This window comes from Melospiza melodia, chromosome 6 (genome assembly GCF_035770615.1).
Source record: "Melospiza melodia melodia isolate bMelMel2 chromosome 6, bMelMel2.pri, whole genome shotgun sequence".
Lineage (NCBI taxonomy): Eukaryota > Metazoa > Chordata > Aves > Passeriformes > Passerellidae > Melospiza > Melospiza melodia.
Genome location: NC_086199.1, coordinates 7,406,421 through 7,528,316, shown reverse-complemented (window position 1 = coordinate 7,528,316; position 121,896 = coordinate 7,406,421). Strand labels below are relative to the sequence as shown.

The 121,896-nt window shown below is 44.9% G+C and overlaps 4 protein-coding genes across 18 annotated transcripts; 1 reads left to right on the top strand and 3 right to left on the bottom strand.

The window, feature by feature from the left end:
* Positions 1–890: 890 nt before the first annotated feature.
* Positions 891–28,039, bottom strand: ZBTB1 (zinc finger and BTB domain containing 1). Of its 7 annotated transcripts, XM_063159796.1 has the most exons (4): positions 27,849–28,038; positions 15,854–17,765; positions 6,270–9,020; positions 891–5,322 (listed from the first exon to the last, which is right to left on the bottom strand). In XM_063159796.1, exons 2-3 carry the CDS (start codon positions 17,743–17,745, stop codon positions 9,017–9,019), a joined length of 1,896 nt encoding a protein of 631 aa, XP_063015866.1. In that variant the 5' UTR covers positions 17,746–17,765; positions 27,849–28,038; the 3' UTR covers positions 891–5,322; positions 6,270–9,016. The 7 variants fall into 7 exon arrangements, with proteins under 7 accessions (XP_063015866.1, XP_063015865.1, XP_063015860.1 ...); XM_063159795.1 differs by lacking the exon at positions 6,270–9,020 and having other exon boundaries at positions 27,849–28,037; XM_063159790.1 differs by lacking the exons at positions 891–5,322; positions 6,270–9,020 and having other exon boundaries at positions 15,254–17,765; positions 27,849–28,039.
* A 2,806-nt stretch (positions 28,040–30,845) lies between these two features.
* Positions 30,846–34,499, top strand: ZBTB25 (zinc finger and BTB domain containing 25). 3 transcript variants are annotated; one of them, XM_063159787.1, is made up of 3 exons: positions 30,846–30,895; positions 31,542–31,720; positions 32,860–34,499. In XM_063159787.1, exons 2-3 carry the CDS (start codon positions 31,548–31,550, stop codon positions 33,992–33,994), a joined length of 1,308 nt encoding a protein of 435 aa, XP_063015857.1. In that variant the 5' UTR covers positions 30,846–30,895; positions 31,542–31,547; the 3' UTR covers positions 33,995–34,499. The 3 variants fall into 3 exon arrangements, with proteins under 3 accessions (XP_063015857.1, XP_063015856.1, XP_063015858.1); XM_063159786.1 differs by lacking the exon at positions 30,846–30,895 and adding an exon at positions 31,158–31,464; XM_063159788.1 differs by lacking the exons at positions 30,846–30,895; positions 31,542–31,720 and adding an exon at positions 31,727–32,434.
* A 5,794-nt stretch (positions 34,500–40,293) lies between these two features.
* Positions 40,294–49,912, bottom strand: AKAP5 (A-kinase anchoring protein 5). Of its 7 annotated transcripts, none has more exons than XM_063159781.1 (3): positions 49,328–49,912; positions 48,649–48,812; positions 40,294–47,996 (listed from the first exon to the last, which is right to left on the bottom strand). In XM_063159781.1, the coding sequence occupies exon 3, from the start codon at positions 47,367–47,369 to the stop codon at positions 44,757–44,759; it is 2,613 nt and encodes an 870-aa protein (XP_063015851.1). In that variant the 5' UTR covers positions 47,370–47,996; positions 48,649–48,812; positions 49,328–49,912; the 3' UTR covers positions 40,294–44,756. The 7 variants fall into 7 exon arrangements, with proteins under 7 accessions (XP_063015851.1, XP_063015849.1, XP_063015850.1 ...); XM_063159779.1 differs by having other exon boundaries at positions 48,681–48,812; XM_063159780.1 differs by having other exon boundaries at positions 48,692–48,812.
* A 1,953-nt stretch (positions 49,913–51,865) lies between these two features.
* Positions 51,866–92,236, bottom strand: MTHFD1 (methylenetetrahydrofolate dehydrogenase, cyclohydrolase and formyltetrahydrofolate synthetase 1). The gene is made up of 28 exons (XM_063159778.1): positions 92,132–92,236; positions 83,968–84,052; positions 81,603–81,662; positions 80,855–80,908; positions 80,359–80,495; positions 80,137–80,237; positions 79,682–79,818; positions 78,196–78,307; positions 74,270–74,397; positions 73,526–73,623; positions 72,805–72,978; positions 72,153–72,289; positions 71,813–71,859; positions 69,430–69,537; positions 69,254–69,328; positions 67,317–67,419; positions 66,089–66,165; positions 64,990–65,130; positions 62,375–62,443; positions 61,746–61,857; positions 61,427–61,566; positions 60,986–61,027; positions 59,873–59,973; positions 58,981–59,158; positions 58,507–58,614; positions 57,153–57,305; positions 53,179–53,282; positions 51,866–52,997 (listed from the first exon to the last, which is right to left on the bottom strand). The coding sequence occupies exons 1-27, from the start codon at positions 92,170–92,172 to the stop codon at positions 53,193–53,195; spliced, it is 2,808 nt and encodes a 935-aa protein (XP_063015848.1). The 5' UTR covers positions 92,173–92,236; the 3' UTR covers positions 51,866–52,997; positions 53,179–53,192.
* Between the last annotated feature and the right edge of the window lie 29,660 nt (positions 92,237–121,896).

The window sequence follows — 121,896 nt, the reverse complement described above, 5'->3', positions numbered from 1 at the left end:
TGCTGAAGAGGTGTTTGCATTGACTGGATTACTACTCACCCTGAGAGTACTCTCTCAGTCCTGTTTATTTCATCATGGGAGTTGTTTTGCTGTAGTAAATCTGGAGTAAAGATCCTGGAGGAACACAGGAGCACTCCATTTTAATGCTACTGGTGTAAAGAGACATCCTAAGGAAAAATCCAAAGGACTCAGGCTGTTCAGCCTGCTGTTGCAGGAGTATTTCTTTTCCAGCTGGGCACACAGGTGCTGCGTTCTTCTGTGCAATGACATGTCTAGGTCTGCTTTTTAACTTTCATTCCTGTTCAGTCAGAAGTTCACAGGACGTTCTTGCCATCACCTCTTACTGATGTCCTCAGAGAAAGTCCAGTCTAACGAGAGGGAGCAACCCCAAAACCTCATTAGACATATTCTCTCTTCTCAGCAGAGCCATTACCAACCTGCTTTTTGTCAGCACTTTGGGAACCAACTCATGCATGTAGTCATCCTCTCATATGGGAAGAGCCACATGATTCCCTTTCATGTTGCTTCATATGCAATCATGGTACAGGTGAGCCAAACCAACTGGTTCAGAAATTAAAGAGTGAGCTTTATGGGGAGGACTTCTGCACAAGTCTGATTTTCCCCTTAACAAAACATTGGCTGTTATTCCCTCCTCCTGAATCTGTAAGCCATATTTTCACTTCCAGAGCAGCAGTTGGGCACCTCTGGCAGTGGCAGGCCTCTTTCTGATCCATTTATTTGTGTTTAGGATTGATTATGCACCCATGTTTCCTGTTTAGCAGTGTTATGTAATATGCTGTAGGCTATTCTCCATTACACCACCCAGCCAGAAATGAAGATGACATTTAGATTTCTTCAGTGAAGCAAGAGCTCAGTATCTGGAGCAGAACTGAGAACTCAACCCTTATCTTTATCATGATAAAAGGAAGATTTTTTTTCCCCCCACATGTTTCATAAGGCAATGGAGTATAAAAATAGGACTGAACCCAAGTTACAGTTCAATCAGACATCAGCCACTTGGATCATTAAGATAAAGTTGAAATGCAATGAATGACTTTTTCAGGTTTGGCAGTCAGAAGATCTTAGATCTTAAATTCTGGTATCCATTTCCCTAATATTCATTTCCCTTGTAAAACTATCCCCAAAATTGCATAGATCAGATTGTATCAGTGAGAATGGATTATTTCATAATACAGCAATCAGATGTTCAGAAAAGTCTAAGCAACTGCTATTCAAAGATTTAGTAATACTTTGTCACAATACCTTTTCACCACTAAAATTCTTCATCTTGTGTTTTTTTGTGCATGTAAGTCTGGTACTTGGAATTCAGACAAGAACTACCAGCATATAAAATGACAAGATTCTTCTAACAAGGTGTTGTTTTAAAAATCATAGTGTATGTGGGGGATCTATGTAACTTACTTTGTATTTATATACCTCCAGGTTTTGTGCACAGCTGCTCCTTGTTCATTTAAAGGGCAGCCACAAGACATCCTCTTACTTATATAAGTGCTCCTTTGTTTTTGTGACTAACAAATAAAGTTCTGCAAATTTGTATAACGTGTTTTTTGGGAAATTACACAAATGCATGATCAGTACTATGGAATAGTCAGAACAGCAGAATACAGGGCACTGTAATTTCATACTGCCAAACCAGGAGTGCAAAACTCGTGAGTCAGATTCCTAAAATTATAAACCAAGTGGCTTTATTTACCTTCTGGCTTTTTCATTTTTACCATATGTTCAGATCACACTTTTAGGATTTTCCATGTAATTTGCAGGTCTAATTTTTTTAAATAAACAAAATAGCTCATTACACCATCTTATAACTGAAATCAGGCAGCCTCAGATTGATTAGACTCAATAAAATCATGGAAGTTGTCAACACTGATTAAACTAATGCTTGATGCTTCAAGGAATAATTATTTTGTAATTAAGTGGGTTTTAAGCACATTTATTTACATAGACTTCTGCCAGTTTGCTAAGGTATGATTAAAAGCTGAAGTTAGTACCACTAGTGCTAAATAGATAAACTGGTGTGCTGTGCATTTTAGGCACTGAGTTCTTTATTCCTTTAACTGCAGCCTCCTTTTCTTGCAGCCACTACCAGCTCTACTGAGTCCTTAGCAAGTGACTTTAAAGCAAAACATTTTCCAGCAATCATAGAATCAGATCAGAAATTACCTCAACAGGTCATTTAGTCTCATTTTGTGTTTAACCAAGATTTCCTTTCTTGTAATTTAAGGCAATTATTTTTATTCATGTTGACTTTGGATATGAGAAACAGTTGTGCCATTTTTCTTTGCAACCAGATTTTTATATGAAAATCATTGTGTTTTCCCTCCACCATCTCTTCTGTAAAATGACTTAAAATTACTCAGCCTGTACTCAGAAGCAAAGTCTTCTTGGTTTCCAGCCATTCACTGCTTTCTCCTGGATTCTGTGCATGCACCTTGTATTTTAGCTTTCAAGCGCTATGCTCAAAACTGGAGATGTTACTAGCTCTTGCCTTGGTGGTTCTGAAGAAGAAGATGACACTCCAGTTTCTACATTTCAGTTTTTACCTTTATTTGCAACATCATGATGTTGCAGATTAATTTTCAGTGTATGATCTAAAATAATGCACTGATTTTTTTTTATTGAAATTGAAAGAGTAAATTTAGTTTAGATATAAAGAAGAAATCCTTTACTGTGAGGATGACTGAGGCACTGGCACAGGTTGTCCAGAGCAGCTGTGGCTGCCCCATCCCTGGGAGTGCTCAAGAACAGGTTGGATGGGGCTCTGAACAACCTGGTCTGATGAAAGGTGTCCCTGCCCATGGCAGGACACTGGAACAAGATGTCCTTAAGGTCCCTTCCAACCCAAACCATTCTAGGATTCTTTGAAATTAAGCAGCTATTCCTTTACTTGTATGGTTCCAGCTTGCACTTGTTCCTATTAAATAACATCTTTTCAGATCCCATCTGCACCTTGCCAGGATTATTCTGAATTCCAATCTTATCTGTTAATGTCCCTGAACTCTGCTTGGTCTTGTTTGAAGATATTAAAAGGATACTCTATATGGTCCAGGGGTTAAATAAATGAAAACAGAGAATTTTATCTAGAACTGCTGTGATGGGGTTAAACAATATACTGCAGTTATTGAAAGTAACTGTAAAGCTGGAAAATTATGCTAAGTCTTAAACAAGATAAGTGGTGTAGTTAAACACAGGCAAAGACCAATACTTCTTACTCAGAGATCAGTATGTGATTAATCTCTCAGATTTACTGATATGCTTAGTGTGAACAATTTTTCTAATAATTGAATGGTAGCATGATATGAATTCCTCTTGTTTTCTCATTTCTGTGATTATTTGGTAATTATTCATCTCTGTTTTCCCTCTTGTCATTAGCAGGTGAATGGGAAAAACGCAGGAGCCGATGAAGCAGGTGGTACCTTCACCCTGTTGCCAGGACTGTTATCAACTCAGGTATAAGATGGAATTAAATCAGAATAATAAGCAGATTTGTAAGAGTATTTTATTAAAGATACTGTTGCAAAGCACAGAATAAGCTTTAAAGATGATGATAACTAACCTGGAATGTCTTTACTGATTCTCTACATAGACTGGAAGTAATTGCTAAGTTACAGAACAGTCACAGCCTGTTCTAGATGTCCTACACTTTGTATACTGTTGAAGGCGATGCTATAAATGTATTCCCTTCTCTCCTCTGCTTTGTGGTGGTCCTGCTCTTAAGGTCCTTCATGTTTTCTATAGAAAGCACATCCCATTTGCTCTTAGGTATCTTGTGCCTTCTCCCTGCAGAGTCCTCAGTGGTATCCAGCTTTGCCCAGATATTCACCATCCTCCCCTTTACTCCATACAGCCACTGGGACTGAAGTGTCAGCATCCCAGTGCTGCACTGGAGGCTTTTCAAATACCTGCATTAATGTTTGAGGTGTTATGTGTTAATAGAGCTGATACCTTCAACATCTATATGCTGAAACATTGGGGGCTACGTAATTAGATGAAGGAACCACATTCAAAGATATCTGAACATCTTTTCTTGCATTTGTATAGTAACTTTATAAACTCAAAAAGAGTAAAGCAAGCACAGACACATGCCCTATACAAGCTGCAATACAGACAATATTGTACACACTTGGTAACAACAGTAATGAAAATGATGCCAATTATAAATAAAATTATAGACAGACTCTTCTTGAGATAACAGTTATAGTGAACAATGAAACATCCTTTTATAATCATGAGTAGAATTAGTAAAATATGTAACTACAGCAGAATATAATCAGCATGTTTAGTCTGCTTACATGTCTTAATTTGATCCACTGTTGTCTGAGGGAAGCAAAAGAAACTGGTATTTTTATAATTCATGCTTGCCCTAATTTGGAACACTTACTGCCTTATTGCTTTTTTAGTTAAGGTTTTTCCCTCCCCCCATTAATTTAGCTGGAAACATTACTATTCCTAAAATGTTCAAATCTGAACATGAGCATCTGATTCTCTTCTTCGAGCCAGCTTTTGCAAGGCTTAGCTCCAGAACAAGGTGCACCCTGTGCCCTGTGAAGATTATTTTACATTTACTCATCTCCTTGTTGGTAAAAAGTTTTCACCATTCTTTTTAAAAGACCAGAGCACCATTTCTTTACTCTCCACATACAAGCACTGTGCTCCAGGGAAGGTCCTCTTCAGCTTGCAAATGATGATGATGGCAGCAGGGGAAATCAAGTCAGCTGGATCTCTCTCACCATCCTGTCCTTTCTCTGGGACCCTCTGTCCTCAGTTTTTAAGATTTTTTTTTTCACCTCTTACTATTTTTTTTTCTTTTTAAACACTTGATAGTTTAGCATTGTGCATGAGTATACACTTGTAATGTTTGAACTAAAAAATCTACACAGTTTTTGACAGCAACTCTAAGAAGCCACATTTCATAAAAGGAGCACTCCAGCATGTGGATAGAAATTTTGCAAATTCATTTCAGTGCAGCCCTTAACACCTGGCATCTGCCTCTTTTGGCTGTCTGCTCCATGAAAGACTTTGAATTTGTTTCTTACAGCTGTAAGTAATAGTCACAAAGAAGTAAGATTTATGATACATAGAAGAGTCCAAAACAGCTTTTACTGCATGTTCTAATTTGACTGTTTGGTGCCTTTTGCGACTGCTGCAGTTATGTCAAAAAAGCAAAGGTGGTGCCAATTCAGATCTGGCACACGAGGTTCTGAGTTTTTATGAAATCTTTTGCCGACCAGTTCTTCCTCATGTCTTCTCCAAATCTGGTTCTCTCAGTTGTTCAGAAGCTTAGAAGTCCCTATTTCACTACTGCCATGCAGAAAAGAAATGCAAGAAAAATATTAAAAGTCAGAAGCCCGCACTGCAGTACTGTATTTGCTAGCATGATGTGGTCCCTCCCACCTCACCATGTGTGGTTTTGCTCTAAATACCCATCCTTCAGTTCTATTCAGAGCACCCACCACAGTCAGGAACTCTTTTAAAAAGCCATACATTTCCTTCAACCCCTACCCCACCAGAACACGACCTTAAACAATGTTGTCATCTTGTTTCAGAAACTTTTGCTTCTTTTTCCTTTGCCTTCTGTTTTCAAAACAGCTACAGATTTGCTGAAGAAAAACTTCACTTCCCAAACCTCCCAGAAGTAGTTTTCATACTGTATGTGTTACTTTCCAGCAGTGGTTTATGGCTTGGCTTAGTGGATGCTCAAAAAATTGCACAAGTATTATTTCCCCTCAGCCACTCACAGCATGGAACACCCCCACTCTGGAATATTTCTTACTGCTTCATATTTGACTGTATTTTTGGTTGTGGTTTTTTTTTATCTTGCCTAACTCAGAGGTAACTGTTATGTATTTACTCGACACACACACCCCCACATACCCCCCAAATTCTTATTTTAGGTTAAATGCAGATAAATTTTATAAATATTTACAATTCCTGGAAGTCTCCTTCAACCACACTAGTTCATGACAAATCTGAGCAGCTTTGTGTCGGAGAGGAACAATCAAGAAACTATAAATTCATGTTTATAACTTTTGAGGACAATCCTCAGGGTTGTTGGGTTGTTTTTTTGCACACTGACTTCTTTCTGTGGATATGTGAATCACATTGTACACAGTATATGATTGTGCCAATTCTGGATAACTTACACTTGGTGTTCCTATGAGACTGTGGCAGCCCTGGCCCAAGTGGTTGTGTCTACAATGCAGAGGCTGCACATGAAGCCTGGTTCAGCAGCTCTTTGCATCACTTACCTGCCAAGGCATCCTCGAGGCCAGCTCAGGGCTGAATTTCCTGGCACACCTGGGAGAGGAAAGCCTCGAGCGATGCTCCACACCTCGGTGTGCACCATGGCCAGGCCCTCACTCACTGCATGTGCCAGGCCCAGGCTTGTCTGGGATTTCATCTGCCCTCTGTGCCATGTCACATGCTTAAGGTGGGCAATAAGGCAGCTGGGACAAAAGGCTTTTGTTTTGTGCCATGAGGGCAATGTGAACAGGGGAAATACGTCTTGGGCAAACTGCTACCTTCAAAGTACTGCTGGCTCTGGCAGCAAGGCCATATGTCTGCCTACCACATTCTTAAAATCTTGGAGGGGAATTCACTGGACCAGTGCTGTTATTGCAAAGTAACTCTTACATGACTAGCTCAGAAGTCAGGAAGTACTTCTTTTTTTTTTTTTTTTGGTAAACTAACAAAGGAGGGAAAAAGTATATTCTAACTAAAGTATGCATGTGAGCACTGTTTTTCCCCTGGACATCAGTGTTTGCCATTGCTGTTGATTACCATGTCACCCTGCACTTTGCAGTCCAAAATCTCTGTCATTTCCAAATCAGGGACAACTCACACACACAGCTGAGCTTCATTCCACCACCTCTCTGAAATACACGGGCTGTGCTGTGTGGGGCCACCTCTGAGTGCAGGAAGGTGGGCTGCCTGTGCATATTAAATCACATTTTTCCGATGAGACAGCAGAAACACTGCTAATCAGTGCCAGCTGTGGTGGGGTGGGGTGTAGCCCACACAGAGCCGCCGGCACTGCCGGGAGCCTGCAGCCCACAGGAAGGGAGATGAGAGATAAAACCTTGTGCCCTCCTCGCAGACTGAAACCGCGCAGCTGCCCTAAGCACAGAACTGACTGGGGATCACAGCCGAGGGAGGATCTGCTCCCCCTCTCCCAGCAGAGCGGAGCATTCCAGCCCTGGGAACACGGACAGGCGGCTCCCAGCGAGCCACGAGATGGCGCTGGAGCCCCCGTCCCGCATCCTGAGCCGCTGCAGAATCCCAGCCCTTCCCAGCGCTCACAGGGGATGCGGCTCCTTCCACTTCATCAGAGTCAGAGGAAGTCTGTGATTAGCTGGATGTTTACAAATAAAAGGAGGACCTGGAGACAGATCAAAGATGGCTCTCCAGATTTGGCTCGATACCAGGTTCCTGCGCTAACAGCATCTGCATGGGTTTCACTCTTATGTTCAGTGGCTGAACTTGGTGTATCTCATCATGCATTAATAATGCTTTTTCAAGGCTTAGTGCATTTATTAGAAGTCTGAAGATTCAGCCAGCTAAGGACCTGAAGAAACAAAACAACAACATGCCTCAGCCAACAAGATCTTCCAGGCTCCATCTAAGAGAAGCACCCACTGGGTTCTTCCTCACCCTGCTTCCTGCAATGTAAAGGGAACCAAGAAGCAAAGATAAGCACTGTTCCAAAATCCAAAGGATGTAGTACTTCAGTCTTAGTAAACAGGAGCAGTAGCTCCCCTAACGCTCTCTAACAATCTAAGTAGCTTGGATGGTCCCATCACACCATATATGCTTTTCACTGAGGAGACTGCAGCTCATTCAGAATCTCAGTGGCCTTGTCACAGCCCAAAGGACCAGGGAGAGAAGCAGATGGGAGATAAAAGATGTGGTGTGTGAAATACACTGAGTTAATGTATATGTGTTCTAAGGGACATCTTTGTTTTGACTCTGTGTAACAAACCAACATAGCTTGTGAGGTCTGGGAGGCCACAGACTATTCATTCCTTCTCTCATAGCAGAGCTCTGTTTGAAGTTGGTATTTCTATTTGGGGTCTAAGCCACACTGAACTTGATCAAATAAACATTCTCCAAAGGAAACTGCCTTTGAACTATTTAACTCTTTGCACAACAAACTAAAGCTGAAAGAACTGTGACAATTACTGTGAAATCTCTTGCGTCTTGACTGAGTTATTTTCCAGTTTTTAAGTTACTGTACATCAGGACCTCTGTCTTGTCTTTTCTGGCAGAACTGTGTCAGCAATGGTCAGTAAAATCTAAGTGAAACACAATCCATCTGAAAGCAGACTAGGTGGGGCTAACCCTCAGACTTCCAAGCACGCAGAATATTAAGTGTCATATTTTACAGCATATGTAAGTGTACACAACTTCTATTTAATTCACCTGATAACAATGTAGCTCAGACATCTGAGCTCTCTCCTGGGCTGTGGGGCATACCAAGACAATTTCTTCATCAGTTCCAAGAGATCCTACCCTGTATTTCTTCCTCCTAAAATATTACTGTATCTATCCCTTTCCCAAAGGAGGAATACTTTGGATTTTGTCTCTTAAAAGTGTTTCTGATTTATTCTAAGTAACTCAATAACCAATGGCTAGAAACCAGAACCCTCAGTAATTTGGAAGCTGGGACTCTACCAGTAGGTACCAGTAGGAAACCCACAGGCAGAGAAGAAAGCAGGGCACCATCTTTAGCATCCTAAATAAAAGCCCTAACAACGACTTGTGTAAGAGGAGCGTAACCAACACCAGAAGTCTGGTGTATCTGCTGCCAAAACCAAAAGCAATTTATGGTATTCAGCAAACTCTATTTTTAGCCAGCTTATCTGCATTTCCACAAACTTTCATGGTCTTTGGGGCTTTTGCCATGGAGAGAAGGATAATATGTTATTTTTCCCTTTCATTTTCTGGGGAGTCAGAAGCAGAAGTCCCTCTGGTGACCACCCGCAATGTAGTGGGATGGTTACCTAAAAAGGAGAGAACAGGTATTACTGAGTTGTGTAGGTTCAACCAAACATGTGAAAGCTATTAAAGAAAGCAACTTCTTAGCCCTAATCATTGATTTAAAATAGGAAGAAAGCAAATCTTCCTTTTCAAAAACCAGCACACAAATAAAGAGCCAAAAGGATGCATTTCTAAAATAGCAACCTTGTCATCAGGGGAGATGGGGGAAAAGTGAGGGGGAAAGACTGATTTTTGCATCTTTGTGTTGGCAACACAGCTGCTGCAGACCTTGGCAATTGCTGACACTGGTGGCACTTTGCCTGACAGACAAATTGAGAAACTAAGGATTTACAACAGTCCTGATTTCCAGTGGATTTGCTACAAACTACACAGCTTCCAGGATTTAGAGGCCTGTAAGGGATGCACTCATTCCCTGTCAGGAGTCTGGGCATGTCTACAGAACTACAAGACAGATTTATCTGAAGTCATGTCTTATTTGCAAACAAAAATAAGTACACCCCAAAATCTCATTGATGCAAATCACACATGAGTTTGAGTGAAAACAATAAATGCAGAACTTTGTGAGAGAGGGAAGTTCTTGAACCATTTCTTTTTTTTTCCTCCCACCGGAAATTCTACATGCAGCATTGTTTTTGTGGTTGTAGCTGCAGGAAGATTTACTATGGTTTTTAGTATGCCAGAAGGCACAGGAAAGGATTAAACCTTTTCATTTTCTTGCAAGAGAATCAAAGATCCTGACCATGTCTGAACCTCAAGGTTGCTGGGGTGAGGTGTGCCACGCTGGCTACACAAAAGAGACAGTCAAACCTGGCCCTGGACCATCTGAGGATTTCTCATCTCACAGTTGTTATGTTCCCTTTAACATATTAATAAGAAACTTTAGAAATGTACTTCCAACCACTCTTACAGAGGGAATCTGCGTGAATTACTGACAACCATTTCTCTAAAAGCACAATGCACGATGTTGTTTTCTTTTGTCTTAAATTAATTTTAAAATCCGCACCCTTCAAGATATCTGAGAGTAAAAATAACCCAAATAAAGCTCTGAAAGCATTTCTCCTATGAAGCTGGCACTGGCCATTCAAGTACATGAAAAGGAACATGGGCTGTTTGTTTCAGGGCTGAATATTTATAGTCATGATGAAGTGATTCCTGAGTCATGAGCTCTACTGCCCTGTTACAAATTAAGATTTGTCCTTCTGCATTAAAAAAATAAAATGAGAATTAATTCCAGAACTGTGGAAGTGACTGTAAAAGTAGCAAAAGAGACTTAATTTATAAAATGTGTCCTGATTTTTGGTATCTTTCCCCTACAAAATCTCAGCCTACTCACACGTCTCAAGAATACACCGCACAGCAATATTTTAGGAGTTTTTGGAAGTTGGAAGAAAATACAATAAACTGGTTTATAGCTGAGAACTACAGAAATGTCAGCTTTTGAAAACATGTTCCTAATTTCTAGCTTTCAGCAGACTTTATAAAGTCAAATTAGTCATGTTTCATCTTGTAGGTCTTTAAGTCTGCGACAAGCATCAAACCAGCTGAGAATTAGGGAAGTCAGAAGATTTGATTTTTAACCCTCTGAGATTGAGAAGCACTTAAAAGTCAGAAGCACAGTAAGAAGGGATAGTAACAGATACTGCCAGCATCAGTTTAACTTACACAGAGAATTACCCTGAGCTTTCAGCATTAGACCGAAATGAGACAACTGTCTCCCCTTACTGAGAAAAGCAGAGAGGGGCACAGGGCAACAGAGGAGCTCCACAGCTGCATCTGGGCCCACAGCTGGAGGGCAGGAAGGCCAGAGGAAGGTGGGAGCCATTCCTGGGGTTTGGCCAGACAAGGGGCCCAGCTCATTCCTGGCCCTGGGCCAGGCCAACCACACAAACCCAGTGGTGCAGAGCACTACCCAGTCTGCTTCAAGAAACACCAAGAAAGCTCCAGAGCATATTTGTGGGATGAGCTGAATGCAGGAAGGTTTCCAGTTCTCACGAAGAGGGCAGATAGCAGAGATGTGTCTCATTTGTAAGAGGTTGGGCTGCCTTTTTCCTTATCAGGAAATAGGAGATGAATGTAAGAGTTCAGCTTCCCCGAGGATGCTGGGGGGAGACAGAGACCGAGTTAAATTCGGGACATGCTCTGAGTTCTGGTACAGCTCATTCCAGCAAAGGAGCCCCCTCCCAGCCAGTCATTCCTCCCCTTGTGCCACCCCTTCTATTGTGCTTGCACAAGATCTGACACAGAGAGGGAGAGGGAATCACGGCAGGGAACTGATCCAGCCAAAAACCAGCCCCACAGGGAACAGAAAAAAGCCTGTTGTTTGATTCAGAGCATTGTGCAGCTCCATAGGTACTGCTCTTTGACAATGGAGAGGGTGGCACACAGGGGACAGGAGAGCTGAAACTAATGGGGAGAAGTAAAGGGCTGCCAGGGCTCAAGGTGGCACAGCCTCCAGGAGCAAATTTATGTCCTCACCAATAGCTCTGAGATTTGATGTTTTAGCACTAGAGTATTCAAATACAATCGTGTAGTCAAACTATTCACTTTTATAACAATGTATTTTTAATACATTCTCCAGGGCAATATATTTTCTGTCTACAGCTTTGAATAAAAAATACGCTGAATTATGTTTTACACCAACTGAAAGTATTACATAGAGAAATCCCCTAATTAAAGCATAAATTCTTAGAATTCCATGATACTCTATTTATTGAAATCAAGATTTCTCCACAGACCTCTTGGCTACAAATATCATTATACACAAATGTAAATACTCTTTGAACTAACAAGTCAGCAGGAAACATTTACAAGTATATATATATTAACATTTTAAACATCTCCTCTGAAACTGAAAAAGAAGCTCAAGAGCTTTTGTGATATTTTAAAGCTCATACCAGGTCTTCATGAATTCCCTCTTTTTAACTTTCAGTAAATCTTGAAAGCTAAGAGCTAGGCTGGCCACTTAAAAATTCTTAGGATTGCAGCCCATAGCACTCCCAAAATGGGAAAAACAACAGAACACAGAGAGGTCCTCCAAAAATAAGAATAGCAAATCACTTTAAAATATAACTTATGGCATCCAGCAAATCTTTTTCTTTCTGTCTACGCCTCGTGCAATGCTTACACCTTCAGTTTTAAAGATCATTAAGTGTTTTTACACGCTAATATTCACTAAGGAGACAGAAAGGAACAATGTTATGGCAACAGAAAAGCACAAATTAGAGGAGAATAACTCCTAAATAAAATATTTTTTCTTCCCCTTCATGATCTTTCAAGTAACTGCAAAACTTCTAGGATAACTGCTGTTGATTTTTTTTCACGTCTGTTTTTGTTCTGTCTCCACATTAAATCATTTATGTATGGTAGAAGCACTGAAACACCATCATTTCCCTCTCCTGCAGATGCTGTCCCATTCTGGGGAGAACATTCAGGAGTGGCCAGCCCCAGGCTGCCTCAGCACCCAGACCTTCTCCCCTCCCACAGCAGCCAAATTCCTCCTGTCACTCCAGGCCTTTTCTCTAACAGTGCCATGCTGTTCCCCTCCACACTTTTACATTTCATCTCAAATACTCATCTATTTAAATACCCATCTCATTGCAAGCCAGGCTGACTTGTTTATGTTCTCCTATACTCCCCTTGATCACTTCTCAGGCTACTTCAGTCATTCTGATTTTTTCTGCCTACATGTAAGTAGATCTACTTTGAAGCTTCCCTGCAGTGCAATTCATGCTCTTTGTGAGCCTTAGCATGGACTTTCATACGTGTGAACTCCAAGGCACTGGGTTTTGTTTCCCTAGAACAGGAAAAAACATCAATTCAAGTTCAGTTGGAAAGGTTTAACAAACTTTACTTTGAAAGGCTACTACAACGACACAGCTTATAATTGAAAAACAGAGGTATTCAGGGTGTTTATAAAGTTAGATAGTACACGTAAATACCATCATTCCCAGTTTCTCCATTTAACTTCTGCAGTTGACAGGTCTACTTGCACTAGGAAGTCACATTTTTTAAGAAACATTTTTGGGTCAAGTTCAGACCAATCAACTCTAAACAAGGGCTCCTGATCCTGAGCAGGAGGCTCTATAAATCACCCTTAGCCCTTCACCGAGTTCAGGAGTGATCCCTTACATGGCAGAGGTCACCTCCTGCCTTTCAGCAAGGTCTTTAATCTGGGCCGTGCCGTGTCCCCGCAGCGCTGGGGCAGCGGGGCCGGCCGTGCTTGGTACGCGACCGGCGTTGGTTTGTGAGCTCATGGCTCAGGCCCACGGCTCCCCAGCCAAGCTGAGTCATCCTCACTCTGCTCTCACAGCCGGGACATTTTATCCACTCCTCCAGCCACCCCCTCCATGCCACCTTTGGGATTTGCTTCCCACTGCACAGCTCTAATCCTGCCTGCCTGCCTTTGCCACTCCCTCCCATTCAGGATCTCTTCTCCCACTCAGTATTTCCACTCCTCCAGTGCCACCAGACCCTCCTGCCAGCTCCCCCAGTGCTCTCCAGTTCTCCTTCACTTCCCTTGACTGCTTTTCCCAATGCAGCTGATACTGTGAGGGATAACTGCATGTCAGAGAATCACTGTGTGCAGTGTATGAAGCCCCAGCTCTGGAGCACTGGAATATTCACGTATTTGTGCATTTGCTCTACTGGCTCCAGTGCTGTTGAGGACTCGGTTGACTTCAGCATTATACAAGAAAACAAAGGACTGAGCAGTTAAAGCAAAACACTAAAAGCCCACTAAACTGTGCCCAAAGCAGCTGGTGCCTCAGAGCAGCTGCTGGCTCAGCACCAAGGGCTGGTGGGGGAGCCTTCTCCATCACTGCAGAAATGCACACGCCTGCCAACCAAGAGAAACCCTAATGCACATTTGAAACTGAATAAATGCAAGGCAACTCACACTACTTTTAACAGTAGAAGTGGAGATTCTGAATTGTAGATTCACTCCTCTGAATAGTCTAAAATTAAAACTTGATACCCTTCATAATCCCCAAGAAATGAGGAATGAAACTCAACTCTGACAGAAACAAGCACATGAAAGCCCTGGACTAGACCATCAGCTCTTGGCTCCTATTCTCAACCCCACCACTGGCACATGAGGTGACAGAACATTTCAGCTGGAAGGGACCTGCAATGATCATCTAATCCAACTGCCTTAATTGCTGATCTAAATTACTTTCCTCCCTCCATAGCTCAGCAGGAAATAGCATTACCACCCTCTTTGATAAAGTGAGATCTGCTGGGAGAAACTACAACTAGGTTTTATTTTTAAATTGTTTTCTCCACAATTACATATTAGGATCCTTTCCTCCACCCCATCACAAATCACACACTTAACAAACGTTTAGACAGCTGGTGCCTAAAAGTCAAAGCCAGTTGCTCTCTCAAAGGCCAAAGTGCCTCACTGAATTGGTGTCAGCTGGTATTTAGTAGGATTTTTAAATTCAATTAAATTAAGAGGCAAGCTGCACAGATTAGGGCTCTGCTAGAATGAGAAAGAAATCTTAAAAGGCATAAAATATCTTTACATTTATTAAGCAAACTCTGCAGTCTTTTCTTGTTATATTTTTGTTGAAAAACAGAACATTCATAAAGTATCATGAAAACAAGAAGCAAAAAAACCTTAAGGTCCCAAGCAATGGGACTATCTCCACACTCACCCTGCTTTTAACTTTCCAACACAAGCAGCAAGACACAGTTCACATCTAGGCTGAAAATGCAGTGTTCAGTGCACATGGCCATCCTGCATTCCTAGCAACCCACCACGGCCACTCCTCCCTTGTATGTTAGGACAAGCAGGTTAAATATACCCACAGAGGTACAGACAGTGAAAGAAAGGCCAACATCAGTTGAACAGCTCTGCTAGGACTTCCCATCCGGAAAACAACCACTGTGCTGGAACCCAACTGGTTATCCCAAGAGTCATTAATGCCCTTCCCCCTTGTGCACAGCAGCCCCAGCCTGCAAGGGTTAACTGAGCCTATGTGCTCTCACCCCTGGGAAGCAGCTTCCAACAAAGCCAAGAAGCAGGGGACCAGGACAGCCAGCTCTGCCCCTGCAGCAGAGGCAGAGCCCAAAGGATTATTTCTTGGCATGGCTGGTTTGGGTTTGGTTTGGCTTTTTTTTTTCATTTCGAAAATTAATTTGGGGATTACGAACAATTATGCTCTTGCACGTTAATCGCTGGCATCTAAAATTCTCACATGAAGAAACAACACATGGAAATATTAAAGCACTCATCTTATGGACATGGATCCGAGAACTGTTTAATAGCAGTCAGTGAAGGGGTAACATTGTGCTTTTAATCTACAGTTTAAAAATAATGATTTGTATATCTACGTAGTAAAACAATAAAATTAAGAACAGAAACTGGTATTAGGAAACAGTGAAAATGTAATAATTAAACACATGATGCTTTTCAAAGCTTTATACTTAATGAGCCTAAATAGACACCTATGGTTAGGAGGGTCTTAAAAAAATAATAAAAAAGAGACTTATTTTCAATTTTTTTTCCTTTTCAAATTTTTTTACTATACTTATGCTTTGCTTTGGTGTTCTCTCTGCTGCCAACTTAATGCTTTAACAGTATGTTTATGCTTATGTTCTTTTCAAATGCTTGGCATTATAGTGAGATCTCATATCTTTCCTCAAATTAAATTTTGCTCCACATACTCCACATGTATACAGATGAACATCCCTGTGCTGCTCCAGTTGCTCATTATTTGGGAATATCTGAAAGCAGACCTGGCATATAGTCTCTCCAGCTGATAAGTGAGATATCATATGCCGTACATGGTCATGTTTTCGGAAGTTTCCTTGATCACAAATGGAACAGACATACCTGGCCATGCCTTTGTGCATATCATTGTGGAGCCGCAACTGGCGCTCTCTTAAGAACTGCTTCCCACATGTCTGACAAACAAACTGTTTTTCCTTGGTATGAACGGTATAGTGTTCCCGCAAGTGGCAACGCTGATAAAATCCTTTCCCGCAAAGGTTGCAGAAATGCTTACGCCTGTGATCCCTCTCATTCTCTTCCAACATGGAGTTCTTGAACAGGTCTTGCTCCAGGCAGTTTGACATATGTTCAACCACTAGGTTTTCTGTATCAAAACGCTGGCCGCAATTAGGGCATCGGAAAGGACAGGCAGAATGCTTGTATAACTGGTTTTTTTGAAGGCTGTTCATTTGGAAGTGACCGTCCCTGAAGTCCTCTAGCATCTCTGCAAACATCATGTCCCTTATTTCTGACTGCTCCTCGGGGTTTTCTTCCAAGTCCATTTTCTCCTCAGAATTTCTGATCCCGTTCATGGTCAGATCCTGGGGTTCTCCACAGGTCTGTGCATGCTCCTGTAGCTGCTTGCCTTTGACCAGTATTTGACCACACTTGCCACAAGCACATATATTTTCTATGTGTTTGGATAAATAATGAGAGGACAGATCTTCCTCAGTGATTGTTAGCCCACAAAGTTCACAGGGAGCATTCTCCACATCTTCCTGCACTGAAGAAGCCTTGCTGTTAAGGTGCCGTGGACTTTTCAAACACTTTCTTTCATCCTCATCCATGGATAAGCGAGGCTTTAGAGTCTTGCGAGCATTTCTCTTCTCTCTCATCTCCTCCTCGACGTAGTATCTGTAAAGCGGCTCTTCCTGTTCATCGTCTAGGTCGTCATTGTCAGAAGACTCATTGCAGTCTTTATCTGCCACCTTGATAATATTAAAATCCTTCAGCTCATCCGTAGGATTGTCCTCTGGCTCCACCTTGATGATAATCCTCTTCCTCTCAGAGGCTCTACTTCCTTCTTCACCTGATGTTTCAGAGGCAACAGTGCTGCTTTTTCTGCTCGTGATATTTGACACGGGAGACGATGAATCGTCCGCAGCATGGTTCGAGTCCCCCTTGTATTTTTCTGTTTGTGTGGAGATCATTTTAGAAGTAGAGTTCTTTTCACTAAAGTCTATTTTCTCAGCACTGTAGTACCTGGCACTTTGGTAGGAATGCCTGTTGGTGCATGTTAACACGTGCTCATCCAGTAGCTTTTCACAGCTAAAGCTAAACCCGCAGCTGTCGCAGGTGAAGCTCCTTCCAAACCGGCGCGAGTGCGACACGCGCTCTTTCGTGTGAGAGAATTTGGACGTGGTGCTTTTTTTGCAGGCATCAAACAGTTGCTCGGGGAAGCTGTTGAGGTGCAAAGTTTCTTCCTCAGGCTCTTTGTTATGGGATGTATTTACCGTTGAACTTGGTGGTTCCATGCCCCACCTGTTTGCTTCGCTGCCATTTCTAGCAAGTGCGTCTTCATACATTCTCACACCAAATATCATTTTATTAGTCTGCGTGCTAGAAGCAGGAGATGAACATTTTAAACTAGATGAGTCTGTGTCCTGTATATCTTCTAGACACTCAGGCACATTATATAGCTGTAAATAGTTCATGGCCACTTTAAATTGCTCGAAATTGGCAGGGGCTGTCATAATTTTTCCTAAATACATGAACTGTAAAATAAGATCAAAGCATTCAGCGCTAATCTTCATGTTGCTTAGATTCAGCTGGGCTGTAGTGTTTTGATGGTTCATAAAAAACATCCTAAAATAGGCGCTGCAGGCAGCAAGGACTGCTTTATGTGCTTGAAAATAAATATCATCGATAGCGATGCAGCAGTCGCACAGAAAGCCCCACTCTCTTTGCTTGTTTAGCTGCTGAAGGACATAGTTGCTATGGCTGGTTTTTGCCATCTTGTACTTCGATTACAGCCCTGCATAAAGAAAAAGGTATCTGTTAAATCACGAGCACAAACCCCAAAGCCTACTTCAACGTAGGGAGGAACTGCCACCTCTTTTCTCTCTAGATCTTCCTATTCTGCCAGTCTGCAGCACAGCTTCCTGTCTGGAGATCTCTGCTGGTAACTGCTTCTGAATATTGATGCCAGTGAAAGCATCCATAATTCCATGTGCTCACCACTAGACTCACAAGACTAGTAAACTAATAAACATAACCAGCACACATGTCAATCAGAGCTGCTAGAATATAAATTAGCAAATATATCTCCAAGTCCTACAGCCAAGGTTTTCAGATATGAATTCTGAACGCAGAACTTCAAAAACTTCAGAGGGTAGACTTCTGTAAGATGGCCCCAGGACAACACCTATACAAGGCTGTCAGAAACCACTCTTCAGTCTCAACTTGCCTTTTTACCTGTCAGTCCAACGGGCACATGATGCAACACACACTGGAAACCAGGCCAGGCTCAAACTGGTCTTTCCCTCCCCATTAAAGGAAATTAAGAGACAACAGAGCACCCACACAAGCTACTCCACACATTTTGCTCTTTGTGGCAGCTGAGGGACCATCTCAACCTTCTCTGCAAGGCGTCCTGCAAACCAGGAACTGCAAACTCAAACGCCTTCTCAGAAGCAGAGGGCAGCCCAGCTGCGGTGGCACGTCCCACGTTCGAGCCCAGAGCTGCAGATGGTGACCAGGCGAGCTGCGTGACAGCCACAGGGACTGCAGAGGCAGGAAGTGGTGCACGCCGTGCCTCCAACTGCTCTCAAAACCACTCGTTGAGAGCGCTGAAATGTAACCAAAACACGTAGATGGGAAACCGGACAAAGAAAAACTCAGCAATGGAGAACTGAGAGAGCCAGAGGTGGAGCCACGGTGAAATGAAGCCTCGGCAAAGCCTGGAGAGAAAGGTCTGCCAGTGCTGAGGGTTGCTCTATGTGAAAGGACTAACTCGTCCTCAAGAGAAAAGAGGAATAAAATATCATGGTTTATGTTAACAAAAATATCCAGAAGAAATGCAGTGTATACAGGAGGTGAGTGTTTGATTAAAGACAAACTTCACCAAGTGGGGCCAGCACCTAATCACGACTCACTCTGGAAAACCTTTACTGATACACATAAGCTGTTCTAACTGCACAGGCTGAGGGGGTAAGGAACCAAAAGAGGGTATAGAGAATACCCTAATTGAAATGAAAAACATAAAGCAGTAATGAGGATTCTTAACATTTTGAAAGGTTATTGCAAACAGTACAAATAACTGTATGAGGTTTGAGCAAATAAAGACCAGGCTAGCAAATAATATATACTAAAGGGCATTTTATGACTCAATGAAATGCATGGATTGATTTGCAACCACTCTTTCAACTGCCCAAAATTTAAACACAACACACACACAAATGCTCCATTTTTCTTCTTATTTTCCTAACAGCTTACATCTCCTAGGGGGAAAAAATAGGTAGAGAAATTAAATTCCCCAATTAGTGTTGAATTCACAAGTCATAGGCGTTGCCTGGCTTGTTAAGCAGCAAACCTAGAATTAAGTCCCCGTTCTTCATTCCACAAAGGACTGCCACAGCAGAAAGGCTCCCAAGATCTCAAGAAAAGAACATGCTCACCCCACCCAGCAATATTCCCTACTGCCAACCCACACAGCAGTTCCTGTGGATCACCCCCAGCACAAGATCTTGTCTGGCAACAGGAACCTCAAGATTTGGGTTTAACTATCCTGACAAGGAGCATCTGAATGGCAGCTGCTCCTCTCCTCTCAACCCAACCCTCCACACCCAGAACTCCAGGCTAGCACACTGCCATAATATTCTCAAATTGGTTTGCCCACTGATGTTCCACTGCAGAAGTGTAATTCATTGCATGGAATTAATTTCTCTTTTTTTACTAACTTGCAAGGCAATGGCTTTGGAAGCAGGAGAACCTCTGAAGCAACTCCACATCTTTTTGACAGAAACTGATTATTGTCTGTGTCACTGGGTGATTTCAGAAGTTTCTGTGAAGAACAGCAAAGCTCTTGACATCAAGTAATAATAAAAGTGCACTTCATATTCTTCCAAGTGGTAACGTGTTTGGGATTTGAGGCAATTCATTAGATGCTTAAATGTTACTCAATCTATTGTATTAAGAATGGCAGCTGCATAATGATAAGGAATTAACTTCAACTTCTACATTCTAAGGGTGAAAACCAACGAGAAAATGAGATGATCCCATCTAAGGCACCACTGGCCTCTCAGTGTGAGCTGCCAACACAACAAGAAAAGGCTCAGGACAGCTCATGTTGACTTCCCCATCCTCATAAAGTGGCAAGTTCAAAATGTTTTATTTAACTGTGGTTTTTTTACACTAGATACACTCCACTGTGCCCTCCAATAGAAAACCAGCAAAACAGGTGGTCACAAACTATCTGCAGGCACCTGCAGATGGGGTCATTTCCAGATGGTGGAAACAATGAGTGACAGCACACAAACTGGCCTTTTTCAAGTCTTCTTCTTTGAAAATGGGAAAAGATATTTCTCCTTTTGACAGATGAACTCCTGCAAAGCTTTCAGCATGTGGATCCTGACATGCAACAATGACCCACTGGCAATGCCACCCCTCAGGGAAAAACAGGTGGAGCATGAGGCTGCTTGAGCAGGATGGCAAGGTTTTGGATTTGACATGTTCTTGCTCTCTACCACAGTTGTACTACATTTAGTAGTAGGTATAGCAGTTTTTGAGGTGATTTATGTTAATGACAGTCCTGGCATCCTGCCTTGGATGCTGTATTAACCTGCTGGATGTAACTTCCCACCACAAGAGCCTGTGTTGGGCTATTTAAAACTTTGACAAATTTCAACCAGCAACAGCAAAACTTTCCTTCTGAAATCTTGGACTGATTACTTTTTTTCCCTCCTCCACAGAAAACCTCAGCCAAAAGGCTTCCAAAAATGAGGCTAAGAAAAAGCTTTCATGCATGCAGATTATTATTTGTTCATTTAGAAATTAAAAGTTTCTCTTCCAAAATCTTTGAGGAGACGCTTTATGTGGGAGAAAGCGATATGCCTTAGATATGTTGTCACAATATAAAAATCTGCCTGAATTTGGCCAAACTACATGCTTCAGGGGGAGAAGATACAAATTATCAGTTTATTCACACTTAAGACTTTGTTAGTTATTGAAACTTCAGATTACAGCCTTGCTGAGAACATTTCATCTTCTTGCAGCTGCTTAGTAAACAAGGGCCTGCCTGAGCCATCCGCAGTGAAATCCCCTTTTGCACAGAGCTCTGCTACGGTTTCAAACTACACAAAAGGGGTGATTCAGATAGAGGGAAGAAATTTTTTATTATGAGGGTGTTGAGACACTGGCACTGGTTGCCCAGAGAGGTGATGGATGCTCCAAACCTGGAAACACTCAAGGCCAGGCTGGATTGGGCTCTGAGCAGCCTGATTTTGTTGATATCCCTGCTCATTGCAGGGGGGTTGGACTAGATGACATTTAAAGATCCCTTCCAACCCAAACCATTCCATGATTCCATGTGCCACCTCCACAATGTCCCAGCTGATGGCAAAGCCTCCTGGAGACTGCTCCACAGACAGCATGGCTCGCCAAGGGGTGTCAGCTTCCCTCGTGGCAGCTGATGGAGAAGATGCCCAGTTCTGGCTCAGGGAGAGCCAGAGCCAGGAGGGAAAACACAGGGAGATTGGGAAATGTGAGGGGGATGTGATGGAAACCCTCTGGAAATCTGGAGAGAAGAAAAGGGCAGGCTGGGAGCACAGTGCTGAGCCAAAAGAATGGCACTGGGATTTGGAAGCAGCAGCGGGAATTAAAAATGGGTGCAGTGAGGGTCTAAACAAGGGAAGAAGCCATTTGGGCAAAGGGCTGGGAAGAGCCAGGCTGCAGGGCCTAGGGCAGGAGGGGTAAAAGCCACAGACAGGCGCTTCCTGGGGGATGGGTGGAAAACAACTGCAGCATTCGTGCCTTCAGAGCAGGAACTGCACCCCAAATTCCCAATCCTGCCATCCCTTTGCATCAACAAGCAGAACAGGCTTGCTGACAAACTCCTTCCCAACAAGAGCAACCTCTCAGAAAATGGTAATTCATCATTACTTTGTTACTTTAATTGCTAAAATGGCAGCAATCTGCATTTATCACTCATGTGGGTGGATCCGTACTGCAAACTATTTTTGAAGTTTGCTTTAGAAAAAAACCTCCAGTTATTAGAATGAAAACAGGTCTTTTTACAGAAAATTCAAGGTATACACATATATTATGTATATACCAAAGTATATTCTTCCATCCCTCTTACCAAAATTTCCCTTACTCAGCACATGCTCTGGATCTGTCCAGGCCTGGATCTGAGCAGTACAAGACAAGATCCCTGCTCGTTTGGCCAAGCATTTGGAGAATGTGAAGTGAATGATAAGTGGGGGACAAAAAGGAGGATTTCACAGCAATGACCACTGCTTGGAGAACATAAACCCATTGCTGTCAATGCCAGGACAGGTAATTTCAATCTTTCTGTTTTGCTTTTTTTTAATAAGCCTGGATTGCATTTTTTGGTTGTCCAATTTATTCACACAGATAAACACCACTGGTGGCAACTGAGGCCAGTGGGAGCTATCCTCTGTAGGTATTAAACACTGAGCATCTTGGAAAATTAAAGCTCCATACAGGTGAGTTTGTCAATCCAAATCTTTTAATTATTTCTGATCCTCTTTTTCAAAAAGAGGAGAATCACCAGCCTCTTGCCCAGTGGACTAGCACACCTTGTGAAGCATCCAAATCCTGGAGGCACCAACCTCACCAGTCCACAAGGAACCCAAGTGACTCCATCTTCAGCAGTGACTGATGTGTGTGGTAAATGCAGCAAAGGCCACGTTGGGAGCAATCCTGAATGATGCAGAGGTGTTCTGAAAAAATGTGCTAGAAAAGCATCTGATATGAAAATGAAAACTGAAGGCATTGACTTGGGCATTTTCACTCTGATTTTCAAACTCCAAGTCTCCATATGCATTTTATTTCCCTAGTAAACATTTATTTTCACACAGCCAAGCTTTGATTCAAGCTACTTGTCTGCCACCAGACTTTTCTTTTGAAGCACCACTCAGATACTATTCAGATGTGACCATGGACAAGGTTAAGTTGCACTACTACACTAACCAATAATGTTGTTTTTAAGTCTGCAAGGAAGAAAAAATAGGTTTTTACTACAGCTCCATGCCATCATTTCCTCACACTCAAAAGTTTTCTGAGACATTTTAAAACAAAAGAAGTCAAAGAAGTCCTCAAGCAAAGAAGTAGTGAAGTTCTTTTGCTAACTTCTCTGTCTTTAAAACAGACATACCACAAGGTTCAGAATTCAGGAGCCTTTCGGCTCCTAAAATTAGTAGGTGGTTTTCAAAACCCAGCATTTCCACTGCTGAGCAGGCAAAAACATAGCACTTACATGCTTACTTACTGGCTCCTTTTCTTTGGAAACCAAGAACAGGCTGGACAAAAGTGTAATAAATGAGTGGAGAATTTGGTGCTAATAGAAAATGAGGCTGGAAAACCTCAAGCAAACAACGCCCAGTTATCCAAAAAACAAGCACACGAGGATCAGAAAGCAAATCTCCCATCACTGTCTGTCTCCATACCCCACCCTGGTGTGGCTTCCCAAGAACTCTTCCCCCTAATTTTGCCATTGTGGGTCAGATCTACCAAAAAGCCTGGATTCCCAAACGACAGCATTGACATGCTGCAGAAAATCCTACAGAACATGTACAAATTCTCCACACAACACCCAAGAAGTTTTTGTGTTCTGCTACTGCACTGACCACAGAGCTGTCAACAGGCTACACCTTTTACCTAGATGTACTCAATGGGAAGCCAGAGAGATTGCTCTGGGTGCCTCAGTTTACACAAAAAACACTGAAAAAGCAACAAAGAACTTGGGGCCAGGTCACAACTGTCCACCCCAACAGCGAGCATGCATCAGTTTGCATTGCAAGCACAGCCTTGATCATAAATTAAAACAGCTGTGGGAATTCCATGTACTGCCAGGGAAAATGTAATTAAGCTCCATTATTCAGGCTGTGAAGGACTAAAGGTATAATTTATCCTCCTCTCCCAGCCCTTCCAATCGCCTGCCTTTCAGGCATGTCAGTTGGGAAGATGATTCCAGTGAGGCAGATATTCATCTTCAGACACATCCTGATGGCTCAATCAACTCATTTTAAAAGGCTCCTGGACAATGCACAGGAACAGCTTTCATGGCATTTGGGCTAGATTTGAACCAGGGGACGGGAAGATGCTCCAAAGCCTCCAGCATGAGCTGTCAGAGCTCCTGGATGCCCTGTTCTCCATTGCTCAGCCAGCAGTTCTCTGCTGATTCAGCATCTGTGCCCACAAATGAGAAACAGACATCAAATTTTAGCAAGTTATGCTTCTCTAATGCTAAGTAAAAATTAGTTAAGATACCTTTCATGGTCTTAGATCAGAACACTCCTCAAAAGACAAGGAATACAGCTTGACAGAAAAAAATAAGAAAACTGAGTTTGTGCTAAAGCCCCATCTCAACTTCAAACAACTTTAGATCAGATCTAGGGAGTAGAAGTCCTAGAGAGACCTTATGCAGTCCTTTAAAGTAACTTGCTAGCCACAAAGGTTGACTCTAGAAAGTCACAGTTATCTTTCATCTGGCACCTTTACAGTTGTCAGGCAACACGGTAATGATATGTTTAAAAGAAACTATTAGTGGGGAAAAAACTATGACACCCAATTCATGCTTTGCAGCAGAAAGATGAGCCTGTTCATCTCAGCTCTCTGAGTTACACCAACTTTCAACTTCTGCAGTCATCTTGGTGGTTTAACCACATCTTGAGACCCTCAAATGAAGTCCCAGGTGCCTTCCAGGAAAGGACCCTTGGCTAAATGTAGGTTGCATTTTGGTGTAACAAGCTGCTGGATGCACATGAATGAAGCATGGTGACTTGTGACACACAGATCAGACTACAGGTTTTCTTGACTCTTCCTGATCTCAAATGTTTCACATTTTACTTTCAGCATACTAAAAATAAAAATAAGGCTACTAGGGTCTCTATCCAATGAAATAGGTCTAATATGGGACAGAAAAAGCAAGAGCCACTGAATTCTGGAGTTTTGCAGTGACACTGTGTGCACAAATTAAAAATTACCAGATCAATTTGAGGATATAAATGGTCCTCATGCAAATTATGTCAGCTGCTGTGCCCACACACTGTGTCCACAGCAGAACTCTTTGGGTGAGGGTGTTTACCATTCCCAAGCAAAGGCAGGGCTGAATAACCCAGCTGCTGGAGAACCACTGCCCAGACTGAAAAATGAACACATGGCTTCTCACTCTACATGTGTGTAGGTCCAGAACAACTCTAGTGAGAGGCCCAGCTGTAACAACTAAGGGAAAGGACACCGGGCTTGTATCAGGGAGCTTTCACTATCTCAGTTCTGAGCAGCTATTCTACTTCCATCCAGCAAGTAAACAGCTATTGCAGCTTTGTCCATCCTGGATTTTCAGGGCTTTCCACTGTCAGCAAGAACAGGAATCTGTGAAAGAAGCAGCCACTGACATTCAAGTAAGAAAGCATCTAAAAACCCCAATCCCTGGTTGGTATGAGCACTCTCAATGTAATCACTGCTAATTCCTGTGCCAGTGACAACAGTGGTTGAGTCTGATGAAGACTTGTGCAAGATGATGAAGCAGAGCTGAAGCATCTGTTAAGTCTGTGATCTTATTCCACACCAAACTTTCTGGCTACTAGGAAGAAGTGGCTTCTATTGCTTCTCTGAGCCTCCCACACAGCACCAACCCACATCTTCATTACCTGCATCCAACCCCCCCAATGGGTGCTGGTTCCCTGCGACCTCAAACATCAGCAGACTGCACCTAATACTACTTGTTACTCCTTAGGTTTTCTGGCCAGTCATCCAAAAATCTCTCCACAATCTTGTCAACTCGTTTTGCTGCTGCTGCTGCCTAGGAAAATCTCTGCAGCCGCTCGCGTTTGGCCGGTTTTCCCCACGGCCATATGGTCCCAACGCCTCTCCCGCCTCTCCTCCGCTCGCCATGAAAGCTCAACTTGTAACTCGGCAAAAACGAGAAGCCCGCATCCCCCTGCTCACGGCTGCTCTGTGGGTTTTTCCAAGAGCTGTAATGAGGAATGTTAAACAAACACCTTTAATTAAAGGAATGTTTGTTTAGTGTAATTAAATGCCTAAGGAACACCGCACTGTTGCAACCCCGGGTAGTTTTGCAGTGCGTGCTGTACCTTGCGATACTCGAGTGCGAGGGAAATAATGCAAGCAAGTGACAACCTGGCAGTAAACACCCAAATATTAAGCAGCGTCCAAGCCATGCTACCCGTTTACCAACGCCTACGTGTCAAGAGGAACCGGCACTCCTGTATCAGCCGAAACAGGGGGTAAACTTGAGAAAATGACTTACAAAAAATCCTGAAAAATAGAGAGGAATAAAAGCCCAGCCCCAAACTCACAGCGTTTTCAGTCCCATTTCCTCTACTCTCTTCGACTACCTTTCTATCCGAGCAGAAAAGAGGAGTCCTTTGAAGAACGAGACTTTCAACACCGCTCCCAGAGCGGCACAGGGTTTGTTTTTTATGTGACAAAAGTATTCCCCTTCCTTTCCAGCCGCCTGCACGGCGATCCAGCGCACTGCCAGCCCCGAGTGAAACCCAAGTCTCCCGCCTGGCAGGGTGGAGCATTCCCTCCGGGCTGCAGCTCCGCTCCGTTTTTCGCTAAACTACAGCAACTCACTCGAAGTTTTGGGGCGTTTATTTTGTGAAGACAAAAGGAAGAGAAGCGGCGGGACCCGCGGCGGGGGCCGGGGCCAGGCGCGATAGCGGCACTCGAGATGTTTACCGCGACTTCGAGCCCCGGAGCCACGCGGGCGGCGCGGTGCCCTTCCCTTCCCTTCCCTCCCCGCCTCTGGCCCCTGCACCTCCCTAGGCCGCTTCTCGCTCTCCAGCGCGGCATCCCCGACCCCCGCCCCGCAGGGGGAGCGCGCCCGCCGCGACCCCCGGAGAGAGGCAGGGAGGGCAGGAGGGAGGGCAGGAGCGAGCCCGAGCCCGAGCCCGAGCCCGAGCCGGAGCCGCCGCCGCGGCGCCGCCGCTCAGCCCCCGCGCGGTCCCCGCGGCGCCGCTCCGCTCCGCGCCGTGCCCTGCCCGGCCGCCCGGCGCAAGGTCACCGCTCCGGCCGCCGGCCAGGGACCGGCCGCGGCTGGAAAGCCCCTACCTGGCAGCGCCGCCGCCACTATGGCGGGCCGCGCCGGGCCACGCCGCCGCTCGGCACTTCCCACCTCCCGCCGCCGGCGGAGCTGCGGCCGCCTCCCGCCTCCTCCTCCCCGGGTCCCGGCGGCGGCCCCCGGGCCCCGCTTACCGCGGCTCGGCGAGAGGCGGCGGCCGCCGACGGGGAGCTGTGCCCGCGCCGCTCCCGCCGCTGCTGCTGCTGCCGCTGCCGCCGCGGCTGCAACAAAGGACTTCCGCCCCGCCGCGCTGCCGCTGCCGCAGCGCCGGCTCCGCCGCGACCGCACGGAGCCGGACCCCTCCCCTCGGCGGCCGCGGCTCCCGGCGCCGCCGCTGCCAGCGCTGCTGCGCCGCCGCCAATGCCGGGGCCCGGCGGGCGGCTCCCTGCCGCGCTCCGCTCTCCTCCCATGCCGCCGGGGACGCGGCGCGGCGCGGGCTGGCGCTGCCGGGGCCCCCTCGGCCCGGCTCCTCCCCGTCCTCCGGCGGAGCCCCCCGGAGCCGCGGCGGGGCAGCGCCCACCGGGACCCCTCGCTGCTCTCCCGGGCCCCGCAGCCCGCCCCTTCCCCGCGCACCCGGGCTCGCCGCAGGGAACGGGCGATGTCTGCTCTCCCCCCGAAGCGGCCGTGGCGGTGCTAACGGGGAGGCTCCGGTCACCCTGTGGGTGTCCGGCGATGGAGCGTTGTACCGCAGCCCCACGGCCCCCGCGTGGGACAGTGCAACTGCGAGAAAACCACTGCGAGCTGCGTGAGCGAGTATTTCCTTCTCGCAGCAATTTCACACGTTAATACCTCCGCCCTCCCTCCTGGAGCTTCACGGCGATGCAGGAGCACAGGGCTGGCAGCCACCGCCACGCTCTGTCACAGATCCCGAGAAAAGCGCTTTTTCTCATCCTTCCAGGAGCTGTTCCAGGCCCTCTTCCCACCAGTGTCTGGACCTCTCCTGTGTGACAACATCCAGCTTCTCCGGAACTATCCCATGTGAGTAAGTGGGATTTCCGGCCCCCCTGCCATCTGCCGCAGATCTGAGAGAAAACATAAGCCAGGTCAGGCTTTCCTCCAGGTCTTACCACTTGACTTTTCCACCCCCAAAGTGACATTTGTCCTTCAGCACTAGCATTGTAAGTGCTTAATCCGCACAGCTCCATCATTCAGTTTCTGGAGATACCATTGTTTTTATGTTGCTGCAACTGAGATCCCTCTAAGTATCTGACAAGCCAAAGGGGCAATCACAGCAAAACTAAGAGATTTTATTACAAATTTGAAAATCAAAAAGTAACAAAAAAGGCAACAAAATAAAATGCCACAATGTTAAAATGTACCAGCATCCATCCCTGCTTCAGGGACCCTGAAGGTTTTCCTGAGGCATCCCTCCTCTGTGTAAGCAAACAGGACAAACCCAACTAACACAATCCTAGTTTCCAAATGGAGGATCAGCCCTTCCTTCTGGGTCTGTCTGGGGATTTTCTAACCACTACAGAATAAAAGCAGAGCTTTCAAAATATGGCTTTCAGAATGTGTCTAAAAAACCCCCGTTTCCCCTCTCACTCTGCTTCAGCTTTGCCTCAGGGGTCTGTAGCAGTTCAAGGGAAATAAACCTCTGTGGCACAGAAGGTGGTGGGACCCCCACATTACAGCTGCTTTGTAGGTTTTCCTGTTTTATAGGAAGTTAAATAAACGGCCTCCACAAGCCCACAGAGTCGAGGTTTTCAAATCACACTGAAAAGTTGCTTTTCTTATGGTTCAAGAGTCTTTTTCTCCCCACCTCTTTACACGCCCCATGGCAGCACAAGCCAAGAGCGCCCGTGAGGGGCTTGTGCAGCCTCTTGCTCTGTCCCATGTGTGTCACACCACAGCTCCTGCCACCTCCGGTAAGGTGGGGCCCAAGGCAGTCCCCCTTCCTCACCACCCCGTTCTCTTACTGCCTTCCCACCACACTTACATTTACAATTTACTTTTTTAATTATTATTTCCTGACCACAGAGGAGGAGCGAGTAGAAACACACATGGAGCGAGCTGTGATTATGTGCTGATGTCTTTCTGACCCACCAGCATAGGCTGTGTCACTTTGTACTGGCTGTGAGTGATATCATTGCCTGTGTTTTACAGCAAAACACCAAATTCAATCCTCACCACCACTTTCATCAGTTTGGCTCTGGTTTCTCTGAAGCTCTTCAAAGTCCTCTTTGGACCAGAGTCAACCTAAATAACATGTAAATAATTAATCATTTAAATAAATAACATGCCATCTGCAAATAGCGACTCGCTCCGTACACAGGTTAATAAATATGTTAAATAACCCAAAACAGAGTACAAAACCTTGAGCCACCTACTGCCACCCTCTTTTAGGGAAGAAAAGTGGGTTCTAATATTTATAGGAGCAGCAAGATTATAGCTCCATGGTGTCTCAATACTGCTGCTGTGCAAACACAGGAGGGAAAGATGGTCCCTGAGTCCTGCAAACTTTATATATAAAATAGAAGAAATAAAACATAAGGCAATGGAAAAGATAAAGCTGTGCTGGTCAGTGGGATAAGCAGCTAACACATGGATGAAAATGCTTTGGAACCTATGGTCTGTCATCTCTCAGCCCAACTTCATCACCCACCCAGGCTCAGGCTGCCTGGAAACAGCCCCATAAGCTGATGCATTCTGGTGGCCAGGGGCATTATTTGCCTTTAATATTCAAGAATTGCAGTTATGGGGATGTAAAAGGAAAATGGACTACAAACTATCAAATGCTGAGAGGAAACCAAGAGGGATGATCCGAGGCACTGAGTATCTTCTGCAGAGGCCCTGAGTCAGCAGAGATGCTATGGAGGAGGTGGGTGTGATAGATCTTGGAAACTGCACCAAAATCATGACAAAGGTGCACAAATAGTGATTTTCACTGCATTTTCCAGCTGGAAAAACAACGTGTGAGCATCAAGTGAACCTGGTGGCAGCAAGACTGGACGTTTGAACGCAATTTGGTAGCATTCATCGGAAAGCCTCCTCGGAGGTGGTACTGAGTGCGGGAGCGGAGGCTGGGGAGCGCAGGGGCCGCGCTGGCGCTCCCGGGAGAAGCCCATCCCTGCCCATCCCTGCCCATCCCTGCCCGGGAGGGGCTGCTGGTGGCCGGGCAATCGCGGTCAAGGGTGGGAGTGCCGCCTGTGCCTCCTCCTCCGCCTGGCACCGGACCCGGCACAGCTGCTCTCGCCCAAAATAACCCCTGGTTGAACATCAGGGAGCGACCGGAGGAGGAGGAGGAGGCCTGACAGAGAAACGCTGCGTCCTCGGGACTCGCGGTGCTTAAAGCAGCGCAGAGGCCGCAGACATTGGCGAGGAAGCCAGATCGTATCTTCTCATCCATTCCTGGCCACACCGGGGGAGCTCCTTTACTTTTTTTTTTTCCCTGTAAAAAACAAAACAAAAACCCCAAAACCAAACAAAAAAAACAACCCATCCCAAACCAGCAAACACCCCCCAAGAGCACGCACTTTCTGCCGAGAGCGGAGGCGCTCAAGGCGATCAAGAAGCCGAGCCCCCCGCCCAGGCTGGTGCCTTTGGCAGCCCACGGGAAAACATGCACCCTCCCAAAAATCCCCCACGGGGCTGCGCCCGCTCCTTCCCTCGCCCGCTCCGGAGCTGCGGGCGAGCAGAGCAGCGCGGGCAGTGCCGCCCTCAGCCGCGCAGGGGCCGCGCTCGCGTTTCCCGGGAGAATCCCATCCCTGCCCGGCCCTGCCCGGCCCTGCCCGGCCCGGCGGGGCCCGGCCCGCCCGGCAGGAAGCGCGGGGGGGCAGCGCCCACCCCATCCGCCGGGCGGGCAGCGGGGGCGGGCGGTGGCGGCGCTTCCGCGGGTAAGCGGCTGCGCGGGCGCGGGGGAGCGGCGGGGCCGGGCCGGGAGGGAGGGAGGGCGCTGGGCCCGCGCCACGGGCGCGCTGCGCTCGCCGCCTCCCGATGCGCGCCGTGTTTCTCTCTTCCCCCCCCCCCCCCCCCAAATAATTTTCTGCGGAAACAATAGCAAATATCGGCGTTTATTTGCGCAGGGGCCGCTGGCGGGGCGGGGCGGGGCTCGGGCGGCTCGGCCCGCACAATGGGGGCTTTGTTGGGCGCACAGGGCTCCTCTGTGCCGCGGCCGCCGCGCTCAGCCCCGCTCCCCCGTGCCTCCGCCGCGGCTCCGGGGCGGCAGAAAGCGCCGTCAGCTCGCAGGGAAAACGCCAGCCGGGGTTAAAGTTAGTGCTGACACCCCGCAGAGCGTGGGTAATCAGCGGGAGAAGCGTCTCTGAGTGTGGCTGGCAGATGGGAAAGTCCCCGAGAGGTCTTGAGCACCGGCGGTGTATCGGAAGGAGAAACTGTTAAATTGGGGTGCAGGGAGTATCTGGAGGAGGGAAGAGGCTCCATGCCAGGCGTCCATCTCGTTTCGGTGGTGAGAAGTCAACATTTGAGCCTTTGGGAGCTCTCCGATTTCTTAATGAGATGAACATCTTGTTCCCTTGCTCCCAGCACACCATGGATACCACCGGCCACAGCGTCCTCCTCCTCCAGCAGCTGAACATGCAGCGGGAGTTTGGCTTTCTGTGTGACTGCACAGTTGCCATTGGAGATGTTTACTTCAAAGCCCACAGAGCGGTGCTCGCTGCTTTTTCAAACTATTTTAAGATGATATTTATTCATCAGACGAGGTAAGAACACACAGCTCTCCTCCTATCCTTTTACCACCCTCAGCATTCTGCTTTTTGTTCTTTCTAAAGGTATGAAAGTCTAAAAAGAGTATAAATGGGGACGTTAGGTGGCCTGAGATTATTTTCCTAACCCAGCACAGGCCTTGGCTCTCTAAACTATCCCAGACCAGAAAGCACTGCCCTTTAGAACCACTTTCTTAGTCAGCATATGGCAACATCAGACCCTGCATTTTGGAGATGAGGTATATTCAGATAAATAAAGCATATAAGTACCACTGTGTTCCTGCAGTGAGAGCCTTGCAGATTTGGAACCCAGGGATATCCTGGTACCTCCTGCCCGTGTGAAATATGTCCAGTACTTAGCCTTAGGTCCTAGTCAAGCTTGCTGGGTGAGACTGTCATTTCTGGCAGAATCCACAGGCTTGAAACAATCAAGAAGCTGTGGCCTTATCACAGTTCTGTGCTTCAGACTCTTGGAGATAAGGGCCGAGACTGAGATCATCAATTCATTTCAAGCTGTTCACATGCTTCACCTGGCCAGGTCAGGAGTGGTTCTGCTGGTATAACAAGAGCAGTGCCAAGGTCTGGCCTCTGACCTGGGGCTGGCTGTTTGTGATGGATTAAATGTTCTTCATTCCCCTTCCTTTCTGAGGGTCGTGGCCTCCAGCACCTCTGCAAGATAATCTTTAGGATCAGCTGCATCACCCCTTGGAAGTGAGATGAGTTAACTGCCCTTCCCTGAGGATGTTGTTTGCTGACACTTAAGTGCAATACTCATAAAGATTAGACAGTACTGGCAGCTGAACTCATTACTGAGATAGATGGAGTGGCACACACTGGTGATGCACAGCTTGCGTGGCATCGCTGCGGTGCTGTGTGGCTGCAGCTGGCTCTGCATGGAAGGGATGGGGTGCCCAGGGCTGGTCACCAGCACCAGCCTCAGCTGCAGTTGTGCACGTGGCCTTCGGAATCACAGGGATAAACGCAGACTCAGGCACTTGGCTTTGCAAACAAAGCTTCTGCACTTCTGCAGGGCTTGGCAGGGAGTGCTGCTTGTAAAAGCGCTCTCACAGCAAATGGGCAGGTAATGGATCGGGATTTGGATCCCTGTATGTACTTAATCATCTGTTTTGTTTCAGCGAGTGCATAAAAATTCAGCCTACAGACATCCAGCCTGACATATTTAGTTACTTGTTACATATCATGTACACTGGGAAAGGGCCAAAGCAGACCGTCAGCCAGAGCCGGCTGGAGGAGGGCATCCGCTTTCTGCACGCAGACCACCTGTCCCACATCGCCATCGAGATGAACCAGGCCTTCTCCCCGGAGCCCGTCCAGTCCTCCAACCTGTACGGGATCCAGATCTCCACGGCGCACAAGCTGGCAAAGGAGCGCCTGGGAGCGAAGGAGAGCCTGCCCAAGGCGGGCAGGTCTGCGGCGCAGGGTGATCCCCCCCAGCTGCAGCTGTCCCTGGCCATCGGCCTGGACGAGGGCCCCCTGGACCAGCAGCCGGCCCGCGCCCCGGCCCAGCCCGCGGCTCTGGCCAAGCCGCCCGAGGAGCGCCCGAAGCTCTCGGTTTCAATAAAGCAGGAGCGCTGCGACTCGGAGCCCGTGGTGTCCCAGAGCTGCACCCCTCCTTCCCCGGGGGTGGCCAGCCCCATCCTGGCCAAGGGCGGCCTCAAGGTGCACCTGTGCCACTACTGCGGGGAGCGCTTCGACTCGCGCGACGGGCTGCGGCAGCACCTGCACACACACGTCTCGGGCTCGCTGCCCTTCGGCGTGCCCGCCTCCATCCTGGAGAGCGGCGACCTGGGCGAGGTGCAGCCCCTGGCCGAGGACAGGGAGCCCGGGGACGGCCATCGCCTCGGCGCCTTCCTCCTCAAGGAGGACGAGCATCAGCTGGAGCATCCGAGCTGCAGCGAGCTGGAGCCTCTGCAGATCGGGCAGCTCTCCCTCATCTCCAAGGACCACGAGCCAGTGGAGTTGAACTGTAACTTTTCTTTCTCGAGAAAGAGAAAGGTCAGCTGCACCGTGTGCGGCCGCGCGTTTTTCCGGAAGAGCCAGCTGCTGGAGCACATGTACACGCACCGAGGGAAGCAGCACAAGTACGGCCGCTGCCAGCGGCTGGAGAGCCCCAGCACCCCCAGGTTTCACCCCTACTGTGACAGTGAGAGTGTGGGGAAGAGCTCCAGCCTGTCCCAGGAGCACTTGGATGAATGCATACTGGAGTCAGATCTCATCCAAGAAAGCGTCGATACGATCCTGGTAGAGTAATTCTCCCCCCTCAGATCTGAAACTGGATGTTTTGGCATTCTCCGCTTAGGGAGTGGCTGCTCTGTGCAGCTGATTTTCTTGAGCCACCATTCCCCTCACTGCTGAGATAACTGTGAAGGACTGTGTACTTTGACTTGTGTACCTGCTTTTTTTACTTCTCTAACTTTTAAACTCGAGTTAATTCCCATCTAAGTCCTTGGAAGCCTCCGTGTAACTCAGTTATGCTTTTCCTGAATGTGAACTTATTCCTACTCTGCTTTACTGGAGTAAAGGCTGTATTGCTGGGTGTGAGGTTTAAACATTGTCTAGTACTCTGTGTGGTGCCTAGGACTGTTTGTATCCCATAGAATTGCTCTTCTGAAACCAGATGGATGGAAGTGTAGAGGGAAATACTTACTGTGTTTCCCAAACAGTTTGTTTTTAATGAAAATAAATATCTCAAGGAGATGAATCCTGAAGTTCATGTTGTTCATGTAACTGCAGTTAATAAATCTCTGCATAAATATTTGCAGGAGCCATAAGGCTGCTCTTTTCAAGGGAATTGGCAGTGTTGATGTAGGGGTGGCAACCTTCATTTTGACAAGCCCTGGAGTCCTCATCTGTCTTCTAAATTTACTTTTAAACTCTAGGGATTTGCATGTGTTTTTCCTCCTTCCTACTCCTCCCTCATTCACCACTACTGCATAAGCAAAGACAGATTTTGATGCTCCTCTAGGACCATGTTTCATTTTTGGACTGTCTTCTCTGCAGGGAGGAAGGAAAGCTGCAAAGGAGTGTTCTTCTTTGAGAGGAGACATACCCTGGCTTAAATCTTTACAGGATTAAATGCCACGCACGTATTTTCTGAGGGAAAATGATTTCTGATTATAAACAGCTTGGAGTAAACATATTTTAAAATATTACAGTCTGTATATTTGCTCAGAGCAAATACAGAGCGTGTTATTTTTTTCTCTGTTTGCAGAGCCAGTGTTAGATGGTAACATGCAAGTTTTTTGCCTTTCATATAATCACAGAATGGTTTGGGCTGGAAGGGACATTAAAAATGATTTAGTTGCAGCCCCCCTACCATAGGCAGGGGCACCATCCATTAGATTGCTCAAAGCCCCATCCAGCTTTTCATTTATCATTACTTGTTATCTGAAGGGTAATATCCAATAAAATTATACACATGCCTCTTGAATTCAGAGTTTGTCCCTCTCTAGTTTTCATCCCAGCCTGCAGCCCACCCCTCAGAGATGCTGTTACTCAGAAGGCCCCAGGGGACACCAAGTTCTTAGAGAGCAGAGGTCTCTCCTGCAGCTCAGAGCAAAAGCCTCGTGAGCTGCTCCCGTAATCTCCTTACCCAGATTTTGAGAAGCTGGAGGCTTCCTGCCAGTCCTGGTGGAGCCTTTGGAAAGGGGGAGCCTCAGCAATGGTGTGAGAACAGTTTGCTGTCAGAATGCCTGCTCCAAAGCTCTTTGTAGTCGGGGCTCTTGAGCTGTCTTTGGTATTGTCCTGGAGCAAGAGCTGCAATTAAATCACTGCTGAATTAAAAGACCATCCGAGGTCTTTGTAAGGGCGATTGCTGCTTCTCCTGGGCAGGGAACTGCTCACTCCAGGGGCAGGATTGGCCACTGAGAGCTGCCAAATTGTGTTTCCAGACAAAGGGGCAAAACACCCAGTCCCTGAGCCTGCCGAGTTGCAAAATGCAGGCTGTGGTTTGGAGTGTGCTTCCCTGCAAGCCCCAGTGCTCCTCTTGCTGCTTGTACCCATCGAAGCTGCTCTGGTGTGAGCACATTTGAACCCTGCTTAAAAAGCCCTTCTTTGGAACAAACAAACAAACAGAGCCCAGCCGACACCCAGGCCTGTGAATGCTGCATCTGAGCACGGAGCCATTCACACAGAGCATTCCCTAGAAGAGAAATGCTTCTGCTTCTCTCCCAGCCTAATAGCATCAGCTAAATCACATCCAGCACAGGCTGCTCATAACTGGGCAAATGCCCTCCGGCTTCCACTGACCTCTATTTCTACATGATGGGTAAAAAAAAGGGAAAAAAAAGAGGTATTTTATGGTCATTCCTTATTTGTATGTGACACTTTACTGAGTGGGCTGGCTTCTCTGGGTGCTGCTCGCTTCCCTCGGCTTCCTGCATTTAATTTAAAAACAGAGAGAAGCTTTTGCTGGGGTGGCTGGAGCTGTAGAAATGAGCTGTAGAGGGACTGAATATCAGCTATTCAGTCAGTAGGTGAGCACCTCGGATTGTCAACTAGGTGCCTAAGTTGCCTGAAGTAATTGGTATTGAAAGTCACAGGGCTCTGGATGTCTCTGCAGAGGTAACAGGGTGGTGGTAATAGAGGACAGCAGCAGGGACAGCAAGCAGCAGTGCCCGAGGCATCTCTGGGACACGCTGCTCCTCCTCAGGTGCGTGGGCTGGACGGTTTTGTTCTGTTCTTGCCCATTAAAAAGGGAGCTTTTATAAAAGCTCTGATCTCAGGTGAAAGAGCCAAATGTCACTGAGCTTGTGTGCTGTAGGAGGGACTCCATGGCACTGACTGCAAAGACACCAGCAAAGCTGAAATGAGACATAAACCAGGGCTGTGTTCCTGTGTATCCTTGAAGATACAACTCTAGAGAATTGTTTTCTGTTATCCTCACACCCCCTTTTAAAGGTGTGCTTTGGTTAACCTTTGTGGACTGAACATCTGTGACATCAAACGTCTGCCAAAGGCCTTTTATTTTTTTTTTGCATCATTTGCAATACAAGAAATGCATTTTCAGCAGTTTCCTACTGCAAGTGTTAAAGCACTGTTATAATTAAAGCAGCAGGAAAAGCTGGAGACAGAAATCATCAGCTCCAAGTTATGTTAACATAAAAACATAATTCTCTCCAAGCCTTATGAATAGAAAATAATTTTACAGGGCAGTTACATTTGCTAAGCAAGGGCAGCAGCTGCTCCTGGATAAATCATGAGAAGTTTTATTACTGTATGTGGAAGACACTTGAATTACTGAGTGCTTAACCTTTATGTCGGTGCATGCTTGGAAATCTGCCTGACTTGCACAGCTGGGTTTGACAAATACTCATTTCTTGTTGTGGTTTGATTTTTTTTTTTTAATAAAAACATTTAAAAAATTGTCACAGTCTGCAGAATAATTATACTAGTGATTCTTTCCAGATATCTGTGATTGGTTAACAGATGCACATGGGCTTAGGCAAAGAAAGCCCTGGGGTGGGAATACTTCAAGGATGGAAGTCCCAAAGCTCCAGGGGATCCTTGGAGATTTGCCATGTGCTCTGGAGAAGTCCCATCATTAGGAGTACTGAGCTGATGAACCACAGTCATTGATGAACCACTTCTCTTTGGGCTCTGCAGCTCCTATTTTATGTAAAGATGGGAAGATTGGGGCTCAGATCCCCCCTGCCAAAGCCCCTGAGCATGAGCCGACTCTGCAGCCAGCTCAAGTGAGCCTCTGCAATGCCACAAAGTGCATTCAAGGCTGTCATCATGTATCTGGGTGCTGGCCCCAAAATGCTGGCTCTATCTTGGCTGGCTCAACCACCAGAGCACGAGAAACAATTTCAAGATAGGTAATTTGAAATATTTTGAGCTCTGATGCTGCTGGATCCAACAGGGTCTGTGATTCTCAGGCTTCTTAAGATGCATTACAATGTGTGGACAAAACTGTATTTATCACTCCTTGCAGTGTGGGGTCTGGAGAATGTTGCTTTTTTGCCCACTGAGAAGATTGAACAGGGAAATGAAATGTGCTGTTGGGATGTAAACCTGAAGCAGTGAGCATTACATTTAAAAATAAGGCCATGAAATACTGCTATCATGACATTTCATTTCTTCAGTCAAATGCTGATACTGAATAGTTTTCTGGTATTTTGGAGGCGGAAAGTATTTATCCTGTGTAAGTGAAGCCTTCAGAACTGCAGTGAAAAGTGACCTCAGCATATGCAATTCAGCATCATTGAAGGGGACCATGGGCTATCAGTGGCCAAACTTCATGGCTTATGGAAGGCCTCCCACAGCAATCAGCCCACAGGTAATGCCATACCTCTGCTATGATTAATGGCAGATTCCCTGTTTAATAAAACTCAGACTCTTCCCTTCTTGTCCAGGATTGCCAAAACGACTGCAACAGAGTGGGCTTCCCAGCAGTCCAGCACTAAGAAAATATATTCTGAGGAATAAGAAATCATGAGGGAAAAGGTAATGAGGATGGATATGTCCTAAATTACATGCTGGTTAAATATTTGCAACCAGACTGAGCTCCCTGAGATGCAATCTCGGCATCTACGGGATTTGCATGTTTCATTAAGAAAAAGTAATGACACAACTTCAAAAGCAGCCTAGGAGAGGAAATGATCTCCACCAGCTCTAAACCAGAGGCTGCACCCTCAGAACAAAGGCAGGGCAGAGCTGTCAGCCTTCTCTGGGTTTCACTGGGTGGAGGTGGCGCTGGGAAGCTTTGGGGGTTCCAGCTTTGGGGGTGCCTCGGGGGTACCCGCCGGGATGCAGCAATGTTCAGTCCGTGTGAATCCTCCTGTCACTGGCACAAACGCTGTACGGAAACGCTGTCTAAAGCCCTCTGTCCCTCCTGGCAGTCCCCGGGATTTGCTACCCATTGGTTTTAGGACATAAAGCCCCTTATAGGCGCCAGGGCAGGGCAACCAGGGCAGCGAGCCATGGAGGGTGATGGATGCAGGAGAAGAACCTCATGGCAGGCAGGCAGTGGTGTCAGGCACCCAGACAGGATCCAGCGGTGGGCGTGAGCCTCGCCGAGCCCCAGCCCAAGCAGCGGCAGCGGCGGCCGATGCTCCGCGTCACTTGTGCCCGCAGCCATCCCTCCGGGAGGGCCCCGCTCCCGCAGCGCCGCCGGAGCCAGCAGGGCGGGCGGCCCGGCCTGTCATTAGGGCCGAGCATCCCCCAGCGGGCTGTTTGCCCCATTCGCTTACTCATCGCCTCATGGCCGGGCTGCGGGCGCGCCTTCCTGCCGTGCCTGTTGCTCCGGCCGCAGCCCGCTCCTTGCCCCACGCACGGCTGGGAGCCTCGAACCTCCCAGCGCCTCGGCCGCCCTGCCTTGCTCCAGCTGGCAAATGGAATGCAAATTGGGTTTCAGGCTGTCTGGGCTGCGCCTTGGGCCGGCGCAGTCTGCGAGCTTTGGCAGGCGGGGAACGGCGGGGGCCGCCGGCGGCAGCGGCACCGGAGCCGCAGCCCCTGCCCTTCCCGGGATGCTCCCCAGGAGCCGCTCCCCCTGCCCTTCCCGGGATGCTCCCCAGGAGCCGCAGCCCCTGCCCTTCCCGGGATGCTCCCCAGGAGCCGCAGCCCCTGCCCTTCCCGGGATGCTCCCCAGGAGCCGCTCCCCCTGCCCTTCCCGGGATGCTCCCCAGGAGCCGCTCCCCCTGCCCTTCCCGGGATGCTCCCCAGGAGCCGCTCCCGGGGATGCTCCCCAGGAGCCGCTCCCCCTGCCCTTCCCGGGATGCTCCCCAGGAGCCGCTCCCCCTGCCCTTCCCGGGATGCTCCCCAGGAGCCGCTCCCGGGGATGCTCGGCAGGAGCCGCTCCCCCTGCCCTTCCCGGGATGCTCCCCAGGAGCCGCTCCCCCTGCCCTTCCCGGGATGCTCCCCAGGAGCCGCTCCCCCTGCCCTTCCCGCCCAGCTGCCATCTCAGCAGGTCCCGTCACGCCGAGCTGTCACCGCGCCGAGCCCTGACACGCCGCGGCCTCGAGTCTTCATTAAAATGGCAAATGGTGAGAGCAAACGGGACACGAGTGACGGGCGCTGGGGCGCAGGGATGACACCCATCCCTCTCCAGATGGAAATCTCTCAGGGACAGAGCGGTGCTCGGTGTGTCCGTGCACCGGTAAGGAGCTGGCATTGGAAAGGCAGCGCCCGAAAGGGACCCTGCTGGGTAGGGGGGTGTCGCCTCTTCCAGACCAAAGAGCTTTGGAAGGCAGATCAATGCGAGGTCTAACTTGAGGACTGACAGGGTGAATGCCAGCTCGAGCTGCAGATGATACTTTCATCTGAACAATCTGAATTGCAAAACATGTTTTCTTACTGTCTCCCTCCCTTTTGTATCCAGCCTGTCAGTTTTTATATAACGAAACCTACTTTAAAATGCTGGGTTTGGGTATTTTTGCTGAAATCCACTTTTTGGCTAAGTGGACTTTAACCTCACAGCAGAAAAATCCCATCATTTGGCACAGAATTGCACTCTTCACAATTCTCTGCAAAAAGAAAAACATGTGAAAGCTTTGCCTCCTAAAAAACATTAACCTATATTGTATAAGAAATAACATCCTCTGATTAGGTGTTTTTTAAAGTCATATTTAATGTTAAGATTTTGTCCGTTTGCAAATGAAAAGTATTTCATTATTTTAGTACTACCCAACAAGAGCTGACAAGAACCATTTCTCTGGGAAATAAAACTGCAGAGGTAAAATCATATTAAAGCAATTATTTAAATCAATCTCTTTCCTTGGAGCAGTTCATTTTGAGTTACTCATGTTGAAAGGTTCTATCTATAACACATGAAATATTAAGGCTTCACTGCCTGTACATGTGGGTCTGGCTTCCATCCATCCATCCATCCATCCATCCATCCATCCATCCATCCATCCATCCATCCATCCATCCATCCATCCATCCATCCATCCATCCATCCATCCCAAGAGCAAACCAGGATTCCCACGTGTTTTGTGAATTTACTCAATTTCTTGCATACATTTGTGGAAAAAAAACCAACAAAAACTACCCAAACTCCACAAAAACAACAACGAAACCCCCCACAACTGCATCTTCACTTTTATACATGTTGCATATGAGAATGTCCACGATTTATGCAGGGATTGCACCTTGGATTCAAACACCAGGCTCCTGCTGCTGTAGAGTCAGTCCTTTGAAGCCCATGGAGCTGCCATGACCTTCAGCAGCTGGAGATCTGCCCCTGTGCATTTCTAATCCATTTCTGGTGTCCCAGGGCAGGAAAGAAAATGCAATATTTGTTTGTGCCATCATTGTCTACTGGCAGTTTCCACAAGGAACTTTTCAATGGATACACCTGTTTTCTGCTGGGCTCAGTGTTGTCTTAACAGAAAAGCTTTTTATCCCCCTGGAAGCCTTTTTGGGTATGAGTTATACTACTTAAACACCCTTTTCTTTGCTGCTAACATAAAAAAAGCTGTGGGAGATGAAAATATTCAAAATGACACAGCAAAGCAGGGACAGGGAACTTGTTGGATGCAGAGCTGAATTTTCCCCCCTGAGGAGAGCACTGGGAACATCTGGGACAAAAGCAGCAGCACAGGCTGTGGGGTGAGGAGAAGAACCACTTCCATTATTCGGAGGGCAGCAAGCAATGAATTTCTGGGTAAGGAGCCAGACAGCTCAGAAACAAGCTGAATAGGGCCATAAAAATGATGGGATATCAGGAAAAAATTCTTCCCTGAGAGGAGTGTCCAGCATTGGAATAGGCTGCCCAGGGCAATGTGGAGTCACCATCCCTGGAGGGATTTAAATAATATGTAGATGTGGCACCTGGGGACACAGTTTAGTGGTGGCCTTGGCAGTGCTTGGTGATCTCAGAGGTCTTTTCCAACCTGAATGATCCTGTGATTCTATGATAACTCCAGATTATTTTAGCTGTTGGTGAGGATGATAGTCCTAAAGTCAGGTGCTCTGGTGCTCAGGCACAGCCACATCCTCACAGGTTCCCTGGTTCCCTTTCACAATAGTAAATTCATCATTCCTTCTATGAAAGAATAAATGTTTTATTAATGTTCTACTCTCTAATCATAAGGAAGGAGCAGAGAGTCTTAATTAAGTCATTAGCAGCTGTTATGAGCCTATATTTTGTTCTGTAAACCTGAAAGAATAGATAGTATTAACACCATTAAAAATTTATAACTCCTTTCTGTCGTATTTTGTGCATGTTTTAAACTGTCCCAAGAAATTACATGAAGGACATTATGCAAAAAACCCCCAAACAATTAGGGTGTGGGACTGATTTGAAAGTGCCAAAGCACCAAATGTGCTGCTCCCCTTCCCAAAATGCCAGCCCAAACCTGAACACTGTGAGCACCACCCTTGTCAGTCTGCAGAGCCTCAAACATTTTCCTCTGGTGCCACAGGGCATTTAACAGGGAATTTAACCATGGGGCAGCAGGGTGGCTTTTCTTAGCTGCCAGAGATTTGTGATCCTTCACAAATTCCTTACAGCAAGCCCTGGGCAGCCAGGACTCTGTAGTAGAAATGATTGACCAGCAACCCAAAGGAAATGTCATAGAAAGGGCAGAGGAGGAGCAAACCTCCAAGGAATTTGGATCTGCCACCAACATTTAAGATTTCTCTCTGCTCACTGTATGACTGCCTGGAAAAGCTGGACACAATGGAGCACCCCTGTGAGTTAATCCTTTCACATCTAAAATCTCTCCATAGCTGCCCACTCAATCACAAGGCAAGAAAACAACAGGTACATTCAGCTTTAATGAAATAATCATCAGTTCTATGTACAGCTATAACAGAGGGAAAACCAGATACAAGAGAGGATGCAAACCCAACCCCTGACACGGAGCAAGTCACAGGGCAGGGCTGGACTGGGCATTTTTGCCATTCTCCTCCTTCTCTGAAGACGTTTCACCTAGAAGGCAGTACTGAAATAACACCAAATCCTCCCAAAACAGCTTAGCAGGCTGACAGAGGCTGACAGCCTGGCCCTGGGGGGTAATTTTGTGTTTATTTACTAAAGCTTGGACATCCTCCTCTGCAGCTGACTCCAGTGGGATCCCACAGCAATGCTGCAGCCCTCTGCTCAGCACCAGCCTGCCACAGTGCCCAGTGTAATCCTGTAAGCCTCTCCCAGCACCAGGATGGCTTTTTCCCAGGGTGAGCTGTGGCAGCTCCAAAGGTATGTCTAAAAAGTCCTTTAAAAAGTCCCTTTTTCAAAACTATGGCAAAATACCTGGAAGGACCAGTATGAAGTACAAAGCCATTAAAATTGTACACACTGAATTATCAATAGCTGATAACTTAATAAACAAATTCACAGGAAGAAAAAGACACTTTTTTTTTTCTTTACCACCCTCTGGGTTTTTTTAAGTTTTACTTGCACAGAGATGAGCTGTGGCTCTTGCTGCTGGCAGTCCTCTCGTGACATCGAGGAGATGTTTTTTATCAAGGTTTAAAACATGTTTGTGCACCAGATAGGAGGGACAGGTACAGCCCTTGTATTTCAGCAGGAATCCAAAGCCTGTGCTGGGCAGGGAAATCTCAGTGCACGGTCAGTGAGCAATCACCAAGCACGGCTGCTATTTCTGTGCCAGCTGAGGAACACGCACGAGAATTCTCTCAGAGGAACACACTGCCTTGCCCACAGCTGGACACAAATCCCAGCCATGCAGATGCAATCCCATATTTTTAAAAGGCTCCTTTCTCCTGGGGTGCTGGTAGCTGGAGGTGATGCTCACACACACACACGGTGCAAACCCCTCGGGCAGGGCAGTTCTGGGGTCTGACAGCAGTAGGATTGTCCAGGCATTTTCCAGCCATGTCCTCATGTCAGGATTTTTTTTCCCTGAGGACTTTGCTAAGATTGCTCCAGCATTTCCCTGCATGTTTCAGAGCGAGCTCCATGGCGTGCCAGAGCCTGGTGGCAGCGAGCCGGGCACAATGCGATTCCCAAGGGATGCCTGGGCTGGATGGAGGCGGGAGGGCTTTGACGGGGGAGCGGTGCGGGACAGGCTCCGCCAGCAGCCGGGGATGCCAGCGGCACTCAGACCAAACCAAAGCAATCCCAGCCTGTGCCGGCAGCACATTGCAGCTTCCCCAACTCTGCTGACTGCTAACACGCATGCAGCTCACTGCTATTTATATCGCATGCCATGGATAAAAAAATATGCTACATCCGAGGAGAGCTTCAGCACGACACCGGGATGGGGATGGAGGAAGGCGAGGGGGGCGAGGGGCTGCCGGCGGCAGGGCTGCTCCTGCCGGGCCAAGCCCGTGATCCCGCAGGGAATACTGCCCGTCGAGTTCAATGGTGCGAGAAAGGCTCCCCCAGCAGACGAGGCGCTGTCGCTTTCAGCCCGGGGTCAGCAGGGCGAGGCTGATGCTGAGCTTTAGCGTGTCTGGAGATGCACAGGCTGCTCCTGACAGGGGAGAGGCCGAGGGAAGGAAGGAGAGAGCTCGCTGGAATCTGCCGGCTTCGGGCCACAGCACTGACCGCGGCTCCTGGCGCCCGGGCCTAGCGAGGGCCGGTCACAGCACAAAGCACAGCCTGGCATTGATGGTTTCTTGTTAATATTGCAGACACTTCGTTCTTCCTCATCTGCAATAAAGGCCCAGCGAGGCTCCAGCTGTTTCAGCGTGCCCCGAATCCACCCCAGCAGCAGGTCGGCCACTCGCTGCCTCTCAGGGCCTTTCTTCCAACACATGGTATGCACAGATCTACAGCGAGAACAGTGGGGAAACAGGGCATGGGGGACAGCAGAGATGTGGCCGTGACAGAAATGTGCCAATAAGTGGAAATACAGTCACTGTAACACCTTAATGTTTCCGTAGCTGTGGCCAGTGGCGCTGTCTGAAGGCCCAGGGGACACGTTGCCCTCAGCAGGGCCTGCCCACGTCCCGGGATCGTTTCACATGGACACAACTGAACGGGCATGCAGAATGAACCACACTGCGGCCCCGGGAGCTCTCCCAGTTCTCCACACACCCCGCAGGCCAAACGGAGCTTGAAATCACTCCCTCTGCCCTTTCTCTCTGGGCAAGGCTGCCATCACAGAAAGCTGTTGTGCTTATTCTGTTCCAGGGCCATTTCATTGACCAGCTGCTCTATGGATGACTGAATGGCCGCCTTCACGAGGGAGGAGGCGGTTTCTATGAGGAGCAGCTCATATTGCTCCCCAGTTCTGTGCCCCTGGTCACCGAGACCTTTCTCCTCTGCCTGGGGACCGCCACCAGCCTCAGGGCCCTCTTTTGGACCAACATCAGCGTTCCGGTTTGATTTTTTATTCCCTTTTTGCTTTTTTTGACGCAAAACTGGGGATGGCTCATAGGCCTGGTCAGAGTCGGTGTTGTCAGAGTCCTCAGCTTCGGTGATGGTGATGACGATGCTGACACCAGGGCCTGCATTTGCTTCTAGTATCTGACGGCTGGAGCATTCCTGCGCACTTGCTGCCTCTTGCACACTTGCTCCCTCCTGCACACTTGCTGCCTCTTGCACACTTGCTGCATCCTGCACACTTGCTGCATCCTGCACACTCACTGCCTCCTGCACACCTGCTGCATCCTTCACACTTGCTGCATCCTGCACACTTGCTGCATCCTCCACAATTGCTGCCTCCTGCACACTTGCTGCCTCCTGCACACTTGCTGCATCCTTCACACTTGCTGCCTCTTGTGCACTTGCTCCCTCCTGCACACTTGCTGCCTCTTGCACACTTGCTACATCCTGGGCACTCGCTGTCTCCTGCACACTCACTGCATCCTGCACACTTGTGGCATGCTGCAGGCTTGCTGTATCTTGCATACTCTCTGCATCCTTCACACTCTCTGCCTCCTGCACACTCACTGCTTCCTCCACACTCACTGCTTCCTGCACACTTGCTGCCTCCTGTGCACTCTCTGCATCCTGCACACTTGCTGCATCCTGCACACTCGCGGCATCCTGCACACTCACTGCATCCTGCACACTTGCTGCATCCTTTGTGCCTGCTGCATCCTGCACATTTGCTGTGTCCTTTACCCTCTCTGCATCCTGCACGCTTGCTGCATCCTGCACACTCACTGCATCCTGCACACTTGTGGCATCCTGCACTGTCACTGCATCCTGCACATTTGCTGCCTCCTGCACACTCACTGCTTCCTTCACACTTGTGGCATCCTGCACACTCACTGCATCCTGCACACTTGTGGCATCCTGCACACTCATTGCATCCTGCACACTTATGGCATCCTGCATGCTCACTGCATCCTGCACACTCACTGCATCCTGCACACTTGTGGCATCCTGCACACTTGTGGCATCCTGCATGCTCACTGCTTCCTGTGCACTCACTGCATCCTTCACACTGTCTGCCTCCTGCACACTTGTAGCATACTTTACACTCACTGCATCCTGCACATTTGCTGCCTCCTGCACACTCACTGCATCCTGCACATTTGCTGCCTCCTGCACACTCACTGCATCCTTTACACTCACTGCATCCTGCACATTTGCTGCCTCCTGCACACTCACTGCATCCTTTACACTCACAGCATCCTGCACATTTGCCACCTCCTGCACACTCGCTGCATCACCTCTGGATGTCAACTCACTGAAATCAGTTACAGTCTCCTCAGCTTTGCACTCCTTAGAAAGATTTATGCTCTTTTCCAATTCATCCCTTTCAGGCATCTCTTTGGAGATATGAGGGATTTCCTGGCACTCTGTGATTTCAGGGGCATTGTCAGGCTGATCTTTAGAAGCAGGCACTTCAGGAGCAACTTCCCTGCCCTCCTCATCGTCTGTGGCTGAGGGCAGACTCTCTTCCTGCAGTTTGTCCTGGGCTGTTTCATCAAATGTCTCTGAACTGGTTATCTCCAGCTGAACAGTGCACTCCGAATGTTCTGCATCCCGTGTGGGCTCTGTCAGGGGCTCACTCTTCCCAACAGAGGTGTCACTTTCCTTTGCTGTATGGTTGTCCTCTTTCACTGAATCCTGATCCTTTTTTATTGCATCCTGGTCCTTCTTCACTGTATCCTGGTCCTGCTTCATTCTATGCTGCTCCTGCTTCACCGTATCCTGCTCCTCCTGTGCAGAGACTGGCCTGAGGGACTCAGATTTGTCCGTCGGGGCCAAATCCTCTGGCTCCTCAATAGCCTTATTCACAACACCCATCACTTCATTTGCTTGAGCACTGCCCTCTGACTCCTCCACTGCTTCTGAGGGGCTGGGTTTTTTCTTACCTCTGGAGAACCTCACACAGGGCATCTTCACCCCAGAACTCGCCCGTTTCTTTGGGAGTTCTTGTGCACAGCTCTCCTCAGCGTCCACCTCCAGCTGCACTTGGGAATCAGAGGGCACCTTCTTCCGTGAGGAGGACTTCTGCCTTCTCTGAGGCCTGGCAAGGTTTTTGATGGCTGCCCAGGTCCCTCTGGAGGATCGTGGTGGATTGGAAGCCTTGGCCTCCCCTTGGTCAGCACGGACACATTGGCTTTTCTCCTCTGAGGCTCCTTCGCACGCATCCTTCACAGTCAGCCCCTTCTTACAGGACTTCTTTCGCTTCTTAAAACACAGCATGGAGGGTTTTTTAGCTTGTTCTTCTGGTGGGGAACATGTGGCCCCTGTGCTGGGAGTCTCTGCCTCTCTTGGGTTCTCCATTTCAATTTCCTTAGCTGCCTTCACCATATTCTCTTCTCCTTTGTTGGCGTTGTGCTGCCGATTTTCCTGATCAATGCTTCAGACACAAGAACTGCAGAGATGCTCAAAGTGCATTTTTTTCCCCAAACGGATTTCCAGATAACGTTTGTTGCTTTGTAACGAGCCTATGTGGCAGTGAGAAGAAGTTCTGCTGGAGCCGTCGCATCCACTTTATAACTCCCACTTTGCCTTATTACTCACTTTATCACCTCTCCAAGGAATCCCTGGTAGATGTGCAGCTGAACAGGCTTCTCCTTGGCTTTGCTGGCCTCAGTCACTCTCATCTCTGGAGCAACCCACTTCCAGTTGGTCTAACTGTATAATGGCCAGGCTGACATACCTTTTTTTTCCCCCAAAGGATGACAAATCAAGCCAAGAATTAACAATTTTTATTCACCCCACGGACCTGGAAGGAACTTGCACTTTGTGAGCTCTCTGCAATTCCACATTGCCCAGGGAACTTGATGGAAGCACCAGTGGAAGCAGTGGCTGTTTTCTGCCCCCCAGTGACAAGGTCAGACGCTGCTTTGCCTTGGCTTTGGTTTCTGCTTCAGTTCCCCTCGCGTGTTACATGAAATTTGCTGCAAAGCATGACCGAGGCTTTCATCTTTTTATCTGGAACACAATAAATGAGTGATAAGACCCGTAGAAAAATTTTTTAAAAGCGCTAAAAAGTTTCTTCTCCCTAAACATTTCATTTTGGGAGGCAGACCAGGGCTGGATGCACTATAGCACGTTTTTTTCACTAATTAGCATCAATACCCGAAGGCAAAATAAGGCCACAAGATGTCAACCCAGTGATGTTCCACCACAGAAAGTACTATTTGGCTATTTTATGTGGTAAAAAAGGACTTTTTTTATATAACTGCCCATAATATGGTGAATACTTATTACACAGGCACACACATATTTCCTTCTCCTACGGTTTGCTAAATCCTTTCCCCACTGCTCCATATGCACTTATAGTTCCAGCTAGGGAAATTACACCCTGAGACAGCAGATATTTTTATCTTTAATGCACCATATGACAATATGCAAAAACAGAGAATACAAAAAGGAGGCTTGAGGAATACAAAAGCGAAATCACATGGCAAGAAGGGAGCTTATTTATACTACGTGCATGCCTCCCATGGCAACCTCAATTAACACCGTGTGTGCTCATCAAAGACATGATGTTGTAAGATGTGTGTCAACCTTAGCAAAAAAAAAAAAAAAAAAAAAAAGAAAAAAAAAGGAAAAAAGCTCTGCCTCGAAATATCACCAGAACCTTTTAGACAGAACGATGCAAAAAGGTGTTACCACAAACAGACCAACTTCTGCAGGACGGGCTCGGGGGCTCCGGGCAGGGCTTTACACGGCATTTCGTGCTCTGCTTTTCAGGAGTAGGGTGATTAAAAGGGGGTTCCGGGGCACGCTTCCCCCGCAGCACATCTGGGTTGTTAAGAGATTATTATGATTTTAATGAGGCTATTTTAAGGGGAACCGAGCGGAGCTGTCAGAGCCGTGCGAGCGCAGCAGCCGCTGCCCCGAGCGCATCCCGCATCCCGCATCCCGGCTCCGCCGCCCCCGCGCCCGGCAAGTTTTGGGGGCGCTCGCGGGGGCGCAGCAGGACCCGCCCGGCACCGCCGCTCCCCCGCCGGGTCCCCCCACGGCCGGACCCCTCCGAGGCCACGCGGGGCTCGCAGGGCAGCGACCGCCGAGGCGGCCCCGGGACCGCGCTGCCGCCGCCGCCCCCGCGGGTGCCCCCGAGGCGGAGCCGCCCCCGGCCCCGCGCCCCCCGCGCCCTCACCTGCAGCCCGGCCCGGCCCGGCCCCGCTCCGCTCCGCGCGGCTGCGCTGCCGCCGCCGCCTCCGCCGCAGCCGCGCCCCCCGGGCCGGCGGGGAGGGCGCTCCCGCAGCCCCCCGCCCCCCGCCAGCCCCCGGCCCGCCCCCCGCCCCGGCCGGCACCTGCTCGCCGCCTCCTGCCGCCGGGGGCTGAGCGCCGCTCCCCGCTCGCCGATCAGCATCCCTTCCCCTGGCGGGGCAGGATCCCCCGCCCGCTGGCACAGCAACCTTCCGACCCCTCCCGGGCTGTGCACGGCAGCTGCAGACCCCAAAACCGCCAACTTGAGCTCGGGGTGAAGGTCCTCCCAGCTATCGAGCTGCGGTTTGTAGTTCGGATCCCAGCGGCAAGGGAGCCCGGAGCACGCCCCGCGGGGAGGAGGGACCGCTGGGGGTTTCCTGGCTTGGTGGGAAAGGTTCCTGGCTTGCTCTTGGCAGCTGTTTTTTGTGTCCCACCTAAAACCTTCGCAGCCTTCAGCACTCACTGTTGGAGGTGCTGCAAGAGCTACACCTTTGGAGGTGGAGATAAGGACAGCCAGCTCTTGCCTTCAAACTAATCCATGCCCAAAACACCAGAGAAAGTGCCTCTTTCATCGGAGCCTTTCTTCTCTCCAAAGCAGCTGAGATCTGACTTAAAAAAATCACATCTCCAGCTGTGATGATTGATGGGAGAGCCTTCAGAAAAAGGACTTCCCAGTGCAGCTGATGAACTACAGGAAACTGCAGTTGAGATGCCCGAACGTCCCCATTCATCTCCACGGGGAGCTGACGCCCACAAAGGCTTTACAGACATTAACTGCTTCACAGCGTGTTTGCACACGAGAAACTGAGCAAAGCAGCACTCTGAACTTGCAAGTGGCTTCCAGTGTAGGCCAGGCTTAGAAAAACACACATGGCCTCCCCCCTCCTCAGCTTCTTCATGGGAAAAAAGGTACAAAATGGATTAGTTGGGCTGAAACGCCAGCCAGGAGGGCTGAAAAAGTGCATTGAGCATCACAAGGAATTGCCTTTTTAAAAGCTCCCCTCTGAGATGTGTTTGCTCGCATTCACTCAGGATAATAAACTTCATTTGGAAACAGCTTCTCTCCTGAGGTGGGTGGTGGGTTCTAATTATGATCCACTGCTTTATTAAAGCCAAGTGAGGCCCTTCAATGCAAGGAGCTTTTCCCTCGTTGCAGTTGGAGGCAGGAGGGAGGGAAGCAGACAATGAGGACGGTAATGTGAGGCTGGGGAATGTGGTGGTGTGATGGAGGCAAGCTGCCATGAATCCCCTCGGGAGCACTTTGCATGGAATCCAATTATTGCCGACTCTCCAGGGGCAGATGGCAGCACCAGTGGCTGTGGTGAAAGGGAAATAAAAGCCAAACAAGGCATCAGGTCAGAAGCTGGGTAAGCTGGACAGGAGATCCTGGCCCAGCTGGATCCTGTTTTCTTTCTGGGGTGCTGGTGACACACAACAAGCCAACCAAGCAACACCTTCTCCTCTTTCTTGTCCCCAGCACTACCTAAAACCATAAGTCTGTGTTATTTCTTACAGGATGTGATGCAGTGCTCTCACAACAGCACAGCACAGGGACGGATGGCTGGAACACCAGCTAAGGAGCAGGCCCACAAATAGCCCACAGAGAAGAAATTTGTACATAATTAGTTTTTTCTCCAAGCAACAGGAGGAGAAGAGAACCAGTGAGTACTTAGCTAGGAGAAATTAAGTGTCCTCTGTGTCCTATTTGATAGGACAAGACCTAGCTGGCACCCTTAACTGCAAAGGAGAGTATTAAAAAAATAACCTATTTATGTATCCATCCTGCAGGAGAAAAGAGAGGTTGGAAGTGCAGGTTAGAAAACATTCCCCATTGATCTCTGGAGATGCTTGGGGCTGTTTTTTTGGCCCTTGTGCTTTGTTGTTGTGCAGCAAACCCTTCAAAGCTCGTGCCTGATCCGGCGCTGTGCCTCACTGCAGGAGGGGGACTAGCAACCTCTTGAACCATCTCTCTCAAGCACATGGCTATGATCTCATGCTAAACTAAAAGGAGGCTAATCTTAGCATAAATTTGCACTTATCCCATCTTTCATAAGCATAAAATGAAGGTGGAACACAGAGCACTTGCAGGAAAAGCAGTGTAGCAGGGAAGATTAAATGTAGGAACTGACAGCAGCCTTGGCAGCATCCTCCCTGGCACCCTGCTCCAGGGAAGGCTGGGCCCAGGGGCTGCAGGGACCCCCAGCCAGGCTGGGCAGCACTGGGGGAGCCCCTCCTGACCCCCTGCAAGGGGACTGAGCCTGCCAGGAAGCCCTTGGCTGGATTACATCAAAAGGAACATTTCAGGAGGCTGTGAATGCATCTCAAATGCTCTCATAACCATTTTAAGTGTTCTGTCTGCTTGTGTCACAACCAGGTAACTTTTATGTAATTATTCTTCCCTCCTGCATAACTGAGGAGATAGAGATCTTTCTCTCCATATCCATATATATATATCCATATATATATATTCACACACAGTATCTGTGTACTACAAATGCTCTCCTACGTTGGTGCACACCTACATCCTGATCCTCCCAGTTCTCACCAAATTTGGAATGTTTTTAGATTCAGTTCTGATACAAGCAGATGGGCCTCATGACTGTTAATTCAGATATTCTGCAGTCAGATGCAAGGATCTCACATTCACAGAATAATTCAGGTAGTTTATTTCCTACAGACAACATACATCATCCAGGGAAGGAAACCAGATTAAAACACATACACCCTGGTGCATTGCAGGCTACTTATTACTGCAATAATCACTCCTACATGTCAATACAATGATTGCTGTTGTGTGTAGTTAATCACAGAAATAAATCCTAATTCAGTAATCTCAGTGCATACATTAAAACCCAAAAAGCACTTGAAGTATTTGCCAGTTTATTTGTATTAGTTAAAAAATTGGCAGCAATGCTATCTTCATGTTACAAAATGATTTTTGGCCTGCTGATAAAACCTGCTACAAATCACTTGATCACTATTCACATTCTCTATTGATCAGAAAGGTACCATGTGAAACAAGGCCTGTCAATGGTGTAACTGCACTTATGGTTGAGCAGGAAATGGTTCCAAGGACACATTTGGCAGAAGCCACAGATATGGGCCAGTCCTTCCAGATCTGCTCTGCAGAGCTTTCATTCCATGAAGAGAAGAGCACAGCAGTCACAGCTGGGCTTGGGCTGTCTCTGATGTGGCTCAGGTGCCTGCAGGAGAAGCTCCCAGCAGAAGGCAGGGGAAGCACTTGTGGAGAGCCCTGGGGAGCAAAGGGGATCCTCCCTGCTCCTCTGAAGTGACACTGGAGCAGTGCCAGGGCACAGCAGCTCTCCCGTGGTGAGAACAGGAACAGAGGATTCCACAAAGGGGAAACTGCAGCCAGCAAGACTTCTAAAGATAATACATGTGCAAAACCCTGATGGTTAAGACAATTAAAGTCCCAAGATTGTTTCAAACAGCTCCAGCTTTAGGATTTTTAATTATTAAAATCATGTCACTGAATCAAAAGAGGTCATTAAAGCCAAGCTTCTGTATTCTGCTTCAGCTACAATCATGAAGAGGGAGGTTTGCAGAGGAAGTTTGCTTTATATGCTCAGTGTCAACTATCTTGGAAGGCAGTAGTTTAAAAATTATTACAGATTAAAAGTTACTGGTTGATTCTTCAGTACTCCTCCTTACAGTCACTTCTTGCACTATATTCTCACTGATGTCTTATTCTGACTTTAAAAAAGATCAGAGCACAGTTCCATTTACATGACTCATCAGGTGTTCTTCTGGGAGCTAAAAACAAAAATAAAATTTAATTACTATTATATAGTACTGCAGGCAACTTTCAGGCTGAATTATAATGAAATGTCATTTGGAAACATATGGCATAATATGGGATTGGCTTAACTCCATTATCTCAAGATCTTTGCAAAAATAAAGCCCAAATATTGAAGGCTTTCAAGAAGGCACCGACCTTAATCATTCCTTTCAGAAGAGCCCATTTACTTCTCCTGACACTGGGTCCAGGTCTATATCATAGAAGCAGGGTCTTGTAGGGAGTCCTGGCATAGTGCTCATCTGGACAACAAGAGACACAATGTTAAATGGCAGTGGCAGCATTTTTGGGCACAAGATCCAACACTGAAGACTTGGATGGCAACAGCTCCTGAACACCAACACACCAGAGAATGATGGCCGTGGATTGTTTGAAGCACCCCATGAGAACCAGAAACTCCTGGCTCAGTAAACAGATATGAAGATTTGCTTTTTTTGAGGATTAAGTTTGATTTCTGCAGCTGCAAGTAACTGAGCCCAAGATCTGGTAAAATACTTGGCTATGCAGCTGACCAGTTCACTGTTGGAGGAGTGTTTATGGACTTTGCTGTGATGAGACAATTACTTCTGAAGTTTTCTGAGTACTAAAGTGAAGATACAAATTTTAATACAACTTTGCCAGCTGTAAAGGCTCAGTTGATTACAATTCCTTGAGAATCTAGAACTAGACATGTTAAATAATTAGGAATAATTACTGAACACACTCAGAAGGGCTGTTCAGAGGCAGAACTGAAGCTCACAAAGCAGCTGCCAGCACTACTGCCTCAGGCCAGTCCTCTACACTTGTCCCACTGCTGAGTTCCCAGTTTCAGGGATGCAGAACAAGGCTGGCAGGAACTACACCTGACCTGATTTATCCTTGCAGCTGACAGCATTTCCCCTCCCCTGGGGCAGCATTTAGCCCAGCAGCACACACAGGCTGAACATGGACTCTACAAGGGTCCCTGACCATGTCTGGTACTTTGTGTCAGTGGTCATTAAATGCTTTTATAAAAAGGGAGAACTTGAAAGGTCTCATTTTCTATCTGCATCACCCTGCCTCAGCTTTCACAGTCAGTATTGTTATGCCTGTCTCCATTAGATTAAACATCTCTTTGGCAACCTGGTATTTTCTCCCTGAGCAAGTATTTTGCACGCTAATCAAATTACCTCCCCATCTTCCTTCTGATAATAAGCTAAGCAGCAAGAAGGCAAAGCTTTGTTGGTGAGGTCTTTTCTGCAGTTCTCAAAACTGGTCAGGGAGCTTTTGGAGTCCCAGCCCATTTTCCTCAGCCATTTACAAGTGCTAACACCAGTCCCCCATGTACTGTACCACTGCAAGTCTTTCATGGGTTATGCAGAGGTAACAATCACTAAAGTCCCCTCTTTGTAATGAATTCTGGGGCTGCATTAGCTTCTTATGAGAGCCACTGCCTTCCCAGACAGAGAAGAGGAGGGTCACAGAGAGGACCCCCATTCCTTGTCCTTGTGCTCAGCTGTATAAATATTTTGCTCTCAAGAACATCTCACAGAAGTATTAAGAGGTTCAAAGTGCCCAGAGGGGTTTTCCTGTTCTCAGCTCTCAGTCTCTGGCCACGAAGAGCAAGAAACTTCCTATTTATTTATGTACCACTGGAGACTCATGGAGCTTTGCAGATCTCCACCTCCAGATTCAGAGGGCCACAGCAGGAGCTCAGAGAGTGACATTCAATAGAGTAGGAGGTGCTGAAAATGTGCCTGACTTTGCCATTTCTTGCACTTTCTATTTTGAAATGAACAGTCAATTTTTCCTCCTTTCCTATCCAGAGGGCAGCCCACAGTGGCTACTCTGCTATCTATTACTTCAAGGCAGTCTGCTCAAACCCCAAATTTCCATGCAGTGCAGAATAATTTCCATCCAGGCTACTAATTTTCTGTACAATGCTTCATGCAGTTATTTTCAGAGCTGAAGGAATGAACTTTTTCTCATTTATCCTCCTCCCCTTTAATACCACATGTGCTCAAAAGGAACACAGGGCAATTCACACTATTTACTTCTAAGAAAAATTTAGACCACCTGGGTATAATCAAACCCCTTGCATGATTTCAAATAAAACCAATACCAACCAAACATATATTTGTTGCTCTTGTGGATTTTTCAAAATAAATGACATTTAGGATCTAAAAAACAGAGCTGAATAACAGAATTGTTTTCAATTCAGCAGCAGCACCAGAAAAGAACCAAATCAATCTGAGTCCAATGATTTATTTCATTTAAATCTAGATAACCTTTGAAATTATATTTCCTTAAAAATTTCACAGTATTTCATGGAGGTATAACAGTTTCAACTTTAAGCCAGAAAGGAAAATTCCAAACTTCAGAACCTGAGAAAAAAATAAAGCATGATGTGCCTTTGTGATTAACTTCAGATAAAAAGAATAGGCACACACCAGTGATTAATTTCACCTCACATTTATCCTAAAAGGTTCTGCATAGAGCTACATATTTGTTGCATTTTCAGCTCACAGTTCAATGGCTGCTGCCTAAAATTTATTCTGAGGCTAACACAACCCCTGCTGAATGGGTTTAAAATAAGGATCTGATGCAAAATGCCCCAGATTGTTTCTCAAAAGGACATCCATTCCCTGGGCTTTAGACATCACAGAAGAGTGATCACGTCCCAGCCAGAAGACTTATTGTTAACTCTGGCAGAATTAACACCATGATTTGCTACATAGCCAAGAAAACATTAGGAAATGGGTACAGGAGCAGAAAGGAAAAAGTCCAACTCCATAGAAACTGAAGACATCAGAAAAAGAGCCAAAATGTTAGTTTTAATGTCTGAAAACATCTCCCTCTTGTTTACTCATTAATGCAGTGTACCCTTTCCTTCTCCAATGCTTATGGAATAAATAATAAAATAAATCATTGTTTGGACTAAATCTTGGCTTGCAAAAAATGCCATTTATAACAGGAACAGGCATGCTATCTTTCATTCTATCCCAAAACACACATTAGTCTTTAGAACGTGGATGAGCCAGACTTTAATCAGGATGTGATTACCTTATTTATGCTGGATAATCTGGAAACCTTAACTACCTTTAAAAAAAAAAAAAAAAAAAAACAAAGAAAAAGGCAGCCAATATTTGGCTCTAGCTAGCATTTGAAGGAAGAAAGGATCCAACTCTTAAATCAGCAAACTTCATCAACTGAGTCATGCACCCCTAATGCTTCTAAAACTTTATTACAACAAACATGTTGAAATGAAGACCTCAGGAAAAGGTTCAGGGCTAGTAAACATGAAGAAGAGCTGCTTGCTCCACCTGCCTCATGCCCTAAGGTAATCTAACTAGTTGCTCAACATTTGCCCAGAAGAGATTCCCCAGGTAAGATTTCCAGTGGATCCTTTCATCCTAGTGCTGTTTCTAGAGATGCAAACCTGAAGGTGGGCTAATTTTGCACACAGCTCCTCTTTCTGCCAGGCAATTCATAACAAAGCTGCTCCAGGATCCTGTTTCCATTGTTGCTGACAATATGTCAATCATATCAAAGAACAGAAACTAAAAACTGAAGGGGACAGTGAAATGAGTTGCTGGAATTGTTGCAGGCTGAACAGCAAACAGATGGTCAGCAAAACCATGAGAACCAAAGAGGAGGGGAGCCTGATGAATGATTGATAGCAGAGCTCAGCTTTGCTTTGGAGGGGTCTCATCCAGAGACATCTGCTCTGTAAGCTTAGGAGGGGTTGCCTTGCTGTGCCCTGATCCCCAGCTGTACACAGAGGTCACCTGCAAAGTGTTTCACCAAGAAAGGAAAGCCTCAACAGCAACCAGGTGGGCCAAGGATTTCTCCCTCTACCAGCCTGCTGTTCCTGCAACTCACAAACTACAGAGCTCACCCTTTTCTCAAAACTGAGGAAAAGAGATGTGGGACCTGAGAAATACAGCAGGGGCTTGCTAATTATTCAAATGTGAAATGGTCTACTTCAGCCTCCCTCTTCCCCCTGAGAAAAGCCCCTATGAAGGCACCTGATACACTGGACTGTTAAAACACCAAGTGTAAATGACAAGGGCTCTCCTAATGTAGGACACTTAACAGAAAGTGACTCCTGGAATGCACATGAGGTTTTTCCCTCACCCACAGCTGCCACATACCGTTCCCACCAGGGGATACAAGAACCCAGCCCCAACGCTGGCCCGAACGTCTCGGATTGGCAGAACAAAACCTGTAGGTGCTCCTTTTTGTTCAGGGTCATGAGACAATGACAAATGAGTCTTAGCCATGCAGATTGGCAGGTTTCCAAATCCCTGGGAAAAGAGAAAGAAAATGAATGACATAAGTGGAAAAACCAGTAATTTTTCCAGTACAAAAATCTAATTGCTCTATTGTGCCACTCTCTGCAGACATCAGGCATTTTATTCCCCAACAAGTGCTTCATCCTCAGCCTGTCAGATCCACTGATCATGCTACATCCCCATTGCTTCTCTCTCAAATTCTCTCCCCATCCTCCATTAAGTACTAAAGAAAGAACCACCATGTCCCTTGGCACATCCAGCTGAGGAAAAAATTAGTGGCATGGAAGTGTCGGATATACAACCTTGACAGCCAACTCTCTTCAGCCTACTCTCCTCCCAAAATGTTGAACAGCTCAGAGTTAAAGTTTTGTTCAGATGAAGTCAGTTAATTGGAAGTGTTTGATCAATAAAACTGCAGGTTGTGAGGAAGTGGCAATTGCATGCCTTTGGGATTTTGATGGACTTGTAAAGGAATATATAAGAAGCACGAAAGTGAGAAGCTCTATATACCAGTAGTAAATGGACTGCAAAAGGAAAATTGGTTACAGCACCCTGAAGCCAATGAACTCCCAGGCCTCACATTGCTTTTCTCTTCAAAGACCTTCAATAATGCAGAAGCAGGTAAATTGACAACAATTTCACATTTAAGAAGAGCAAAAGCAACACCGCAACCTGAAAACATTGAATTCAACAACCAGATGGTAGGTTCAAAACTTAAAAAACTTTCTACATTAAGTCTTGTATAACCCACAGAACTCTTTCCCCAAAATAATTGAGAAAAACTGAGAAAAATCCACATGGAATCAAAAACTGATTAGTGGAACTTGATCTCAATGGAACAAGACAGAAAAATAATCAGAGACTATTTAAAACCAGCGTAATGAGTTGTAATTCCCTAATTCTCTAAATACTGAAAGACTGGAGAGTATAGCAGGGAAAGATCATTAAATCCTCCTACCCCTTCTCCCCAAAACTATCACAGATGGGTGGTACTGGGCCACATGAGTGAGTTCTGTCTTCTTCACGAGAAGACAAAGTCAATTTCTCCTTTCCTACATCCTTTTCTTTGTCTGCCATAGCAGCATTTAATGAGTCCTGGATAAGGACATGATTTGAGTGAAGATTCCCTTGTAACACAGCTTCAACACCCCTGTTCAGTATGATGATTTTGAATGGAAAGCACCACTGCTACTAGGTGGTGTGGAAAACTCACCTGCTTGGTGTACAGGGCAACTTTCTCCTGTGCTTCTGGAAGTAGCTCAATGTCTCTTGCCCCATAGACCTGTTGGGCAATAAGCCTGATCTTGTCTACAATAGGTAGCTAGAAAAACAAAAAAGACAGGCAAGTCAGCGTGGCCAGGGCACAAAGCCCTGCAGCATCACAGCAGTTTCAGATCCTCCACACATCATCAAGTGCACTTCTACAGACATAAGGCTTAATTGCATTTGCTGTAGAACAAAATACAGAGTAATTTGAGAGCTTTCAAAACATGTTTCAATATTTCAATGGGTACCCAAAACAGTAAGAACTGACTAACTAGGTCTGTGAGACTCGTGCAATCAATGTTTCAGTTCTAATACCACATTTCTTCTCAATTTCTCAGGCAGCCTTTTAGCTCTAAACAACTTAAGCTAGTGAAACCAACTGATATAAACAAAGCATCTCTGCAATAGTGCAAGTTCCTACCTCCACATTATAGAGGAACCTGAAGTTGTTGGGTGCCTGGGATGCTCTCTGAACAGCTCGGGCCAGGGCCAGGGCTCCTTTCCCTCCCTCTGCCCAGTGACTGCACTCCACAGCATCGAATGCTCCTGCCTCCTTTGCATGTTGGACTACAAGGGCCAGCTCAGCCTTTGTATCTGTCCTGCAAGGAGAAAGTTTGCATGTTTGTACCAGGATGCACACGCAGTTAATTTAATGTTCATTCCTGACAAGATCCAAAATGTGTCCCAAGAAATCACAGCCAGCAGAAAGCTGCACAGGGGTTATCCACCACAGCCTCCTCCTTGGCTGTCTTCAGCTCTAACACCACAGCTCAAAGTACCTCTGCTGCATAAAAAGACCACACAGTGGTTGTCTGCTGTGCAGTACAACATGCAGAGCCCAATTCATGCATTTTCCAACAATGCAAAACTGTGACCTTCCAGTATCTGAAGGGAGCCTACAAGAGAGCTGGAGAAAAACTTCTTACAAGAGCACGTAGTGACAGGAACAAGGGGGAATGGTTTCAAACTGACAGAGTAGGTTTAGATTGGATACTAGGAAAAAATTCTTTACTGTGAGGGTGCTGAGGCACTGGGACAGGTTGCCCAAGTGTTGTAAGTGTTCCTGTTCAAGGCCAGGCTGCTGGGGCTCTGAGCAGCCTTGTCTTGTGAAAGGTATCCCTACTCATGGTAGGGGAGTGGAACCGGATGATCTTTAAGGTTCTTTCCAACCCAGGCCATTCTGTGGTTTTATGACTGTATGGAAATGCTGCCAACAACACATCAACAGCACTGAGAACGAGAGTTTGTGTCAAACACAGAACATGAAGTGGCACAGTGTTACACCCTGCACCTCCCCATCCCAGCTCACTCACTTGAAGGCATTGACAGCCACGACCACCGGGACACCAAACATCCGCGCGTTCTGGATTTGCTTGTTGAGGTTGCTGCAGCCTTTTGCCACCAGCTGAAGATTCTGTGGAGAAGCAGCAAGCAGAAAGTGTATTTTATCAGGGGCAGGGAAACTTTTTTTCCAAACCCACTAAACCAGAAACTAACGGTAAAAATGTCAAATGGGAATGAAACCACAAAGGCAAATCCCCAGTGCTGCTTTTGGAACAGTCCAGACCACTGCAAGCTCTTGGACAGGAGACAGGAAAATGAGTGACTACTTCTGATGATCACTGGTTTCAGCTCCCAAGTCAAGGTAAGAGAAAACATTTTTTATCACCTTTTGTTATGCTTAAAAAGTTAATGCCTGTTCTCATTAACTCCCCACAGAAAAGCCTCAGTTTCCTCTCTGACACATTTCTCTTTATATATTAAATATCACCAGCAGTGAATTTCATCAAATCCATTTGAAGTCTGTGGCAACAGCTTTTAGTTTACATATATTTACATTTTGCAGCATCAGAGACTATTCCTGGAAATTCAGACATTTCATCCCTTCCTATGCAAAGGATAATATATACAGAAGCTCCATGAGAGAAAGAGCTGCAGCAATGTAAAGAGTCTGATCAATTATCCAAAGGGTACACAACCATTCAAGGCATAGGCATGGAAGGTGAGACTTTAGTTCACTTTCCTTGCTTGCAAATGAGGGGGGTATAAAAACAAAATCTGCTGCTAAGAAGAGAGTAATTAGAGAGGCACTCTGGATATTTTCAGAGACAATATTTCAGCTAAGCAATTACTCCACATTGAGAGGGTTGGGGAAACAGAGAGATACTACTATGAAAAACTGAGCATACAGAGTGAGTTAAGGAGAAAAAAAGGCTCTGAACACTGGCTAGGTCAAGGACAATAAATATTTGAAAGAGTAGAGCCAAGGTAACATTAAAAAAAAAAGAACATTACAGCTTGCATGAAGAAGCCTTTCTGTGGCAGCTAAATAAGTGACACACTAGTAATCCAGGCATGCACTGCATGACACCATCATGTCATGGCCACAGTTAGCTGGTCCACTGTCACAACAGCTTAAAGATTACCTCTTCTGTGTATTCCTTTGGCAAAGGTACCCCAGCAGTGACCTGTGGAAAAAGGGAAAGAAATGGAGTCCCGTAAGACTTTTATCCGTGACAGCAATCCCCACTTGATTCTTATCAAGATACAACACTCTACTCCATGCTGATCCTTTTTATTTCTAAGAGAAAATAAAAGGAAGAAAAAAAAAAGACTGCATGATAAAATACATGACTCACTCTGGAACTGTCACAAGTGGCCCAGCATGCAGGCACTTCACTAGGGCAATAAAACAAACAGGTATGAACCTGGAACATACTACAATGAGGCTCTTGACCAACAGGGAAATATCAATTCCTTTACAACTCTGAATTTCAAGCTGCTCAAATGCTACAAGGCTTTCAGTGACTGGAACAGAACAACAGGAAACCCCCTCAGACCCACTGGAAACCTTCCCCAGCACTTACTGCAGGTCCTCCCCCGTGCATTTTCAGAGCTCGGACAGTGGCGACCAACACCACCACGTGAGGCCGGAGACCAGAATAGCGGCACTTGATGTTGAAGAATTTCTCCATGCCTATGTCTGCACCAAATCCTGCTTCTGTAACTACAGTAGGAAATAAAAAGAACTTTGTGAAGGATTTCTGGGTGGAGAAATCATACTCTGAGAATGTAAATCAGAAACTTCTTCCAAGGGAAAAAAAAATTTAAAAAGCCTAAAGACAGTAATGATAAAAAAGGCAGATCCCTCCAAAACAAAAAGCAAACAAAATACCTCACACTTACCAACAAAACCATCTTTGCCCACAAGCTTCAATGCTATTTTGTCTGCCAACACAGAGGAATTCCCATGTGCAATATTGGCAAAAGGTCCAGCATGAACAAACACTGGTGTTCCCTAGAACAAGGGGGATGCAGGAGAAAGAGGAAATCAGAAAGTGCAATTCTGCAAATACACAGCATGTCAGGAGCTAAGTACTGTGGTATTTGAAAGCAAAGAAAAACACTTCTAGAAGACAGATCTTAAAGCCTTCTGATCAGACATTTGTTATCAGCAATAAGGACTACAGGGCAAACAGGATTATAATAATCTCCACAAGTGGAGGTATTAATCCGCTTAGGAAAAGGATGGCTAAATCCCAGCAACTCTTTGTCATTCTCCTTCATCCACACCATTTACATTCCCAAAACACTTCTTGACATTAAAGACAACAGACCAAAGACACAGCAAATTTTAGTGCATTTGCTCAGGGTCATCCCATATGCCAGTGGCAGACCTAGGAGGAACCCAGCCCTGAGCACAAAACCACAGCAAACCCCCAACTCTGAGCTGAGCAGAGCCACACTGACTGTGATGAATTCACTAAATCAGTAAGTGCCTTCTCAGAGCCAAGAACCAAATAACCTGTGCTCACCTCTAGTGTCTGCATGAGGTTTGGTTTAACAGTATCTTTCATCAAGACAGCCAGAGCTCCAGTTACTCCCTAAAAGAAAAAAGGACAATCAGTTCCCAGATGTACCAAGACCTTGAGATGGCTCCTATGCAGTGTAAAGGCTCTGATTTTGTCCTCAAGGGCTTTTGGTACCAGAAGTTGCTCAACATAGAACGAACTCCAGTCAGGGCAAAGCACAAAAATGACCTTTACATTCCTGTAAGAGGAGCTGTGATTTCTGGTGGGGGCAGCCTCTTGGTTGTGACCTTGCTGGGCCATGACTTTGGAGCAAAGGCATAAAGAACAATTAATTCACGTTTCAATGCTATGGCAAGGTCAGCAGGTAAGAGCAGCAAGGCAGTAACCTCTCAGTAAGTATGGTTTACTGCAGCCCATGCAGCAGCAGAAAGCAATGTTCTTAGATTTTGTAGGTCCATTTATCCTGGATTTTTCTTCCTTCTTTTCAGCAACTCTGTCTACATACTGGCCTTAAAATGTCATAACAACCTGCTACATCCTGCTCAAGTCTCTTGTGCAGAAATAACTTTGAAAGTGAACCTTTATGCTGATGAGAACAACCAGACTGACATGAAAGGCAAACATTGGAGCCCACATTTCCTCCCAGGTGCAGCCACGTACCCTGCTGAATTCTGCTTCCTGAGCAATGAAAGTTTATGATTTCATCCCCATGTGCTTTGGGAAGAAAAGATGTGGGTTTGGCCATTTTTGTGACTGACAGTCCAGTGGAAACCAAACCAGCTGTTATCCAGCACTTGAAAAAGTAACTAAAATTGCTGTCGTGAGTCCTGAGCCAAATGTTCACAGCAGTTATGAAAACCTTGACCCATAATCTCTTTTTCTTCCCTTTCAATTTCAACTGAATTGCAGCACTCAAAGACATGAAAGACTATTTCTTTCTAAGACATTCACTGCTTTGTTTCATTAGTTTCAATCTTGCCACATGAAAGCTTATTTAACATTTAATGGAAAAGCTTTAAACTTCACTCATCTCCACAATAATGAAAACTGCAGAGCAGGATTTCCGTGGTGACATTTCAGACCCGTGTTGCTCAGCACACTTCATACATCCCATCCCTAAAACCTGAAGTCAGTTTTTGATTCCATGTTCCTTCCCAGATTTTTTTGCACTTCCTGGCAGCACACTCATGACATTGATTGCATCACAGAAGCAGGACCCAGCCTGGTCTCTGCAATCACATTTCTGCCTGCATGAGGAGAGGGTAATATGGTCCTAACAACATCAGCCACTGGCTGCCATCAAGTGCAAACATAACAAACCAGAGAACAAGTTGGATGTCTGATACCATCCTCCCTTCTGCAATTGGAATGGACAGAATTAAATTAGATTTTTTAAAAAGTTAAAAAAATTTGAGATGAAAGACTTCTATCACCTGGACTCCACAGAAAAGTCAAAGAAACTCCCAAGCCAAGCACCATCTGCCTACAAGGCTGATGGGCAGTAAGAAACACTCCTGTTTTCCAGAAAAAGGGTTTAACTCAGTTACTCAAGTTAAACTGGCAGCATGCTAGGTGTAGGAATTAAAATCTCAAAGCTGCCTACAGAACTTTGGCTCATGTTCTTTCTCATTCCCAACCAATGTCTCACATAGGGATTTACAGATAAATTGTTCCAGCCAGGCATTTTTCCTGCAAGGCCAGAGTCAGGCCATCCATCTACTGTTTCTTAGTCTGATCCTGGGAGGAAGTAAAACAAACAACACTCCCACATCCCCCCCAGAATATAAGGAAACAAAAAACCTGCAGCAAGATAGCAAGAGCTGGGTAAGCCTTAATGCCCTGTCCCACCTAGCTGGGGACACACGTCAGGAAGAAGTGCCTGGGACACAGGGCATTGCCCTGACACCATGCTGAAGCACCATTTGGGAAAATGCTGTTTGACACACTCCACAGACCTGCCAAGAACTAACAATTATTGGAGGGAGAGCTGCAAAACAGTGCTGCAGCTGGAAATGGCTGCTTAGGGCTGCTTTACACACTGGTAACAGGCATCACCAGCACTATGACATTCACCATTTCATGAAGGGAAATTAAACATTTGTGTCCCTCATCAAAGGCTGCCTTACAGAGAACACACACTTTTTGCAAATGCTTTGGCTTTTATAGCATTCACAGACTCCCAAAAGAAGATATTTCATTGTCTCTAATTGAATATGCAAACACTTTGCTCCTGCTCAATGTTTTCCTCACTCCAGGGAGCCTAAGAAACAGGATGGCCAGCAGGATGCATTTTGAGTCCTGATTCATAAACATGCTTTTTATGTAGAAGCCACCACGTATTTCCCTGTAACTCCTTTGGTGCCAGGTGCAACTTGACACACAGCACATCCCACAGGACCCTTGTCCCTGCCCAGGTCACATACACCCCCTTCTCTGGATAAGGTGTGAAGGTGCCACACTGAAGGAAAATAACCTTCATTAACTGCAGGGGCCAGGATTTTATCTTTGCTCTTCTATATGTTAATTTATTTAATTTTTCATACAACTATCTCTCTGCTTTTTAATCCAAGGACTTTCAGAAATAACAGGGAAAGGCATTTAATGGCAATGACTCTTACAAGGTCATCAGCTGTAACTGGTTGTCCTTTTTTGCTGGAAGCTACCACCATTCTGCCAAATCGCTTTTTCATATCATCCAACCCATCAGCCAGGGCTAGGACTGCCATGATTTCACTGCTCACTGTGATGTCAAACTGAGCCTGCAAGAGATGAATGAAGGATGTGAACTCGTTAAGATTCCCTCCCAGCAATTCTTGCCTCTGTTCAATTCTTGAAACAAGGCAAATCATCACCATTGTAATAAAGAAAAGAAAGAAAAAAAAATACAGACATAGAATATACAAGTAATCCAAAGCATTGCTCTCAGAACACTTTCATTTGGCCATTTTAAACTGGATTTTTTTTTCCTGCAAAATTAAACAAAACCTACTCATTCTGTTGCTATTACGTGTCTCTCCTGGCACGAACATTAGTGATTCATGTAAGAACACGTAACACTAACAAATTATATTTTTGAAGACTGAGCTCACTAACTCATCTGATCATTGCTAAACAATACAGTAAAAGACAAAAAGCCCACCAGCAGAAAAACCAGATTCTATAGGAAATGTAGGGTAAAATTCATCTGACAAAATACAGACACTTCCACCTTAGGGAAGCTAAGGACCCTAAGGACACTTCAAGTGAAAAGAAAGAGGCTTTTCTGAGCACAATTCATTTGAACTATAAATGTGACAGTTACTTAAGGGATGAGGGGAGTCACAGCCCAATTTCCTCTTTTACTCTATTGATTATACAATAAATCTAGACAAGCTCAGATTCTGTGTCTAGTTTTGGCTGGATAAACCCCACCCAAAACACCTGCAGTAGTGAAGATGAACCACTGTCATGACCAGCTTTACAAAGGGCACTCCTGCACCACTGTAATGCCACACACATCGCAGTTTGGGAAGCCAATTTTGGGGAGACAACAGGGAAGGAGGGAAGAGAAAATCAAGCACTGAACAGTTAAAATTTAACTGTTCAGTTGAGACTTTCTGCTTTCCATTTAACAAGATAATGGTCAAAGATGAAAATAACTGGAGCTACAGCTAAACCTCCTTCAGGAACACCTTTTTCAAAGCACTTTTTAAACATGTGAGAAAAGGGAACAATTACCGTCCGTGAGAAGCCTTTCTCTGTTGCAGACTGTCCAATGGTGATTTTCCTAAGGAATCTGTCATTTGTATCCAGTACTGCAAGGAATGCAGAGAGGTAAGATGTCACATTGCCAAGCCATAAATTCTCATCTTTGCCCTGTGACAAACACCCAGCCAGGTCATCAATGAAGAGAAGATGGCAGTTTGAGAAATCATCCTCTCCTAAAGAATGGCAAGTGCTTCTCAACATGATTCTTAGACAAAAACTGCAATGAAATTAAGATACCCAGAGATACACCAGAGCCTGCACTGCATTCAGAGGGAGTCTGCATCCCTTTGTTTGCATTAACCACCAGACCAAAGCTTCTCTGAAAAGCAGAACTGATAATGTTATTCCAATTGATTTTTCACCATCATTAACCAATATAAATCCAGGAAACTACTGCAGTCAAAGAGAAATAAAATTAACACTTTAAAAGTTAAGTGATAAAATGGTCAGATACTATTATTTAGTGAGAATTGTTTTACACAGCTCCATTAAGTCAAATTACCTTGGAAACACAAACTATGAAACACTGGCTTAAATTTGCTGTTTCCTTCTATATGCTTGAAATATTCCAAGTGTTTTATGAAGTATTTCCCATGAGGCAGACTACTTTAGTCTCATTAGAGGTTATGAAGCAAATTCTAGAGAATACATTTCATACTGTATTTTAAAAGAAAGAAGAAAAAGCAATACATTTGGAGTCTAGCTCAGGAAAAAAAGTCCACTTTTACAATTCTTTTGACAGTGAAATATTTAATCTGCCAGACCAGAGAATGATTCTACCTTCAACTATCCTTAAAAATCTTTAAAAAAATCTGGTCTTGTTTGCTGTCCCTGATAGAGCAAGCAGGCAGATTAGAACTGAGTTTAATTCCAGAGCAGAACCCTCTTACTCACAGAGCAGTAAGGTAAAAAGGCTGTTGGCTACAGCTGCCAAATTCAACTCTCTCAGTGACTGACAAATCCAGAAACACAAACCGTCACCATTAGCAAACTCAATGTTTGTGAATTCAGAGCAGATTCAAGCCCCTGTGTAAGACCCTTCAGATATGTGATCCTAGCTGCAGGCAACTATCCCACCAAACCTAGGGAAGGAGGAACCAGTTCTGCCCCCTTTCCCATTTTCCCAGGAAACACAGTTTCAGCTGCAACTGCAAATGTCTCTTTTGACATGTTTTCTTTCCTTTAATGTCTCCAGTACCTCTTTGCCATGTTATGGTGCCTGGGTCAATGTCCAGTCTCACAAATGCATTTATTTCTTCCTTTGTCAAAGCCATAGGATCCGTTTTGTTAATGCCCAGTTTCTATGGGAAGAAAAGACAAATAAGAGGTAGAGTGAAAATATTCACAGAAATGAACCTTTTACTGCACCACTGAGGATTTGGCAGCAGCATTTGTACATTCAGAAATAAGGAGGGGCTGTCTTTTTGTGACCCTTTGTTCCAGACCCCACAACAACCTAAGATGATCCATATCAGCATATACTGGACAGAGTTTGCCGCTGTCCAGCTTGGGAAGGACAAGGCAGACAATGGAGCTCATTAGGGCAGGGTGTCACCAAGCTTTGTGCAAGGCACCCACAGAAAGAGTAAGAGACAGCTCTGCACTTCTTTCCACGCCTTGTCCTTGTCATTAGCCTCACATGCTCACATCCATTTCTCCTCAGTTTGCCTGGGGTCACTGCACACAGCCACACGGATTTAAAGGCACTGCTTTCAGCATGCTGGTTAAAGCAGCACAAAGGAGGAATTAAACAATTCAGTCACAAGGCTGTCAGCATCCCAGAAAGCTGATCTTGAACATACTGAGAGGATGGGCACTTTGCCAAGTTGCTTAATTGAGAGAAAAATTATCTCAAGAAGCCTGATAGAAGCACAAGCTTAGGCATGAGGGAAACGATACAGTTGATTTATGAACGAGCAAGGTTTTTTAATTAACCAGACAGTTAAGTCATATTTTTCTTCTGAAGAACAGCAGGGAAGAAGAAAGTCTGTTCTTTTCCTCTTCAAGCATATCATTTAGAAAAGGAAATAAACAACAACAATGACAGAGATACCATCTTTCTGGAGTATTAGCATTCTGTTCACATCTTGACATTTAATAACCAGAAGAGTGGTTAGGGTAGAGTTCCCTGCAATCCATGAGGAACACCAAGCAGTATGACATCATTTTTTGCTCAGCAATGGAAGCAAACCACACACTCTCTAATGGTTTAAGACATTATAGCCAGTTAATATATCAGTTTTACCTTCCCAAGTAGTCTGACTATTGCTCCTGACTTCCAAATGGGCAACTGATCCAGCCTGAACACTGTACAAAACAGGCTTGTACCTTGAATGAGCTCAGCAGGGCTCAGTCTCTCCTCCCAGCTGCAAGGTTCAAGCCCAGTGCAAAACTATTCATCTGCTAATCCTCATTTTTGCAGAAGCCAATGTGAACTTGCACATGCCCTTAAGTTTTGAGAATCAGAGGAGCTGTGGGCTGCTCAGGGACTGCCATTCAATGACAGGGCTACTTATCTAACTGGGAATTCTCTGGGGTTTTTTTTAAATTTTTTTTTTGTGGGTTTTTTCGTGTTTTGTTTTAGGTTTTTGGTTTTGTCTTTTTTTTTTTTTTTGTAGAGGAGAAATTGGCCACGTAGAGAACAGGTGGTTGTTTTCATTTTTCTTTGTTTTCTCAATCTGGGTAAAACAAAGAAAATTCTGTATGTTCTCTTTTTGTGCTGAATTTTATGAATTGCAATTTTTTTTGTGTGCTGCATTATCTACACAACTGTCACATGGGAGCCACTAATCTCTAGCTGTAACTGTGTGTTAGGTACAGAGACTGATTCTGGTCCTTTCTTAAACTGCATTAAGGACACTGAAGTGACACCACTAATAAAGGACACTAAGCTCTATTTCTTCCCATTGTTGTAATCATAGAGTATCTGACAGAGTTATAGCAATGATTCCTCCCCTTCCTACATCTGTTTTCTGTGCTGTATGAAGGGTTACCACACTTCTGCACACTTTGTGCAAAAAACAAATGCCAGCAGAATGACCTAAGGGACAACACAGGGGTTTCTGTAATGTAGCTTTGCCTACCTAAAGGATAAGTAAATGGAACCAGAAACCAAGGAGAAAGCAGCGAGCTCACCTGCAGCCTTCGGATCTGAATGTCTGAGAACTTCCTGACACCACTGACAGACGGCACCAAACGGTTGTAGAGAGCCTTGCAAAATGAACCAAGCATTTAATCAGCACTGCTGGCACACCCAGAACAGCCTGGCCAAAGTGGGCTGGGGTCACACACGTGGTAAGGAAGGACTGTACCTGGTCAGACTGAGTCAGCTCGTGGAACATGCGCGCGTCAATGGCGGCAGCGACCAGGTTGTTGGCTGCAGTGATGGCATGGATGTCACCAGTGAGGTGAAGGTTAAACTAGAGGACATGGAACATATCAGTTACCTCATCCTGCTGCAATTTTCATTTATTCCAACTCACCGTAGACAGATGGAAAGGGGAGTATTAATAGTAATGTTAAAGTGGGTGAGGGTGGAGGGGGAGAGATTGCTCAGTGCAGTATGTGGAAGAGAGGAAAGAATTTCTTTAAAACATAAAAATGCCTCCCCCACACTCATGTCATTTTACAAACTTCTAAAACAAAGCTCCCAAATAAAAAGTTGTTTGTTTTTTTTATTCTCCCCTCCACCATAACAGCTCTCACAGGCTCCTTGGCACTTAAAAGACCCCACTCAGAAGACTCTGTGTTCTGCATTGCTCCTCCTTCACCCTCCTACTGACCCCCTCATTTGCACAGCAAGTTTCACACATACATTAGCTGAAGTGGCTGCTGCTCCCACAAGGGAGTCTGAGCTAAACTGGAACTAACAACCTTGTGCAGCACTAGCAGTGGAGCTCTGTGGTTGCACAGAGCTCTGCTTAAGGTAACCACCCAAACAGAGAATCACAGGCAGAGCTTGTAGACCACGTACTACACAGTGACACTGCTAGTAGTTTTCTTAGTTCTATCTCATTAAAACATAGTTTGAGTGGGTTTGCCTACATGAGTTATCTGGCTGCACTGTAGCTGTGAAGCTGGTGAAGGATTTAGATTGGCTATGAGGGAAAATTTCTTCATGGAAAAGGTTGTCAAGCACAGGAACAGGCTGCCCAGGGAAGTGGTGCGGTCACCATTCCTGGAGGTATTTCAGAAACATGCAGAGGCACTTGGGGACACAATTTAGTGGTGGGCTTGGCAGTGCTGGAGGAGTGGTTGGACTTGCTTAAAGGTCTTTTCCAACCTAAATGATCCAATGATTATGGCAGGTGAGTAAAAGGTGTGGTTAAAACAATCCTCTTCATCTCTAGCCAAACAGCAAAGGAAGAAGATGAAAAGGGGATATTAGAAAAGGTGATATGACAGAATACCTTACAACACTGCTTTATTGAAGCCTTGTTACTGTGGTCTCAAAACCCACAAAGCCAAAACAAAATGCAGCTAGTCACACACTGATTATAAATCCTAATCAGTAAATGATAATTGTGTTCTCATTCTGCAGACATCCAACAAGAAGCAATTATTATTACCTTTGTTCTGCAGTATGAACTCAAAAGTTTTTCACTTGCTATTTTTTTCATAGGATAAAAACTGCATGCAGAATTATTAAATGATGTATCAAGGTCATTATTTTAACTAGTGACTCCAGATACTGTGAGTTTTACCAGGCATGCATTGACTAAACCACTCCCACAAAACTCTGTGTATTTGTATCACGTGGATCATACTTAAAAAAGTCATTCCAGCCACTCTGGCTCCTAGAGTGTGGCTGTTTCCCACTGCAGCACACAGTCAGGTATTTTGGCTTGTCTTACTAACAGTCCCAAAGAGGAGGAGGTTATTTTTCCTGTCACATTTATTCTTCACACATGCTCTTGGCACGTGACTAAATCAATATTCTGCCTCTTGAACATCTTTATCTTTTATGGACTTGCTGCATCAATTAGAACAAACAGCTCCTTTTGATCGTTTTTACTTTTCTTCCTGAAATTGTCCCGTGTCAATCTACAATGCATGAGACAAAGGCAGAATTCTACAGGCAATTACTCTGAGAGCTGAGAGAGGCACGAGAGCACATGCTACACGTGCTTTTTAATTCCCTGCCTCCAAACACAGAATTTTACTTGTTGCCAAGTCACACCAGAAATATGCTCCAGTGCCAGCCCCCCACAGGCTGAGGTCTTGGCATTGCTGATTCCCAAATTCCTTTTTCCCAGTTCATGTTAGTAATCTAAAACACAAATACTCCAAAATAGCTCACAGAAAGAGTCTGTGGCCACTACAGCTGACAGAACTATGCAATATTCTTCCAAAATTCATTAAGCCATTATCATCTTCATTTCAGCACTGGGAAAATGAGGCACAGGATGTACTTTGCTCCAGGGTACACAGCAATTCAAGGCAGAGAAGGGGAAGGAAGAGAGGAACTGGGAATTCCTAGCTCTATGAAGTTCCCTGACCATGAAGGCACACTTCTGAAGCAACACAAGGATGGTTGTTTCCTAAAAAAAAACAAGCTTTGCTGAAATCAAGCACCCAGTTCTATCAAGTGCTACACTAGGTCATAAACTCATACATTTTCTAAGTTATCTGACTGCAGTATCTCTTCAGGGTCTGTGAGCTGTGAGGGCAATGAGGCTTTGTATAAAGAATTACCTCTTCCATTGGGACAACTTGACAATAGCCACCACCTGCAGCTCCACCTGCAGAGAGACAACAGTCAGACCACACCAATCCAGGTGTCTCCAGCCCAGTGCTATTTCATCTGTTTGCTTAATGGCTCCTACAGGGCAGCTACCACTGAGCAGCTGAGTTTAAGTCCCAACACAGTACCTTGAAGACAAAACTGAAGAACTTACCCAAAGCTCTTTTTTCATAAAATAAATGCACTTGTAACTAGAAATAATGTAAAACTACAGTGCAGAGAAGAAGAAAAGTATTTTTGAATGCCATCTTTGTCTATTTAGGCCAACTGCAAGCAACAGAACAATCATACCTTTTATGCCAAAAGTTGGCCCCTGAGAAGGCTGCCGAACACAGGCAAAGACATTCTGGTGAAGGTGGGCTCCTAAGGCTTGGACAAGGCCAACAGTGGTGGTGCTCTTCCCCTCTCCCAGGGGAGTAGGAGTTATTCTGCAGCAACAAAGCAAAAAAGACACAATTACACCCTTGTAGTGGGTGAGAATCAAATCCCAGGGATATAACAGTCATCCAGTGATTGCAGTTAATGAGAATTCAAATTCTGAACTGGCTCACACTTCAGCTAATCTTCATCAATTCAAAACTGGAAAGAGACTGGAAAATTATCACATAACTGCTGACAACTTTGCTCTGAAACAATTTATTAGTTCCTACTGAAAGCAGACTACTAGACCAGGGGAAGTTTGGCTAGGAACCAGTCTACCCTTCATAACCCTGACCTGCAGACCAAAACAATTCATCTGCTGGAGAGAAATGTTAAGCTACATCCCCACTGTTTGCCACAAGTGATCCATCTACTTCCCAAGCTACTACATTTTCACAGTGTGATTTACTAAAACCAGAGCACCCCATACAGTCACCCCACCAAAAGACAATTCAACAACAAGCCATGCTAATAAAATTTCTTTTCATCTTGTAAGTGATGTGTCAGTTCAGGAGGCCCCTACCCAGTCACAACGACGTATTTGCCATCGGGCTGGTTCTGCAGGCGTTTCAGCACTGAGAGCTGGACCTTGGCTTTGGTCTGGCCATAGAGCTCCACCTCATCAGGGAAAAGGCCAACTTCCTTTGCAACTTGTTCAATGGGCTTGGGCATGCAGGACTTGGAGATTTCAATATCACTTAAAGAAAAAGAGCAAGATGAGTTTATTAGAGAAAGACTTCCACAAATTCCCAGCTTCTGTGTGGAATAAACTACAAACACCTAATCTATATTTTAGAAGTCAGTCTTTAAACCCCCACTAGTTAAATAAATCAATCCCACGAGTATCAGGTACACTACAACAGACACATTCTCAGAGCTGCCTTTCTAAAAATAAAAAAAGGCCAAAACAAACAACAACCCCTCTCCTCAACCTCTCCATTTCCCCAAATGCCTTTTGTAGGCAATGTGTTATGATCCCATATGGTATTTTGCATATTTTCAGCTGCTCCTTGGGGATTTGAGCAACTCCTATTTGAAGATACTACTGTTTTGGCATGCTAGACTGAAAATTTTCCAAAATACTAGGTTTTCACTATTTCCTGAATCAGCAACCATCTAGCTGGCCTAAAGTCTGTGAAAGTCCAAGAAGACTTCAAGGCAATTCAAGAGATATCACAGCACCACTGCAGCTTAGCTCTGCTTCCTCAGGAAGACCTCAGACTGCTTTAATTTGACAGCATTACCTTGGAACAGGCACCTTTAGGGTAAGCTGGTTGTATTGGATGGTCCATTTTCCAGGCTGGAACTTCTCCAGAAAACGCTGTGCACTCTCCACAGTGCTCTAAAACAAGCAAGTGAATGCATTAAAGCAACCACCATTGCATGAACTGCACTGGTTAACAAAGAGACCAGACAAAATTTTGCCCTTCCTATCTGTCTCAGTTTGGGATTAAACAAAAGTGCTTTTATTAAAGCATTTGCTAATAATACAAAATGAGATTCTGCTTGCTGTTTTCTTAAAAAGAAAACAATCCCACCATATCTATCTCTCTCCTGATCTTTCAGTGTGCTGGATTTTTTGGATGTTCTGTGTCAACAGGGTTTCTTCAGCAAAGCATGGAAACAGAGGGAGCTGGTTTATACCGTTACTCTCCTTTTTATCCAGTCACCCTAAGGAAGGTTTCAGGATTACAGCCAGAGCATTATAAGACAGTCCCATTTCTTATGGTTTTGAGAGACCACACTCAAAAACCCCTAAAAAACCTCCCAAAACTTACCAACCAGAAACCTCTGCTCTAACATTTCCTTGAAGTCCATCATCTTCTTTACTTAACTGAATCCAAATTATCTGAACTAGAAGCTGGAAATCCTAACTAGGTTTTTCAAGAGCAAGAAGGGAGCACAGCAGCTTTGGCAGTGTGCTGATGGTCAGCAGCAGCAACACCCCCCAAAGCAAACAGAGGAGATGACCACAGTCTGCTCAGTACCTGCATTAGCATGGCCACAGTCATGGGCCCAACACCACCAGGAACTGGGGTGATGAAGGAAGCCTTTTCCTTTGCTGAATTGTATGCCACATCTCCCACAACTCTTTTTCCACTGGCCTTTGTGCTGTCTGGGGATTTAAGGAGAAAAGTAAGTTACACATCACATTTCAGCACAGCAACAGAGGAGACAGCACTGACTGAAGCTGAAGTCTTTAATTCTGCTGGAGCAAACAAAATAGAAGCTGAGTACCCAGGAAGCTGCAAAGAAAGATAAAACAGCTAAGACAACATCACAAGATGAAGCTGTTATCATCATACTTCACTTGCAGAGTGTCAACAGCTCATGCAACACATCCTCCTGTTAAGCACCACTTATCCTCAGCCAGACAGATCTCCCTTTCCTGGAGGATGCAAGTCTTTTCTCAGTGGCTCATTGCCCACAGGGCAGTTTCAATGAGATATAAACCAACAGTCATGAAGAGGTGAGAGATGAAACATGGCTGACTTGCTCCAAACCCCCAGGTTTACATTTGCTCTGTCCCATTTTGGAGGGCATCTGGGCCTTACTACTGAATAAAATCACCTGGTTTTACAGAAACTGAAGGCAGAAAGTGCTGAGCTTTTCAGTTATCACTGCCAGTTTAATGATGGCCCAGTAAATACTGCAGTTCAGAGATCAGTCTTGTCAAAACAAACTTCACAGATGCCTTAAGAAAGATTATCCTACTGAGGCTTTCTCTCAGGCAATGTATTTTGCTATATCCTGCTGCACTCTATGACCTGACAGTTCAGAAGCAGACATAGTCCTTTTTTCCAGTGGTGACCTTTAAACTCACCCAATAAAGAGAGGAAGAGACAAAATGAATTAATAAACTAGTACAGTCACCTAAGGAAGTCACTGATTATAGCACATGAAACCAGAAAATTGAAGTTGCTCCTGGAATGGCAGATTCTCACTTCAGATAAAGGACTCTAGGGAGCTTCTAACCAGTGTGAAAATCTGAAAATAGATTCTAATGTTGTTGTATTGAAATGTTATATTGCATACAATAAGTGTGTATTTGAACAGAACACAATCACTAACTTTCATATACATCTGGTGAGGGGGAGGAGTGGAGCAGAAACCCAACTCCCCAACAGCAGATTATGTTAAAACCAAAGAGAGAACAAAAGCCAACATTATTTTTTAGCAGCATTGTTACTGACAATTAGCAGCTTGGATGCTTTGCTGTGTGTTTTAAGCAACACTGCTTCTCCCTAAAGCTCAAAGCCTGAACAACATCACAGCTGGTAACCAGTGTTTCTGCAGCCTGCTGTCAGTTTGCTGCCTGAACTGCAGACCAGCCTGGCCTTCCCCCCTAGAGACCAATTTAATTAAGGCTGCAAACAGTAAATAATGTAATTTTATTTTCTTCCAAGGATGCCAAGCAGGCTCATCAGCCATCCTGGCCAGGAAGGCTCTCAGCCCAAGAACAAGGAAAACAAGCTGGCACTCCAAATTGCCTCATCTGTTCCACAGACAGAGAGATTAGCACAGGCCAAACAATCCCCCAGTCCCTGCTTCTGCATCTGCACCTCACACAGGCACTGCAGAGCACAGCCTAGGAGCTCTTCAATTACCTGCAAAATATTCTTTTGAAAGAAAGCTCACACACAATACTTGCCATCTCTCCCCATAATTTCACCTTTTCAATATTCATCATCCCACTCTTAAAAAATACAAACTTACAGGGAGTTTCAGTGACACTATAACCATGTTGCAAAAAAGCTGCTCTCATGGCTTCTTGTTAGCCAGGGCTGCAAAATCCCACAGCAGGCAACTGTGAGCAGAGGTGCTTCCTCCATCAGGACTCAGAGAGGGACTTTCCAGGGACTGCCATCTCTGGGAATATCCCCTACCTGCACTGCTTTCCCTTTCTGCAGCTAAGCAATTTCTACATGCCTGGAAAAAGGCACCCAGGTATTTGCTGAACCAGCCCTCCAACTGCACCAGTGGGGAGAGACCAATACAACCCACTTTGGAAAGTAAGAGGCACTTGCCTGCTCTAGTAGAGGTATCAGGACACTGCTTGTTCCTCTCTGTCAACCTGAAGGAAATTCTGTTAATTGCAGTACACCAAGCCAGATGTGGCTCAAGTGTCTCTTCCAGCCTCCAAACCAGCACCCTTGGAGCATTCAGGCCATCCTCCATTCAAAAGCACAGCAGCTGCACTTGTATGGTGCTACATGGCTATAACTTGTGCTAACTCCAGCCTGGCAGGACAGCACGAGGAAATGTCCTGGTTTATCAAATCAGTCTGGGATCTGCATGCATGGGGTACCCTGACTAGCAAACCAAAGGCATACCCAGAGATTGCCATGTCCTCCAGCTGCACCTGGGAGGCACCTAGAGCTGGGTGCACTTACACCTGTGGTAAGATGCATGTGCTCTCACCCCATGACATTCAAAGCACCATCACAGCCAGCAGCAATATTCTATCTGCACAGTGACTTAGCTGGAGAAGGCAGCAAGCTGGCTGCTGCTCTTGCTGTAGCACTGCAATTCCTACAATTCTGGTACTCATTTCCCAAAAGATTCAGCTGAAAACCTTTTCTCAACATAACAGAGGGGAAAAAAGTCAGGAAAACTCAGCAGCTTCAGAAAACCACAGGAAAAAGAAAAACCAAACCAGAGCCTATAATACCCATCATTTAAAATGTGACAGTTTCCATGAAACTCTATCAAGCCTCAATTATCAAATCTCAATGCCATTAAGGGTACTCCATGTGACACTGACTGGGCTGGGTGCACAAGAAGCTCAGATGTCAGAGCACTGCTCAAGGCAGGCTGATTGCAAAGGAACAGGGGTGTGTCCTCAGAGATCAGGTTCAAATAAAGCCTGAGAAAAGGTCAAACCATCATATATCAGAAACACAATGGGGGTTTTATTTGCAACATGTCAGCTGGGAGACTCCAGCCCATTCTGCTTCATGCACATCAGCAGTGACCTTGTGGGTTTTGGCAAATGGCCTAAGTTTGGGTTGTTTGGAACAAAACCACCAAGCAACAAACAGAACAGCAGATGACTTTTTAGTTTTAATTAGATAGAGGACTAATGTTTTTAAAAGCAGCCTAATGTCAACTTTGAGTAACAAGACCACTGTACAGAAATTTCTTTACATTCTGTTAAATAATGGCAACAAAATGACTGATTAATTATGAAAACTACCTTTTAAAAGCCTTGTGGGTGTAGCACAGTAAGAGTGACTAATTTTCCATATCATTCAATATCTGTAATTTGGATTTAAAATGAGATGAAAACAGAAATTGCCAGACTGTCTGTAGCATCTTTATCAGGAAGGTGCAGCTAAGTGAAACCCTACCCTAAAATCCATTATGTTAAAGCACTTTATTCTCTGCCTGAGCCATTGTCACCAATACTCTTGCACAATCTGCTTTGTTTCAAGACAACAACCATTCAAGCCTAAGAAGTTAATGCTGTGATTCAACAAATCCACAGCTACTTTAAGAGACTGCTTGTCATTTCTGTACTTCAAAGGGAACTGCTTCAACAGATCCAAGCATGAAGTAATGACAGCAAAGCCCTGAGCTCCAGAGTGACAACAGTGACAAGACTTCACCACGTAGCTGGAGCAAATTAAATGGATATTCTGTTGCAGTATTTCATAGGCCTCCTCTTTCCTCTATTAATCATCAGCCTCGTTGAAGGCTGAATCAAAACTGCCTCTGACCTGCTTTAGGAGAGTGCTTCAGACCAGTGGTTACTTTGGCATTGCCAGAGGTTGTCATCACTACTTAAGACAGACTTAGAGGAGAAAGAAGTCCATGTGGACCAGAGACACCAAGGAAACAGAATTCATGAGCTTAGCAACTGCATTGATACACAAACAAACACATCCCCACGTGTTACACACTGCCCACACACCTGGCACATGGTTAATTCCACAGTCTATCACGATGGCACCAGGCTTGATCCATTCACCTTTCACCATTTCAGCTCTACCAGCTGCAACCACCAGGATGTCAGCTTTGCCAACCTACAAAAGAAATTTAACAACAACAAACAACTGTGTACCACACTGGTAGGGGAAAAATGCAGAGCTGCTTCTGCAGCAAGTAAAATCAGCTTGAGCTGCAGTGAACATTGGAGGCATGGAAGGGCACTCTCAGCATTTAAAGGTAGCTGCCAGTTCCTTGGCAAGGACAGATTCCTGCAGCTAGAAATAATGGCCTATTTTCACACTCCTACCCTGAACTATTGCTAGTCAACACTTCACAACCTCCTCTGAACTCCTCCATGATTCCCAAGTGGATCACACAGGCTACATTTAGATAAAATTAAAGCCTTCTGAATATTCTTCTCTTCCTTCAAATATCCCTGCACATTCAGTGCTAGAAATATACCCAGCACTCATCAGACAGCAAGAACTCATCTTGCTCAGCCAAGAACAACCCCTGCACAGAACTAAGCAGCACTTCACTGGTGACAGCACTGTCTTGTGCTTTTCATGTCCAGGACTGCATAACACACAACTCCAGGGGAAGCCGACTGCATTTCAGCACTAATATTCATTCAGGGACTATTCAGTAAATTTGACAGATCCAGTCATGAAGCTGGTGTTAAAGACTCCAGCTAAAGCTCGTTGTCAGTTCCTGCACTGTTTCATTCACATTTGCTTAGGAAGCTGCTATCCCTTGGATTTTTTTCCTTTAATCTTCAAGGGAGATAAACTATTTTTAAGATATCATTAAATATGAGCACTTCAATTTTTAATCAAGCTAATGATGGTCTTACTGCACAGCAACTTAACAGTGTGAAGCATTGCAGTGTTTCTGATCTACTTTGTGAGTTATATTCAAACACTCCTACTCCCTTTTTCAGCTTTAATACTTGCCTACAGAGCCTGGCAGTGCTGATGGCTCTACGAAATCCAAGTAGGTGGCAGCACAGCAAAACACTATTTCTGTCACTCTCACTGCTGAAGAGGGAAATGGTACCAACTCCCTGTCATAGAAAATCGACTGAAAAAAATAAACCCACTGAGAAATCATTTGGCCTAACGTTTCTCAGCCATTAGAGCAGAAGACCACCTGGTCTTTTTGGTTAAAAAAATAATCAAAACAACAAAAACGTATGCTGTTTTGCCAACCCCTACATGGAGATTAGGAAGGGATGATTAAATTCTCAAAGACCACAAAAATAATAATTTTATTGTTATAATTAAACCCTTCTAATTAAGTGCCAAAAATAATCAAGATCCTAATTCCAGCGGAAGTATTTACACAACCACGCAATGAGCACAACTGGGAAACCAATTCAGATGAAAGGCACCCCAGACCTAATGACTCACAGCAGCAGCACAGTACATGAAGCAGAGTGGCCTGGACAAATAACTGCAGGCTGCCCTTACCTCCTCAGCCAGGGTGGAGGTCTTGGAATGGCAGGTGGTGACTGTTGCGTTGTTCCAGAGCAGCAGGTCGTGCATGGGAGCCCCCACGATCTTACTGCGGCCGATCACCACGGCTCTCTTCCCTGCCACCTGGACACCTGCCCCACACACAGCCACAGAGAGCAAAGACAGGTCACTGTGCAGCCTGGTACACACTAACTCAAGCTGCTCTGGAGTCTTGGTCAGTTTAACTCTGGCCCTGGTACTTCAGAATTTTGCTTTTCTTTGTTGTGTGTGGTAGGGAATTGCAGCTGGGAGGGAGGGAGGAAGGGAAGACCATTTTAACCTAGTTGTTCCACTATCTAGGGCAGCAGAGATGAAATGTGGTATCTCAGCAAGAGCTGTGAAGCAGAGCCTCACAATGTGTGATTTCTGAAGATCCTGCACTCATGGATAATGTATGGAAACCTCCTTACCTGTCTGCCTGATGAGCTCCATGCATCCCTTTGGCGTACACGGAATAAAGCAGTCTCCAAGGTCCCCTCTAGAGAGTTTCCCAGCATTGATGCTACTTAAGCTGTATTTTGAAAGAATAAAGGCCAAGTAAGTTACCCACCCTCACTGTTGAAGAGAAAATAAAGAAAAGAGGTTTCTTTCTGGAGTAGCTGTCATGCTCTCCAGGGGTGAAACCAGCTTACCCATCCACGTCCTTCTCAGGTGCAACAGCATTGGTTATTTTTTCTGTGTTGATGGGATTATCAGAGTCAAGTGGCAGCTGCACTATAAAGCCATGAACAGCTGGGTCTGCATTCAAAGAGGCAATGCACTTGAGCACCTACAACAGCAAACATCAAAAACTAATGGCTCATGAACTGAAATATGACTGATGCAAAAGAAAAAACATAATCTTATCTGGATTAAAATATACAAACTTTATGTTTAGCTTTTCCACCCAAAAGTATAAACCAATTACATTCTTTATTAAAAAAAAAGCTCCTAAAGTCTCTAAATTTTACATTATAGGGCTTTAGTTTTCTTTAAAAAAAACACAAAAACACCTCACCAGTTTCCAATTCTTTTTTCATTAGTTAGTAGCAATAGGCAAGTAGCCCTTTTTATACAATGACAGGGCAAAGATATCTTCAGCACAACACTGAAGTTATGTATTTTTTCATCACTGGCTGTATTACTTACATCAGCTTCTGTTGCTGTGTTTGGCAATTTTATGTGATTGGCACTGATCCCAATCTGCAAATGAGAATAACAACAAATTATCTGATTTCTGAATTGACATCCAATTGATCTGGCTAATCTCTCTATCCAGCTAAATCACAGCTGCATTCTGTCACATTTCCCAAGTCTCTCTCCTGTTCCCGAGGCTCCAAGTCCCACGATTTAGAAATACCATCAAAGAAAGATTAGTGCTTTGCCTACTGACTCTGTCCTCTAACTGTCCTATTCACCTTTTGACATGAACAACATCAGCTTTGCTTGAGAGCACACTGCCTTAAAATACCAGCAGAAATGCCAGGTATCATCTAGGGGAAAATGCACTGATCTGTGTCCCTGCCCTGTTGTAGCAAGTAATGTTCTACCTGTGACAAGCACAAAGCAACTGCAGGTACCTTGTTCTTATCTTCCTACAGGCAGGGAAGATAAGAACAAAGGCCAAGGGTCAGGAAAGACACAGCACTTGAGACAAATGTAATCTGTGATGATCACACAAAAAGTGGCACCAAGGCACACTGCTGTGACCAGAGCACCCCCCTTGGCTCTCAGGTTACACACCTACACAATTCTTGTGACTGAGAATTCAGGTCAACACTGCTTTCTCTAATACTGGAAAAACTCAGACAAAACTATTGACTTGCATCTGGTTTTTCATATTCAGATCTGACCAACTCTAGGAGGGTAAAAAGTAGTCCTAAAAGTCCAGGATTACCTCAGCAGCAGCCTTCAGCTTCATCTGAATGTAGAGGTTTGAATCATCCCGATTTCCAACCTAAGGATGAAAAGACAGTTGAATTACAGCACAGAATAGAGACCCAGACACAGGCTGAGATGGGCTTAACCCTCAGCTTCCTTGGATCTACATCAAGGAGACAGAGTTATTCCTGAATTACTGTAAAACACACTGATAGAGGATATGAACAGCTGGAACTAACAGGAAAGTTCTTTCAAGAACAAGGCAGTTAAAGACAAGTTTCTGATCTCCTGCACAAACTATTTGCATCTGTTGAAAAACCTTAAAAACACAGTGATCCCCAAAGCAGAAAATACTGCCTGCCATCTGATGTGATAAAGTTAAATCCTTAGCTAATTAACATCATCAGCAGGTGCTGATAACATTCAATTATCTGATTAAGGCTTTCAAAAACGTTGGGCCTCTTTGATATTCGGGAATCTTAATTTTATGTACGTGTGTGCTTTGATGGAGACATTTCTTCCCCTGCAGTTTTGAACCTTGGGAATTTTCCTGCCAAACAAAAACCAAAACAAGGACAAAGTGGTGCACAAAGAAAAAGCAGCAAGTGGAACAAATGCCTGCAGTTTTTGGCAGCACTGAGCACTCACAGTACAACTGCATTTCAGGAGACCACTTCCATCATCCAGTATTTTTGTTAAAGGTAATATTTCTTCTAACCTTAAGAAAATAGGGATCAAATAAGGAAAAGCTGATAAGCAAGCTCTTGAAATTCTGTTCCCTGGTACTCAGGAGCCATCCCTGGTTCTCACATAGACTACAAGCTGCAGGAATGACCTGATCACCCAGAACACATTGGTTCTTCCTCCTAGGTACAGATAAAGTGGCAGTCTCCCCCTGTAAAGTCTGCTGGATTTAGGAAAAGGTTTGCTTCACAAAGGGAAGAGAAGCAGGAGATGTCAGCAAATATGTTTTGTGAATAAGGAATTACTGACTACAGGACAAAAAAAATAAAGATTAACTGACTTATTCTTTGAGCTCAGAGGACACCAGACGCCTTCCAAGAACAGAGCACAATGTATGGTGTGCTACAAATAAAAACAGCTCATTGTCCTGACCTCACTGAAAAACAGACAGCTGCAAACACCAATATTAGGAGAACTCCAAGTCCCGATTGTTTGACAGCTTACAAAAGTGTCAGATAGCCAAAGAGCAAACAGGTTGTAAAGGACTCTGAGACAATCCAGGACTGAATACAAGGCCCACCAGGAAAACAACCCAATAGCACCACAAGACAGCAATTTTTCAACACATTTTATAAGGCCAACAGTTCAGCAGCTTTCATCAAAGCACAACTAAATTTTTAGACCCTCCTTCCTCCCAAGCATCTGCAGACAAAGCTTCTGTAGAGACAATCTGCTTAAAGCTAATGGAAAGGAAAACCAGAAAAAAACCCAAAACAAAACACAAGCACAAATTTGTTCCTGGCATCAAAGAGGAGCGTGGCCTTTGTGTGCTATGGTGGTATTAGCACTGGAATCCACAGACAGGCACCAAAGGCTCTGCAGGGGCTCAAAATACTGAAAAAGGACAAAAGTCATTGCCCTAAGCAGCCACTTCCATTCCCTCTATCTTTTGTGGACACACAGGTCCTTCCTGTAGCATGACACTTGCTACTGCTGGTCACCTTCTGACCTAAGAACAGTTTCCATCTTTTTATAGCTGCAAAGAAAAATATTATGCCAAACACAGGTCAAACCCCTGTACCTGTTATGTGCTTTTTAGTGCTTTTACCTCTGCAAGCCTTTCTGGTAGACTCTAACACCTGCTCACTTCTGAGGGACATTCAATTCAGCAAAAGAATGTTGTTCCATCCCTTGTACTCACAGTCATCCTGGCCAAAGGTAGTTTTAGTTTTGTTTGGGTTCCCTCCCCTCTTCTACCCCTCTTTTCTCTCCATGTTTTGACATAAAAGCAGACCAGATCACTTAATAAACATCCCATTTGGAGGATTTCTGGTACAAACACATCTCTGAAAGCTGCCAAACTTCAGGGCTCACTCAAGTGCAGAGATTTCAAACGGAGTTTACAAGCACTGCTTGCTCTTAACAGGCAAACAGCTTGATTTTACCATTTCACAAACACAACACTCCAACAGAGAACAGGGTCTGAAGAAAGAAATAAAACAACTTAAAAACCCAAAAATGTTGCTGGGCTCTGAAACTTAGCAAAAAGACATAGCAGGACTGTGGCACCATCTCACAGAGAACACTGTTCCTAATAAAATGCTACCAACTTCAAGGCAGCCTTGATGAAGCTCATCAGCCTTTACCACTGCAAAGAAACTCATATTTTCTGTAGTTGGCATGAAAGAAAACAATACCTGTAAAATGGCAAGTCCTGGTCTGAAGCCTGGAAATTTCTGAGTCATCTCAACAACTTGCTGCTTTAGTCTCTCTCTCACTTGTCTGAAAAGGGGAAAAAATGAAAAGAAATACAAGGTAGAAGTTAATCACAGGGCTGAATTCTGATACAGTCAGGAGTTGTAAAAGTGACAGATGGGCAGACTGGCAAACATGCACTTATGCCTTGAGTACACAGCTCCCAGCAATCTCCAAATAAAACTGATGTCAAAAAAAATCACTGAGACACTCTGGAACCAGGTTCATTCAGATTTATTTAAATAACTTTATTTCTTTGAAGTCTACATTGTGCCTCTTCATGCTGTCAGAGGATACAAGGATAAAAAAAAGGTTCAAAATTTGGCATGGAAACTCTTGGGACTTCAAACTCATTTCTCAAAAGGAAATCCTCTTTTCACCTATGCTGTACTAAAATTACCTGAATCCCAGAGGCACCAGTTGTCACTGTCACAAAAGCTGTCCTGGTAAGGGATTATGAACCTACAATGGTAAAATTCTGGGAAATAACTAAAAAAGCAGGAGGTACCCAAAGATAAAGCAGGGAGGAGAATGGGAGGTGGACAGGAGTAAGGAAAAGTCACCAAACCCTGGTTCACAGCTCAGGCCAACTCTTCAGTAAAGGCAGGTTTAAGGATACAGTTGTAAAAATTCACAACTTTGAAACAGAGCACTGACTGGTTGTTCTAGCTCAGATGTGAACTCACACCCAGCTCACCATGGAACATTTTAATAACGAGTACTCAGCACTGCAATCAGCCACAGACAGCTCAAAAGTCACTGTCATCACCTCTCCCCAGCCTTGTGCTCCTCTCTAATTTCTCAACCATCCTCTGGCCCCACAGGCAGAATCCTTCACCAGGGAAGGGGAGGCCCAACTGCTCCATCTCCTCACCAGAGGCAGTCAGGATTCTGAAAGAACTGACCAGTTCTGTCCATCTCACAGGCTCATGGCACTGGAAGGAGCCTGTGGCACTGCACTGCAAATCTAAGAGACCCTCAGAAGCAAAAGCCAGGTAAGCAAAACCTCACAGGACATGGGAGGCTCGACAGGTCTGTCCATGTGACCTCCATCCTGTCCCATCCCCATTCTCTGAGATGAGAAGGTGCCACCACCACACTCAGCAAATCCACCCTGCCCCAAACAGCCTTTTGTGTAAAACACAGCTCTCCTTATGCTCATTTAGCCACACATCAGTATCATCAAATCTGCTAGTGCCCGAGTGGGACCAGACTTCCCAGACTGGAGCAGGTGCTGCTGGTGCCAATTCATTAAAAATGTGAATGGCAAGGGTCCAGGGACAGGGGACACAGCTGATGCCAGCTGGGAGCCTGTGATTCCTGCATAGAGGAAAACAAACAGCCAGTGAGGCAACTCCACCCTGCAACTGAGCTCCAAATCAGAGCTGCCAGAGGCAGGAGAATGGCAGCAGCACACAGCTCCTCAGCCCAGCAGCCTGATCCCAGGGACAGCACAGCTGGCCCAGCTGGAAGCAGCCCTAAGGCTGTTTGAAGCCTCATCTCAGAGGGAGTCACAGCCTCCAGCTACATCCCAAATCATGCATCTCTCCTGCTGCATCCTGAATCACGTGGCCAGAGCTCTGCTGCACCTGAGGAGTGGGTTCAGAGTATTTATAGGTACCTGCATCTGGCCAAGTGGTTCAAAGTCTCAGTGGAAGTGACTGTTCTCAGCCTTATTTAAGAAACCAGATCTGAGCCTTTCTTTGGCTGTCACCTCAGTAGAACACTTGACATCAGGACCAGCTGATGAGGTCAGAAAGTCTCATAGCAAACCTTAGCCCAGCGTCACAGATATCTTTTGTGAAAAATCCTTTCTTAAGATTTTTCCTTGTGAGAAGCTGCAGTTTCAGCAACAAATGTAAACAATGGTTATCTGCTGCTGTAGAATGCAACAAGTAGATCTGTGATTAGTCTCCTGTAGATGTTTAAATTTACTGACTAGTCATGGCAGAGGTGGCTCTCACTCTCAGTCTGAGCCAGCTGCCTTTGTTATTCATTCTTTTCTATTCTTAGCTTAGCTAACCTTCTGAGAACCTTTCTTTCTACTCTTTTTAGTATAGTTATAATGTAATATATATATAATAAAATAATAAATCAAGCTTACTGATCATAGAATCAACATTCTCATGTCTCTTCACCTGAAAACCCTTGTGACCACAGTCACAGCCCAGCAATTCTTTGTGCTTAAGTGACAAAAAATCATCTGCTGGGCAGCAAAATCCCCAAGTGCCTCTCCTTACACTGCAGCTGTAAGGCCCTAGGGAGCACCTGAGCTGGCTCATGAGCAGCCTCTAACAACACAACAGTCTCGAGGAGCATCACAAACCCCCTGGACGTGGCCAGTGAGTGGGGGCTGTGGGGAACTCCTCAAGGGAACTATTTCTGAGATCTCTGGTGTTCCAGTAAGTTCCAGCACTGGTTTGCGGCCAGCAAACAAAAAGAAATACAAACAAACATGAAATATTAGAAAGGGCCCCAGGTTTAGGTATTACTTTTATTGCAGTCTGCTCAGCTGAAGAGAAATGAGCCCACCCAACTTCCTCTGTGAAGCAGGGCTGTGGTGTGCTCTCACCCCCAGCAGCCACAGCTGTTCACACACGGCATTGCTGTCACTCTCTCTAATTAGGTGCCAGGTCACCTCCCCTTCAGCTCCCGAAAAAAGGCAGCACACACACAAACACACAAACGTGGTGCTGTCCGTGTGATTTTCTTTAGGAGCCTTCAATCAAGGAATCGTTTGTTAGACAGCCACCTAGCGTTGGGTGCCACTGCTTCCAGTGCTCACAAACACCACACGGGCAAAGGTTTAAGAGAAAATTCAAGAAAAAAAGAAGAAATCATTGTTTTTCCCCAAAGCCATAAAAATTATCTTTGCAAACCAGCAGCTATTTAGTTATACAGTCTACAAAATTCTGTTGTGGACCTCAGGCCTTCCCAAAGATAAAAGTTCATATTGATAAATCAACACTACTTTTTACTAGCTGTATGAAGGTGCTTTTAAGTCTTCAAATAGAAAATTTGCAATTCTATGTGTCTGCTTCCCCAAAAGCCTTCTCTCTGACTCTAAGCCCCCTCCTGTGCCCACGTGCCCTTCCACAAACAAATTCATGCAGCAAACAAAAGTCCAGGGTCCACACAGGTTAAGGACAGCACATGGTTCTAAGCATACAATGCAACAGCCAGCTCCAGAGATTAAAGGACTTGTTAGCATTTCTGTCTGTGGGCTGCAATTCAGTTAACTGAATTTAAATTTATTAAGTGAATTTCCCAGTAATTCAGACAAAGGACAAACCACACTCCTTTAGCTCTGCTGGAAATGGAGAGAACATGGTTCCCATGTTAGCAGAACCTCACACCCTCCTGTGGGATTAGGACACACAGCACCACACTGAAGATGACACCAGGTGTGTTTCTGTTCCTCCTTTGAGTAACAGGGTCAGAAGTCTATGTAAAGAGTGCCAAACACAGGACCTGGAAACACCTCCTCAGAGACACTGATGCTCCAGAAGAAGCCTGTCCCCAAAGGGGAGGGTCTGGCTCACAGATTCCCCAAGGGTTTCATAACCATGCAGCAGAAATGCTCCTGCTGCAGCCCTGCAGAGACAGCTGCATGAGGCTGATGGTCCTCCCCAGCTCCTGCTCCATCCTGGCCAGAGCTGTTGCCCTTGCAGCCATTCCTCCTTACAGCCACCAGCACTCCCATGACCAACACCATAATGTGAAAAAACAAACTTTCCCATCTCCGAACCACCATGGCACCATGTCCAAGGTCAGGACAATTGCATTGTCTTAAAATGCTGTGAGGGGACTGCAGAGAAGAATGTCACAGAACATTCCACTGCACCCAAAGGAGGCACAGAGGAGTCTCTCCTCAGGGAAGTGACAGCTTGGCTCAATGAGTGGCACTGGGATAGGAAATACCTTGGGAAAGACCATCTGAACACTGCTGGCAATTCAACAGCTGGCTCCAGACATCATTGAGAGCTGGAATGAGTTCACATCTCCCACCCTCTTGTCTCATGCTCCTGACACACTGTCATTATCTCCTAGGAAAAATGCCTTCTACTTTCTACCACTTCAACACTCACAAGGTTTTTTAACCACCTTATTGGCTGGGTCAGCACAAATACATGCATGAGCTCTCTTCAGACCAGATAAACACACAAAGACATTTCTGATTTTTAAATATTTTTTCATCATGTCCAAGGTGGGTCTGAGAGACAGCAATTGAGGCACTTTGCAAATGTGGATGACTGACAATAGAACAACAGAGTTTAACACAAAGCTGAGTCCTTAAAACTTGGAAAAGTCTGCCCCAAACATGAGTTATGAGACCACATTCCCACGCTGCAACATGCACGCAGGCCTGCTTCCCAAAATGGATACTTGCATATAATACCTACTATCAGGTGATTTAATCAGAAAACACAATAGCAATAAGAAAGGACTCAATCCACCTTTGGACTGAGTGGCTGCCAGCACTCCAGACAATATTCTAGGCCTATCTGCAAAGGTTTGCCTTCTGAAGGAACAATATTGAGAATTTACTCATTCCACAAAGGGGGCACAGCAGTCCCCAGATGTTCTTTGCCTTCCCTGTGAGCTGGTGCTGATGTGCACAGATCACACACCTGTGGCCCTGCTGTCCACCAGACAATGTTTTCTCCTCTCTTATCAACTCTTTAGAGCAGGGTTCAATTGTTTTAAACTGAGTCTGCACAGCACTGAACACAAGGGGTTCTTGCTCATATTTGGGGCCACCAACAGCACTGGCAGCTCACTTTAACTCAGCCCATCCACAGTGTGGGACCCTTCAGTGCAAGCCTGAAACATTGTGGGTAGGATCTGGTAAAAGAAAGCTCAGGGATCAGGGAATTTTTTCCATTTCAGACTAGATTTACTTGGAGTTACAATAGGAACTCTGGGAAAAAAAAAAAAAAAAAAAAAGGCCCAGACTGAAAAGGCTGAGGAGTTGTTTACTGCACTGTTAGCCCCAGCTGGAAGCTCAGCCTGATCACCACTTAATTGAGCACTCTAAACCCAAAGCACCACCCGGCCCACCCCTAGGAGCTGTGAGAGGGGCCAAGTCTTCCCTGCCATCACAACTCATCAGCCACTCTTCCACAGCAGAAATGTTGGTCCACTCCTGCTCCTACCAACCAATTTGGGCCAAGCCAGAGTTTTCCAAACCTGGGTTCTTTCAGATGGTAAAGTCTGAACTCACTGCAGGGCACAAACTGTAAAGAAGAGTCACTACCATGTTTTGCTCTGATTATCTCTTTAGACAAAGAAACAGAGATTGTTTTTTCTTCTGGGAATACCAGCAATAAAAGGTGTAGAATACTGTATTTTTATTACCTTCAACCCACCATATCCTGCACACTTAAAGCACTGCTTTTCCTCCTCCCATCAGTCATTTGTTTACTGTGCTGTTATACAGTAACTCATCTTTTGTAACTCATTTGCCAATGAGGCAAATTTAACTTGTAGCAAGATCTGAGGCAGAATTACTAAACAGCCACTCAGAGAAGTAGAGGAAATCCATCCTGAGGTAACCAGCCAACTCAGATTGATGCAGAACCCATCCAATATTTAATATATTTCACAGACTGTGCAAGCTTCTTGTTTGTATTGACAGAAGCAGACTAGATGCATTTTGATGTTGATGCATTAATATCAACACCAAAATCCTACACAGAAAACAATGCCTGCTGTGTTCCCCTTCCCATGCCCAGCCTAAACACATTTCCATCCTCACAGGAAATACTCAAAGCCACTGAAATTGTCAATTTTCCTCTGTACCTCTTCTGAGCCTTTCAAAGGCGTGAACTGCCTTTATCACTTCATTAAGTTTTCCTTACTTATAGAGGCAAGGAAACTCTCTCAAAGTACTTATTCCCTTTACATGTTTCACAAGAATAAGAATGCCAATATCCACCTGATTTTTGTTTAAATAGCTGGCATGATTGGGAATTAGGTATTTTTACATCTATTTTGAGGAAGGGGTGCTTGGTGGCTGGAGGAGAAAGTTCACAATACTTATGAGCTTTGATTTAAAACACACACAGTAGCCCAGCTTTACATAGCTGAACATTACTTGTTTGATTCAACTCATTTGTCAATATTTGACTGACTTACAAATAAACATTTTTCTTAATTAAAGGGTAAAGTAACAAAACCCACCCCCTACAAGACAGTAACTGAAAACGTTTTGCAGCTGATACAAAGTCAGGGACATTCCCTTTCTACAACAGGCAGTTCAGTTGAAAATTCCTAGAAAAACCACATGTCTGTCACTTCTGCTGCTGCCACTCTTGGCCTGGAGGTGAACTCTGAACAGGGAGAATCCCTTGGACCAGCACTTCTCCAGGGGTCTGGAGGAAAGGCACAGCTGTCTCCAGGCTGGACAGCCCAATCCCTCATGACTCCTTCAGAAACCCCACCAGAAAAAGGCAGAACTACCTAAGGCCCACAGGCAGCAGGTGATGCTTTTGCTGTATTGAACATAAATACAGCACAAATAAAAGGAGTGAGGGACAGCTGAGCAACTGCAATTATTTTTTTTATTCTGTGGTGTCTTCAGGTCAAGATTTGATGAGTCTGGAAGAAGACTTCAGCCAAACACCTTAAGAGATGTGCTGGAAGTTAATCAAACCTTTCTCCTGCATGTGCCTATTAAAAGCTCATGCCTCCTCCCCGCTATTTGCACATCATGAATGTCCTCTGAGAGCTGGTAGTTTATAGCTACTATATAGTACAGAAAACAAACAGAAATAAAAAATTTCACCCCTATATCTTTAAAATTAAGTAATGCAACATGCCATGCCAAGGAAGCTAGAAGTTTTAATGTGAATTATCATTGTACCCCAAATAGCATCTCTCCAGGACCAACTGCACTTCAGGGTGACTTTTTATGACAGGAAAAAAACCTACAAATCATCACCTACCCACCAGCAGCAAGCACAGGCATTACAGAGTGTGCTGGCCCCAACACTGCCAAAAGCATCAGGTGGAATGAAGCATGTAAGACTGAGAGACTGCAACACACAGGTGGTACTGGCTCCAAAAATACCAGGTAAAAAACATGTAAGCAGCCTTTCCTCATGGATATTCACATTCAAGGCACATTAGGCCTACTTTTCAGTACTGCTCCACTGTTGGTTAGATGTAGCTGTGTCATACACAGCAATACCTAAGAGGAAGACTAACTGCTTTGCTGAGATTACTTTATACCTTTTCAAATGTAACCTTTCTACCCGAATTCCCTGATTATATCCACAGGAGATACCCAACTAACCTACCTAACCGAACTCTGTTTCCACAGAATACAACAGAACCACTGCACTGCATTTCCCCCAGGATTAGGGACATTCATTTGGCTTTCTTACCAAATGTGTGTGTTGAGTGGCAGCAGAAAAGACAAGCAAAAGTTTTTTTTAAAGACACAATGCAGGCTCACCTATACCGAGGGCTTGCCAGCTGAGTAAATGCTGAAAAGTACAAGAACACTTTTTCTTTCAAGGTTTCCCAAACCTTTTATATAGCTTTGGCAGGACACCTGTGACCATTCTGCTATGTGTTACCAACATGTGAATCAACTTATTTTCCTTTAAAGAGGAAGAGTAAGTGCTTGTAGAGTATGAAAACAGAGCCCATACCTAAAGCACACGTTCCCCACTCCTGCTGATAAAGCATCCCACCAGCCCAGCCTGCAGGCACAGAAGCCGCAGGTCAGCCCGTGCCTTCACACCTGCCTGGGCTCTCATCTCATCCATGCTGAGCAGCACCCGGTGCGTTCTGGGGCACTTTGCACTCTCCTTGAGACCTTTAACACCGTACCTCGTCCAGAAACTCCCAGTTTACAGCCAGGAAGAAGCGAGCTTTGGCTGCAAGCTAGAAAAAAAGCTGTAGGGTGTCTCCAAACCTGCTTCGTCCGCAGAGCCAGAGTAAAAGCCCCCACAGTCCCATCCCTCTGCCAGCACACCCGGATTTGCCGGGGCACCCCTCAGCTCCACGGCCACACTGAAGGACAGGAGCCCCGCGGCTCCCGGGCGAGGGAACGCGGCCGATCCGCGGACAGGGCGGGCGGGCGGCCCCGCTACGTACCCGGAGACAATCTTGCCGCTGAGGATCTCGGCGGGGGCCATGGCGAGAGCCGGAGGGCGGGCGAGCAGCGGGCCTGCAGAGGTGAGCGCGGCGGGGCTCCGGGGCGCTCTGCGGGACGCGCTCTGCCCGCCGCCGCCTCACTCCCGCCCCACGTGGCGCGAACTTCCCGCGGCCCCGACCCCGGGCCCGCCGCGCAGGCGCTGCCCCCGTCCCGCCCCTCCGCTGCTCCCTCAGAGAGGGCGGCGGGGCTGGGGCCGTCCATGTCCCGCCCTCCGCGGCTCCCTCAGTGCAGGCGGCGGGGCCAGGACCAGTCCGCATCCCGCCCTTCAGCGAGGGCGGCGGGGCCGGGGCTTGTCCATGTCCCGCCCGCGGCCCGGCTGCAGTACAGGGGAGCGGGGCCGAGCGCTGTGCTGAAATGGCCGCCAAAGCGGCCTCCAAAACGCCTCTGAGGCAGCGCTCCCGGGCGTGCCCGGCCCTGCTCCGCGGAGAGCGGGAAGGAGAGGGCAGCCCCGGAGGGAGCTGAGCGTTTCAGCTGAGCTGGGCTGTGCGCAGAGAATAAATACGGAAATCCCACATCGGTGTCACAATAATCTGTTCCTTGTCCTCTTGTGGTTCTTATAACATGTCATGCCAAGAGTAGAAATTAAGAGTGGAGTTATAGATTCACAGAGTGGTTTGGGTTGGAAGGGACTTAAAAGATCATCTAGTTTCGCCCCAAAGCCAGGGGCATCTTCCACCAGATCTGCCCAGCCTGGCCTTGAACAGGGATGGGGCAGCCACAGCTGGGCAACCTGGGCCTCACCACCCTCACAGTAAAGAATTTCTTCCCAAATATCTAAATCTACCCACTTTTCGGTTTGAAGCCATCCCCCCTTGTTCTATTGCTACATGCCCTTGTAAAGCATCCCTCATTTGTATAAAATAAAGTAATTTTAGTTTTCAGGATTTCAACACATCTGTCCAATGTAGAGTTGCCAAACCAGTGGCTGACCAGAAGGAAGGCAATGAAAAGGAGGTTGGGACTGTGGCCTAAATTCATAAAAGTTTTCAAGAGTGAGAAACTGGTTCCTAACAGTGTCCTCCAAGGGATGTATTAGCACTAAATAATCCCATTAGAACTGGTGAAGGTGGTATTTTCCCATCAGATCCATGCAGTTGTCCACATGCACTGTTATTTGCATGACCAATGTTTTTCCTTACTCTGCAGACCAGTGCGCACATTTTAGGACCTTTCTCAGAGAATTGTCAGTGGTTTTCTCACATATCTGGCAAATAAGTGATTAGCATCCAGCCAGAGCTAGGGACGGGAAAAGCAGTTGAATATCACTGAGGCAGACTGGCCCAGGCAAGATAACGCTGTGACCCAGAGAACTGTCAAGGAACTCATCAGTGTTCCTTGCTAATGTCTAGCACACAGTTAGAGAACAGGTCCATGACTCAAGAAACTGGTGATAAAGAGTTTTGGGGCAGAGAACTGGCTGGTGGGGATTGATGCTGGGCTGACCCCACAGTTTAGGTTGCTGCTGGGGAGTGGTAGCACATTCCTGTGCCTCCAGTAAATCTGTGCTCTTTCTGCTTTGGGATCTAGCAACATCTGCCACATATTGGCAGTACAGCAAAGAAATGGGATAATCTTACTGCAAATCATCAAGCTGTGGAAATCAGGAGTGAATGCTAGAACCGCAGTGCTCCTGCTGAGAATTTGAGGCTTAAAAGGTCTGTGTGAAGTGCTTTCACATAGACTTTTGCTTTACCTAGAATGCTTAGGTTTGGAGAAACGAAGTATCTGTTCTGAAGAGTTTGCTGAGAAAACTTTCAATCCTGCTATTCCGTAATGTAATCAGCTCACAAAGGGATTTGGGGAGCTCTAGGATTTTGAGATGAATGAAATGCAGGTCTTGCTTCCACCTAGGGTACAGAGCTGTGAGGACAGAAATATACAGACCCTTCTGTTTTAGAAGGTCAGAGGCTTTAAGGTTGCTTCTTTGACATTCTAGGAGGGGAATGTAAACCATACATAGTCCAAAACCCAACTGAGGATAAGTTACCTTTGTGTTTCCTTTATTACACGAAAAAGTGACATATTTTCTGCTTCTTTTTTTTTTTTTTTTTTTTTTTTTTTTTTTTTTTTTTCTGTTGAGGGTAGAGATTGCTACCTTGGGTGATTAAATTACCTTAAGTTAACACAGTTGTAATTGTAGGATAAAAGGTCAGAAATTTCTCTTTAGGAGTGACTTGGAAACCAGAGAAAACATTATAGTTTGAAGGTTTTATATGTTAAATAAGAAAAACTATAGAAATAAATACAAAAAGCTATAAGAAACTTCTTTCCCCCCTTTATAATGTATTCCCTGTACTCCTGGAATGCAGCAACAGGCACTTGCAGTATTATACAGTCAAAACTCAGATTACACAATTGGTCAAGAGGAGGGATTTTTCTAGGCTGCTTAAAATTCTGTGCCTTGGTTGTTTCTTCTGTTGCTTTTATCTGAGGCCTGAACGAACTCTTGGAGGGCAAAATAACCCAGTGTAAGGGAAAAAAATCCCCACAAATCATGAACTCCTTCAGCTAAGGACTGGATAAACTCACAAAAACAATTTTTGTCAAAAATAGACCTAACACCCAGGATTACAGTGTAAAATTATCAGGCAGGGAAAGAAAAAAAAAAAAAAAAAGAAAGCCTTTTTGTTCAAAATATTCAAGTGACCTTACTTGCAGAGTGAGCAGAAGACACTGTTGCCATCAGGAGCTGGAGATTCCTACCCAGAACTGCTAATTTGTATGATTTACATGTGTGTGAGCAATAATCCTCCCTTCTTGCTTTTCTTAATGCCCCAGCTTTTGAATAATACATATGCCATGATGACAGATAAAACTTTGAATATTACCCAAATTTATTGCAGGGGAGGAACTAAGAATACTTCCAAACAACTTCTTCTATCACTTCTTTAGTTTTGATCCAGATTCTAATTTTCAGGAAGGGACAGACTCATGAATTCTAAATATGCTTATGCCAGAAAATCAGACTAACCTTCTTTTGTCAGAGCAGGAAGTCCTTTTGTATTTCTAACTTGTCTGATGTGGCAGTCAAGCTGGGATTTTTCCTCAGAAGTTATGCACATCATGTCTCTAAGTAAGAACGTGTTCTATAACATTTATTCTTAATTTTCATCCTGAGATCAAAATGCTGGAAAAGGAGGGGGAAAGAAACAGAAAAGGGATTATGTGATGAGAAATGGCTGAGCAGACCTTTCTGCCCAGCTCAGAGCCACATCCAGCCCTGAAATGCAGTAAAAAAATTAAAATTCCTATTCATGTATAGGAACTGTCAGAGAAACACAGTGCAAATGAGACAAACATTGTGAAAATGTTTACAAAGTGGACAGCAAAAATCAGTGTTTTATGCATTCAGTATCAAAGCAGGCTTACTACTTAATGGTTGTTGGGATAGGGATAAGAACAGTTACTTTGGGATAGGCTGAAGCCTCAGTGTAAGAGTTCTCTCTGCTCTGAGTGTTGCTCCAGCATGGTCCTTCTCCCTCCCTCACCTCCCTGCCAGGATCCCTGGGTTTGATTTGGCAATTCCCACAGTGTGACTGTTTACCTTTGCATCCACCCCCTCTTACCCAACATGTCAAAAGTTATGAAGCTTGCTCTTTTAAAAAAACCCTGAGGGCTGCAAAATACATGCCAGAAAGACTTTCAATGTTATTGGTGAGCTAAGAGCTGTGCCTCTGATGACACAGGGCCACAGAACCTGTGATTTGTCATAAGAAACTGATCCCAAACCATCAAAGTGAGGAAGAACTTTAAGCTGCTTTACCCATTAGGTGGGATGGCTAGGATGGGACATTGTCTCTAGTAAAGGGGTGGAACAGACAAGTTAGATTAGTTTTATAAATCTTGGTCAGAAAAGGGATTTTGAGAAAACCTGTTTTCAGGAGCACACCAGAAAATCAGTATTAGACTTTGATATTCAAATATTTATGGGAAACTTTTTGTGCTTAAAGATGCCCCACTGAACAATGAATGACATTACCCAAGAATGTCCCTTTATCTACCATGGTGAGGGACACAGCTTTGTCATGGGGTAATAGTGACACATTTAATCACATGCTCTTGGTCCACTCTCCCTTTGATCAGAGCATGGCTGAACTTTGACTGTAAGGCTTGAGACTGATCTCAGTCTATGCTCTTTGGAACAGCCCTTACAGCTAAGCTGTGTTAATGAAATAGCAGATGGCCTGAGCTATGATTTGTTCCATCATAAAATGGTCCCCAAGTGTAGTTGTCTCCTATTCTGTGCAGCCTTATCATGTGTTCCATCACTGAAATAGGAAGGTGGTGACACGGCCAGCTGTTGGGCAGTCGCTATGGAAGGTGCTCTCCTGGGTTTGCGTGGTGTTTCCTCTCTGGATTCCTGGTGGTTCCTGGTCTGATGGCTGAACCAGCAGAACAGATACTTGGAGTGCTCTTTGTCCATTTCAGTGCAAAGGCAGACAAATTACCAAATCACTTCCAAGCACAGATTTAACTCCAACAAACTGGGTTTTTTTGTAAAACCTGTGACGGGTACTTTCATCATAGGTATTTCTGGCGAGGAGGTAAAGCTGGTTGTGCCCCACAAAGTTACAGTAACAAACAGATCTCTCAGATGCTCTCCTGACCCCTGTCTCCAGCTTGCTGATCACTTGCCTATCATGCAGGGGTTTTGGATTGACCATTGTTTATATGTCACTGTAAAGACAGCAATAACAGTTCAGATTATCTCTGAATTTCCACATGTGTTACTATGCCAATGACACAAAGATGTACCTAGTTGACTGAATTTTCCATTGGCTGTTTTTCTTATTCTTCCAGCTAGCTTCCTTTAGCTACATCATCTTACCTTCACACAGAAACCCAACAGTTCTCATTGACCTCCTATGGATCCTGCATAAGGTCTTGGTAACAGTTTGAGGAATTTTATGTCACACTTGATTCCACTGAGAACAGTGCCAGAGTGCTTGATAAATGTAGGCCCGAGGTTATCCCAGCTCTTTGATGGTAAGAGAGAATTCAGATCAAAGAGACTATTTTTGAAATAGTTCCCTCTCTCACCATTCCTAATACTGCTGCAGCATGCTGGGGCACTCCATGCAGTAAACAAAAGCCTAATTCACTGTCCCAACCTGCCTGTGAGTCATGTATTACCACATTTTTCAGATAAGCTGAGAAAGAAGGGAATATTGATTGCCTAAAGCAGAATACAAACTGAAGCAATGGAGCTGTGATTAACTACCTTGACATTTCCACCTCCTCCTAATTCTTTTAGCTAAAATTTTTAATTAACAGTGTGTGGCTACAGAGGACTTCTCCCTTCTTTTGCCTGAGAGCTGAGTGACTTGTCTGGTAGTTGTACCAAGAACTGCTCCATTAATAAATGGGGCAGAGCTTGTCCAGAGACACATTGCTAATGTTTGCCCTGAAGCTGTGGATTGTGTCCCTTCCCTCATGCTCAGCTGCATCAGGGAAGAAAAGCAGTGATTCCAGTGTTTTAATCTCACAAGTCTGCAGAGCTCCAGTGCCTGTCCTGCACATCTCTGGGAGAAAGATTTCTCAAAAAAAAAGCAAGGCTTGCTCATGTCTGCTACTGTGAGCTCTCTCTGAGCTTCCTGATTCATAAACCAGCTGGAGATCTCATTAGAAAGTCTGTGCCATGAAATGGTCCATCCTTTGCTCCTGTCTCCAAGACCTTTACATAATCCAGCCAGGCAGTGGTAATGTTTTGTCCTATGTCAGCCATAGCTGGCAAGAAGCACAATAAGGACCTTTCTGGTCCTCTGTGTTGTTTTGAAACTTTGGATTTTGACATCTGTAGCCTGAGCACCCAGTGCAGATGCTTGTAGATGTAGTAATTCTACTCTGGAACCCCAATGTTTTGCAGATAAAAATGTGATGAGCCTGTGCTCCAAACTGTTCTGAGACAGAGACAGTGCCTGATGCTTCCTGGGCACAGGAAGATCCAGAGCCTGTAGACTTGCTGAGGAATGGAAATATAGTGAGCTCAGCAGGCAGAAGTCTGCTTGGCCTGTGATTCCTCTTTATGGCCTGGAAGCCAGGAGAAGAGAATGAAGAATCCCTCCAAGAGGAGCTGTGCCAAGCTGGGATGTTGCTGGTGTCCCTTGTGCCCACCAGAGCAGCATAGGACTGGCAGACAGATTCTGTGAAGGAGAATTGGCCAATTTGTCCACTTGCCATTGGGTAAATGACATCTCTTGAAAGCCCTGGGAGGTTGGGAATGGAGGAGTCTGGTGGGCTGCTGGTGTCCTGCCAGACTGCACTGCAGGGAACACGTGGCAGAGCCTTTGCTGAGCATCTGGATGAGCTCAGGCTTCTTTCTAACTGTCCCAAATATCACCATGACATAAATATGTGCTTCTGAGCTTGGACTGGAAACCAGACAGCTTGACTGCAAGATGAATTTGGGCTTAAAGCTGAACAGACTGGCTTAGAGTGAGTGAACAACATTACACAGGTGTAGTGGGTGACCCTGTCTGGGTGCCAGACACCATCAAATCCTGTCTCACTCCCCTTCACACCTGGACAGGGGAGAGAAAATATAATAATGAAGATTCATGAGTTAAGGACAGAGAGAGATCACTCACCAAATACTGTTACAGGCCAACTGGACTCCAGTCAGAGATATCAATTGAATTTATTGCTGACAAAATCTGAGTAGGATAATGAGATGTAGTGTACGACCTTACACACACCTTCCCCACCTTTTTTCCCTTCCCAGCTCTAACTCCTCCCCACCAGCAGTGCAGACAGATGGGAATGGGGGTTATGGTTAGTGCATCACACATTGTTTCTGTCACTGCTCAGGGAGAGGAGTCCTTCCCCTGCTCCAGCATGGGGTCTCTCTCACAGGAGACAGTTCTCCATTAATTTCTCCAATGTGAGATCATCCCATGGGCAACACTTCTCTCCAGACTGCTCCAGAGTGGGCCTTTCTTCCATGTGGTCAGCCCCACAAGGATGGGCTGCTCCAGCACAGGTCCCCCACAGAGTCACAAGTCATGCCAGGACACCTACTCCAGTTGGGCTCCTCTCTCCACAGGTCTGCAGGTTCCAGCCAGAACCCTGCTCCCATGGGGTCACAGCCTCCTCTCACACATCCCCTTGCTCTGGTTTGGGTTTCCTTGAGGGGTTGCAGGTGGATTTCTGCATCCCTGTGGGTTTCAGGTGGATTTCTGCATCCCTGTGCTCCTCCATGGGCTGCAGGGGCACACCTCCCTCACCATTGTCTGCACCACAGGCTGCAGGGGAATCCCAGCTCTGGTGCCTGGAGCAGCTCCTGCCCCTCCTTCTCCACTGACCTTGGTGTCTGCAGAGCTGTTCCCATCACATATTCTCATCCTGCTCTTCTCTTGCTGCAGTTACATCTGCACAATAATTTATTTCTTCTTCTTAAGTATGTTATCACAGAGGTGTTATCACCATTCCTAACTGACCCAGTCTTGTCCAGCAACACATCCAGCTTGGAGCTGCCAGGGATTGCTGGGCAGCCACCCCTATTACCAAAACCAGGCCATTCAAACCTAATACAGCAGGTCCATACCAAACTTCCCAGCCCATGGTCTCTTGTGCTGATCACTGCAGTCCTCTGGGTTAATGGAAGATGTGAGGACAATTTGCTCTAACAACTGCCAGCTTTGGCACTGTGCTTTGTTTAATCTAAAATTTAAGGTGTTGGAACCCCTGTTAGCAGGAGTACTTTCCAGGTTTTTATGGTAACAGTGCTTGTAGGTGCCTATTGCATGTTCTTAATCAGTCAGAATACTCTGGTCTGGAAGGGCAAATCTATGAACATGAGCCAGTGTTGTGTTTCTGCAGTGCTCCCTATAGATATACAATTGGAAGAGTCTGAAGGGGGGTGTCTTCATGTGTGAAGGAATTAGATGTGGGCATAGTTCAAGTGTCCCTGTTACTTCCTTTCTAAGGAAGACAGGAACTTTTAGCACTTCTTATGTGGAGTTGGCTGCTGCACATGAGGAATTTGATTGTATGAGTGGTCCCTTGGAACATATGAGACATTCATGTCATAGTATTTTTATAAAAATGGTTCCTGGCCTTATTTTAGCAAGCTTTGGCAATGTTTTCTCCTTTTCAGTCCTGACCTCTGGATCCAGCAGACCTCTCTGCTGTAGTGCCAGCTGAGGATGGAAGGGACCTCTTGAGAACCGCTGGTCAAACTTGCTCTACTCAAGCAGGGTGAGCAAGATCAGTCTGCCCAGAACTTTGAAGATGGCCAAGGATGCAGAGCCCATAACTTCTGTGGGCAACCTATTCCAGAGTCCAGCCACCCTCATGTCCCACATTTATTGTGGTTGCTTTTCCCCTTTTGTCTCAGCCATTGCTTCCTTGAACCACTTATGCTGGACTGTGCTCTCTGCTCTGTCCATCTCTAACACTTGCACCTCTCCCTCCTCAGCCCAGCTCATGCTAGGAAGCTCTGAGCCAAACCAGAAGGAAACAGAGTTTATTTTATAGACCCAGAGCATTGCCTATCAATAAAGCCTTTCTGAGTCAGCTTTGCAGGGTAGAATGAGCAGTTAATTAGTACATGAAAAGGACAACATAACCTCCTATCAGTTGCTCTTTGTAAAATTTCATACTTTTTCAGCACTGTATTTTTAGAAATGCAGTATGTTATTTTGTTTTCTTTTCTGGTGTTTCTTACAACAAGGTTGCTATCACGAAGGAAGGAGGCTAAAATTCAAGTCAGCCTGATTACTTTTTAATCTAGAGTTTACTGGAGACTTTGTATACCCACATTAAGTGCCCAGAGAGAGCTAATGTTCTGATGGGAGGAAGAGGGATTTTCCTGAAGATACAGACAGCAAACACTGCTCATGACAGTGCTGAAGTCAAAAAATTATGTCCCATTCCCCATAATTCACAGATCTCAAATACTTTCTTGTGGCAGGTTAAGAAATGAACAAATAGAGTTGAGTGATGTGAAGAGTACCCGCACCAAACCCCATCCTTGGGCCAACCATTCAAGCCTTGACCAAGATAACAGGCTAAAAAGTCCCTTGTTTGGGTTTGGGTGTCACTCTGCTGTGGCAGGATCCTAGGACAGTGCTGTTCCTGCTGTGGTGCTGTGATGGAACACGCTGTGACATCCCAGCCCACTGAAGGGGGTGGAACCTTGTCATTTGTCCTGTGACTGTCAGTGACTTCTGTTATCACAGGTGATGCAACATCTGTGGTACAATGATACCAACGTCACAATGTAGGTGCTTGACCCAGTGGGAAATAAAAGCAAACATACAGTAACAGTAGCTGCCAGCCAAGGCAAATAAAACTTGGAGGAAGGTAAATTGCTTAGGATTTTTTTAACTTCTACATGCACGTAGAATTTCTATTCTTGCTAAATATCTCTGAAGAAGAATTAGTCATCTTTTCTTAAATAATGAGAAACAGTTTGGTTATACCACAAGTTCAAAATAAATGCTCCTCACCCATCAGGAGCAGGAATCAGTGCTTCTTTCTTGGAGAAATATGAATTCCACAGACAACTTCTTTAATTTTATTCTGTGAGATCTAGATGGGGTTACATGCCACCTATATCCATAGGCTATTCCCTGAGAGGCCAGCTGAAAGCAATCACTTCAAATGTGGTTTTAGGCTTTCTGGATATGTCTCTGACTGCACAGGCATGGCAGATACTGCATTTGGTAATGGTGAAGGTCTGCACAAGCTGAAAATCTGCACAGATCAGAAAGGACATTTTAAGCTGTGTAACAAATGTCACAAGCTCAGTATCTCAGTGCTTTTACACAAAACACCAACAGCTGTGTTTAAACAATCCTGAAGGACTCTCTTGGTAAAAGGCAGTGCTGTGTTTTCAGTTCTGAGGGAGTGATGGGTATGAACTGAACCTTTCCCACCCCTCTCATGACAAGTGCAGTGACAGCACTTGCTGAACACATTCAGACAGTGGCAGTATTCCCAGTGAAGCACATGCTCCCCTGAGCTTCAGGAGTGGAACTGGCTGGGCCAGACAGCATTTTGCCCAAGGCCTTTCCATGCTCCCAATTCTACTTTGAGGGAGCCAGTTATTTATAGAAAGCGGTGTGAGCTCTCCTGTGTCAGTCTCTCCCTTGCAAACTATTGCTCTTCAAGACATGTTTTTGCAGTGCCGTGTCTTGCAAGAGGTAATATTGTCAGGAGTCTCTCTTGGAAGAGTCCAGATATCCTATGGCTTATTTGGAGAGTTCTCTACACCATTAAAAAGAAAAAAAAAAAGGAAACATGTTAGACTGAATTCAACAGCCTGTGAATTAAGCATAACCTGCCACTCAAACCTGCATTATGAATATTTATAATTTCCATTAACTTGAACAAGAACTTTGTGGATCTAACTATTTCTTTTGCCATTTTGCCCTAGTGCCAAAACCGTTTGTGGAATTCATCTGGTAAAATTGAAAATGTCAAAAGGCAAAGCAGTTTCCCAATGCCTGATGTGAGATCTTTAGACTGAGAACTGACAATAGAGTGGGTTTTCTTGCCAAGGTGCTTTGGTTTTCTCCTCAGAACCCTCCTACTGCTGTAAGAATAAAATAGGTTACACACTTTTCTATCAGAGTATTTCAGTACTGAGTTTACACTCCAACATTTAATAAATATGCTCCACTGTACACTGAGTGACCACATGGCCCTTGCATGCCAGAACCTGAGGGACTGGACCCGAGGCAGATGCTCAGTGAATTGTGCAGCCAAAGCTGTTACTCAGATGTTTGACACACAGGGGAGCTCTGGTAACAGAGAAGAGAAACTTGCCCTGCATCATCTGCAGACACTGAACGGGAAAGGATGGTGTGAGGCAGCTCCCAGCGTTAGTCTGGTCCTATGGCTTTATTTGCAAAACCTAAGTGTATTTATCTCATTTGCTAATAAAGAGCTTTTTTTGTGCAGGCAGCTAAAGCCTCTGCAGCTGGTGAGATAATCGCTTGTGTCTGTGTGCTACGGAGCTCCTGCCTGTCTGGCTGAAGACAAAGGATTTCTTTTTGTCTTTCTCATCTTTAGGTTTATCCCCGGTTTTACTGATTACAAGTTAGTTCAGTCCCTGCAACTCCTTAGTTTGTGTTAAGTCTGAAAAACAGGGCACATACTTTATGAAGGTCCTGTTATAAAATGATCTTATATGTATTGTTCCATTGTTTTTCACAAGGGAAACAAAATAGTATCATTTAATTATTTTTTTTCTGTTTACCTATGGGCAGAATAAAGGCAGAAGGAAAGGTAAAAATTGCATAAATTTTTGGGCACTGCAATATAATTGTCAGGGAGCAGCAAGGGCTGGTTGTTCCATAAGGGAAGGTGAGCCAGGAGCAGAGGGTGATTCCAGCCTGGTGAGTGTCCTCACTGATGGCTGAACTTAGAATCATGGAATGGTTTGGGTTGGAAGGGACCTTAAAGACAATCTTGTTCCAAACCCCCTGCCATGGGCAGGGACACCTTTCTGTAGACCAGGTTGTTCAAAGCCCCATCCAACCTTTGACTCCAGGGATAGGCCATCCACAGCTTCTCTGGGCAACCTGTTCCAGTGTTTCACGACCCTCTGAGTAAAGAATTCCTTCCTAGCATCCTATCTAAATCTCTTCTCTTTTAGTTTAAAACCATTGCCCCTTATCCTATCACTATCTGCCTGTGTAAAAGGCCACTCTTCCTTCCAGTACCTTTGGGTACTGGAATGTGCTCTAAGTTCACCTTGGAGTTTTCTCCAGGCTGGACAATCCCAGCTCTCTCAGCCTGTCATTGATATGCTGCATTGTGGATTACAGATCCTTCAGAGACTTGGTGAAAAAAAAATCGTCATTCGGGTCTTCTGTAAGATTAGTTTAAGTCATGATAGTGAAAAATTAGTATTAATCATGCTCTTCTGGATTTTTGTCATTGGGCTTTTAAAGCACTGCAATTTGCATTGCAGGCTTTCCCTAGCAGCAGCCTGAATGCCAGAAATTGTTTCCTCATTTACACCTGAGCGGTAATACTTCTTATATTACTTATAAGAAATATAAGTAATATACTTATACTTCTTATAAGTAATATAAGAAGTATTACCATACTTAACATGCTTATACTTCTCATTTGCTTTTCACCCAAAGAGCACAATTCATGAGAAACAAACTCTATGAAGGAGTAGGACTTAGGACTTAGTTCTTTTACAGAACTAACTGCACTTCCTGCAGCATCTGTAGAGGTTTGAGCAGGATATTAATCAGTTTACCTCTTGGTGTGGCAGATACTTTGTTGTGAATTAACACAGTTCTTGTTATCTTTTATATTATTGTACCTCAGCCCAGTGGCACTTCTCTCCTCTGACTGTCCAGGTTGTTTAAGGAAGATACTGCTCAGTGTAAAGGTCTCACCAAAAGTTTTTATCTGTGGAAGACATTTCTAAAGCCTGTGATCAAAAGGATGTGGTGGTTTCTTGTTTAGCTATCTTCATCGCTTCTAGGAGGTCTCTGACATTTTCCTGTGAGTTTCATAGTTCTCATATTTTGTCAGGTGGAACTGTGTGATTGGGCAGGTAACAGGTGGGGAGCTAATAGTGTCCACATGAAAACCTGGTTAGTTCTTCTGGCAAATGAGAATTTTACCTATGAATTAGGTTGCTTGTGTCCTCCCTGTTTTAGATATCCTGCATTTCCAGTTACACACCTCTTATTTCTGATACTAAGCCATGATTACTTGCTCCTGTTATATGGATTGCACCTGCCCACTTAGTAAATCAGATGCTTCATTTCACATTATGATTTTAGGTTTTCTGCAATCTAATCATGCTCTTCACAGGTATGTAGCTACGTTAAGATTAGATGGACAATTTCACACCCACAATCTCCAAGATTAAAGTTGTATTTCATCACAGAAATCAGAATTTCACTGTTTTTCTTTCTGGCTAATTGTTTGTCTCCTCTGCTAGATCAGCTTATTGAAAAAGATCCCACAGAGAAGAACATTTGCTTTTGAAACTGGACCAGTATTACCTTTTGGGCCAAAAAATAATGGATCATCTGCAGCTGCTTTTCTTTCCACTGGCCAGTGGACATTACCAAACTGGCCAAGACTGGTGGGACCCAGCCAGACCTGATCCAAACAGAAATGACTTTTGGATACTCAGCAAGTGAGGAAAGCCAATCTATTATGGTATGACACTGGTCTCACTTCATCAAAAAAGCAGCAAGGAAATAACTAGGAGTGACTGATTGGATTTTGTGTTCAGCAATGTGCTAAAATAGATTTGAATTTCAAAACAATTGCAGTAGCACTAGCAGATTCATACTACATCAATTATATAAAGATATGGTAAGGACTTGTAATTTGTTACCTGGAGACTGTACCAAGCACCTCACACAAGCATGGATTGGAACTCATTAGCTCTCGCTCCAATGAGTGCACCAAAAGTGTAGCAAATAATCAGTGGAGAGAAAACATCTATCAAAGATCATATTAAAAAAAAAAAAAAAAAACAACAGAAGAGGGGCGACACTCATATGTAATCACAGTTTCTCATTTTTTTTACACGAAACTGAGATTAGTTTAAAAGTACCTACTTCTGACACCTGTTTCCATGACAACAGGAGCAGCAGCTAGAAATGGCATCCTTGGAGTTCTTGTTGGTTGCACTGGCATAGGAAACTGGAGATATCATATACAGGCATTGGGGCCATTCAGCAGAGTGTTACCAGGAGAAGAGGAAGGTTTCATGGTGTGTTAAAATCCCTTAACACACTTATAGGAAACTCCCTACAGCTAATATTACTATTATTCTTAAAAAAATTAAAGGTAATTTTCAATTTAAAACTAAAATTATCAATGAGAAGTACATTTTGCCTGGAAAAACTGCACCTCTCAAGCAGCTCATAACTTGAGGCTTGGAAAAGAAACACTTAATGTAACAACATTATTGTATTTTTCTGTGTCTCTAAAACTGCTTGGTAGACACTTACTTGCCTTTTATCAAATCCTTTCCTTAATGGTGTTGCATTAGAATCAATTTCAATATGTGCTGGCGAAACATCTTTTTGTACATTGCTGAATCATATTTTTACTTGGAGTTTATTACATTGAGCAGTCTTATTTTTCTATGTGATTTGCCTAAATATTTTCTTGGACCAGAAGTGTTTTGCAGTGGAAAACTTGGACATGAATTCCTACTTGGTTGGGCAATACTGTAAAATCTGGAAAGGACGACCCCCAGCACGATGGAGTGTGGTACTTCTGTGGAAGTTGTTGTTTAGATGCTTTCTAAGTAAGATGGAACTGTGGGACATTTGTACAGAATTTCTGAATGTTTGCAAAGTATCAGAATTGAGCAGTCCTGAACTGAGCATGACAGCTTTCTGCTTCTTCCACAAATTCTCTCTCTCTCCTAAGAAATATAGACAATTCCTTCATCCAGAAAGTGTATTAAAAACATAATTTATGAGTCATAACACCTATGACTTAATACATGGTTTAGAATAAAGTTCTACTTAGAAAAAATCTTGTTTTTAATGTTGATCAATAACTGATGTCCATGAAAAAGTGTGAGGAAGGGTTCCTGTATGGAGTGATCCTTCCTTGCTATGACTACTTCTTAAACTGAGTTTAGTTTTTGTGTGAAGGTATAAACCCCTTTTTTCCTGTATCTGGTTACAGGTACTTAATTGTGCCATCTTTTTTCCTAAGATCATTCTTCAATAAGTTGCTCCATGCCACATTTAACAGGATTGAGTTAATTGGCAACTTCTTTTTTCCCAAAGGGAAAAACCCTCAAGGAAAAAAGGATTAAAGCCTTGAGGTTACAAATAATTCATTTGCATGCTGCTTTTGCAGGGAGATATTTCACAGCTGGTAATTGATGCAATTCCTTGCAGTAACAAAATATTCCCAACCTTTTATTGATCCTTTTTATTGCTATTACAGGTATTAAAAATTCAGATGCACCATCTGGTGACATGAGGTATTCCAAATGAAGGGGAACCATCAGAACCTGTCTGGATCCAGCCCACCCATGATGTGTCTCTGTCAGGAGATGGGACAGAGCTCAGGCCTCACCCAGCCCCAATGCAGATGTGATGGGGCTGCAGGGAGTGGCTGAGGGATGTGCACAATTATGGGATTTGGAGTATGGTTACCCCTGGAGTGACAAGATGTGGATCATCCAAGCTTTTCCTGTGGTTAGTGTCTTAAATGCCGTGAGTAATAATCATAATTAGTGACATTTTTATTCTTTTAGACAGTGTCACAGTGCCACTAGGCAGGTTTCAGTGGTGTTTCAGAACAGATGATGGTAGGTTAGAGGTCTGTCTTAGGTTGGAAATGGGGGGTGTGTTCTATTCCTGTCTGTTAGAGGTGGGGCAGTTATCTTCTGTTAATTGGGCAGTTTTTCTTCATCTCTTCCACAACCAATCCTCCCTCCAGGCGGACATTTGCTGTTCATGGGCCAGTGAGTGTCACTGATAAAATGCCATTCTCTCATTGGGAGATGCTCCACCCAAGGGGAGGAGCCAAGCATTCCTACCTGGATATAAGCTGAGATTTGGAACACCACAGCCAGCCTTTCCCACTGGATTCCCTGAGGAAGACCAGGAACGTAACACCACCACTGGATCTTCATTTGGAAAACTCCACCTTTCTACAGGATCCCTGCTTTAACAGAACCACACCTGGCACTGCAGGAGGGCTGCAGCCACCATGGAATGGGACTGCTGTCAACACCCTGACCCACAGGGTGTCAGGTTGTATTCTGACTCTGGCCGTGTTGTTTTGTTTTACTGCATTGTTTATTTTCTTATTTTCTTCCCTAATAAAGAACTGTTATTCCCGCTCCTATATCTTTGCCCGACAGCCCCTTAATTTCAAAATTATAACAATTTGGAGGGAGGGAGTTTATATTTTCCATTTCAGGGGAGGCTCCTGCCTTCCTTAGCAGACACCTGTCTTTTCAAACCAAGACACCCTCTTTCAGTAGAAGTCTAGGACCCTTCCTGGGGATTTCATACTGCATTGGAAGCTGCACTATAAGTTTGGACTGGGGGCACTGGAACCCTGCCCTTCTTGATTCTCTACCTGATCACAGCCTCTCCTGCCTCCTCCCCTACCCCTGGAGTGGTACATCAACACAAATAATGCTGGCAGCCTCCAAGAGCAGGACATTTTAAGAGACAATATGACAGCATGTTACTGGGTAGATCCAGGCTACACCATGGAAAGCAGCACAAGAGGTATACAATAATACTCTTTCAAAATTTTCAGAATATGGATACCTAATAATTTGATACTGAGTGGTATTATGTGCATTTAAGAACTGTTGTGCTACCAAAATATCAAGGGATTGTCTCTGACTAATAGAAGTGACTGTGAGAACAATATGAGAACAGTTTAATTTACTGTTTCCTCTAAGGAGATGAAATTTGAACAGTGTTAAACTCTCAACACTGGCCAAAGCAATATCTCGACAGGCATTTTCAAATATTTTAATTAAAAAATAACTACTATGGACTGTCATGTATAATCTTATGTCCAATATATGAGTATTTATTGTCCAATATATAAGAGTATTTATTATCTTTGGGAAGATCTAGACTTCAAAGATATTCTAGCCCTCACACACAGGCTATGCTGCAGTTAGTTATTCCTTGAAAGTAGTTATTCCTTGAAAAGTTTTCCTAACTTAAATCAGCTCTTTTAACCCTGAGAAGCCAATAAATATCCAAGAGATGTGCAATTTTTTTTCTTGATATTTGCTTATCCCTAGATACCATTTTCAGCCAATTTTGTTCTGGAGAGTGCTCATTCATATTTTATTCTTGATATCCCTGTAGAGGGAGGAAAAGAAGAGCAGCAACAGCCTAAGAAGAGTCTGAGAAGCCAGAGGCAGGTTATCCTCTTACATGACGTTAAGGACAAGAGGATCTGCTGGGATTTCTGCTAATAAAGGTGAGGGTATTCAAGTCCCTCTTTTTTTGCAGAGATTACGAGGGGAAGCATTGCAGTGGCTTGCTGTGGTAGTTTTCATGGCTGTGCTCTTCTGCACTGCCAAAGGAAAGCAACTTCTGTCCATTAAACAACTCTTTCCAGAGGGGACATGCTTTTGTTGTTGTCTCTGGTCAGATCCATCTCTCATTTAGTAGATAATGAGGGGACTTTTGTGCCCAGCTCAGAAACTCCAGCAGATGTGGAGCTCATTTCTGTCATTGGAAGCAATTGACTTTCAGCTGAGATAATGATCCTTCAGGGTGACAAGGACTGAGCACATGCTCCCTCCTGTGGGGATTTGAAGTCTGGAGGCTTGGCTATTGAGGTGAGTTGTGATACCCAGCTGTGAGTGATATTTGGGTAAAGCCACAGGTGAATTTAAAGCCTCATGCTCCAGCTTTGCAGTGATGCTCAGTAAACACACCCGTGGGCAGGAAGAGCAGAATGGAAATGTGCAAACATGCTCCTCATCACCTCTCAGCTATTAGTGCCAGCTGAGACCAGTGCTCCCTAAGAGTGCACAGGTGGATTTAGCTGTGGGTTAGCATTCCAAATCTTCCTGTACCTGCAGTGCAGCTGCAGCCATGCTGTGTCTGGGACCAAGACCTCAGTAGGTGTGATGAGAGTCAACAGCTCCTCCTAGAAACCAGTAGTATCTCCTCTATAAATCTGAAGCAATGCCTCACTTCCTGCCTGAGGTGAACTCTAGCTGAAAAAGTGACAGTGCTGGTCGGGCATCCATGGTGCACATTTTTTTGTGCTGAAATAAAAGGTTCTAGGAAAACCTTTTGAAGCATTATGTGCATGGATTCCTCACTGCAGCCAACATGTTCCTGTACGGTAATTTCCATTCTGGTGAAATGTTCCTAGAAAATACATTCTCACCAGCTGCTCTAGGTCAGAGTAATCAATGGCATCTCAGAGGTACAAAATTACTCCTTTGTTGGCTTGCCACTCACTTTTTATATCCACAAGTACATTAAAGCTTTTTGTAAATAATGAAAGGAGTTTGCTGTTAAGTGACAATGGTGTTCCCATATTGCATTATATCCTGTTCATTACTTTTATTCCCTGACTCGAGCCATAAGTAGGACAGCAAAATGTGTCACTTTCCCTGCACATCTGCCTTTTCTAGCTCTGTGATTCACAATAACTTGAAGGAACATTGGCTGGGGAAGACCAGCACTGCCCTCTTTAAAAGGCATTGACTATTCAGGAAATTAAATTTAAAGTTAGTAGAGAAGCTAAAGTGACTTTATCTTGAGAAATAAAGTGAACAAGCAGCAGCAGCTGGCTTCATTGAACAAGTGATGCAATGAAATGGTAGCAAATTCTTCTTACTGATCTCTCCTGATTGCTATCAGCTGGCTACCTCATTGTGAAGAATCATGTTATTTAGCAATAAAAGGAAAGCATGATGCCCCTTTTTCCTTATGAGAAAAATAGCATTAATTTATGATACCTTGGACTCCTATCAGTTGATGTTCAAGGAAGTACTTATCAAGGGCAAAGTACTTGCTCTTCTCAAATTTAAAAGTAGGTCACTTTCTACTGTTGTTGGGCTTTAGTGCCCAAATTCTTCCTGGTTAAAAAGTTATTGGGGTACTGGATGATGCAGGCCCTGAAACCAACCCTTCAGGAAGGAGCACAAAGAACAGGTATCAGCCTTGCCACAGACAGGAGCAAACTGTTCTGGTTTACTCAAATGAAACAAAATGAAACAAACAAACAAACAAAAATCAAAATATTGTGAAATATAAAAGGGTTTTTATTCTCTTTGGAGATTAACAACTTACAAGAAAACAGAGTACCTTTATAAAAATTGCATTGTGGGAATACCATTATATTTAGGAGTCATAAAAAGATTGAGCAAAAAAAGTCACAATCTTTCTCTTTGAAAACACAAGTAACATGCAGTATTTAATAGGCAGGAGAAAATAATTGCTGTTTTTCTGAGTGAAGCTGGTAGCTGGTGTTAGTTGATCATGACCACCTTCACAGCCTGAGAATCAATGCCTTGATGTAGTTTGGTCCTGTTGACAGACATGAGGCTGTCCTGACCATGCAAAATACTGAATGGAACAGTAATATTTTTACAGAGGCAGGTAAAATATTTCCCAAGGTTTAATTCCACAGAATTCCACATAAAGAGGAAAAGAAAAAGAAACCCCTAACTTAAAATTCTGATTTTACCTTGGTTGGCTACATTTGTATGCAACAGATTATTGACAAACTAAGACAAAAAAAATTCAAGAAAAAAGATGAAATGGTTCTGTGGCAATGAATATTCCAGAAATTTGCAAGATGGATCTGTCCAATTTAAATTGCCATTTCCCTTAGGCCTTGTAGTAAGTCCTCAAATACAGACTTTAGATATTCCATTTGAACTCTGTGTACATAACTTTTCTGCTATTTTACAGTATAAATAATTTTCAATAGGATTTGAAGTGCTACAGTTACATGAGTTTGAAAAATAGAGCATACAGAACCATATACCTTTTTCTAAAAAATCACATTTTCTCCATCATTCTTTATCATAGTTTTGGGGAAAGCTGGCCATTCCCAGAACCTGCCCCAGGAAGGACTTCTAGGGAGCAGGAGTACCTTGTCCTGCAGTGAGGGCATGGCCAAAGGATTTTCAGGAGCAAGCAAATCAGGAGATTGCCAGCTGAGCTGTCAACTAATGTAAGCTCAAGCCAGTAATAAAATCAGAGAATCCTTAAGGTTGGAAAAAACCTGCAAGATCATCAAGGCCAGCCTTAAGCCAAATATGATTATGCCCATTAAACCATTTTGTGAAGTACCATGTCTACTCATTCTTTGAATACTTCCAAGGATGGTGACTCAGCCATTTCCCTGCAGAGACTGTTTCAGTGCTTAATCACTCTTTCAAGTGAAGAAAATTTTTTGTAGTATTGCAATCCCCTGGAGCAGTTTTCACAGTACTCAAAAGATTCTAGAATGCAATATTAAAAAAAAATTCCCAAACAAACAATAACAACAAAACAAAAAACCAAAAACGCACAAAAAACCAAACAAAAAAACCCCAAACAAACAAAAATAACTACAAAAAAATCCCCCAATAAAGCATAAAAGTCTCGAATATGTCTCCCTGAAGATCAGCAGCACAAGGTTTGGACACCCAGCATAAGGAAGGAGCAGACACTTCGCAGTCTCATGACACACAGGCTGTTTTCCCCTGTTTGTAGCACAAAATCTGGTGTTTGCTGTGAGGAGAATTCTGTGAGCTCCCCTAGCCAGCAAATCTTTTTGCCCCTTTTTAATTAAGCTTGAAAGGGTAAGGAGTGTATGTGAGGAATGAGAAAATGAACTAATCAGGTTTGAACTAATAATTTTTTCTTCTTTTAAATTTGCATCTGACAACCAAGCTGGAAGCCCTGGTGTGGGCAGTGGCTTTTTGAGAGGTTAGAGCTTCTCCTACCCTTGTCCTGTCCACACAAAGCATCAGTGTAGCTCCCAGGGCAGGCTGCAAACTGGCAGGCCTGTCAGAGTTCATCTTTTCCTTTTTTCCCCCAAAGCACCTCACCTCGTAGCCATGGCAACTTGCTGCCAGGAGCAGGCAGCATCCCTTCATGAGCAGCAGCATCCCTTTGTGGTCCACAGCATCCCTTCCTGGGCTGCTCCCACATCTGTGTCAGGGGTATGGAGCTGGAGATGCTGGACAAAACTCCACATGAAATCTGAGCAGGAAAATGGGTCTGTTCTTTTTGGAAAGGCTGTTACCAACATTTGAGTTTGCTGCTGTCACAAACAGCCCTGTACCCACAGCGCACATTCTGTCTCAAAACAACAACAACAACAAAAATCTCAATTGAGATGTGTATTCTGGGGTGGAAAAGGAATCTGATCCTTTTCCAGCAGCAAGGTTAAAGCAGTTAAAGGGATGGAATAACACAGCCTGGGATGTTTTCCCAGGTTTCTTGGTGTTTGCTGTTGCAGATATTTGTTATACCCTGCACTACTTGGGGTGTCTTTTAAGATACCTTCTCATTACAGCAGCACTCCCTCTTAGTGAAAATTTCTTAATGAAGATTTCTTCATGAAGAATTCTTAATGAAAACCCTTTCTTCAGTTTCCCAATAGGAAGCTCTTTATTTACATAGCAGTCCAAACCCTTTCCCTTCATTGTCTTGAGGCGTTGTCCTGCTTCTCGTAGGCGCCTGAGGAAAAAGCAGAGGTAAGAGAAAAGCAAACCTTGATTCTGACAGCACCTTCTGAGGGCTGCAGGAGGAGCTGGGGGCAGCTCCCTTGAGGCACCATCATGAGGTGATGAGTGGAAGCCTCACTGGGCATATCCTGACCTGAGCCAGTGTGACAGCAGCCTGGTGTCCGGCATGGCTCCATCCTTGATGCCAGTTCATTCTGCAGTTCATTCCCTGCTGCCCAAAAGCATCACTGTAAACAGGAGCTGCAGCCCCACAGGCCTCCACATTGATCCCTGTGGAATCATTCTGGCTTTGCAGGAAGTGGCAATGCCATGCCTGCAGAGCAGTGTGCTCCAAAAGCCAGAAAAAGGGCTACACTGGAGTCTGAGGTCTGCACTGTTCACAGTCTGCAGTGCTGATGCTTCTGTGTGCCCAAGTACCCAGCCCTGGGTTTCACAACAAGTGTTGTTTCTCATATAATGATATTCCTGGCAAAGTGCAAATCTCAAGATTCACATAGCAGAGATGGGGAGACTGGACTGGCTGGATAGAGATGACACTCTGATGACACTTGTAAAAAGAGAGGAATTTATAGGGTTATATTATTCCAAAGAGAGGAGTCTCTTTGGCAAATTACCACTGCCACCACATAGAAATTTGTGCCTTTTGGCTCTGCACAGATCTATTTAACCTTGTGAAGGTGCACAAATAATTCAAAGGATCATAGACTAGAGGTCTTTGACAACGCTTTCTTGCTTCCAGTGGAAGCATTTTGCTCACCTATTATCAGCTTGATTTCAAACGTGGAGACATCTTGTGGGACACCAGAACAGTGGGCTACAAATAACTGAGGAGGCTCATGAAGCATCCCTGGCCTGTCTGGCCAGAGGACCACAGTGACCAGGACCAGGGCTGCTAGAGCTGTCCAGAACAGACACTGCCAGCTCAATGTGGAAAAGAATGTGTTTTCCTCTGTGTTCTCCTCAATCTCCTGGATGAGGCGAATCATCTCCTGCCGCAGATGCACCTCACGCTCCAGCATCTTTCTGGTTATGGCCACGTCTTTTGTGTTATCCTCCTTCAGGACAGGCTGGACAGCCAGCAGAAGCAGAAACAACGTTGTCATCAAGGACATGGCCTGAAGGAGGTGAGGAGAGGGGGCTCATCAGGTGGGAGGGAGTAGGGAGCTGAGGGCACCCAGCTCATCCTCAGAGTCTCTCTGGGCACTCAGCTCTCTCTCTGGGTTAGAAACACCCTGGGGGTCACCCTGGTCCCCCATCCAGCTCAGCCTTTTCCCTGCATGACAACTTGCCGTTTGTCCAAGTCCAGCTGCACTGGGGCTGAGGCTCCCTGTGGATACCCCTGGTGATGGGTCCCATTGTGGCCCATCCTGAATGATGTCACAACCACCAGAGCCTCATGTCCTGGCTGACAAGATGATGGTGGCCCTGCTGACAGCTCCCATTGTGAGCTGTCTCCAGTGGTGTCACAGCCACTGGACATCACCCAGCTGGAAGCCCCAGCCTTTGTCCCACCCCGTTCAGCAGGTCCAGGGCATCATCACAGCAAGTGCAAACCCTTCTGAGCAGTGAGGTCCCAGGGGCTCTGCACAAAGTGAGCAAACTCCCCACAGCTGTAAAAGAAGAAAAAAAAAAGTCAGTTGTCTCCCTGGTGTAGTCTAAAAGAACCACCACTATACCATGCCCCCATGTCATGGGGGGTACCATGCCCCCATGCCCCTACAAGTGCCACATGTCTTTTAAATTCCTCTAGGAATGGTGACTCCATCACTTCCCTGGACAGCCTGTTCTTCAGTGCTTGATAACCATTCTGGGGAAGAAATTTTTCCTTGTATCCAGCTTAAACCTCTCCTGGTGCAACTTGAGGCTGTTTCCTTGTCCTATCACTTGTTACCTAGAAGAGACCAACTCCCACCTTGGCTACAGCCTTCTGCCTGGACTTAGAAGCAGACCTTTAAATCAGATTTGACAGGGAAAGGGGATGCACTCCCAAGTGTCAGAGAGGAGCCAGGAAACTCCAACATTTTGGGAACCACAGGGAAATACCTGTAAATAGGTGCATTTACAGAGCTAGGCTGGGCAGGAGGTGTGTGTGTGTTGTGCTCTGGTTAAGGAATGGATTGATTGTGAAGAGGAACAGCCAGGAGCAGGCGGAGAGCTTGTGGACACAAATCAAAGACCAGACCAACAGAGGGCACCTCATGCTCTGGGTCTGCTCAGGGGTCTGACCTGTGGGCCCTGCTGGTTCTCTTGTTTCAGCTCCAGCAGCATCTCGCTCCCAAGCTCTCATCCTGCTGGGGGGTTCAGTCCTCTGGGTTGTCTGCAGGGAGGGACCACAGCTGGCTCTGAGCAATCCCCAGACAGTGTCAGGGAACACTTCTTGGTCCAGCCATTGCCAGAGGAGAAGTGCTACTGTGTCCCTATAGGACACGAAATAAAGCAACACAGACACTGGAACCTCCAAAGTAAAAAGAAGGGAAGTTTAATTTCTGACTCCAACGTTTATAGATTTTCAAAAGTGACAGTGGATTGGAGGATGACAGTGCCACCTCTCCTGGACAAACCAACAGTTTATCAAATTTCTCCTCCTCCATAAAAGGATGTAAACCAATAATTATTTACAGAAATGTGCGTGAGAAAGTTCGTTACAAGAATGTAAACATCAGAAGGCTTAGAAGAATTTAGAAGAACAGGGTGACACTACTGGACCTGGTGATACATAGACAAAAAAGCTCATCAGAAGTTGAGTGGAGCAGCCTGGGCTGTAGCGACTGTGCCCTGGGGGTTTGTGATCCTGAGGAACATGGGCCCGGTGAGGAGCAGAGTCAGGACCCTGAACTTTGGAAAAATGAACTTCCAGCTGTTTAAATATGAGCAGTGGGCAGATTTAAGCAGGATTTGAGTAGAATATGAGACATTTACTTCAGTGAAGCTTTCTTGCTTTTCAGGCTTCCTTTAGACCTGCTACAGCAGTTCTGTTATTTTCTTTTTCTCCACATATGAGATTCAGATTGAACATAATGACTTTACACAGGTATGGCAGACATCCCTGCTGCTCTTCAGCCTTTCTGATAAATCTGAAAGCAATATATCCTGCATGATACATGATTCTGTTGAAAAAGGCTTTGTCTCCAAATGTCTGTCCTGCTACTTTTTGAAATGACCCTGAGCAACAACGAGTTGAATTCATCCCTAGTTAAATTTCACAGATAATGAAGAAAAGGTAAGATAGATTAATTTTTCCTGAAAACCCCAGATAAAAAAAAAACAATAAATTAGTTCCTTTCATAGAAAACCATTCAGTCTTCTTGTTTCTTCCTAAAAGTCAGGAAATTTCCTTTCTTTCCCTTCCTACCATCAGTTTTTACCCCATTTTTTTCTGTTGCTTTCCTATAGTGTTCTCAAAAAAATACTTTGTTCCCTTTCCTTGTAGTTTTTGGATTAAAATACTTTATAGAATACAATCATTAGGTCAGTTCAGATACTGTTTGCTCTCAAATTACATACTCTTTACTTTAGGGAAGGGATAGACATTAACATGTAATGGAATCACTTTGCCTTAAATTAAGAATGTCTCTTTAAAAATATTTTGTGAGTCTAGAATAATAATGTTCACAGTTGGTGAAATGTCACTGATTTTATTTTAGTTCTATCAGAGTGTGGAAAGATCCCTTAACTAATTATATTTTTCCTCAAAGTACTTAAATAACATTTTTCTCAATGATTATTTGGAGTTCTTTGTCTCCTCTTCCACACTGTATTATAAAACAAACAGATGAGTAATTGTGTAATATAATTCTGATGAAACCATTCTAGAGAAAAGACCTTTAAATTATTTTTGCCATTTAATCTCTTGCATTTGCTGTTGTTCTCAAAAGTTCTATATTAAAAACAACTCATGGCCACTTTTCCGTGAAATTTGAGAATAAAATGCACTCCTACATGAGTTAACATAAGGTCTGCTGTCCCTTTATTAAAAATAATTCTCTTCAGAGTGCACAATATAAGTTGATGGTAACCAGGAAGATACTGCACTGATTTAACACTACTGTAGTGCTAAATACTGGACAGCCAGTCTGAAACATGTGAAAGGCTTTATTTTCCTTGGGTTTTGTCTGTACTGCACATGACAGGCTCATGCAAACCCACTGGAAACCAAGTGGCTGTGGCATGAGAGGCTGGAGCTTCTTGGTGGTGAGGGCTGTGTGAAGCACCAGGCTGTCACAGCTACATCCCCCTGGAACTTGCAGTTAATAAAGCTGTTTTGGATGTATAGTACAGGCAAACAATTTGTTAAAGTGATGACTGTTTTAAGGCAGAATAAATGAAATAATGGGTAATTGATTTTCCTCACTGCAGCAGGCCACTATTCCTGAACTCCTTGACTTCTGGAGCAATACAAGAGTGCTTTGGATATTCTCTAGCCCTTGTAAATGCTGATTAATAAAGGCAAAGGACAGTTCTTTATCCAATGTTTTTGCAGGGCAGCATTCTTACTTTGCTGCTAATGAGCCTCAGGGAGCAAATGGCCACCAAAGTGCCTCATGAAATGCAGTCTCAGGTGAAGAATTTGTTATTTGGCAAGTGTCACAATCCCTCAGTCACTGAGCTGCCCAGCTTTGTGAGCAAAGCTGGATGCAGGCACACATGGACTGACCCTTCTGCAGAGCATCCTCTGCACTGCCCTGCTGAAATATTATCAGTGGTGGCAAAAAGCTTCCATGCTAACATTTCCTGCATGGATTTGTTCCCAAGGAACACAATCTGTAAATGCTCCTAGAGGTGAACAGCCTGAAAGGGGGAAGACATGAAGGAACCAGCATTCAGTACCAGAGGGAACTGCAGAATTGCTGTAACCCTGTAGTCACCCTACACTGATCCCAGCAAATGGTCACCAAGGTGATTAAAAGAGATGAAAAAAGATGGTTAAAAAAGATGATGGAGCAAATGATCACAGAATCCTGGAATGAGTTGGGATGGAAGGGACCTTAAAGATCATCTAATTCCAATGATGGGGCACAAACACTTTCCACTAGACCATGCTGCTCAGACAGAGCCCATCCAACCTGGTCTTGGTCCATGGGGAAAAGCCAGCTGGGCAGGAATTTGTTCAGCCTGGAGAAAGGAATGATCTTTTCAATTCAAAGTGAACACCCACTAGAAAACACAGCCAGACTCTCCATTCATGTGAGCAAAGGAAAGGATAAGAAGCAACAGAAAAAATTGCAGCAAGACAAAGTCCAATCAGATATAAAGAGAAAAATTCATCATGAGACCCAACCAGCACTGTTACAAGTATCCCAGAGGGGTTCTGGAACCTCTTTGGAGATACTCAGAATTTGACTGTGCTGAGGAACCTAATGTAACTGCTTTAAGCAGTGGAGTTGGACCAGATGATCTACATTATTCAGTTTTTCAAAAAAAAATCCATCACTAACCTGATACCTATGATAGCAGTGACATCCCTACCACAGGGCTCTGAGAACAACTTGTAAAGGCACAGATGTACTTCAAAAATTTGAAATGTTGGAAAACGAAAGCTTGAAGAAGAAAACTTGCATACAAGGAAAAGACTGAAATGAGAGAACAAGATTGAAAAGAAAGAATAGTGGGCAATGTTAAAGGCACTGTCTAATTCTGGCAGTAGCAGCCCTGACACCCTGCTGACTAATTTAAACTTTATTTAGCCTTGATGGGGCAGTGGCACTGGGGATAAAGCAGGAAGGGACCAGCTCTTAAGGCTCTGGCAGGTCTCAGATTTCCTAGGGGTTTAAAAGCACTCAACACTTCCAGGGGAGAAGTGACAGATTTTAACAAGGCAGAAGAAGAGCCCAGTGAGCAAATAACTTGGGAAGTTGCTCTTTCTTTTCATTATGTTCTTTCTCTTACTGGTTCTTTCAATTATTATTCCTGACTGTTCTAATTTCTCTTGCTTATTAATTTTTCTAATGCTTCCTTCAATCACATATATCCATTTCTTCTAGGATGTTACACATGGTCTGTGAGAAGACAAGAAATAAATACATTTGGTACTTCTGTTGATTTCAGAATTCTTCTGGCAGGATCCATCTTCTCTGGTTGCTTTGCTGCTGTACAGAGTATAAAGAAACATCCAATTATATTCTTTATGCCTAGGTACAGCTCTTACCTCAAATTAACTGAATAATCAAATGGAATTGAGGTATTTCTGTTTCTTGTATGCTGCTTTGGGATTAGAGCTGTGATGACATTGCTTATAGATATAGAAGACACCATCTCTGTCTTTGTACATTGAATCTGAGATAAAGTGCCTTAAAGGCAAGGGGAGTCCAAACAGATTTCTAAAATATAGATTCTAAAAAAAAAAAAAAAGGTAGATTCTAAACAGATTTCAAAAGATAACTGATTTCTTAGCAACCTTGGCTACAACAATGGAAAAATTATGTTTTGTGTTATGACTTCTGCACAACACAAAGTAGAAGAATGGTGGATGCTGAAGGTAAGGAAATTGAGCTCATCAGTGCTCTGGGTTCTTATGGTGTTTTTGAAAAAGTGGAACATCTTAATGAACAAGACCAGACTGTGCTTGCCACTACTACTTGCACATCTGACCTGCAGGGAAAGTCAGTGTAAATTTTCAACTTCACATGCAAAATTCAGTGTGATTGACTCCTCCTCTCTTAGGATGATGAATTCTGGTATCAGGAGGCTGCAATCTTGTCTCAGTTGCTGTAATTCTGTGGGATGCCATGCAATAACTGAATGAGCAGAAACATAATCCAGTGAGATGAATACTCATTAATTAATATTAAAAATACAACTATGTATTCCCCTTTCCACTACAGACTGTTGCAATAAGGTAGAAAAATTAAATAAAGGATTCATAAAATCAGGCCTGCTCTGATTATATTATATTATATTATATTATATTATATTATATTATATTATATTATATTATATTATATTATATTATATTATATTATATTATATTATATTATATTATATTATATTATATTATATTATATTATATTATATTATATTATATTATATTATATTATATTATATTATATTATATTATATTATATATCAGTGGCGGGCCTTGTCAAGCTAGCACTTTGCAAGTTCCCATGTGAAAGCAATCCTGCTGTGAGCAGTTCCTTAACATAAAAATCTCTTCCTGGGTGAAAAACAACTAACACGTGCATAAACATTAAATCCATCCCATGAGAACCAGTGGAGAAAATATGTAAAGAATTTAAGAGTAGAGAGATTTGATGGATAAGTAAAATACTTATTTTACTAACCAATAAAGTAATTGGCAAGAAAAGTGCTAACCAATTGGAGTCACACATGAGGTCTATAAAAATGAGTTGTGTGAGTAAAGAATGGGCTTTTTCCACCATGAAGAAAATGGATTCTTGTGTGATTTATTCCAATAGTAAACTCTTCCTACAGGGTACAGAAATCTGTAAATTTAATCTGCAAGTACTTCAGATACAATATTGGGCCACAAAGTACTAGTAAAGGCAACAATATGTTCCATATATTAATGCAGGTTTTCCTGAAGCAAACTTCAGATGAAAAATCTGGTGAGTAGATTTGAAAAAGACACCCATCTTTGGTAGTCCCATCTGAGAGCAGGGAGGGAGCACAGCACACATGGATGTCACTCAGGTCTCTGGCAATATTTTCCTGTGAGCCTCATCATGGGGGACTTGGGAATTCCTACTGCTTTACAAGAGCAACAAACTGCTTTTGTCACTCAGAGTCTGATGGAGCACTAGGACATTTTTAGTACTCAGAAACAATTCCACTGATGTTTACTTCCCAAACATCATGTAAGTCATTAACTGTTGCTGAAACAGTCAATTCATACATTCAGGAAAGCACTTTGGAATTATAATTTAGGTGTGTTGAGAAGTAACTGTGCCACCCTTGCCTTGTATTCAAATCTGCTCATCAGTCTTTGTTTTAGGGCATATAAACAGGAGGAATTCAAGATGTTCAGGGGACATGCTCTGTACAATTAATTCTTGTAATATGGGGAAGGCTTCCTTTGGGGGAAAGGAAATAAGTGTGCAGAACAGCATATAAACAAATATCAGAGGAAATGTAACCAGCCTGAGAGAGGCAAACAAGTTTGTTTCAATGCAGAAAGTTTCTCAGAACTTGAAAACTCTCCATGGTGCTGAGAAACTTCAGGAGCAGCTCAGCGAAAGGATGGTGTCAACAGCCTCAATTTCCAATCTGAACAGTAAGTACAGCAATCCTATTTTACTGACCAGGCAGAGCATATTGCTGCAGATTGCTAGCACAGTGGCATCAAGGCAATTTTTTACAGCTCTTTTCAAGTCAGATGGCTGAGCACAATGTTACCCAAGTCAGACCAGTGCACAAAAGTTAGCAGCTGATGCAGTTTTAACATTTTAACCCAAATTTGTAATTTGTATTAGCTGGAACAAGATGTTTTCATTTGACCACAGATGCTTCAAGCAAATCAGTAGGTAGAGCTACTTCTTCCAGCACCTACATATTTCACAAAATTTAGAAAATCACTGGCAGACTTTCCCCATCCCATTCTTT

Bases quoted from the DNA above. Each gene is read 5' to 3' on its own strand.
- ZBTB1 (XM_063159790.1), bottom strand. From the start codon at position 17,745: ATGGCAAAAACCAGCCATAGCAACTATGTCCTTCAGCAGCTAAACAAG.
- ZBTB25 (XM_063159786.1), top strand. From the start codon at position 31,438: ATGCCAGGCGTCCATCTCGTTTCGGTG. The intron at 31,465-31,541 runs GTGAGAAGTCAA...CCTTGCTCCCAG, and splicing joins GCGTCCATCTCGTTTCGGTG to CACACCATGGATACCACCGG. The intron at 31,721-32,859 runs GTAAGAACACAC...GTTTTGTTTCAG, and splicing joins ATATTTATTCATCAGACGAG to CGAGTGCATAAAAATTCAGC.
- AKAP5 (XM_063159781.1), bottom strand. From the start codon at position 47,369: ATGGTGAAGGCAGCTAAGGAAATTGAAATGGAGAACCCAAGAGAGGCA.
- MTHFD1 (XM_063159778.1), bottom strand. From the start codon at position 92,172: ATGGCCCCCGCCGAGATCCTCAGCGGCAAGATTGTCTCCGG. The intron at 80,238-80,358 runs GTAAGCTGGTTT...TTCAAAATACAG, and splicing joins CCTGAGAAGGACGTGGATGG to CTTAAGTAGCATCAATGCTG. The intron at 79,819-80,136 runs GTAAGGAGGTTT...TGTGTGGGGCAG, and splicing joins GGAGCTCATCAGGCAGACAG to GTGTCCAGGTGGCAGGGAAG.